This window comes from Arvicola amphibius, chromosome 15 (assembly GCF_903992535.2).
Source record: "Arvicola amphibius chromosome 15, mArvAmp1.2, whole genome shotgun sequence".
NCBI lineage: Eukaryota > Metazoa > Chordata > Mammalia > Rodentia > Cricetidae > Arvicola > Arvicola amphibius.
This window is the reverse complement of record NC_052061.1, coordinates 20,207,940-20,352,118: the sequence shown is the minus strand read 5'-3', so window position 1 is coordinate 20,352,118 and position 144,179 is coordinate 20,207,940.

The following is a 144,179-nucleotide window of genomic DNA, read 5'->3' as shown; positions in this document are numbered from 1 at the left end:
CCAGTACATGCTATAGAGACAAATCCCAGTGCCATTATCATTGGCTGCTCAGTCTGTCTCAATTGTCAGCCACATTCGAGGATTAAGTTTGATCCCATGCTCATTCAGTCCCATTCCAGCTGGATTTGGTGAGCTCCCATTAGTTCAGGTATACTGTCTCAGTGGGTGGATCATCCCCTCATGGTCCTGACTTCCTTGGTCATATTCTCCCTCCTTCTGGTCTTCAACTGGACCTTGGGAGCTCAGTCCAGTGCTCCCCTGTGGAACTCTGTCTCTAGCTCCATCTGTCGCCGGACGAAGGTTCTATGGTGATATTCAAGATAGTCATCAGTCTGATTACAGGACAAGGCCAGTTCAGGCACCCTCTCCTCCACTGCTCAGGGTCCTAACTGGGGACATCCCTGTGGACATCTGGAACCCCCTCTAGAGTCCAGCCTGTTGCCAACCCCACAATGCCTTTCTTAATCAAGATATCTTCTTCCCTGCTCCCATACCTGTCCTTATCAGGTTTTAACTATTTAAACTGGATGAGTTTCCTAGACAAGAGACAAATGCCACCAATCAGATGTCATCAACTGGCTCAAAGAGTCAGGCAGAGTAACTGGCAAAGAAGCTCTCAAAAGAATTTTGGGTTGAGTATTGTCTGAGAATGAATCTCAACACAGTCTGAAAGCTTGCCTTTCAAGAAATATCAAAAATAAGCTTTTTCAATAAATTAAAGGGAAGAAGCCAGTTAGAGTCTCCAGGAAACCTATAGTGATCATGGATCAAAGGACAACTGAAAAAGCCTGGCCAAGCACTTCCCAGACAACTGAGAGGCTCTGGTTATCTGGTAAAGTCAGACATATACACAAGCATTTGGGAATTATATTTTTAAAAGAGACTAGTTATCACATTCTGCTGTCACTAATAAACAGATTTTAGGGGCCATGAATCATCCCCCTATAATTATAGGTTCTGAGTGTAGAAAAAATATTATTTAAAAATCTAAACACAGAAGGTAGCTTATTGGAGGCTCTATTGTGCTCATGTTCTGTACATTAAACATTTTCTCATCACCATCATCACCATCACCATCACCATCACCATCATCATCATCATCATCATCATCATCATCATTATCACCATCATCATCATCACCATCATTATCACCATCATCATCATCATCACCATCATCATCACCATCATCACCATCACCATCACCATCATCATCACCATCATCACCATCATCATCACCATCACAATCATTATCTCTTTTTTGGTCTCATGTTGGAAAAGTGGGCTAATACTCAGTTTATATAGTACCATACATAAAACTGGAGGGCAAAAATCTAAGTACAGGTTTCTCCTGAAGACTATGAGTCCTCCAAGATATTGGCAAACAGCTTTGTGGAAGTCATAAAGTGAGCAATAGGGCAATTGCCCAAAATACTAAGGTCATTCTAAAGGATTTCAGAACCTGGGATTTTATGCAGAATGAAAAGACTGGTAACCAGTGATAAAGCATCATGGATTGATCACTATGGGTTCTGTTCCTTGTGGTCAATAGTCATAGATGGGGAAGCTGGCTTTGTGAGTCTCGCTATTCTGCTGCCGTACTCTGTCCAGCTAATGAGGGCCACAGCACTGGCCAAATGCACTTGGTCAAATCTCCGCAGAAGCTCACAACCTATCATGGTGAAGATATTTACACCTAAGAAATGGGCACACATTCCAAATAAAGATGTGGGGTTTGTTTGTTTGTTTTATAGAAATCCAGATTGTAGAACATCATTGCCCTAAGGGGACACACTCAAGACATTTTCAGAATTGTGACTAAAGAACAATGTGCCATTTTGAGGAAACAAATGGAAACTCAAGAAGGACAGTGATGACGCCTGCTGCGCTGAGACTGAATGTTGATTTAGTGACAAAATGCCTGTGAAGAGCTATCGAAGTTCAGGAGGTGAAGTGAATAAAGGATACATATGAGAGGCTTTTGGGAAGTGGAGAAGTGCTTTTCTATCTCTCATTCTGGGAGCTTTTCTAAGAAAGAAATTACAAAACTGTTAGAAAGCAGTTTTAGAAAGATTTGCTGTTCAGATACAACAAGCAGTGTCTGCTATAGGGAGCAGAGAAAGTGGGAGTAATTGAAGAAACAAAGGCTAGTGTCTGAGCCTGTTCTGAGCTGCAGTCCGCAGAGAGACAACAGCAGGGGTGGCTGCTAGAGCCCCGCACGCTGCTTCCAAGAACCATGAAGATTAAGAAAACATTTACTCTGACCATGAAAAGCTGAAAAACACTGAAGTGCAGAGAAATGAGGAAAAGGAAGAATGAATGTTAGTGTCAAGTATCAACCAGACACAGTCAAGAGTGGCCCAGGAGAAGGGACCCTGAGACCTACAAGTGACTACGTATGCTGATGTGAGAGGACCTGCCCACTGTGGGCAGCACCGTTTCCCAGACTTAGGTGCTTAGGTACCTAGAAAGAGAAAGCTCGTTGGCATGGGTTACTGGGTTACTCCATCACTCTCTTCCTGACTGTGGATGTGCTCCCTTGACTCCTTGGCAGGCATGGGCTGTGACCTGGAACTGAGATTCAAACAAACCATTTCTCCTTTAAGTGGCTTTTATCAGGAAATTTTATCACAACACCAGGAAAGGAAACTAGGACAGGAACCCAGAAAAATAATTACCAGGTAGCGTATGTTCCTCATTTAGCCACGGAGGAGAGGTGCCTCACACATGCACTGAAGCTTTGAAGGACCCCGTGCATGGATGGAACAGAAACAGAAACCAAAAGAAGCAAAACCTGAACACTTAATTTCTTTTGGCTTTATCTTTGACTATTATTTTTCCTTTGTTAGGAATGTTTAAATATTAAAAATAATTTCTTGGCATTATATCATTAAGTCATTTTTGTGAGGTATCATAGTTGAGTACCTTCTAAAGAAACATATTAGGCATTTGGCTATCACAATTTGGATGAGAAATAGAGTGAGTGGGGTTTTGACATAAGGTGTAACAAGGGTCCTAAGGAATATTAACACACGATTCAAATCACCCCAGTGTCCAATGGAGAAGTGTGATCCCACATATGAATTGGTGGCAATGGGAATGAATTCCCATATGTTCTATTTTGAAGTATTCCACTAGCCACTGAGCACTGAGATTTGCCAGCTATGATGAACAGCAGCAGTTAGATGGAAATTTTGGTGCTCAGAACTGGTCACTGGTGATGCCTGGGAATTTTTAGGTAGAGACTTAGATTCTTACCCTGCCCCATCAAATATAATAAAGACGGATGGCAATTAGTGCTCTTAGGATATTAAAGCCAACTTGATGCTAGAAAAAAGGAGGCTCAGCACTTATTCTAAGTTCATTAGGAAGGGGTATGTGGAACCAAGGGAGTCTATGGATCACTGCTTGGGGACCTTGGGAATGAAGCTTTGGTGGTGGAGGACGTGACATGGACCAGAGTCTGTTGTGCATCAGGAGACAATTAACAGTATCTGAGAACGTTTCCCATCCTGTGATACCTGCTGGTCTTCTTGATGTGTCATAAGATTGTTTAAATTTAACAGCTTCAGAAAATCTGTGTGGACTGGTGCATGCCTGAAATCCAGGCCCTGGGATGTGGAGGCAACATTCACACAATAACACATGAACCAGTCAGGATATGCAATAGAAGGATGCCACACAGTCAGAATTTAGTGGCCTGGCCTAGTTAATTCTGCAGCAGAAGCCAAGGAAGGCTACAAACAGGAGTAAGTCGAAAGCAACATTATGTATATATTTAACACAGAATGCCCAGTAAATCTTCAAGCATCAGGGAAAGGGAATGCACCTTGAGAGAAGAAGATATTCATATTTTATTAGCATCTATTTGAAATACATCCTGAAAATATACATGTACACATCTCACAAAACAATTTTTGAAAAGCAAGAAAATCTTGTGTGTACCCTATATTTAAGATGAAAAGTTACAAGGTCCAGCCACCATGTCTTATTGCTCCCTTTGGTAACAAAGCACTAGACTTAAAAGTGTCAGAGTTCATGAACCCTTACCCCTCTAACAGAGTATTTGGTAAAATTCCATTTACACAACAGATAACAAGAAACCACATGAAATGAAACTTTTATAAGAAAAGAGTTAGTTATAAACAAGTTTTCCTTCTGACATTATGGAAACATTTGCTGTTAAAGGCCTTAGATCTAGTTAGTGAATACCATGGTTTCTGTTTAGGAAGTGTGTGTTCAAGGAAGTGAAAGGTGCAGTTCCTAGGATGCTACGTCATCATCTGGACACTGAAGCAGATCCCTGACCACCCCACCACCAGCAAATCTCTGTCCCCTGTGGTCTTAGGAGATTCATCTGTTCCCTTCTAGAGGATGAAAACAGCCTTCATTGAAGGCACATGGCAATAAATTTTTGAACCTGACATCAAGAGAGATATGACGTTACTTTGATGGAGGAGTCTTTGATCTTCCACTAGAAAGCCTGGAGAAGAAAACAAAGCCCCGAGAATCCAAGCACATTCCTGGTCTTCAGCTCAACGTTCTCAGGATCAAACCCCCCCACCCCAGGTGGAAGTGCTCTTACACAAACAAAATCGGCGAGTGATCAATGAACGGTAAAGGTTTGAACATTAGACTGAGCATCTGGATTTCCAAACTACAGAACAATACTCATTTCGATCTGCTTTCCAAAATCCGGGTTTACATAAGCATCTCAGAGGTCAATGTTCCTTGATTAGGCACAGAGAAAATAGTAGATTTTTACAATTTATACTAAAATGAGCCAGATCACAGGTAATCCTTCCTTCCTTCCTTCCTTCCTTCCTTCCTTCCTTCCTTCCTTCCTTCCTTCCTCCCTCCCTCCCCTCCTCCCTTCCTTCCTTCCTCCCTCCCTCCCTCCCCTCCTCCCTCCCTTCCTCCTCCCTCCCCTCCCTCCCCACTCCCCTCCCCTCCCCTCCCCTTTCCATTTCTTTTTCTACCTATTAATGCACATCTTTGCTATCCATTCTCATTCCTCTTTGGTTATACTTCTGAATTACTGGTATTGGTGAATTCTACTATGAAAAGTTCCATTTGCTAGCTATAACCAACAGTGCTGTCTGCACATTTGCATAAATATATTCATGAATATATGAATACAAGTCAACTAGCTCTGTTTACTAGCAGAATTGCTCATCACCAAGTACACACGTGTGCATTTATGTATTTATTGTGAAACCTGTTTCCAGAGCAGCTTTCTAATTTGCATTTGGATCACATCGATGGGAGAGTTTGCATTTACATGCATTTAATGAGCTCTAATTTTCATTATTGCTGCTTCTCTGAGCCTTTCTCCCCCACTTCTTTACTAGGCTATTGTCTTCCTATTGTTTTACACAAACCATGTGTGCAGCAAATGTATTCCTGTGTATTTTGTTCTTTGTGTTTTAATGACCCCTAAGTCAAACAGGCATAAATGACTTTGAATAGTTCATGCCTCTGCCCCATTAAATTAGATAATTAATATTAGATAATTGTAATAACCTCGTTGTGGAAGTTGATTTCTTATCAACAGCCTTAGCTGTCAGTGCTCAATGTTATCTATCATATGAAACATCACTTAGATGTGGTTTTGATAAAATAAACTGCGAAGATCAAACCCCTACCCTCATTCTGTGGGGGCAGAGAATCACAAAGTAGAAAATGATTTAAAGAATGAAGAGGGAGGGAAAAAGCAGAGCTCTCTGTAAATAGGACTTTAAGCCGCAGAATCAGACTAACCCAGATCTGACTAGGATGTGGAAGGAACTTGCCAGAAGGAGTGGTTTAGTTGTGTTCCTGCTCGGCCTTGAGCTCCAGGAGAGCCACGTGTGCACAACTGTGGCTGCTGCTGCTCAGGCATTTTCCGTGAGAGCCTTGCCTGCCTGACTGGGACTTTCTTAAGTATGCCTCGCCCTGTTACTGCAGTTCTTACTGATCCCAGACCAAGCCAACCTCTTGCCCTGGCTCTGCTATATAGATGTGCTACAAGCACAGAATGCCAAGCCACTGGGGAATCCAGCAAGCCCAAATTGTTTTCATCTCTATACAGGATAGAACCAATCCTCAAGCTAATATGTGCCCATAGCTGGAGAACATACTAGAAAATGTAAATAAATAAGAGCTATATAAGTTAATTATGAAAACCCCAAACTTGTAAGAGATGATGACCTCCAAGGCTTACGACGAAATCCTCAAAACAGCCTAGTGTTGAACCCTTTCTCAACTGTGAATGTACATAGGCACTACACTAAACAAATGGAAACTGTCTGTTTTTAATTTCACAACTTATGATTCCAAAGCATCCTAAAACAATGCTCTCTCCCAGGAGCTGTCTCAGTAGCCCCTGAGAATGGTACCACTTGGAGTCACTGCACTGGAAACCCGCATCATTCTTGGCGCGATGCCAGGCACAAGCATGCAGCAGTTTTAGGGCTATCAATACACGCCCATTGCTCTCATCTGACATTTAGGGAAATGAGAACACATTTCAAGAAGGAGTACACAGGTGCTGACTGACAGTTGTGTAATCTGTGCTTTATTTGGCACGGAAAATGGAAAAGGTAATTACAATTGAGAACAAAGAACTCCTTTCAACCTACATATTAAGCTTACTTAATTTAGGGGTTTTATCCTTGGCTTTAAGAAAACCTGAAATCCTGCCATAGCCAGTTTATTTTATCTTGTAACTTATTTTTCGCGTGTTTATTAACTTTGCAGGGGGTGATTCCATAAGGGAAATGAGTCAATGCCCACAAATGCCAACCTAGCAACCCATGGCCACAGCTTAATTGTGCCAGCCTCTCCTCTGATGTCATTCTTCCTAAGGCAAAAGCCACTTCCTGGAGAATGACGTGACAGAAAACTAGAGTGTTAAAAAAAACCAAAAAAACAACAAAAAAGAAAAAAGTGTCACTGACTCAAAAATGGAAGACTATCTTAGCTGAAGGGTCAACAACTTTCATTACAAAGAACCCACATGTTTAGAAAGTCTTGTTCAAGGAGTTATTTAAAATATACCAGCTTAGAAGACAGTCTCTATAATTCATTATTTGAATACTAAAGACAAGGTATGAGTCTGAATTGCTAAATAAAGGGGCAAATTGTATGGCTCAAAATATTTATCTTCTGGCTTTAAAACAGGGTTCCAATTATCCAAATTGCTAAAAAGCATTTTCAGAAGTTATTGGAAAGAGCTTTTGAACCTTGAAAAGGCAGTGACCAGGATCTTTGAAGTTGGATAAGGCAGAAAGTGTTCCATATTCCCTGGGATCTAACGTGGATCTTCAAGAATAAAGAAAAAGGAGCTGGGGAGGTGGTTCAGTGTTTAACAGTGGGGACTGCTATCACAGAGGACCCAAGTCTGGTTCTCAGAAGCCAGGCCAGCTGTCTCCTAGCTGCCTGCAAGCCTAGCTCCAGGCAGATCCAATGACTCTGGCCTCCAAGGGCATATGTGTGGGTACCTCCCCACCACATTAAACCAAACATGGATCTTAAATAGCAGCAGACAATGTAGAAAACCTATATATCTAATCATGCAGGCTACCCGGGAGCGCCTCCAGAGCTGTGACATCATTGGAGAACCACCGCTGTATCAAGAAGCAATCTGGAGCTCACCTATAGATAATGCTTAATTGATACCTCACACACACAAATCAACAACAACAAAGTGAAGAAGAACAAGGGATTAGTATTTCCTGACCGATTAACAAAAGAGTTCAACAGAAACTCCCAAGCAGTATAAAATGAGAGCTAGATTTGAGGTCATGCTAAGTATGCATGGGACCAATAGTCTGTTTTCTTGGATGACAAATGAAAGTTAATTAAGATTTTACAATGCTATTCAAATTATGAGATGATTTTTTCTGAGTAATTTTATTTCTGAACTCTATTTTGTTTAAGGCACACTGAGTATGGATGAATATTCCTTCTAATTGGAAAACTAAATAAATATCTGACTGTCCCAACATACCACTAAACCAGCATTACCCCAAAGGGATAATTATTGTTGAAATATCCCAGGTAGCAATAATAATTCCCCTCATACCCTTTTCTTTATACAAAAAGGAAAAATAGATAAAAAGAAGAAAGAATAAAAAAAGAAAAGTGCAAAAAAGATGAAACTTTTCAGGCTCTAAAATAATTAAAATTAAAACAGCAGGATTAGGATTTAATCATAAAACCCTAGTATTTCCTTCTTTATCCCCATTCTACTTCTTAGCTGATCAACAGCCCATCATTGCATCTCACGACTTTTACTGTGAATGCTATTGAGTTCCTACAGCCACAATTCCCCGGCTGAGGCCAGCGCTCCCCTGTGAGCCCCCCTGTAGCCTTAAACAAGTAAGAGAAGCAGGGAAAAAAAAGGCAATGAGTTTTCTTCCCAAAGGCAATGGCAAGCAAGATTCTAAAGAACTTCACTGAAGCCAGAGGATAAACTTGCCACTTGAATCCAAACAACTCCGGAGAAGGGTGACCCAACAAACAGTGTGGTCCCCTGAAAACCTAGAGGTAGGGCAAGTTCGACAAGACTGAGTGGCTCTGTCTGAGACCAGAAGACTCCAAAGCTGTAGAACTGTGAAGTCTGCCCAAGTGCCACTGCTACTGCGTATGATCAGCATCACAAATCACTCCAGCTCTGGCTGTTTTTGTAAGTCAGAAATGGTTTCTGTAAAAAACCTAGTATTCATCCCCTTAAGCAAGAAGCAGTAAGATAGTAATTTATTTAAAAGGTTGTGCAACATCCTGCTGTATGCATGAACCATATTTTCTTTGTTCATTCCTTAGCAAAGGCCATTCAGATAATCTCCACATCTTGGCTATCGCCTCTGATGACCACAGTTGAACTAAAATATCAAGATCCTCAACAAAAAATAGTCTGCTGAGAAACAATATAGAACATGGAAACATTTTAATAAATAAGTGACTGGTCACCAAAGGACAAATACTGTATGACTCCATTGATATGGAGTGTCTGAAATAGCAAGCTTACAGAACCAGAAAGCATACTGGTAGTTATCTGGGCCAATGAAAGAAGAGAACAGTCATCATCCAGTCGGTAAAAAGTCTCTGGTGTGGGGTTGGAGAGATGGTTCAGAGGTTAAGAGCACTGGCTGCTCTTGCAGAGATCCTCAGTTCAAGACCCAGAAACCACATGGTGACTCACACTATCTGTAATAAGATCTGGTGCCCTCTTCTGGTGTGCAGACAGAACACTGTATACATAATAAATAAATAAAATGTAAAAAGTTTCAGGTGTGCCCAAGAGACACGTTTTAGCACTGTGCTATAAAAACTTTTGTGAAAATTTTATAGTAGGTAATATATAATTCAAATCCAGCTGACAAAGCCCGCAGTGATGTTGAATGCCTTTGATGGCAGTACTCAAGAGGCAGAGGCAGGGGGATTTCTGAAATCGAGGTCAGCCTGATCTACAGAGTGAATCCAGGACAACCAGGGCAAGGCAGAGAAGTCCTGTCTCGAAAAACAAAACCAAATCTGGCTGATGAGCCAAATTTGATCCCCAGGATCCACAGGGTAGAATGAGAAAATCAATTCCTGCAGATTGTCCTCTGAGTTCTACATGACTGCCTCGGCACAGCGTGTACACACACACACCCCCAAATAAGAAACGTGACAAATAAGTATCATTTCAAAATTTAAAACAATGTAACTAGGCCGATTGTAGTATATATGTCTTAGAAACAGTGCCAGCCTCAGTCTGCACATTAGGAACGGCCTAACTCGCAGGAGCTGCAGCCGGAGAAGAGAATCAGTGTTAGTAACCAACTGCCCAACCTAGCTCATGACCCCTGGCTCATCCCAGCATCTGCAGATGTTGCTCAAAATCCTCTAAGTGCATTTCCCAGTGGACAAACCTAAAGGACAATATGTCACAACAAACAAAACAACACAACATAAGAGCACATTTTAGATAGTTAGTTGCCAAAATAAAAGGAAAGCTAGAGGAAGAAAATTATCCAAAGAAATAATATCTGAGAGTGCCAATTGTGTTTGAACTTTAGTTCAGTGCACACAGACGTAGCTCAGTAACTTCACTCCAAATTACAAATCCCATGCAATAGAAAAGGAGCGGACTCTCGTCACCAGTGACCAGACTGATATGCTGGCAGATCGATTACTTTGGAAAATAAAAAAAGGAAATATGGAGGAATGCGAGCAATTATTGGGAAAAAATAAGGTATTTGCTGAAAAGTACACCAGAATCAATGCAGAAATAATAGAAATCCTAAGAAGAAAAGTGAAGAGCAGAAGAAAGAACACTAAAAATTGAGCTGAGAGAGAAAGTGGGAGAAATGATGAGTGTAAAGCCTTACCTTGAGATGTAATAGTTAGGCATGTTACTGTGTATGGCAATAATAAACAGAGTAAACAGAGGGAAAAATGCCAACTGTAGGACTTATAACATCTCCAAAAATCTTAGTAAATGGTAGGGTTAGTGAAGAAAAATTAATTTTATTAAAATTATCAAGCAATACTTAAACCAAATAAGTAGATATGTAAGTGTGAATAAGTGGTATAAGTGATAATCTCCTCTTACTTAATGTGTACATTGAACAGAATTGTGGGCAGAACCCAACAAGACTTTAAATAGAATTAGGTAAAACAATTTGATATTTATGAGAAGTATGGTTTCCAAACAGTAGCCAATAAAATCATGAGGTAAAAGAATGATGAGACACATACAAACTTTAGAGTGTTGCATTATCTCAGAGCTGATAGGTACCTAGGTCAACAGAAAAAAAGACAGCCTGGATTGGCTCTCACTAGATGCATGCATACATTCATGCATACATAGATGTATACATACTTATATAAGTAAAGAAAAAATGGATTATTAAATAAATATGCTAGCTTAACTCTCCAAAAATAAAAAAAGCTTCATTATCATCTAAAACCACAAGCAAACAAAAAATGCTATGGAAATTACTCACTTACTTAAAACAAAAGAAATCTACATAAAATTGGACTTGCATAATGACATAATACATATTTATTCCCACGTGTGTGTGTGTGTGTGTGTGTGTGTGTGTGTGTAGGGTGTAAACCCTTTCTGAAGCAAACTCTCAATAAGCAAACAATAGCATTAGAAAAATATATTCCCAAAGCCAATGACAGAGTAAAGATTGTCTATAAAATCATAAATAAAATATTAAAATAAGAAACAAAGAACTCAATAGAAATATGGTAAAAGACTGTGAAATCACAAATCATAGACAAAAATGCTTAGTTTTATCAATATTGATGAAAACACAAACCAAACACAATGAAACACTAGGCTTCCAAAACTTACAAACTGTGGCAGTGCCTCTGAAGAAAAGCTACACCAATACCTTAAAGGGAATGTGAATGTGGGGATCCACTAGGAACCGACTAGTGTGTGCCCTGTGAGCCCTAGCTCACCAACATTTACAAACAGAAAACTGTTGGTTTTATATTCACTCTGGCCACAAATAAACACAAACACAAAACCATATGAAGCAAATGCCCATATATAGGGACACATCTGAAGGGTGAAGACCCAGCCCAGAGCAACAAGTCATTTATCAATTAAAAAAAAGTTAGAGAAAGGTTAGAGTCTCAACCATTGATGAGTGAACCTCGGCATTCTATCATCAAATCAGACACAGATACAGACAAATATGCAAACACCATATTAGCAAGTTAAATGATTGCAAAAGTACATGTGAGAAACTAAACATAGCACAAACATATTTTTGTCTTTATAGTATCATATGAAATAAAACATGGAGGAGTTTACTCTGACTACCATCAAATTTCTCTGGAAGTAGAAGGGGTTAGATGATATTTTGTATTCAAGGTGGAGAACAGAGCCACAATAAAAGACAACTGGGAATCACAAACGATACAAAAATATGCAAAATTTCATATGGAAACCTAATTACTCTGTGAATGTATTTGCAATCAAGAAATTGATATTATGGCATCAGAGAGATCCTTCAGCATTTATGAGCAGTAGCTGCTCTTGTAGAGGACTCTGGTTGAGTTCCCAGAAGCAACAGGGCAGATAACCATCAGTAACTCCATGTTTAGAGGATTCAACACCTTCTTCTGGCCTCTGTGGGCACCAGGTGTAATCAAATGAAACAGTAAAGTAAAAGCAAATCTTTCTTTAAAGAAATAGTTCTATGAGGTTTGTTTTTTATACTGTTTTCCTTTTTCTTCATCAAGTAGGAAAGTTCTACTGGTGTGATTAGGAACTATCTGAGAGGAAGGTGATACCTAAGCTTTGGTTGCAAATGGCTTGACTGCATTCCCAAGTTCTACCCCAACTGGAGGCAAGAGTCTTATTGTATTTTCTGGCTTTCCTTGTTCTAAACTTATTAATGCATAATGAAGCTTTTAAAGAATGAATACAATAGTATAGTTAACTGCTGAGTACAGTATCAAGTACATAGGAAGCGTTTAACATTAACTATTTGTACAATCACCCTATAGTGTTTACAAACCAACAAAATGTGGGTCTTGGTTAAAGAGAGACTGTGGATGCAGAGCAAGCTAGCTTTAAGATTTAAATTAGCTGATGAGGATAATCATGCTGTATTTAAATTCTACCTCCTGGGTTATGTTCAGATAGAAAATTAAAATCTCTCATGATACTCAAAGTCCTTGAAACCAGTCTTTTACCTAATTTCAAAAATTCTGAGTGTAACTGTACTATATTTACATATCTCATTTATTTTACAAATAATTCTCATGGGATGGATCTACTTTAAAAGTTACTTTCAGGCTCAAACAAAAAAGAAGTTGACTGACATTGTCCCTGCATTATTTCTGCAGTTACACCGAATGTAACTTACAGTCTGATACAGGAACTGTTATTAGTACATTTGAAATGTGTGTGAAAGTTTGTTTTTATGCTAGATATATCTAGTTTTAATATCAGACTCGATCTAAAATGGTTTGTTGCTAATAGTGAATGTCAGCATTCTGCAAACTGTAAATATTCTACACCTTTACATGTAGTAGAATATTTTACAGAGTTTCTGTCACCTTAAGTAAGAGTCTTAGATGAGGTTCTAGAATTGAGGACAGCAGGTGACAAATGTTCACATCTTAAAAGAGGTGCCAGACACGCTTCCCCAGGCCATGTAAGATAAATCTGGATATTGCTCTTATGCCCTTTCTTTAACACCTATCACCACTTGTAGATATAATGAATATGGAAGAGGTAATGGAGCTTTGTAGAAGAGTAGCTGGCCTGGAAGAGAGAGGGTCAAGATTTGCACCTCCTCATTTCACACCATGTGCAAGAGACAGTCCTTTGCATCAGCTACTAGGAAGTGAAAACCTAGGGCCATGAGTCAGGATGCAGGATACCAGATAAGCAGAATTGTGAGTCCCTTACTGATGTGGGATTCCCCTCTGTATGCTGTGATTACCATTAATGAATAAAAAAAGCTTTCTTGAGCCTATAGCAAGGCAGAACAGAGGTAAGCGGGGGGGGGGGGGGGGGGGGGAACTAAACTGAATGCTGGGAGAAGGAAGCCGGAGTCAAAAAACGCCATGTAGCTGCTGCCGGGAATAGATATGCCGGAACCTTGCTGGTGAGCCACAGCCATGTGGCAACACACAGATTAACAGAAATGGATTAAATTAAGATGTAAGAGCTAGCCAATAAGAAGCTAGAACTATTAGGCCAAGCAGCGATTTAATTAATATAGTTTCTGTGTGGTTATTTCAGGAGTCTGGGCAGCCGAGAACAAACAAGTGGGCTCCTACTACACCTTACTTCTGTTTCTTAGCCTCATGTCAAAGCCATGAAGAGAAAAGATGAAAGGGAAAGGACATGGAATCTTGTCGGTGCCTGCTTCCCCACCTGTTCTCTGGGCACTCATGGCAAGCCTGGGAACTGGAGAGAGAGATGCCTTGAATTCAAACACAGTTGAAAGTTATGCTGTGTGATACATTTTTTTTTTAATATCAGAAAATGACAGCCCTAATAACCAACGTCTGTTTTAAGGTTATTTCCGGAAAAGCTGAGAGATTGTCCCCAGAGGGTAGAAGGGGAGGCCCCGTCATTGGAGGAAGTGGCGAGAAGGGCAAACCTGCTTTCTGGCTGTTTCAGACTGTGTGGCGATTGAAGCAGACATTTTCCCCTGGTCTGAGCTCACACTGAGCACTTTGCTGACCCTTGAATATTTTGCAGTGTTCTAGTCTTACCCTTCACAATCCCATTTCTACAGTGTTTTTTCTTAATGTCTTTGAACAAATTAGTTCTCTCTTCTCGTGGCTTTTAAGTGCAAGCAGCCATGCACCACCATAGTTTCGAATATGGTCTGATTCCTCTGACACAGACGGACTCCGAGATGTTGGTGTGCTGCTCTTCTTTCATTCCCAGAGCTTAGAACAATCTCACTTGAACCAAACTTCCGCCATTAGCCTAGCGAGTTCTTAGGAAATGAATTGATGAGTACAGTCAGACTCCAGGACCCGATGATGCTTTCTGCATCCCCAAAGTCCGTGGGATAGATCTAGAGAACAGCCACAGACTTAAGAATGCACCCCATGCTTTTCTGAAGACTCAGCAGAGGAGAGCAGAGCCAACTCTGTCTGAGCCAGGAATATAGAGGGACAAGTGTGGTGTCTATGTGAAGCATATGGCTGTTCCTGTCTGGGTGCATGTCAGGCCTTGGGAATGAAAATTAAAGACATGGAAGCTACTCTGATCCTTGTCTAAAGTATTACAAATAAAGCTTACAATTCTGTAACATGAATCCCAGTTCAGGAAATACCTGGCGATCTTTATCAGAGAGCAGCATACACTTAGAACCGGAGAAATTTGGGTTTACCTGTTGCAAGGAGATGGAGGAAGATGGAGACACAGAGATAGACACCATGTAAGCGGTGAAGAAGTCTGGGCATCAGCACCCATTCCCTCACGGTATCCTGTGCTGAGAGTGTATACTGGTTGCACAATTTCCATTAAGTGGTTTTGTTGGTGATGGTGGTTTTAATGGTACATCCACATTCAACCTAAGTTTACAAGGGTATTCATTACTCGGGGAGGTCATAACATCCCTCAGTTGTCTAAGCTTGAGGCAGAGTTCTCTCTCACCTCCTATCTGGACTATTATATGTACTCTAGAAAACTTGACGTTCCTGAACTACTAAGTTGAAGTACAAATGTCCTCCCAAACCTGTTCCATTTTTAACACTAAGAATTTTCCCACTCCTTTCTACTCCTTTCCACTCTTTCTAAGAACCTGTACTACTCCTCTAAAATGTAGTGATAAAGAAATATAGGCATTTCATATCAGTCTCTGTGGGAGAGGAAGGGCCAAACTTCAGCATTGACCAACCTTGTCTTTTGAAGCCTCAAGGGTGTTCATTAATTCCTTACAGTGTTAATGGAAAAATCTTTCTATTTTTGCCTTAGTTGAGTTCAATATCTCCCTACTACTTCAACATCACTGATTACAGTCTATCTTATATGGCCTATTTCACTCCATCTAATGTAATTTTTCTTTCATGTCCTTCATAGTACCTCAAACTATATTATGATCGTGAGAATAGCTGTCATTAGTATAAATAAAGAAATACATACATATGTGTATGTATGCATGTATATATTCAATGGCATTTACCAATATGATAGACCAAAGGTTCTCAGTGAAGACAAATTTTGGTTCCAAGAAAAAAAATTGCAAGGTCTAAAGACCTTCTCAATTATTACTGCTGGTGAGATCTGAGGTGTGCTGCTAAAATCTGGTGGGCCAAGGCCAGAGATACTAAGCATTTTAGAGCTCCAAAAGAATCATGGCTTACATGATACCATGGTAGGGAGGTCTTTGTAAAGGAATTTTGATCCTAAGAGCAACTGTGGGCAAGAAACTTTATTATTAGTAAATAAATAAGATCCCAAGAGCACTCTTCCCTGGGACTTAACCCAGCCCGGATAAGGAGATTATGACAAAGCCTTCAGTAGAACAGAACATATCTCCTAGGACAGCAGAGGCAGGCTCCTGAGGAGAATCTAAGTATCTCATGAAGAGAGTACCAGTGAGAAATTTGTCAGACGTGAAATGTTAACACCAAACTTATTTCGAAAAATAAACAACCTACAAATTGACTCCTAGAAAAATAAATCCCATCTAATGAAATCTCAAGTTTATTAACTAGTATATCTATGCCAAAACAACACTTTCAACACCATGATTCTTATAAAAATGTAAGATCCATATAACCCAATCTGTTGGTTTGCTATGTCACCTTGCGCTTGCAATCCACATAAAGGTATTTTCTAGTAAGAATCTAATTAGATGTTTAATTAGACTACATAGACTATGGGACTGCCACTCTGCAATTATCTGATTTAGAATTTCATCCCCATCAATCTACTCTTGCACTAACAACTTCAATCAATCCAACACAGCACCACGCCACCGCTCAATGTCTACCTGCAAAGTGATGGCTCTTACCCATTGCCTCCTTGGAAAAAATTATTATGAATTTTCAGCTGCTCCCTCTCTGTATTTGGCAACTTATCATAAGAAGATTGCTTGGTATCTTTTTCGTTTATTCGGAAAGCAGTTATTTCAGTAATAACAAAGACCAAATCAATGTAATTCATTAGTGGCACAAAGATTTCATTTCATTTGGTCAATGAAATAACACCAAATCAAACCCATTTCTCTTCATTTGCATACAGCTTGAAAACTCATCTCAGGACCAAACAGTTACAGGTAAATGTGAATAGATCAGAGGCAAATAAATTTGTCTTAGTTGATAATGGAACGATCTCATGAGTTTTCACCAAGCAATGCATATCAAGCAGTAGGCAGCAAATATCATACCTTATTTAGGTTTGTCCCACATTTAGAATGTATATGTTCTGTTTGCCGTATGCCTTTGCAGCAATACCCTCAAGATCACTTGAGCATCCTTAAGAGCTATCATTCAAGTTTTAAAATGCATTAGTGGGTGTGAAGTAAAAGTGTGACAGACCCCTTTCAGTTTACACTCAGTGAGCCATGACCAAGTGTTGAGAGAATCTTCCTGGGATAAACAAACACTCTGGCTCCAATGACAGTAGATGACAGAGAATGTCCCCAGTGGATTGGAAGCCAGGAGAGATCCTAAAAGTCCTGGGCCCAGTTTGTCCTTTCATTTTATATTCTAAAACCACTAGAAGGGCCAGACAAGCAAGCACTATTTTACAGAAGCCTGTGTGGCAGTCAGCAGGTTGTTAAGGGCAACTATCCATGGTTTCAGCGATTTCCCCAGGCCATTGTGTTTCAGGTAAGAAATGATGCTGTGTTTGGCAAGTAGGCAGTTCAAGCATGCGTTACATAAATCAGTGTCTAATAATTGGTATTTTCTACCTTATTCTACTTCACAAATCAGTAAGAACCAGTGTTTTTAAATCACCAGAGAACATACATTTAAAGTGAAAAAGCAACGGGCTTCTTAGCTCCAAATTTCCTAAGATAATTTTCAGTTTAGATATACTTGTCAGTTCTAAATTGAATGTGACTTGGGTCTTTGAAATCTCAAGAAATGAATATCTTATTTCATTTCTATTCCTTCATAAAGCAGAATTGAATCCAAATGTTCAAATTCTGTTCTCATTTTATGATTTCCACAGGGTGTGTTTTGGTTAGTCCAGTATGCAATTCCTACTTTAACTTTCTTATGTGTTCATTTTTCAGTTCTGTCCCCAAATTTCAAGTTAAGGAATAAGATCCTCAAAGTACTAGTTTTCCCCAGGGGCCTTTGACAAAGGGAGCCTTGAGATAAAACTGCCAGATCAGAGCATGATAAGAATTTTATAAAGGGAGAGATACGAAGACTAGAAACTCAGCGGAGTGAATTTTACAATAGTTATCAAAGACTGAACATGGTCGGCTTGACACTTGCGGAGGTTTGACAGAAAATGGCCCCAAAGGGAGAGACACTATTTGGAGGTGTGGCCTTTTTGGAGGAAGTGTGTCACTGTGGAGCTGGACTTTGAGGTCTTTTTCTTAAGCTCCACTTGACGTGTCAGTCAGCCAACTTTCTTTGGCCTGCAAGATGTAGCACACTTAGCGCAGCACCACAATTACATGTATGCTGCCATGTTCCTCTTCATGATAATGGACTGAACCTTGGAAACAGTAAGCGAGCCACCTTCATTTAAATGTTTTCTTTATAAGAGTTGCTGTGATCATGATGTCTCTTCACAGCAATAATAAATCCTAGCTAAGACAATGCTTCACCTATAGAACAAACTGTCTGGAAATCCTTCTTAGAAGTGTCTAGAAGAGACCCGTCTATAAATCAGCACTAGGCTTAATTCTGAGGTAACAAGACCTTTAATGTTATCTGGTAAGTAATACTCTATGGTCTAAGTAGACAGTAGATCATAGCTTGCATGAGTAATTCCCAACTTTACCGGCATCTTCGACTACCTTGCCAAACATGGGCATTTACTTTTAGTTTTACTTGTCACTGTTATTTATTGGGTGGGGTCTTAATTTAATTATACTTTCCTCTTTCCGAATTCCCCAGATAGCCAACCCAAACCCATAGCCTCTTTTTTAAATTAATTGTTACTCTTTAATGCTCTCCCAGCTGTGAAATGAGAAACTTTATAATTATTCTATAATGGCTAAGATTGGCTATCAGTTTGGTGGAACCTAGAATCACAGAAAAGACTAGCTTCCCAGAATATCTGTGAGGTGCATTCTTTATTAGATTAGCTGATGTGAGAAGACCCACTCCAAATGGGAGTTACACACTGCATGGGCTGGCGTCTAGACCAGAATCAAAAGGAGAGAGGAAGCTGAGGACATGCAGTCACCACTCTGTTTCCTGACTGTGGAACTGTGAATACCACGTGACCAGTCCCCCCCCCCCCCAACTTAGCCACATCTTTTCCACTATGATGGGCTCTATCGCCCCCAACCTGTAAGGGGAATCAAACCCTTCCTTTCATTGCCACAATAGGAAGAGCAACGAACACAAATGGCTACTGATTATTGGATTTTGTGCTGGTGGAGTTTGACTGTCAACTTGACCCATCCTACAATTACCTGGGAAAAGTCTTAATGAGGAATGACCCAGTGAGGTATGACAAGGCCTGTGGGCATGTCTGACAGTTAAGTGCTCAGTCCTACTCTAAATGCGACATCTATTTTGTCCCCTTGAAGGCTCAGGAAACATCATGGAAACGATGTAAGAGATAGAGAATGGGGACGTGCGTAACAAAAAGATGTGTTCTGCATGTTATACAGGGAATCACTGCTGCTGAGGTCACCTGCACAAAACTTGCGCAAGATTGTGCTGATAAACTTTTTGTCACAGATAAAGTCCATGAGGCCCCAACTCTACCTGAGGGATTCATGTCAGTTAATGCTTGCTAGAGGGGAGGTTGGCGCTCTCTTCAATGGTGCAGTCACTGACAAATTCCTCCAGTAAACTTCCTTTCACCTGTGTTCATGTGAACAACTCGAATTGAATTCAGTAGTTACAGGCATCATAACAGAAGGACTTGTCAGGAAGAAGGCTCTCCGCAGGAGAGGAAGGATGAAAGCGGGTGAAGACATCTGTGAGCCATTGCATGCATGCTTGAAATTGTCAAAGAATTAAAATATATTCAAAAGAAAAAACAAAATTCTTGAACAACTTAAATTTTCACGTAGTGTATATTACAAATTTTGAAACATTGCTAAGAATTTTTAATAAACTGTATTTTAAATATTATGTGGCTAAAATGTTTTCCATGGGAGAGCATTTTGGCAGCTTTTAGACTATTGTGAACAAATATGTATGCACTTCTCTGTGCTGGGAACTGTTTCAGATTGTGAGAGCACACAAGGGAACAAACACTGTGCTGAGTCCATTTGGATGGCCGTAACAAAATGCCATAAACTGAGAAGGCTATAAACAATTTATTGAGAAGTTTACTTCTCAAGGTAGGGGGTAGTAGGGTAGTGGTAATTCCAAACTGAAGATACCAACACATGAGGCCTCTAGAGGGAACCTGCTTTCTGGTTCACAGATCTCTGGAGCTTCTTTTACAAGGTCCCTAATTCTTTCCTGATGTTTACATCTTTATGACCTAATCCACTTCTTAAGACCCCAACTCTATTCCACTAGAAGCCAATACCTCACGTGGGGACTGGGGGACATATGTTTGTAGTACAGACGTAAAATTTCTTCTCTGTGGAATTTATGTACAAAGCAAACAAAACAGACAACAGAAGATACATGAGTGGGAATATGAGCAATTCTGGTCTTAAAGAAAGGAAAATGTTTCAGGCTCTCTGCTCTCTTGAAAAGGCCAGGCTAGAAGGTGTGGATGCAGAGGACGGCGCTTTAGGAAAGTACGTGGTGCTCGATCTGAGAGGTGAACAATATGAAGAAATCAGCAATATGGAAAGTTCAAGTTCTGAGGGTCAGAAGAAGAATGGTCCCTGCTGTACTCTGTTGGAAATGAGGGCCCTCAGTTACTGACACTTCCCAGGTCATCGTCCAATACCGAAGTGATATTGGAAAATAATCACTAACAATGGGAATCCGGAGATCAATGCACGTTATTGGTCCTAGAAAGGTAAACAACTCCACAGTGCTGTGGACAGTGAAGCCAATTATACAAAGTTGTATGATGCTTGCTTCACATGCACCTGTCAATCATTCCTCGCAGTCGAACAATGCTTCTTCTATCACAACTGTGGCTCACGAAAAGGAAGTCATCTGCCACGGGTGAGCATTAGACGGAGTTGAGTCCTGGGATCTAGTAGCGGGCATGAAAATACCATTTTTTAGTTTTTTGTTTTCTTACAATAAAATGAAAGAGTATATCCTGCCAAGGGCCCTGACAATCTCAACTGCACTTCTGCATTATCTCCTCTGGTCTGTCCAGATTCACATCCCTTGCCTTAATCCACATCCTGGCACTTGTCTGGTTAGCACCAATGGGATTCCAGATGACACTGCCTGGAAGTTAGAGGTGAAGAGCAAATGACCTCAAGGTATTCAATTTCCTAAATCCCCCTCTCAGGTCACCTAAGGTTGGCTGCCTCCCTCTATTGAAAGATGGAGCTTTGCTAAGTGATGCAATGCCCTCTAGATTCTGGTGCCTTCTCTCTCCTCTGCTCCTAACAGAAGCCGACTGTTGCACTCCTCACATTCTGATGCTATTTGTCATAAACTCTCACAATGCCTCTGGAAATGGTTCTTTCTAGCAAACTTTTGACTTGCCTTTACAAAGATCTAAGCAGTGCGCTAAGATGTGAGTCTAATTTGTGCACAGCTATGACGCAGTTGGAGCAACATAACACGCATTATCTTCATCATCTTACTCTTTGCGTATGTGGCCCAGGAAGTCAGTTCTATGACTATATGAAATCTGTCCTGGTTGAGCTCCGATATGGCCATGGCACTTGTGCTAGTCACCAGTTTATCATCTTGTCATGACCTGGGGTCATCTGGGAAGAGAGAACCTCACTTGAGAAAATGCCTGCAGTTAAGTCTGTGGGGGCATCTTCTAGATTAATGCTACTTGGCTGCAGAGCCCTGGAAGAGGCCTCTTGCAAGGCTCCCCAGCTAGTTACTCACACACTCATAGTTACCTCATTTAAAGATGAAAGACAGTTCTGTATTCAGTACAAAACTTACAGTGAATTAAACTCCCAAGATGAGCTCCCAGGGGTCATTGGACTCCTTCCTTGTCCTCTCATGTGACTCTTTCTAGAAGGAGCCAATCCAGTGTCCACTGCTCATTATTCAGTTAAGATAGCTCATCTGGAGCAAGTGAAGTCCTCAACTGTGTGTGTGTACCCTAGAGGAATGTAACCTCATAATATCTTTGAAACAATATGGCAGTGGTGCCACTCCTAAAAGCAGAGACAAACTGTATGTGATAATAAATTGTGTGCTTGGAGATGTTTAAAACCACTCTTCATTCTGTTTTCCTATCTTATACAAAGTTTATGGTGTGCGTGTATGTGTGCATGTGCGTGTGTGTGTGTGTGTGTGTGTGTGTCCATCTTTTCCCGCAGACATCCATTTTTCAAGGAAGCCCTCCACACAGGAAAACGGTAGCACATTTAAAAATGCAGTGCTCTCAAAATCTGTGCCCATGTTTGCCCTGCACATAGAATAATAGGCGCTTTACAAATTTCTTTATCTAGGAAAATATCCTTCAAACCAAATGCCACATTCTCAGGATATTAGCATTAGCTTTATTAATTCATAATCTAATCTGTATGTGTCACCACAGGGTTATTCCACATCATTACAGCAACATGAAACATTGTGCTGCTGACATTGAATTTGATAGGGAGTTATCAGAGCAATGTGTTCATGGTTGGCCATTCCCTATGTCAACTTTTAAAATGGAGTTCCCTTAATTCGACCGGAAAACGAGAGAGAGAGAGAGAGAGAGAGAGAGAGAGAGAGAGAGAGAGAGAGAGAGAGAGAGAGAGAGAGAGAGAGAGAGAGAGAGAGAGAGAGAGAGCGGCAGCTGCCTGGAACATTGCCAGGATACAGCAGTGTATTAACAAACATGTATTTCTATTAATTATAACTCTACTGTGTGTTATGACGACCTAAGACAAGGAGTGCTAGAGCAGGAACGCCACCAGAGGCACCCAAAGCAAAGAGCACATCCTCCTCCTCGGCGCCCTCTATTCTATGTAAAAGTCATTTATCACAACACTTTCAGATAAACATCAGCATATAATAAAATTTAATAAGGCAAATATTTGCTGATACCAGCATATTTTCAAAATTAAAATTATCAAAGGAATTCAAAATTAATTTTAACAACTTTCTGGGTATCTGTAGACTGATTGTAGAAAAAATTCATTCAGTATTATATCTCAATGGGCTTGAAAACTCAAATTATTTTTAATATTAATGTTAATTTTCTCTAGAAATTTCAGGATTCCCAATTAACCTTAAAAGGCTAACAGTATAAATTTGCATTTAAAGTGAAATACTAAATTGAACAAATTATGCTTTTTCAAGGAACAACTGTCTAACTCTTAAAATATTTTATTTTTATTTTAACTTATATGTATGTGTCAAGGTGTGCAATTTCCTCAGGGATTAGAGGAGGGCAGTAGATTCTCTAAAACGGGGATATAAGCAGTTATGCCCCTTCCACACGAGTGCTGTGGGAACTGACCCAGAACCTTCTCTAAAAACCATGTGCTCTTAACCACTGAGCCATCTCCCAGGCCCTTATTTTATTTCTATTTTCCTTCTTTTTTTCTTTTTGCACAAGTTTACCAAACCTTTTTTTCAGAATGGTTATAATCATAACACTTTTTTTAAAAAAAATTAGATTCAAATGTTTTATTCTTAAATAAATTACAGCAGAATTTGATTAAATATCAAACCAAAAATGACGGTAGAGTCATGGTTTTGGAATAGGAATCCCAAACAGCCTTTCCAGAGAACTCCCATGGACACAGGCTCATCTGTTTAGTGGGAGTGTTAGGGTTTTAAGACACTTTAGGCTTTGTTTGGTATCTCTTTCCATGTAAGCCTAGTGTTCATGTTTACAAATGATTGCAAGAGAAGAAAGAAGGAAACTCACTTCTCACATTAAATTGTTTGAGAAAGTCTCATATTAATTGATTCTATTTATTCTGCTTATTATTCTGTCAAGATAGCGTATTTGCTGATCGAGGGATTTGATGCATACCTAGTAATATAAATCTTCAAATGAGTTTGTTAATTAGGTAAATGTGTAGATCAGGTTTCTGCTTAAGGTAATTTCAAGAGATTGATATATTTACTCTGAGAAATCACTAATGATTTAATTCTGAGAAGTCTTAAACACTGGACCATATCCAATGTCTATTTTTAAAAAATCTCAATTTTGAAAATCCCATTTGTTTAGTGACATGAATGCATAAATAAATGACTACAAACATGTTTTTTTTAACATTTTTTATTGACATTTATTGAGCTCTACATTTTTCTCTGCTCCCCTCCCTGTCTCTCCCCTCCCCTCTTCATTCCTTCCCCAAGGTCCCCATGCTCCCAATTTACTCAGGAGATCTTGTCTTTTTCTACTTTCTACTTCCCATGTAGATTAGATGTATGTAAGTCTCTCTTAGTGTCCTCATTATTGTCTAAGTTCTCTGGGATTTTGGTTTGTAGGCTGGATTTCTTTGCTTTATGTTTAAAAACCACCTATGAGTGAGTACATGTGATAATTGTCTTTCTGTGTCTGGGTTACCTCACTCAAAATAATGTTTTCTAGCTCCATCCATTTTCCTGCAAAATTCAAGCTGTTGCTATTTTTTTCTGCTGTGTAGTACTCCATTGTGTAAATGTACCACATTTTCCTTATCCATTCTTCAATTGAGGGGCATTTAGGTTGTTTCCAGGTTCTGGCTATGACAAACAAAGCTGCTATGAACATAGTTGAGCACATATTGATTCTGAAAATATCTTAGTGCAAATATACTGCACTTACCTGAAAAATACTTATAATCTTAATGTTAATTTTCTTTGGATATGTGTTTTAGGGCCCTTTAAAACTGTAGAACTAACATTAATTACTAGAGTTTCACAACCTAGATCTATACTCAACACTATGAATTATGAAATGATTTCTAAGAAAAAATTATACAAATCATCAAAGTAGTACCAGCTAAAATGCATAAAATATCAGTCCTGACATCAAGGAGATGGAAAGTATAATCATTGAAATTAAGTTAAATTACACAAAACAATTAGGGAAAATTAAGTGTTATGATGTATAACAGGATTTCCCAAAATACCCACATGATGTTAATAGATGTTCATTATAAAAAGTAAAAGGCTTCTGTGATCAAATAAGTTTGGGAAATATTTCTTAAGACATCACCCTCTTGGCAATTCACAATTCCATTAGCTCGCTAATGACAGCAAAGTTTTCCAGCACGGAAAATAGCTGTACTTTTGGGCACCCAGAATAGCAAAACTATCTTTGACTATAGAAATAGTTGTTAAAATTGCCTTTTTACACACACACACTCACACACACACACACACACACACACACACACATTTCTAGGGTTGGGCTAGAGAGATGGCTCAGTGGTTAAGAGTACAGGCTGGTCTTCCAGAGAACCCAGGTTCAATTCCCAGCACCCACATGACAGCTCACAGCTGTCTGTAGTTCAGTTCCAGGGGACCCAACATCTTCAAACGGATAGGCAGACAGGCAAAACACCAACACATACAAACTAAAAATAAGTAAAATTCCTAGAATCAAAGGTCAACACTTTGATATCAAACCTCTACATAAACCAACAGTTATGGATCTCTTGATACCAGTTACAAGTGAAAGAATTTGTTCTTAAAGAACAAAAATGTCCATCTAACCAAGGTTTATTTAAAAGTGATTGGGTTTTGCTCAGACTTTGCCTAATTATAACATAGCAATTAAAAATACTAGGTGGGTATAACTGATCCATGTGATCAATAACTACAGTTGAAGGCATATAGTCATGTGGATAAAGGAATTATGAGACAATATTTTGTCCTTGCTTTACAAAGCCCACTAGGTTGCTGGTGTGTCCGAGCTATCTCTTGAGATGTCCTCAGCTATGGTTTATCACCATGGTCTCTTTTAGGGAGGACAAAGACCGTTGTCGACCCGTCTAGTCTACAAAGAGGAGAGCCAACAGAGGGGAACTTCCTCAGTACTTCCTATATGCAACAACTGGTAAAAGGAAGGCTGTGGACCCAGAGTCCCCTCCAATCCCATTGCCATGAGAAAGACCAGGCCCTCCACTAGTCATAAGAGTAAAAGGCACAGTTAATTAAAATGTCCAACAGGAAGATATAAGCAAACACTAGAGTGATTGGTATGTTCCTTTAGCAATCCAAGGGACCACACTTCCTGTACTTAAATCCATATGGCGTGCTGTTTAGATATTTGTTTCTCCCTAGTGATTGCCTCCTTCACAATAAAAATGCTACCCAGTCCTCGACTCAGTTCGATGGCACTGAGTCATGCAACAAAGGAGGATAAGGCCATTATTTTTTTAAACCTAAAAATTCAAAGATGGTTAAACACATCTCTAAAAGCCATCTCAGAGGAAACTGACAGTAGGATTCTTTCCACTTCAATGGCTATCAAAGTGCCTGAAATTAGATCCAGGTATCATCACTCCCAAGATCAGTCGTGGAGACCAAAGGAAAAATAAGGAGGAGCCAAATGGACGAATGCTTTTGTGAGCCTGTTGAGAGGCCAAACGGACTTTGATTTGGACATTAAAAAAATATCTGTTTTAGCTTCTTTGTCCCCTATGTATGGCCCGTACCACTATTAGCTCTGGCTCTGCTTCTTTCTTTCAGGCACCTGTCAATCACTTCATCTCCTCTCTGCATCTAGAAGGTATACACTAGGAAATGTTTGCTGGGGTCTTTTAGATAGGCCTGTGGACAGGTATGTTATACCTGATACCCCCATTCAGCTAGAAATGAATGGTCAGTATCCCAAATGCATAATGGCAATAAGAGTTATTTCTTCAGAGGGGAAAATGATGAGAAGAGGCAAAAATTGGGTAAGTGGTTAAGGGTTTAAAAGAACAAGAAAAAGAAAGAAACATGACCAGTTTATTCTTGGCTTAAAGTTAGAAATGTCTTTGGGCTTTTTGGCAGTCTCCTGCTTGCCAGAAGCAGGAATGCCAGGAGCATTGGGGGCTCTTATCCATGATCCAGTTCCAAATGATTTAAATGTTATCTCTTCAGAGAATATAATGTAAGGGTAGTGATAACGTCTCATTAAGAAAGAAAAAATCCATGTGATTTTTCTTGGAGATTGTGTCCTTCTGTTAATTTGCCTTGTCCAATTTTGATGTGATGGCTTTGTTTTAGCTTTTTTATTTTGTTTTGTTGTTATCTCTTAGAAGTCTGTTCTTTTCTAATGAGAGACAGAAAGGAAGTGGATCTGGAGGGGAAAGGATGCTGAGAGGAACTGACAGGAGGGAGTAGAGCTAGGGAAAATTGTTACTAGAATATGTTGTATGACAAAATAAACTGTTTTTAATAAATGGGAAAAATAAAATAACATGAGAAAAAAATTCTTGAGAATTACAGCTTGCCTGTCATGTTTTCCTTCTAGACTCTAAGAAAACTGTCCACAAATTTGTCATCTTTTATCACACATACACACACACACACACACACACAACACACACACACACACACACACACACACAATTTGAATGCAGAACTAGAAAGAACTTCTCTTTCAATTAACTGACATCGTTTTACTAGTTTTAGCATTTGGTTCACATTTCTTTATTCCCTTATTTTTATTTTGTTTGCATGTATGTCTATGTATCGTGTGCATACAGGGCCAACAGAGGCCAGAACAGGCTGTAGGATCCCCTGGACTGGAGTTACAGATAATTGTGGGCTGCGATGTGGGTGCTGGGTTTGGTAGATAGGAACCAAACTTAGGTCCACTGGAAGAGTCACCAGTGGTCTAACCATTTAGACATCTCTCCAGCCCATGGCCCACATTCCTTAATCCAAATGCAATAAAACATTCCACATTCATATAAGGCCAATTGATTTATTTGTGACTTCCACTTCAGATGCTTCCGACATTTTAAAACTATATATATATATATATATATATATATATATTTAAATATATATATATATTTACACACACACACACACACACACACACATATATATATATATATATATATATATATATATATATATATATGGCTTAGTTAGGGTTTCTATTGCTGTGAAGAGAGGAAGAGAGACCATGGCCATGGCAACTTTAACAAAGGAAAACATTTCATTGTGTCTGGCTTCTAGTTCAAAGGCTTAATCCATTATTATCATGGTGAGCCTCAGTGGCCTACAGACAGACATGGTGCTGGAGAAGGAACTGAGAGTTCTACATCTTGATCCTCAAGCAATAGGAAGTGAACTGTGTTACTGGGTGTAGATTGAGCTTAGGAGACTCCAAAACCCACCTGCACAGTGATACCCTTCCTCCAAAAGGCCATGCTTACCCCCTCCCCCCCAAAAGCCACACTTGTTGATAGTGCCACTCCCTTCGGGGGCCATTTTCTTTAAAACCACCAGTTTTGTCCATGAGTTTTTGATTCTGGTTAATATATTAGTACCAAGAAATTATAACATTTCTGTGTCTTAAATTTCTACAAATGTATTCTTTATCACTTTTTCATCTGTTAGTTCTATTAAACATTTTGTTAGTAAAAAATCTGTTAATAAAATATCTGTTAATCTATCTATGTGTTACTAAAAGTCTGTGTGTTATTACATGCACGCTTGGTTTGTTTTAATAGTGAAATTTATATTTTTTGCAAAACACATAAATATTTAAATTTGCTTCTTTAAAGTCATTTCAAAATTCAGAGGTGAATTAACTAAAATACTAACCTTTCATAACATCGATACAGTAATGATAGGCTTTTCTTCTCTCCTCTGACAGAAGTATGATTTTGCTAAATTTCTTCTTTCGTGCTGGACTCAACCCCACATGTGTAAAATGAGAACCTTGTTTTCATTTTGTTGTGATATCTAAATTATAGAGCGTGATCTGCGTACCCCATCAGGGCTAGATTAGTCAGGTTTGTGTTGCTCATGGCCACTGCGCTATTCTACGCTGCTTTAAACACACAGTGCAGCCCTTTCCCTCCGACAACAGTGCTGTATACTGTGTACATATTTTCACATTTTAACTCTTTTGAGAAAGGCTCACTAGGTACATCAGGGTTTTCTTAAACTTATGATCTTCTTACCTCAATCTCCTGAGTGATGGACTTGCAAGACTGAACTACTCTTTCTTCCCTCATCCTGCTTGCTTCCTTCCCTCCCCTCTGTCTCTGTCTCTTTCCCTCTCATTCTTGTTCTCTTTCCCCTCTCTGTTTGAAGTAGATTGCTGGCAATCTTCAGTCTCAAGAGTAGCTGAAATTAAAGGGTATATACATCTTGACTTTTTGTTGTACTCATGAAACTTTATTAATTTTTGTCTTTATTATTGTAAGATGTTCATCACTAAAGAATATTGTACTTGTTGGAAAGAGTAGACAAAAATTAATGTCGAACAGAGGGAATGCTTTTACTTTGGATTATGCTATGTGCTCACTTAATATATTTCATTAGACATTGTATTAACAGATACTTATGTTTAATTGTAAAAAGTTATATTGTGATTAGATGTTGGGAAATATTTTTTAACTATGTAAAGATGTGTTGCATTTGTTTAGTTATGTGGAGGTGTGTTGATGTTTTACCTTGCCTGCCGAAGGGACCTGATTGGTCTAATAAAAGGTTGAATGGTCAATAGCAAGGGAGCGGCATAAATAGGACTTCTGGGCAGGGAGAGTAAGTAGGAGAAGAAATTCAGGCAAAGGGGAAAAAAATAAAAAAGAGAGACACTAAGGAAATGCCAGGGGCCAACCAGTCATACTTGGAGGAAGCAGGAAAGTAGGACATACAGAATGAAAGAAAGGTAAAAAGTCCTGAGGCAAAATGTAGATGAATAGAAACAGGCTAAATTAGTTCAAAGAGTTACTGGGATGAGCCTAAGCTAAGACTGTTCATTCGTAAATAATAGTAAGTTTCTGTGTCTTTATTTTGGAACTGCTTGGAAGTCCAAAGAAAATTCCAACTCACAAATAGTCATCCAATAATCAACTAAAGACGTTTTGCTTCCAGTGACTTTGGTGAACATATGCTAACATAAATCTGGGATTGTTGTACCTAAGTTTAAAAAGATAAAACTCAATCTGAGGGAAATTTCTAGAAAACAAAAGACAGCACTGGGCCATTGCCAGATAAAGAAGAAAATTGGCACTGACTCCATATTGGATCAAGAAGCAGGGTCTTAAAATGGGGTTCCAAAATGAATAACAGTAGAGCAATTATGAAGAACTTTCTAGAAATGCAAATTCAGGGCATTCTCTGTGTACAGACTGGCAATCAGGCTCATAGTTGAGGACACTGGCTTAGACTAGAAGGAGGCGATCCCAAGACTCCAAGTGCTACACAAGGCAACACAAGAGCTCAGGACAGAGACGTGTCCTATAACAGACCCAAAGTCTTCTTTTCTGATGCAATTACTCCTGTTCAGATTTTTGTCATACTTTATTGAACATCTTTCCAGTCTGAAAATCATTTCTCAGCTCTTAGTTTCTCCTTCTTACCCATCTTCTAGGTCAGGCAATGTCAAGTTGATAGCCTTAAATCAGCCTCCACTATTCCCACCTTCTCACTCCTGCACGCTTCCGCTCCACCTTGGAGGCTCCACAGGGAGAGCAATTGTCTGGCACAATTCCACCCAATGCTAAACACCATGTACATTTACAAAGCTTCATTAAGGATAAGTGATAAATAGCCTAGCACCCAGCTTTTAATAGAACTCCTTGGTTATACATATAAAACAGTTATTAATACATACATGGCTAGGGGCTCCCCTTTGCAGACTCAAAACACAGCAGTCCATGTAGAATGAGCTGCATCTCTACTATTTCAGAGCATTTTTATTTCAGAAGCCAATCTCATCTTGTTTTCAATAGATATTGTGTGTAAAAAGAATAAAATATTAGTCACCCACAGAACTTATTTGACAACTTTCAGATTTTCCCAACCGGTCTTCTTAAGTGGTTTCACAGATGTTATGAAAGAAGTGGAGGTGGTGGCATGAGAGGTGTCCTCATAAGAACCTGAGACCACCCGGTATGCTAATGTTTCCCATTGTCAGTTCCAGTTGCAAAAGCTTAGCTCAGCCTTGACCACCAGGATCAACATCAGTCACCCCTGGTGTGTAAAGGCCCAAGCCGGCTCTACAGAAGATAGTATCTGGGTTATAGACTAACAGACTATCTTGTAACATCTGTGGATCCATATTTAATAGATAGATTCACTCTCTATGGCCTTGAAACCTCTCCACATTATTTTTAAGTATAATTCTGGTGTGTTTCTTTTACTTTATAATTACTATGTCATATACATGTAGACTTAAGATCTATAAAATACATAGGATCACATGCAAAAAGCAGATGGCTAAAATATTTTATTATCACTATCTTTTACATACCAAATGATTTAGGAAAAAAGTGGAAAATATTTTAATTTGTATTATTTTGGATAGTTAAATACTGAGGCCATTAAGGTACAAAATCACACCATGTCACTTCACAATCAAATCAATTTAATTTTCTTTTCAGTTTATCCACAACCTAAAGTTGGAGTTTTGAAGCAAATTATAAGGTTAAAATTGTTCATGTATTTGCTAAAGAATTTTAAACTCTTTTCCAAACAAATTTAATGTATAAGAGAAAATGAAATATACACAAATATCTTTGTGTAAAGATACTAGCCATGATTTTGTATTGGTGAAAATACTATATAATCTTTAAAATATATATATATATATATATGTATACATATATAAGTTTATAGTTATACATGCCCTCTGTCATAGTAAGAATTCTTAATTCCTGAATACATGAAAATATGTGTAAAACATATTCAAACTTGTATCAGTATCTTATTTATCAAATTCACACAAAAGAAAAACAGATATATGCTCACAGTCATACACACCAAAACTATATTTGCAATGTCTCCCTTTTCAGTTACAAAAGCAGGAGAGCTGAGAAGAGTGGAGGAAGGGGAAATTGTGGATGGGACGTATTATGTAAGAGAAGAACCCATTTTCAATTATAAAAAGATGAGATATCTAGACAGTAAACACCACAGTCAATACTGTGGTCTTGAAAGGCACAATTTTGAGCTAGTGGAGGTGAACACTGAGGTAAAACCACATTCGACAGTCATGTGAACGCACACTGCAGGGGAATTTTCAGTTCTTACAGAGCCTGTTTTTCTTTGATCAATAAGGAGAATCGTGCATTTCCTTTCCTTGGGACAACTCTACTGTGCTATAACATACACACTAGTTGCAGAAAATTAGCTCACCAGAGGCAACCATTGCATTGCTGCGGGATCAACAGCAATGGAAGTGTGATGGGAAGAAGGGCCCCAGCATGCTTTGCGGAAGCCCCGTGGAACCAGTCAGCCTCACGCCATCTGCCTTTTGAATGCTGCCTTGTCATCCATGGTCATCTACTGCATTGACGTTTGCATTGGTGCACCCACAGCAGAGAGCCAATGGCTGACTTTTGCGAGCAGACTGAGAGGGTAACACTGGTACTAGCAGACTTGGTCTATTTACACTCAAATGCTAGTTGCACTTGAGACTGTCTTATAAAACAGTAAGAATCATTACTTTTGTTAAGTCTTGGCCCTTGAATACATATTTCGGTGTCATGTGACAAAAATGAAAGCACATTTGAAATGTTTGATAAATAGTGAAATAGATATTTGTATCCGCTATCTACTGCCTAACATAAGCTGAGCTTATCATCCTGTGGCTTGGGAACCTATGCTGCCTTCCGAGGATTAGGTTCTCACACAATTGTAATCAATGTGATGCTGAGGTTGATGTCGTCGTAACTCTCAACGAGGGAGAGGTCTACTTTCAGTCTCACATGCAAGGATGTTTGAGAGGTCAGCGAGCACCAGGGTTTTCAGTGGAGGGCGCTTCCCATTCTTTGCCATCCTACGCTCCACCCAAGGAGGCAGGAGAAAAGAGGCAGAGAGTAGAGGCCTGCAGTTGAGCAATGTCAGTGCTGCACAATCTAATCATAAAAGTGAGCGCTCCCACCTCTGCCATATTATGTTAAGAAGAGGAAGGTCACTGGGACCTGCTGACAATTGAGGAGAGGAAATTATAGAGAAGCACAAATTCCAACACGCCAGACTTATTGAGCACTATGTCAGAAGATGCCCCGGAATAGGATTTCCAGGAAAACCACTGATATGACCGCTGCAAGTTGAGCCCGCTGCTCTTCCCATTAAATGCTGTTTTATGTGATTGGGTGATTTACAGGAAACCTATAACTATCCAGCCCCGTGTCTTTTGTGTATGTTTGGAAATATTCCTTGAAAATGAACACAGGGTTGTTTTTATCATTTTAAAGAAGACAATAGTTTGACTTCATTGAAAGAAGTTGAAGAATTATATAATATTAGAGGTTTTTTTTTTATAAAATTTATACATGTAATATTATCTTAAGTTCCAAACAGATGGTTTTCATCTGAAAAGGTTCATAGCAATGCTGAAGAAAGTAGGGGTGTGGTGGGTGCTGTATAATGAACTCTGCTAGGAAATAAAGCTATTAGATAAGCAATATCATCAAACCAGACATGTATCCACCCAAGGTGAAAGACTGAAGGCTGGGGTAAGAGCTCAGTCAGCAAAGTATTTGCCCTGAAATCATGAAGACCTGATTTTGAGTCCTTAAAGGCCACATTAAAAAAACGTGTTGAGCATTGTGGCCTATGCTTGTAATCTCAGTGCTAGAGAAGCAGAAACAGGCAGGTTCCCGAAGCCCTCTGGACAGCCAGCATAGCTTATTCAGAAAATTGCAGACAAGTCAAACAATAGGCGATGCTAGGAGAGATTGGTGGTCCTTAAAGCAATGATCCCTGCGAGGTGGACCACCACCAGGGCCTGTGGTCCCACTTCTAAAAGCAGTTAGGCAGAATAAATCGTATTTGATGGCCATATGTGTTACTTTTAAATGTTAGCCACCATATTAAGAAAGCACATAGCAATATTTAACAGCAGAGGGCAGGCAAATGCAGTTGGCCCCAAAGCAAAAGCCCTCATGTAACGAATAGTACCAGTGACTATCATCTCCAGTGCCAACTCCAAGATGCAGGGCTGCAGCATTGACTGGAAAGCATCCTGAGTTGCCTTTTACCTCACAAACTACATTAGTTGTGACATTAATTGTCACAATGTGTCTTCAAACAGTCCCATTATTTCATTGGCAAGAAACTGTAGGGTCAGAATACTGGGTTGTTGTATGGCTGGAAGCTTAGAGAAGCGTCGGTCCCCTCTTTTTTCACGTTTCTAGAAAATACGAGTTCTATAATATGCATTTGCTAAGTCAGTGTTAACTGAGCATCTGCTTCAATGATATAGTCTTCCAAATGCAGTGGATATTCAAATAAAAAAAAGGTAGAAAGAGAAACAAAAAAAGCAAGTAAACAAATTTGCATATTTATTAGGAGAAAACACATGGAATAAAAACCAGGCAGGAAAATGGAATTTAAATGATGTACCAGGGCTATTTTAAGGTAGTCAGCAAATGTTTCTCTGATCACACTCAGTAGATCCCTAAGACATCTGAATGAACCAACCAAGGTATGGAGGGGAAGAACATTCAGGAATTAAAACCAGCAACTGACGAGGTCACCCTGTGGGAGGATGCTTGCTTTATCCATGGAGCGAAGCCTATGTATGGCACAGGAGAAAGAAGGGGGAGGGAGATGAAATCAGTAGAGTCCAGGTAAAGTCATAAGCATCTCCCGGGACCTGGTGAGGATGTGGGCTTTCTTCTGCATTAAGATTACAGATAACCATATGCTTAAAAGAACATGAATGAATAGGCTATATTTTTAAAGAGTCGTAGACTGCTGGGCCTAGACTATAACCCCCAGGTCAAAGGCAAGGCCTGAAGAATGGACAGAAACTGAAAACCCGAATAAAAGAGGTAATATTGACTTGGAACAGAAGAACTGTGAGGGTAAATGACTGTAGCCTGGACATAGATTTAAAGTATAGTCAATGCAAGCACAGATAGATGGTGTGGACATAAAGGGGTCATTACCAAGAGACTGGGGGTCTTCAAAGCAGGAAGAGAGAATTAAGATGGGGTGAAGTAGAAAGAAAAAGAGTGAGTTTCCTCTCAGATTTTCAGTAACAATATCTTTGTACGAAAATGAGCTCATTTTTCAGGAATATTAATTCAGTGACTTAGAGAATTCCTTGGGTACCATTCAAAAGAATTACGAAGCTAAAGTAAGACCAAGTGGTTGTGTAGCATCAAAAACTGGAAATGGTTTTGGACAAACTCACTGCACACCGCTCTTTGTGCACATTTGCACTGTAGCTATGAGAAGTAATTTCTTTTATGTGTCCAAGTTGATGATAGAGCTTTCAACATTATTGGGTCATGATTTATTGTTATCTATTCTTCACTTGAGCAAAATGACACTGTCCTTCTGAATAGCATCAAATTTCCCAAATAGATTTTTTTTTAAACAGGCCTACATGAAGGTCACATTCGCTGTCAACTCCATAGTCACCGAGTAAGGAAAGAGACCCCATGAAACAAAGCAAGCATTCAATAAGCAGGCTTTCACCAAATAGAAGCACTAGAATTTACCAGGGCCATTTAAAAAGGTAAGCTATTTATATAGAAAAAACTATTATTTAAACATTTCTTAATATGAATATAACTAGCAAACATGTAGAGAACATGTCTACATTTTAATGTATGAGAGCATCTTACATAAATGATCCTTTTGCCATAATCCGTTATTTTAAGAATCTGAATCCTGAACCCAGCAGCACTAAGTTCAGATATTTTGTTATAAATAGTCAATTTCTATTTTTATTCTAATGGCATATTAAAATGTATATACTTGATCTTACTCTTTATTACGTTCATGATGTGGGCACAGCAATATTCCCTGCCCAGACCTCTGCACTCACTCCAACTCAGTTTGGATCATTCTCCATAGAGTAGCAAGAACAGTCCTCCTAAGACTCTGGTCAGAAATTCAAAGTGCAACTTCTGTATGATCCAGCCATATCACCTCCAGCAAAATAGCCAAGAAAATGAAAGTAAATATACAAATAGAGATATTTGTAATCCATGTTCATAGCTGTTTCTAATAGCCAAATTAAGTAATAAATGTGAATGCTCCCCCATGGATGAAAGATAAAGGAAATGCTGTAATTGTGAATAATAAAGATTTATTCATCCAGAAAAAATTAAATTGTGTTGTTTGCAGAAACATGGATAGAACTGAGGATCAGTATATTGAGTGAACAAGCCAATTGCAGAGGAACAATTATCTCTTAATTTTTTATATTAGTCTAGGTGTATGTGAAGGGAGGGTTAAAAGAATACCAAAATAAGATTATTATATAGGAAGTATAAAATTAGGATACAGAAAAGAGAAGGAAAAAGAGACTTCAGAGGAGACACCCTTTACCCCAGTGTCTTCTGAGTCCATAATCTCCAGGCTTGTGATAATTCTACTTTATTTCCACTAACTTCTCCAGTACTGGGTTCAGGATCCCTGCTGTGTTCCCCAGTCTTCCCAGACTCATGTGGTCTAGCGCGTGCTGATTTATTGAGCAGCTGTCTGCCTCATCCAATGGCCCTGGGCTTCCACTGGAGGACCTCTGTCAGGCCAAGCTTCCAGGCACTTGGTAACTAGCTGGTGAATAGCAAATGCATATATAAATTATTCACGAAAGAGAATAAGAGGATAATTAAAATAAGGATTAAAATGGGACATATTAAATGCGTAAATAAGAATGTAAAATATGCACAAACATCGAGAAATCTAATATCCTACAGGAGTTGTGAAATGAATAATCAGGGGAAATGAGCTTGGTAAAGTCAAGCCTATATCTCTATCTATCTATCTATCTATCTATCTATCTATCTATCTATCTATCTATATCTATCTATCTATCTATCTATATCTATATCTATATCTATAGATATTAAAATGAATGATTGGCCAGGCGGTGGTGGCAGTGCCTTTAACTCCAGCACTTGGAAGGCAGAGGCAGGCAGATCTCTGTGAGTAGGAGGCTAACCTGGTCTATGAGAGCTAGTTCCAGGACAGGTTACAAATCTATAGAGAAAGTCTGCCTCAACACACCAAAAAAAAAGAATGAATAAATTGATTAATGAATGAAAACCTAGTTACTGGGGTAAAGGCTAACAACTCTGAGCTGTCATTTGTAACCGTGAGAAGAGGGAAGTCAGTTTTTTCCCAATGGAATGACACTAAGTATATCAACAACTCCAGGGCAGGCCTCATGGTCAGGAGGAGTTGACCAACAAATAATGGACTCCACAGTTTTTTTTTCCTGTGCTTCTATATGGTTACAGTTTGATGTGTATGTGTGTGTGTGTGTGTGTGTGTGTGTGTGTGTGTGTGTGTGTGTGTGTGTGTGTGTGTGTGTGTGTGTGTGTGTGTTGGGCTGGTGGTGGTGTTTTATATTGTTTTCTTAGTTTGTGAGGGTTGTTGTACTGGGTTTTTGTTTGGCTTTTTTCCTTTGAGAAATACAAAGTTCAGTAGGGAGGGGAGAGGATCTGGATTCCAGGACTTGGGAGAGGGAAAGAATATAATTAAAATATATTTAAATTTAAAAATTGTTTTAAATAAGAAAATATAATAAAATACAAAGTAAAGAAATAAGTTTTAAAGCTTATTGTATTCTTAACTATGTCTATAGGTAAGGTAGGGGCACACAGTTGAGTGCCGGTGTCTGCCTGAGGAAGACGTGGGATGCCCCGAAGCAGCCATCCAACAGGGGGTTGTGGGACTGAACCTGGTTTGGCTGCAAAAGGAACACACTCCAGTTCTGAATGACTGGGCCATGTCTGCAGCTCTGAGGTTAGTGTGGCTGCTTTTAGGGAGATAGCTTTTCACCTGATCTCTATCTGCCTGTCCTATACAGTCTGCACCATTGATTTGAATTTTTAATAAATTCTTAATACATTCAAATCATGGATGCACAGGTGTTTCAGAAGAATAATCAAACATCAGGGATAATGTTGACCTTGATATTCCAAATAGCCTCAAAAAAAAAAAAAAAAAAAAAAAAAAAAAAAAAAAAAAAACCCTGTGAACTCAAGTGTGGCTGGTAATTCTAAGAAGGGTGGATCTAGTCTCAACCACTCATTCCAGTCAATGGACCACACTTTGAAAACTGGAGGAAAAAATAAATGAGTTTCCGTGGTAAAGCAGGGGAAGCAAGGAATCGGGCCATCACCCTAACATCTCCTCCTACTCATCAATGTTGCTCAGTGGCCGTGGAGCCGTCAGAGGCGAAGTCTAACTGGTAGAAGAAGGTCCACACATTCAGGTTTTGAAGGTTTTGCTTGGTTTTTTGGTTCCTGCTGCTCTGGATGCGTCCTGATCTGTGATGGAGTGAACTCTCTCCACCACACAATTTTACTGCCATGACCTGAGCTCCTCACCCTGATGAGTTAAAAGCATGAGCCCAAATAAATGTTGCCTCCTCCTGATTCTGGTCACAGCGAAAGTAATCAGCAGTTACCTAGGCCAGTGAAATGAGGTGCCCGTAAGAATATAGCCACAACACTGCCACATACTGCAATGTTCTCCACTGGGCTCATAGAAGGGCTGCGATGCTAGCATGACAGGCCATAGCTCGCTGTAGGTAAGGAAATCTGAGCAGAACTGATGGATGTCACTTCTGAGTAAACTTCCTGAACAACTAATCCAAATTTGCTAGGTTCCTCTTTGCCGCTGCTGTACCTGTGTTCCTATAAGTGGTAGAAATGCCTTAGTCTGGGTCTTTATATTGAAATGCGTGGGTTATAGCTCCCATGAATTCACTTTGGGTACTTTCCCTACCAAGAAATAGCTTTCTATCTAAGCATTTACAAGTTGAAGTGATCTCCCTCTCTCCCATGTGTGTGTGTGTGTGTGTGTGTGCGCATGTGTGTGTGCATGTGTGTGTGTGTGTCTGAATGTAGGCGTACATGTGTTATAGCATGATGTGCATGAGTAAGTCAAAGGAAAATCTGCCAGAGTGGAGGTCCTTATCTTCCCTGTTGCACAAAGAGGTCTTTCTGGGTTGCTTCGCCCCTGATAATTCCAGGCTGGCGGGTCTAAACACCTCCAGGGATTGCCCCTTCACCCCACAAGCACTGGGGTTACAGATGTGTGCTTCCATGTCCTGCTTTCACGCGGGTTAGAGGAGCTCAAACTTGGGTTCTCACTTTGCATAGCAAGCACAGTATGTATCCACTGATCTCCCCAGTCAAAGCTATTTATTTCATAAGCAGTACCTAGGTCAGTGGTTCTCAATCTGTGGGTCATGATCCCTTTGAGGGTCACATATTAGATATCCAGCATATCAGATATTTACATGATAATTCATGATAGCATCAAAATTACAGTTATGAGGTAGCAACAAAATAATTTCTTGGTTGGGGTTCCCACATAGGAGGGCTTGTATTAAAGTGTCACAGCATAAGGAAGGTTGAGAACCACTGACTAGCTCATATTTGATAATGCATGCAATTTCAAGTCTCTAAAAATATTTTCAAGTTCTTTGTGATGCTCCTGTAGTTAGAATGACAGAATCCTCTCAAAATTAAATTCAAACTTTGACACAAGTACAACAAACAGCATTAAAGGGCAAGCATGACCTTTTGTGGGTGATAAATTCACGAGTGGTTTTAGCATCCCTCTGAAAGGACTTTTGGTCCGCAGGCACAAAGGCCAGTGTCCTGATAGTAGACTCTGCTGACTTCAGAACTTTGAGACAAACATTTTTGTCTTTATTTTTTAAAAAACATGTATTGATTTTTATTTTATGTCTATGAGAGCTTTGCCTACATGTATGTCTATGTATCATGAGTGTCATGGCTACAGAGGCCAGGGGAGGGCATTAGGACCCCTAGAACTACTTTTACAAGAGGCTGTGAGCTGCCATGTGAGTGCTGGGAACTGATCCTCAGCTAGAGCATCATGGTCTTAATCCCTGAACCATCTCTCCAGTCCGCAGTGATGTCCATTATAAATTTCTCAGTTCTGGTGCCCTGTTACAGGAGCACATTTGAAGTAAACAGATGAGGTAAAATACAAGAGAAGGATAAATACAGTGATTACAAATGTCATTAGGTTTCCAGTCATTGAAATTTCTTATATTACATAGCTCTTAAATTTCTTTAAGATCGTTGGTCTAAAGGAAGACATCTGCATGGATGTCTAAAATTCTTTCAAGAGTAAAGAGCATTTGTGGTGTCCTTTCCACGACTACAGCAACACTTTACTTTTGAACAGAAATAATATCATTTGTTCTTACACTCTCTGGAGAAAAATGTTAATCTTGTAGCGTTTTTACTACTCATTTCTAAAAAAGAATCCATTACCATCCTTTCTCAGCACAGCTTCACCATTTTGTAGGAGTGCACACATGGCAGCGCTAATGCAGAATCCATTCAGCAGTGCCAAACCCTGGGAACTTCGTGAGTCAGCTGTGACTCAACAGAATCCCTGCCTTCTCTGGAGATGAATTCTGATGATGTCCCTTAGTTAAGTAACAACTGAGAGAGAAAGAACAGCTGAGGGAGAGTTCAGTTTACCCACCTACACAGAGTTGGGGACATCTGTGCTTTTTTTGCTTCAAATAAATGTCAACAAATTGGTGTGTGCTTTCAACTAAAACTGAGTTCCATAGGTTATAACTTGCCACACTGTGAGAAACTGCCATCTGTGTCAGCCATGGCAGGATTCTATATTCTTCTTGGGAGAGTACATATACCTACAAGCTAACTACACAGCTGTGCTGTCAAGGGGAGAGGCTGGGCTTCACCAGAGCTACTCCTGATCAAAAAGAAATGAAAGGACATTGAGCTACGATGGTCCTCTCTGGAATACAGGCCTAATAATGTCCTTTACCTCTGGGGATTGTGAAGATTAGATGAGCCAGCCCACACCACCTGGTCGGCACATGGTAATGGTTCTATAAATTGGTGTTATGGAAGTAATTACGACTTATGAGAGTAAATACTACTTGTGTGGGTATTTCCCAAGTTCAGTCCTTAGTCAGCTTTACTTGTCCAATCACAATCCCGTGAAAATCTCCCCTATCTGCTAGTCGCCCATTGCCACCTCTAAAGCAAGATTCCTAATATTCAAACTTATTCATTATTTCTAGGCTAATTGTCACTCTTCTGCGATATTTCCAACAGAATAGCCACTCCCTTCTTAAGTTACTCATACCTACGTCATTCATTATATCCCAATTTATTCACCTCCAGATTGGGTGATGAGAACCCTAGTAGGAAGCTATTTAAAGAGCTGTTTTCTGTTTTCTCCTGAACTACACTTACCACAGCAAGGATAATGAAAAAGCCAATTGGTCCCAGCGCTACATAATTATTTGGCAACTGCCCAAGTTTTTGAGAGGGGGTAAATTCACAGATATATTAATAGTATTAAGTCAGATTTCTAATCATCTGCATAAGTATACAAATAAACCAATGTAAAAGTGTTGATTCATGACATCTAAGCAAGTCTGAGGTTTAATGTTTTGATAAACAATGCTGACTGATTTGCTATTCTTGCTTTTCTGTGTATGCTGTGGTAATTGGCCATCCTCTCTCTTCCATCTTCTACTCCAGAAGCTTCTCTGATTTTAACTTCTAAACATTTAAACTAAATATTGTCTAAGTAGGAAGAAGATAAATGGCCATTAATTCAAGAGATAATCAACCACCTGAAAATCAACAAAAGACTATATGATCATCATTTTCTGCGTTTCTGAAATTTGGGATTTTACTTCCTTCTAAGCCACAAAAAAATCATTCTTTCATCAAAGAAAGAAAAGTGTCAAGGGCCTGCGGAGTAGTGCACCCTGGCACTTCTGAGGCTGAAGCATCCTTTGCCTGTCCTTCTCTAAACAGCTTCCATCAGAACTCAAGGACTCTAGGCAGCATGGGAGACAGGTGGGGCCCTCAGCTCTCAGAAATCTGTGAACGTCTCTGAAAACCACCTGCTTATTCTCCTCAAGGGACTTGACTCCACACTGCAGATCACTAATGCTGGAAGAACTGGTATAGGTTTTCTGCTACTCCTCTGGTGAGAATCTGTTGGGTCAATTGGTCAAGTTATTTAAACATTTTGTTTTAGATTTCATTTTTCCTCTCTTCAAATGCTTGGTCCATCTATATTTAAAACTCTGAGTCTGTATTTGTCATTGTGGGGATTGAAAACTCTTTATAAATATCATTTCCCACATATCATTTATTACACTTCTCATGATTTCAGAAAACACAGTAAAGAACAACACATGCAACATGGTGACAAAACATGGTCCTGAATGGTAGGTGACAAAACATGGCCTGACTGATGAGAGGAGACATGGCTGCCCACAGATCTCTGGCTACAAGGAAGTAGATTCATGAGACATAGCAAGTCTTTGTAACTCTACTATCTACAAAAGTCTACGTTTCCTTCAATAAATGTGTTCTTTACAAAATATGCAATGTCCTGGCTCACTTGAAGTTTTGCAAATACTTTCTTTAGCTTTCATATTTCCTCCTTTATCTAGAAATGTATCTGTTTCAAAATTCAGCCAAAATCATAAGTCTTTCTGCTGAGCTCTAGGAATGACTTAGCACATAAATAATAACATATATTGATTTGGATGCACATATCTTCATCTTCCTTGATTGTGATATATGTTAGACATAGATATAAAAGTTAACATACAATATCATACATAATTTAGTTTTTTCCAGTGAAAATTTTTTTAAAATCAATAACTTTGTTCTTACCCCTCTCTATGTTTCTATTTTCATTGTTTTCCATTGTTGTATGAGGTTGTTCATTTGTTCCCAGATGCCTAGCCACCAAATAATCACACAGAAACTGTATTATTTGCAATGCTGTTTGGCAAATAGCTCAAGCTTATTTCTAGCTAACTGGTATCTTAAATTAACCCATCTCCATTAATCTGTGTATCGCCATAAGGTTGTGGCTTACTGGGTGAAGTTCTGGCGATTGTCTACATGGCTTTTCTCTGACTCCACCTCCTTTCTCCCAGCATTCAGTTTAGTTTTCTCCGCTTACATCTGTTCTGTCCTGCGTGGCTCAAGACAGTTTCTTTACTAACCAATGGTATTCACAGGATGCTGAAGGGAATCCCACATCATTTCATGGTTTTGTAAGGCTAACTTCATATTACATTTGTGCTCCTATCTGTTGTTAGCCTAGCAAAGCTGAATTGTTTCCATAGACAGCAGACAGCCAAGTAATATTATCAAGTGATTTTGAAATGAGCAAGGGTTTTATCTCTAAGGTTTCTTGTATTGGTTAAAGCAACTCAGTGCTGTGTCTACCTACACTTGATGCTTGATATACAGCCTCTGGTAACGTTAAGGTACCAAACAGTTGAACTCAAATGAAATTCAAGAATTAAAACTCATGTTTATAGTATTCATGGCTGGAATTCAACACTTACATAAGATGTCTTATATATGATAAAGTTGATAGAAAGAGTTGATGTACATAAAACAATCTATTAAAGCTTTTTTAAAAAAACTGTTCTAAATGTTAACAACCATTACCAACTCTGGTGGTTTGAAAAAAGAATGGCTCCCAAAGGGAGTGGAACTATTAGGAGGTGTGGCCTTGTTGGAGTAGGTGTGTCACTGTAAAGGCAGACTTTGAGGACTCTTTGTTTAAGATTCCCTCAGTGTGGCTTTCAGTTGACTTCCTGTTGTCTGCAAGACATATGACTCTCAGGTCCAGCATGACATTGGCCTGTATGCCACAATGCTCCATCATGATGATAATGGACTGAACCTCTAATACTGTAAGTGAGCCACCCAAATTGAATATCTTCTTTATGAGTTGCCATGGTCATGGTGTCTCTTCACAGTAATGAAAACCCTAAGACACCAACTTACTAAAATATATGTTTTTTTTAAATTGAAAGCAAATTACTGTTTATCTTAGCCTCAACTCTCAACTTCACACATACTAGAAATTGCCTCACAAGAGAACCTCAGTAGGGGAATTCTACAGACAAAATTGGCCTGAGGACATGGGAATGAGAGATTATCTTAATTGTTAACTGGTAATGGAGGGCCCAGCCTTCTGCAGATGGTATAATTTTCTGGGTAAGAGGTCCTGAGCTGTAAGAGTCAGTCAGCTGCGTATGAGTCTACACATGTCACAAGGCAACTTTCCTCTATGGTTGCTGCTGTACTCCCTGGACTATGAGTTACCTGGTCCAGAGGAACACTGCATAAAATAGCAAGTGGGCTTGGTTTCAATTTCCTGCCTGGACTTCCCTCAGTATCGACTATGACCTAGAAGTGCAAGACAAGTAGAATCTTTTGTCTCTTACATTCCTTTTGCTCTGAGTGTTTTATCTCAGCAACAGAAATGTGACTAGACCCTGTTTTAAAGTACAATTTAAAGTTGTGGTCATGGGCCCTTTTTTAGAAGCCTGCAAATTCTGTTGCTATTTGAATTTGATCATGTTATCACAAAAAAGTAGAAAGATGATGGAATTGCATGCATCACACACACATACACGCACTAGGACTTGAACCTCTACTTTGAACACACCAGTCTCCCCTCAGCACACTTTCTACAGTGAATTGTAACTTTGCTTACACAGGGCTGTGGAACCTGTGCTGTTTCACTTATGCTCCCATGTCTTCTGCAAAATTGCTGTAGGAATGTGCTGAAAAGTATACATTGAACAGCTGAGATTAAAGCTTCGACAAGGAGCAGTGATTGCTCACATATTCTATTTTCTCATAGAGCTCATATCCCATTTCCTCTCACATTGCTTCTATCTTGTAGCCAGGGAATCAGTGAATGGTAGCATAGATAATTAGCACTTATAATTTAAGTGACGACATTGTCATTTTGACTAATATTCTTAAGGTGTTTACAAAAATCGATCAAGTCAATTGCACTTAAATATCAGGGCAATGGGTATAATCCATATATAAGAGGGAAAACTTGAGCAGAAAAGAAATACTAAACTAGAATTAGTAGTTCTGAGTCACTGCTAAGGATAGAATTCTATAGGTCAACAGGCAGTAGGAGGAATAGGTACTTATTATAATGGGGGAGTGGGGTGACCGGGTCTATAAAGCAAAACTAATGTACTCACTTGGGACAGAGATTGAAGGCCTACATATAAGATGTTGTTTCCATGAACAAAAGAGAAAAAAATATAGTGGAAAGAAGGAAGAGGGACGTGGGAAGAGTGCCTACCAAAGCTCTTAAGAATTAGCAATTAACTAAAGATGGAAAAAATAGCTCCCTGGTGGAAGAATATTTGCTTCTCAACAGATACCTGAAATTATTTCATAATTTACCTAGAATCTTTCAAATGTTGGTTTCAAAGAAACAGTATGATTAACTGAACTAAGTTGAAGTCTAAGATGTAAGCATTCTTCAGAAAGGTATCACTTGTAAGTCCTTATGGTGACTTTACAAACACCCTGGACAGCATTCTGGACACTTCACAAAATCAAAGCAACAAAGCACTCCTCTGAACCTGAATATTTTAGCAAACAGGATTGCTTATCGTGTGTGACCTTTGTACAACAGGAAGCAAAGTGCACAGCTTGGTCTTGATTACTAATCATCCACTAGGCCCTTATGTAAGTGGTGTTCCATATTCCTCTTTGTGATTATTATTTTTTAAACACTGAACATTTTCAACACCCACTGCTAAATTGGTTAAATCCACATGGTACCAAGGGCAGCCAACAATCTGGAGTGTTTTTGAAAATGGGAATTCATTAAAAATAATTTATTGCTAACTCTGTGACAGAAATCTACCAAAATTAATGTTGACATTCTAGCTATGATCTGGAGAATTCATCTTCAGTGCATGTATATGAGTATATATTCATATCAAACACCATCCTGATAACAGGAATTCACTCCTAAAGTCACACATTGAGCCATAAGCTTTCAATCAAACACATTCATTTGCCTGAATGCTCATAACACCAGGAATGGTGATTCAGAAAGACGCCTTGTGTATGGAAGTTGGAGAAAATACTACTCACCTTAACTATGATCTGAGCTGACTTGAAGGTTCTTGTGTTAGTTGACTTTCTATCATTTTGACCAAATAGCTGAGAAAATCAGCTTAAGGGGGAGTGTTTATTTTGGCTAATAGTTTCAGGGAGTTCAGTCATGATGACTTGTCTCTGGGTCTGAGTGAGGTGGAACTCCCTAGTGAGAAAAACCTGTAGCACAATTTGTTGGCCTAGTGACAACCCTGAGAGACAGAGGAGAGACCAAGGACTGCACACAAGCACTTCATCCAAGCACTGCATCCAAGCACTGCACATAAGCACTGCACACAAGCACTGCTTTCAAAATCATAGCCCAGAAATCTGGCGCTTCCGGCTGAGCCCCACTCCCTAAGTTTTCCTCTGTCTCCCAAAGTAAAGCCAGCAGCTGGGAAGCAAATATTTAACACATGAACTGGTCGGAGCGTTTGTATTCAAGCGTGAACAATTCTCTTATGAACCCTGAGAAATATCTAACTTGTGATGTAGCACATTATCCCACTTTGAAACTGTAGCATTCCTAAGAGGAATTTTGCCTTTTTAACTGTTGCAGACAAGGGAATGAAGGTTAAGGAAAATAAAAATATTTACCTAGAATTTCTTCAACAACATAATTCTCCTATATAAACATGACTTCCTTCCTTTACTAGATATCGCAAAAATGACTTCTATAATCGTTTTCCTGCACAGTGCACTTTCCTGCTGAAAAGTCAAAGGGAGTTTTGAAGGACAAGGAAAGAATTAGTGATAATGTTCAGGCTAGACACTAGATCGATTATACCTCAATAAATCAAGAAAACATGGCAAGTAAGCCATGAAAGAGAAGTTATATAAACAACCCTGCCTTTACTGCAGCTTATTTCATGTATATTAAAATCACAAATTACACACCACACACACACATGCACACACATGAACACACACGTATCCCGCACTATGGAGACACTCGTTTGTTAAGCACAACTCCCAGGGGGTAAAGGGAGACAGACTGTGTCATCATTCTCAAACCTGGCAGTCTGCATGAGCTTTAGGTTGAAAATGCAAGACTTGCTCTGGGCTGCTCACACCAACTGCTGCATATTTGCTAGATTTGTCACTCAGATACCTGAGCATCTGGGGATCCCACCAAACAGCCAGATGGCGCTTGTTTGCATATTGCATGATGATATAACAACACAAAAAATTACCCGCTACTGAAGCAGAGTGTGTTTCACAGTGCACTCGAGTTTTCCAAAGAATAGTCTGTCTTTAAATTTTGATTTGAGTTTCTCTTGCTAACTGCCACCGACTGCAGAAAGAGTTTCTCTGATTAGGGCTGAGAGATGCGCGATTCTACCGGTTTCACAATAACAGTGGGAGTCAGGTTAATACCATGGCCATTTAGTTGCACAATGGTGGGAGATTCTCCCCTAGGATCCTTACAGCTAGAGGTTCTTCGCCCCAACAGTGGTGCTAGGTAGTTGGTTCAGCTTAAGGAGTGGACCATAAATCCAATCAGAAAGTGGTTGGTTATTCCCCACAATGCTTGTGCCAGTGGGCATGTCGGACCACCATTATTATAGGTGGCAGGGTTAACAGGTGGGCAAGATTGATGATTGCTTTGCTCCTTTCCTAGCATACCCAGCACCTTCAAACACATGGAAGCTTCTCTGTAGGGATCAAGCTTGATTGCCCCATATTCTATTACTCGAGTATGTGTTCTCCTCAGCAATAAGATCTTCCTGTCAAGTTCTAGAGGTGAACCAAAAATAATGGCAATAGCCTTTGTAATTTTAGAGAATCTCTGGAACGTCACTGACCAATAACTCCAAAAGAAGTAACTATTCCTGGCAGTGGGGTTTTTATTTGTTAGTCTGTGGTGTCTAGTAGGGGCACTGTGCTAGATAGTTTTGTATCAACTTGACACAAGTTAGTTATCTGAAAGGAGGGAACCTCAACTGAGAAAATGCTTCTATAATATTGGCTGTGGGGCATTTTCTTAATTATTCTTTTCTTTTTTTTTTTTTTGGTTTTTCGAGACAGGGTTTCCCTGTAGTTTCTAGAGCCTGTCCTGGAACTAGCTCTTGTAGACCAGGCTGGCCTCGAACTCAGAGATCCGCCTGCCTCTGCCTCCCGAGTGCTGGGATTAAAGGCGTGCGCCACCACTGCCCGGCCATTTTCTTAATTATTGATTGATGGGGAGGGCCCAGCCCATTGTGGGTGGGGACATCCCTGGGGAGGTTGTCTTGGGTTCTCTAAGAAAGCAGGCTGAGCAAGGCCTGATGAGCAAGCCAGTAGGCAGCATCCCTCCATGCCTCTGCCTCAGCTCCTGCCTCCAGGTTCCTGCCCTGTTTGAGGACCTGCCCTGACGTCCTTTTATGATGAATAGTGATCTGGAAACATAATTCATATAAACCCATCTCGTCCCCAATTTGCTTTGTCATGGTGTTTCATCATAGTAAGAGTAACCCTAACTAAGATAGGCACTGTTTAGATTCTTTTACGTTCAGAGAATAAGAGACTGGAATGCTCAGTACTAAATGGACCATTTGTATACAGGCTTTCTTCTTAAGGTCAGGGATCATTGAAGAATAGAGGGAGAAAAGACTGCAGGCATGGGAGGCAGTGGATGCAATGCGATGGTGTTTTACAGACACAACAGAGCAGTGTCACATACAGACACGCAACAGTTGTGACAACATGCAAAAGGCGAATGTGAGCATAACCAGGGCAAAATCCCAGCATCTCTGGAGAGAAATAGTGGGTGTAAGATCTGCACCCTCCCCCAGCTGAAGAGCTATTAACAGCTGAGAGCTGCCGATGGAGGGACAGTCAGTTTTCTTTAAGGGTTTGACCCCTAGAAGTCCCAGAAACATACATGAAAGCAACACTGAATGTACTCAGCAGGTTCTATGTATATGTTTAATCATTTACATGTAAATGTAAAAACAATGGTTAAAAAAAGAGAGCCATGAATTTGGGAGGAAGCATGATAGGGGCAGGAATGGGAAGGGTTGAGGGGGGATGGAACACAAAATCAGATGGATAAAAAAATAGGGGATGAGAGGTGGATCTGAAAGGAGTTGGGGGAGGGGTATTTTGTCTATGATAGAAGTACATTATATGAGATTCTCAAATGATATTTTTAAATGCAAAATGAAATTGACAATCCATTTTTCAGTGGGGTCAATTCTGATAGCTGACCAACTTGGTGGAAGTCACAGGATGAGAACTCAACTGCATTGGATGATCGCACTGGTCAGTCATCAGAACAGCTACAGTTTGAACAGTTTAAGGACACAATTTCAACTGGGCATGGTGATACAATGGCTATAATTCTAGCGCTTGGGAGTCAAAGCAGAAGAATCATGCATTTGAAAATAAGAAGCTTATGAAAAAAGGAGGAAGAGGAGGAGGAATAGCAGGAGGAGGAGAAGAAGGAGGAGGAACAGGAGGAGCAGCAGCGGGAGGAACAGGAGCAGAAGGATAAGTAGGAGAAAAAGGAGGAGGAACAGGAGGAATAGGAGGAGCAGCAGGAGGAGGAGGAACAGCAGGAGGACGGCTCTAAGGAGAAGGAGGAGGGGCAGGATGAAGAAAAGGAGGAAAGGGAGGAATAGAAAAAGGAGGAGGACCAGAAGGAGGAGGAAAAGCAGGAGCTGTGCTTTGATTTAAGATAGGGTTCTTTGGGGAAAGAAGAAATTGGCAGGGGTGGTGGCTTATAGATTATAATAAACTAGTACATTCTAGATGATTTTGAGAAATACTAATATGTAGACAGTAAAAAAATGAGTATTGCATTTTGAACAAAATAACCAACTCTAGAAAAAGAAAACACCCTGCAGTCTATGAAATTAAATGTCCTTTTTTAGCTAGTATCTCTTTCTGCGCCTTTCTATGACCTAGTCCTTGTAAGAATTCCTGAAAAGGAAAGTCTGACATCCTCAACTCTTTGTTCTGATCCTTTCATTGCAATTTAGTTTTGTTTAGTGTTTTTCCCTCTCAAGAAAACCCACGTAAGTGATTACAGTTCTTGAAAATAGGGTAGGTACCACAACAAAGAACGGTCTATTCATTACTTGGTACAAAGGTTTTTCAGTGTGTATAAAAGACAGAAATAATTTGCTCGAGCGTGCCTACTAGTTCAGCACTGTTTCAGTGAGATGACATCAGCTCATGGCTGGGATTAAACGCAATGCCAGGTTCTCTTAATAAGTCTGTGCTCCCATGTCACAGGCTATCGAATTATTTTTAAAATTCATCTCTTTTCCAATAAAAGGTCTGTTTAGGAATTTTGCCCATTTTTATAATCAGTTCTTATGTTCTTTTCGTTGGGTCCTTTGTGTGTTTTGGAAGCAGTTCATCAGCCGACCAAGCCTTGACGAATGTTCTCCTCTATTTTGTAGCTTGTGTCTCTTGCCTACAGAACCATGTTTTACAGACGCTTCGGCCCCAACAAGTCTGTTTCTTCCCTTCGACTGCCTGGGGTGCTTTATCTGAACACATTCAATGTTAAGCCCAAGTTCCAGGGTTACTCCAATGTTATTTCTGTTTCACACTTTATAAAGTTTATATATTTAGGTCTATAACTCATTTTAAGACAGTTTGCGGACGCTGTAAGGTCTGCAGCTGGATTTATTTATTTTTTACTGGTGCCTATCTGGCTGATCAAGCATCATTTTTGCAAGGCATGTCTTTGTTCCACTGTTTCACCTTTGTTCTTTTGCCAAATTCAGCTTAGTACAGAAGGCTCTTTTGAAGTTCTTCCTTCTCTTCCATAGACAATATGGATTTATCATTGCTGAGGCTGTATGGTAACTCTCACAGGCATATAGCTCAGTTTTCTGACATTTGATCAGAGAAACTTTAAAATGCACTCAACAGCATCCACATACAGAAAGTTGGGTTTTTAATAGGGTGAAATGAATTCCACACAGACCCATTCGAAAAGAAATGAGACCAAGATTGAAAAACAACAATAATAATAACAACAACAAAAACCCCCAAATATATAAAATCTTCCTTAATATTTGGAATGTATCTTGATATTGGAGTGTCTTGTCACTTACCTAGGGTTTTTGTTGTTGTTGATTTGATGCTTTTTAAGAGTTCATTTACCAGAGTTTTGGAATTTTCCTTATATACACATCTTATTCCTCACAAACATGCTTCATTGAAGTCAGACCTAAGGATTTAATTTTGGAGATACTAATATAAATAGTGATGTTTTATGTCAAATTCTAATTATTCAACTGTGCTTTACAGAAAATTAACTTACATTTGTTTATCAACTTTACCTACAACCTTGCTATAATTGTTTATAAGTGCCTTAGGTGGTTTCTTTTCTTTCTTCACACTGATTTATTTAGATGATTCAGAGAGAGAAAGAGAGAGAGAGAGAGAGAGAGAGAGAGAGAGAGAGAGAGAGAGAGAGAGAGAGAGAGAAACTGGCTTGCAGAGCAGTAGCTTTTTGACTTCTTTGGTATAATTTTTATTTCAAAAGCCAGTTTCAGTCCCAGTCCAGCTGGCCTTGGTGAGCTCCGATTAGATAAGCCCCACAGCCCCACAGCATGGGATAAAACCCGGACTCCCTGAAAATGGCTGACAATGAGGGCTGCTGAGAAGCCAAGGACAATGGCACTGGATTTTGATCCTGCTACACATACTGGCTTTGGGGGAGGTGCTAGCCTGTTTAGATGCTCACCCTCCTAGACCTGGATGGAGGGGGTAGGAAATTGGACTTCCAACAGGGCAGGGAACCCTTACTGTTCTTTGGGCATGAGAGGGAGGGGGAGTGAAGGGAGAAGGGGGAGGTAAATGGGAGGTGGGGAGGAGGAGGAAATTTTTAATAATATAAAAATAAATAAAAAAATAAAAAAGCCAGTTTCATACAGATATTATTTCCCTACCAAACTGGGAAGACTGGAGGCAACCAAGTTTTGCCAAATATTTAACCAAATCAATAACAAGAACATTGTTGTCTGCTAATTGACATAATCCATCGATGCTAAATAAAATGCTGTGTACAGTGATGTGAGCTCACCAATAAATTAATATTTCATACAGAGAAAACACTGTAAATCTTGTTCAAAATGAAGAGGAAAATTGATTTGGTAGTTTAATGAAAGTGTTAGCAGATGTTCAGAAAAAGAAATACCTGAATATTTACATGCTCAAAACAATATATTTTTATTACCATTGCTGAAAAAGGCACTCTGGAAATACCATAACTTCAGGGTCTAAGAATTATATTAATGGGAATTAGAATCCCACTTCTCAAAGGATCAATGTATGTGCATGATCTAAAGTTAACGCTGCTCACATTTACAAACTACATGGCAATATTCTTTTTTTTTGAGGGGGAGTTTCGAGACAGGGTTTCCCTGTAGTTTCTGGAGCCTGTCCTGGAACTAGCTCTTGTAGACCAGGCTGGCCTCGAACTCAGAGATCTGCCTGCCTCTGCCTCCCGAGTGCTGGGATTAAAGGCATGTGCCACCACCGCCCGGCCATGGCAATATTCTTGCAAGTAAGTGTACTAAGCCTGGGAGAAAACGTGACTTTTGTCCACATTTCCCTATTTACAGTCACTAAAGAAATGCCGTTTCCTGCTGAATCTAGGGATCTGCTGCATTCTAGCTGTGGTTTAGCTCTGTCTTTTCCCTATCACGCCTCTGTTAACAGCAGATTTGTTATAATAACTGTGTTCTAACTGTGGTTTAGGTCTGTCCTTTCCCTATCACTCCTGTGCTCGCAGCGGATTTGTTAAATATGATGGTTTCTATTTTCAAGTAAATGAATTTTATGCAAACTCATTTCCACTGTTACGCAATTAATTTACCATTAGCATTATAATCTATTATATTTGTAGATGATAGGCTGAAAATGAAATGGAACTTTTCTTTTTGATGGAGCTAAACCCATTAGTGGAACTTCAAATTGTGTAGCTAAAAGGTCATTTTACATCATTGTAAAATAAGTATTCTTTCTTCCCCTTCATTTTAGAATCCAATTGTAGAGTCAGCATTTAAGAAGCTGTCTTCCTAATGACAGTCAGTAATGTTTGCTCTCCTTCATTGCATGGTATTTTTTTCCTCTTTAAATCTTCAACTATTACCCAAAGTCTAAATTGTGTGTGGTTTTATGTGGCCTTGGTTATATTTAACTTGAAATCTCCATAGAACATACATTTTTATAAAATCACTGAAAGGGTTCTGGAAATTTTAATGCTATAAGAAGTTTTATCTGCTTCTTAAAAGTACATTTAAACTTTGATGCTACAGTCAAGATATCAAGGATGCTAAAGGTAACAGGCAAGAAATCACACTCATGAAGGTCAGAACAGCCCCCAGCAGCTTGCACTGTGACTGTGGTACCTTACTCTATGAAAGTCTGAAAAGAGAGGGGTAGCAGAGTTTTATGGAAATTGGGCCATAAGTTTTAAGGCTCCATAACAGGCAAAAATATGTCTTGGCTGGAGTTCTGAATTCATTGTGCCAAGTCTATAGAGTGTGGCAGCACAAAGTGTCACTTCTGCAGTTAGGTCAGAGGCACTGCTGCTGTGCTGAAGTCATTCCAGCTCCTATGTTTTATGTGAAGTTTTGTGTGTCACCACTGCCCTGCAAATGGGGTGGTGGAGATAGGGGAAGGACAGAGATGGAGAGCAAGGAAACCGATATCTTGATTGAGGGAGCCATTATGAGGCTAATGAGAAACCTGACATGAGTGAAATTCTCAGGAATCCACTAGAATGATCCTAGTTAAGACTCTAAGCTATAGTGGATAGGATGCCTGAACTGTCCTTCCCCTGTAAACAGATTGATGACTACCTTAATTGTCATCATAGAACCTTTCTTCAGCAACTGAAGGAAGGAGATGCAGAGATCCACAGTGAAGCACTGGGCCATGCTTCCAGAGACCAGCCCAAGAGAAGGAGGAGAGCAAAGGGATCATGATCATATGAGGATACCCACAGAAAAGTTGACCTGAGGTAATGAGAGCTCATGGACTCTGGACTGATAGTGGGGGGATCTGCATAGGACCAAACTAAGCCCACTGCATGTGGGTATCAGTTGTGTGGCTTGGGCAGTCTGTGGGACCACTGATAGTGGGAATAGAATTTATCCCTAGTGCTTGAACTGGCATTTTAAAGCCCACTTTTTGGAGGAATACCTTGTTCAGCCTAGATATAGTGAGGAGGAACTTGGTCCTGCCTTAAAGTGATGTGTCAGACTTTGTTGATTCCCCTTAGGAAGACTTATACTCTCTGAACATTGAATGGGTGCTGGGAGGAGGAAGAGGGGAGGGAGCAGGAGCTGGGATAGATGTAAAATGAGAAAAGATTGTTTTTTTAAAAAAATTAATTTAATAATAATGAAAAACATATGTGTGAATGTGTCCTGTGGATTGAACATAAGAATCCCTAGAGATGCTTTGTGTTCCTCTCAAGGGAAGGACAGTGAAGGACACTGGAAGAGATCCTTGAAGGGGCCATCATAGGCTGGGCATGCTAATCAATGCAACTGTATGGGAAGAATACCTTATATAGGTCAGGAATGGTCATCAGAAGAGATTGGCAAGCATGTAGCTCAGTGGAAAAAGCTTCTGAGAAATGTGTAAACCATTGGTTCAGTCCCCAACATAAAAAGTCTTCCCATAAGGCACAACATTAAAGAATCACTCAAGAAAGAACTTCATGGCCTTATACTCCTCCCGTGCTGTCCTATTTACACCCTGGTTGGGTTGGAAGCAATGACTTCTAGGATAGTAGGAACAAATGAAGATTGAGTGTTGGCTAGTAGATCAGACACAACTACCTATTTTCTGAGTTGGGACTGTAGATTTTGTGTTGACAATAACTGTAAGTCTTTATATTGCCTAGGGGTAATAGATCTGTTGATGTTTTCAATCAGTAAGATAGGAGGACATTCTACTAAATCAAATTTACATGAACACCCAGAAACAAAACATCTGGTTCACACAGTTTCATCCCTAAAAATTGTACTTGCTTGGTATTGTGTACACACATCCAGAATTTGAATCTGAAATTTACTAACTCAAGGTGTGTAGGAAAAAATATAAATAAATAACTCTTGTGGGTTTATCTTTATTCATGTCTAAAGGCTAATGGTGGTGAAGCAGTAAAATAAAAAGTATTAAGTAAAATAGTGCTGGCAGTATTTCTCAACACAATGGCATAAAGATCCAATGCAATTATTGTATAACAATTATCTCCTTAACAATAATAAGAGCTAACCTGCACTGTGAACTTAGCTTGTGCAAAACATTTTCCTAGGCACTTTGTAGGAAGAGATTGTAAGTTGTTCTCACATGCATTCCATGAGTTAGTAACGAGAAAGTGAGGGAGGAACACTATGAACTGTGTGCTACGTGACTGACAGAGCCAGAGATACATGTCTCAAGCCAGATCTGTCATAACTTACAAGAAACAGAGGCTAAAAAGAGGCTTACCAGTCTCCCCGACAGCCCCTGCTCCAACCCAAAACACTAGTGTGGACAGGTAATCACCCACCCCATGGTTCCCAGAGAGATTTTCTTTTATATCACTATGGAAAATTCAGGGAAAGTAGCAGACACCTCCATTTTTCTAAATCGGTATATTTATTTTAGTTTTAAATGTTTTACTTCAAAGCATAAAATATCACTAATGGGGTGCTTTTTGACAATGTCTGTCTCATGTTGAGAGGCCCAGGGTCTTTAGCAAATACAGAATCCCACAGTCTCTCTCTCAATATGCTATGTAGAATTCATAGAAATAAAGTATCAGAGCCAGATAAAAATATTTTATGACTCAATTTGGGTATTAAAAGCAGAAGTGCTTAAAAGTTGTTTAATAATAATGCTCATTATCAACACAAGATCACAAAACAATATTTAATAATAGCCTTTGTTGATTTCAATAAAAAGGTTACATTGTTCAAAAAGAATTCAGTTGGGCAAAATACACCCAAAAATATAAAAGATGCAATCTAAAAAGCTGAATTCCCACTTAAGACATGTCCTAGTTTACAAAAATAATGCATGTAACAAGTTTTAAGGACCCCAGACAAATATAAACAACATAGACATCACCTATGATTTCATTATACATATGCAAACACTATTAGCAGTTTATAATCTTTTTGAAAATGATCATGTTGAACCTTGTTTATATTATTTTGGCTTACTTAATATTTTGAATATTTATTTCATTCAGATTTCTTCTAAAACATGCTTCTTTTACATAGCAACCCTGAGTTATTATTTCCCCCACCCTGCTCTGATCCCAGTGCTTTCTTGAGATTCCCAAGGCAACCAGGACAGTCAACTCTAGAATGCTCAGCAATTGCAGTCTCCATGTTTAGAAGACTTAGACAAATCAGGGTTTTGTGAGTATGCTGTGTGTCTGGAGTCTCAGAGAGTCTACCAAGATTCTTGTCAGATCCTTTTTCATAAAACATCTGACTAAGGAGCTGATGGAGGATTCTCATTGGCTAATAAACAAACTGCCTTGGCCAGCCCTTAGGTGGGTGGAGTAGACAGAACAAGAAGAAGGAAGTGAGATAGATGGCTCAGTCAGATGCCACGCCTCTCCTAAGTTAACAAATCACCATGCCTCTGCTCTCTGAGCCAGACTGCCGTGCCTCTCCTCAGGGAGCCAGATGCAATGAAGCTCCTGCCCAAGATGGACGTACGCCAGAATCTTTCCTGGTAAGACACCACTTGTGGTGTTACACAGATTATTAGATATGGGTTAGTCAAGATGTGAGTAAGAGGATGAAACTAATGAGCCAGGCAGTGTTTAAATGAATACAGTTTGCGTGTTATTATTTCGGGTAAAGCTAGCCGGTGACCGAGAGCTGGGCAAGACGAAAAGCAGGCCTGCCAGCAGCTCCACACTACAAGGAGCCCTTCACCCTCCCCCTGGCCAAACATTTCCAACAAGATCAGCAGCCCCCAAAGACACAAGTACTGCCTGCACCAACTGGAAAAAGAGACGGGTATTCAGCAGTGTAAAAATACATTCAATAACATAAAGAGTAATGTGGCACCACCAGGACCTAGTGGCTTTACAACAGCAAGACCTGAACATCCCAACACAGATGAAGCAGAAGAAAACAACCCTAAAAATAACTTTCTGAAGATAATAGAGGCCATTAAGGAGAAAATGAGAAATTTCTTTACTGAAGTTGAAGAAAAAGACAAACAAAAAATTGGAAGAAATGAATAAAACCCTTAAAGAAAGCCTAGAAAAAATGATCAAACATGTGAGGGAAATAGTTCAAGACTTGAAAATTGAAATAGAGACAATAAAGAAAACACATAAGTAAACAGGAACCACAGATGCAAACATAACCAACAGAATACAAGAGATTGAAGAGAGAATCTTAGGCACTGAAAATACAATAGAGGAAATAATAATAATTAAATACAACAAATTATTAACACAAAACATCAAGGAAATTTGGGGCATCACCATGAAATAACCAAACCTAAGAATAATGGAGATAGAAGAATGAGAAGAATTCTAACTCAAAGGCACAGAAAATATACTCAACAAAATCATAGCAGAAAAATTTCTCAGCCTAAAGAAGGAAATACCTATAAAAGTACAAGAAACTTACAGAACACCAAATAGACTGGACTCCACAAAAACTTCCCTCACCACATAATAATCAAAACACTAAACATGCAGAATAAAGAAAAACTATGAAGAGCAGTAAAGGAAAAAGATCAAGTAACACATAAAGGCAGGCCTATAAGAATTACACCTGACTACTCAATGGAGACTATGAAAGCAGAAGATCTTGGACAGACATTTTGCAGACACTAAGAGACCACAGATGCCTGCCTAGACTACTATATCCAGCAAAACTTTTAATCGCCATCAATGGAGAAAGCGAGATAGTCCATGACAAAACCAGATTTAAGCAAGACCTATTCATAAATCCAGCCCTACAAGAAGTACTAGAATGAAAATGCCAAAACAAGGAAGTGAACTGCACCCAAGAAAATACAGGCAATAGATAATCCCATATCAGCAAACCCAAAGAAGGAAAATACACACACACACACAAACACACACCCAACAAAAATAACAAAAAAAAACCACACTATCAACAAAAGAACAAGAGAAACAAAAAGATTACAGAGAATTAATGGAACAAAGAGTTGGTTCTTTGAACAAATCAACAAGATTGACAGACCCTTTTCTGAATTAATGAAAAGGCAGAGAAAGAATATCCAAAATAACAAAATCAGAAATAAAAAGGAGACATAACAACAGACACAGAGGAAATCCACAGAATCATTGGGTCATACTTCAAAAGCCTGTACCACACAAAACAGGAAAAGCTAAAGGAAATGGACAGTTTTCTGGATAGGTATCACAAACAAAGACCAGATGAAAAATCTAAATTGGCCTATTACTTCTAAGGAAATAGAAGCAGTCATTAAAAGTCTTCCAACCAAAAAGAGCCCAGGGCCAGATGGTTTCAACACAAAATTGTACCAGAATTTCAAAGAAGAGATACTACTAATACTCCTCATATTGTTCCACACAATAGGAAGAAAAGAAACTTTGCCAGACTCCTTCCATGAGTCTGCAGTTACCCTGATACCCAAACCACACAAAGACACAACTAGGAAAGAGAATTACAGACCAATATCACTTATGAAGATTGATACAAAAATACTCATCAAAATACTGGCAAATTGAATCCAAGAATGCATCAGAAAAATCATCCACCATGACCAAGCAGACTTCATCCCAAAGATACATGGATGGTTCAACATATGAAAATCCACCTATGTAATATTCCATATAAACAAACTGAAAGAAAAATATCACATGATCATCTCATTAGATGCTGAAAAAGCATTTGACAAAGTCCAATACCTCTTCAAAATCAAAATCAAAATTGAGAACTCTCTCATACTCACGGATAGGTAGGATAAACATAGTAAAAATGGCAATTTTACCAAAAGTGACCTACAGATTCAATAAATCCCCATTAAAATCCCAATATAATTATTCACAGACTTTAAAAGAACAATACTCAGTTTTATATGGAAAAACCCCAAGATAGCTAAAACAATACTGTACAATACAAGAACTTCTAGAGGCATTACCATCCCTGACTTCAAGCTCTACTATAGAGCTATAGTAATAAAAAGACAGCTTGGTATTGGCATAAAAACAGACATGTAGATCAATGGAATCAGATTGAAGACTTTAACCTTAATCTACATACCCATGAATACCTGATATTTGACAATATCAGAAGCCAAAAGTATAGTATAGAAAAAATAAAGTGTCTTCAACAAATGGTGCTGACATGACTGGATGCTGCCATGTAGAAGAATGCCAATAGATCCCTGTCTATCGCCTGCACAAAACTCAAGTCCACGTGGATCAAAGACCTCAATATAAATCCAGTCACAGTGAACCTGATAGAAGAGAAAGTGGGAAGTATCCTTGAATGCATTGGCACAGGAGACTACTTCCTGAATATAACACCAGTAGCATAGATACTAAGATTGACAATGAATAAATGAGACTTACTGAAGTTAAAAATCATCTGTAAGGCAAAGGACACTGTCAATAAGACAAAATGGCAGCTTACAGAGTGGGAAAAGATCCTCACCAATCCCACATCGAACCGGGCTGATCTCCAGAATACATAAAGAACTCAAGAAGCTAAACATCAAAATACCAAATAATCCAATTAAAAATGGGGTACAGATCTAAACAGAGAATTCTCAACAGAAGAATCTCAAATGGCCGAAAGACACTTAAAGAATTGCTTAACATCCTTAGTCATTGGAGAAAGGCAAATGAAAATGACTGAGATACCATCTTACACCTGTTAGAATGGCTAAGATCAAGAAAAGCGGATGACAGCTTATGTTGGAGCGGATGTGGAGTAATTCCTCCATTGCTGGTGGGAGTGCAAACTTGTATAACCACTTTGGAAATGGGTATAGTCGTTCCTTAGAAAATGGGAATAGACCTACCTCAAAACGGTTGTGGTTGTTTTTGTCTATTTGTTTGTTTGTTTTGACTCTTTTGGCTTTTTGGACTCTTGGCTTTGGGGAGGACCCACCACCGAGCACCCAAATAAATCACATACAGAGGCTTATTTTTAATTATGAATGCTCAGCTTTAGTTTGGCTAATTTCTCACCAGTTTTTCTTAAATTATCCTGACTACCTTTTGCCTCTAGGATTTTATCTCTCTTTTGTAAATCTTAATTACAAAATTACAAAATCTTACTCCATGGTTGACTGAGTGGTTGGCCCCTGCCATCCTCCTCCCCTTGCTCTCTCGTTGTTCCTTTTTCTCATTTCTCCTTCTATTTACACTTTCTGCCTGCCAGCTCTACCTATCCTTGTTCCTGCATTGCTATTGTTCATTCAGGTCTTTATTAGAACCATCATGTATTTTACACAGGCAAAAAAAATCATAACTTCACAGAATTAATCAAATGCACCAATAAAAGCAACACATCTTAAAATAATAATCACCAACACAAGACCCAGATATACCAACTTTAGCCATATACCCAAAGGATACTCAATTATTCCACAAAGACACTTGCTCAACTATGTTCATTGCAGCATTATTCATAATAGCCAGAACCTGGAAACAATATAGATGACCCTCAACAGAAGAATGGATAAGGAAAATGTGATACATTTACACAATGGAGTACTACTGAGCTGTAAAAGGTGATAATCTCATGGAATTTGCAGGCAAATGAATAGAATTAGAAAAAAAATCATTCTGAGTGAGGCAACCAAGACCCAGAAAGACAAACATGGTACATACTCACTCACAGGTGGTTATTAGGAATAGAGTATAGGATAACCAAGCTACAATTCACAGCCCCAGAGAGACTAGATAACTAGGCCCAAAGAGGGATGCATGGATTTCCCTGGGAATGGGAAGTAGAAAACATCTCTGGGTAAACTGGGGGAAGGGGTTGGAGGGATGGGAACTAGAAGGAGAAGGCTGGGTGAACTTGGTGTGGGAAGCATGTTGGAGTCAAGATGGAGGAGGGAGTAACAAAAGAGATTCAATGGGGGGAGGCATTTCAGGGCTAGGGAGAAACCTGGTGCCAGGGAAACCCCCAGGAATCTACAAGAATGATCCTAACTAAGACTCCTAGCAAATGTAAGGGAGCCTGTATTGGCCATCTAATGGAAGCAGATATGTGACTTCCCTAGCTGCCATCGGAGATATTGTATCCTGTAACTGATGGAAGCAGAGGCAGAGATCTGCAGGCCAGCACTACACTGAGCTCCAAGAGTCTTGCAGAGGAAATGGGCGGAAGTTGTGCCAGCCAGGAGGTCATGGTGGGGGAGCCCTTGGAAACAATTGACCTGAGCTTGCAGGAGCTCATGGACGCTAGACTAACAGTCAGGGAGCCTGCATAGGACCAACCTAGATCCTCTGCATGTGTGTGACAATCGTGTAACTTGGTCTCTTAGTAAGGCTACTGACTGTGAGGGCAGAACTTCTCCTTGGCACTTAGCTGGCTTTGGGTAATCTATTCCCCATGCTGGATTACTTGGCCCTGCCAAGTATGGCAAGGAGCTCAATCGTGCCTCAACTTGATGCAAGCTTTGCAGCAAGCCCATGGGAGTCCTGTCCCTTCTGAATGGAGATGGAGAAGTGGATGGGGAGGGGGCTAGTTAAGAAAGGATGGGGGTCAGGAGGAGAGGAGAGAGGGGAAAGTGGTTGGTTGTAGATTAAATGAGGAAAAAAGTGTTATTTACGTGAAAAGAAGGGAAGGTTTACTTCAGCACTGAAAAAAAAAATAACCTCATCTGACTAAAAAGCACCGTGGCCTAACCCTTTCTTCAAGCTCTGGGGATCTCTCAGACATAGTGAGGGAAGCTTTGACTTCTGGATCCCCAAGTGTTTACAGAATTCCCTGGGCAATAGCTAAACATTAAGTGCTTATCATTGACTCCAAGTCTCTATTAATCATCTACAACCCAATTAGCAACATTTGGCAGAAAGAACAACTGCCTTCATCCCATGGACCAGTAGCAAATGGGAGAAAGTGAGTGCCAAATGGGGCTTCCCAGGTCACTGAGTTTATATCCCATTTTATTCCTCAGGAAAACTAAGGGGCATGAAGGTTAAGTGGCTTGGCTCGGGACAGTGCAGAGTCTAACTCGGTGCTGGCTGGCAGGAGAAACAGTGTTTCCACAACTGACGAAAGGAAAATGTTCACTGCCATAAATGCAAATGGGAACTGAAAGATATCCTGAGGTTCTACTATGCTATATTTCCTCATTTGGTGGAAGATAGGATAGAAATTGCTTGAGAACCTATGATACCAAGCCTAACATCTTGCAAATAAAATGTAGTTAGAAATCACTAATGTACTATTTAGTGGGCAACAATCTAACTTTGTTTCTTTGTGCCATCAGGGTTATGTCAGAGACTGGACTCCTAAGTACTGGAAGGAGATCTGCTTTATTCTTGGGGAGACCCAGAAGCTAATGATCGCCAGAACAAATTCTTGAGATGGACACTGTTCTGGGCAGTGGTAACCCTAGAGAGAAGCCCAAATGAGTAACTTGGCTTGATAAGCCATATCTCAGATGTCTCTACAGTGTCGCTGAAGGCATTCGTTAGAGTACGTAAGTGGTAGAACACCCACGTTGCTCAGTACTGGATACCTCAAGACCATATTTCAGCCCAAACACCAAGAGTCCCAGGCCGTAAGGCATATGTTTGAAAAATATTAGCAGCAACCCAAGTGATTTATGCTTCTCTGTCAGTGGTAAGAGCCCTAGCCAAAGATTTAAATTAATATAAATATCCAAACAGAATATAAAGAGGTCATCAGAAGAAAGGTCTTCCTGGAACACAAATGACAAGCTCAACAGATAAATTAGTAGAAGAAAAGGTTAAGTCAGCGCTCTGTCCTACAGAAGACATGCATGCCAAGAAGATAAAACGTGGAAAAACATAACACTTTTAGTTTAGATGCAAACTTAATTTCTTCCACAAGAGCATTTGAAGTGTTTAGCTTGGGACATTGCTCTGAGAGTGACAAAAGCCTTGGTATAAAGCAGTCATCTGGACGAGATGCTTTATAGATATGCTCACGCTGCAGCATTGCAGCATCCTTGAGGTGTAAGTCATTCAACATGACATGTTTCCAGACTATCAGAAGGGGTACCTTAAGTACCAAATATAATATGTGCACACACACATAAATGCAGATATAGGCACATTTGTTTAAAATCCTGACAGAAAATCATTCTGGAATGTATTAAACTTTATGAGGCCTTCCTTAAAAGCACACTGGGCATAATGTAATTTTCCTTGATGACCCAAAGTCATCACTGTGAATATTAATTATGATACTGTATGGCAATAAAAGTATGCATCTGATGTTTTCAAAAACGTCTATTCTCTGCCGCCCTTAGAGCTACCGAATGCCAGGATTAAGAAGGACTTGAGTGCTTGTCGAACCTTCCAGTTCCAGATGAGAACACGAGTGTCAGAAGCGGAGAGAAGGGACTTGATGGAGAGGACACGGTGACACGCCTCACACCTCCCAGCTTCAATAAAGAGCTCTTTCAATCAGCCCACACAGCTGAGCCCCACATTTTCTGCTTTCCCCTCGTCCTTCTGCCTGCTCTCTATAGAGCTTTCTAGGCTTCCTGCTTAGCTCCTTCCTGACCCCCTACTTTCGGGAATAAGCACAATCCACAATGCTGAGGGTGAGATACCTGGTGCAGGAGCCTAAGACCATTACAGAGTGACCGAGGAAGACAGGCAGGTTCGGGCAGTGCACAGATAAAATTTTAAACAAGTGCCTATCTAAAACTGAGAGAATAATCTAAACTGGACCCCAGTCAGACAATCTGAACAAATGCCAGAGCTGCAAGTACAAAGGTGAAGTGAAAGGGGACACGGGACCAGACACCATCAAGCAAGGGATGCTGAAGGTGTTAATGGAGTCTTTAGAGACAAAGCCTTGACGCTGGAAGTCCTAATAAACAAGGTGGAGACACCATCTTCTCCCCCCCCCCCACACACACACCAAATAAAGAAAAGAGTGAGCATGGAAAGCAGAAAAAGAAGATGTTTTCCCTGGGGTCGCACTGGGGAGATGAACAAATTCAAGCATCCAGTGATCTCTGACCTGGTGTACTGCCTTGGGATTTAGACTCGGAGGACAAGGAGAGGCAACGGTCACGCTGTGGTCCTGCACATCCCGACACATCATTTCTGCACCAGTTTGCCCGACAAGCTAAACAGACAGGTGGGGAGAACCGCGAGACTCTGTCCTGGAAGCCCTTTTCCTCCTCTGGCTGTCACCGGGGCTTCAACTGTCCCCTTCCCGCAGGAAAAGCTTTCTCAGGAGATTTCAATTCCTTGGGGCTAATTGGTCAAGGAAAGAATACAAGTGTCTTTCTTTAGAATCTCTTCACTCCTGCCAGGACAGTTACAGAGACCCATGGGAGATGGAACAGGTGAACTCCCATGACGGAGATAACTGTGGCTTCTTCTGGTCTTTATATTGTGTTTCTAAAGTCAACACAGTGGAATGTGTGTGTCTTCTAGTTTAACACTTTTATTAACTTTTTAAGGACTCTGTATATGCCTAGTAATTTATTTGGAACATATTTACCACCATCCCTACCTGTCGCTCCTCTCAGTCCATCCCCTACCCAAGGTCCCTTTCAAACTTCACTATGCTCTTTGTTTTATATAGCACACAGATGCCACTTTGTTTATTCCATACTCATGAAGATAGTACACTCTGCTGGCATGAGGTCCACCTACCAGGGGTCACACACTTTAAGAAACTGACTCTTCTTTCCTGGAAGCCATCAACCCTCATTAGTTACTCAGCTATATCTCAGCACCCACGACCTTCTTGTTCCCTGCTAGAGGGATGACTTCCTTGACAGTGTATAAGTCATGTGCTTCCCAGCCACAGGGAGCTTAGGAGTGCAGGGTGGAGCATCTCAGTGACGCTAATTTGAACCTGGCTCAGCCAAAGGTCACTTCTTGGATGCTCAGATGAGTGTCATGAAGATGTAGTGAGAGACTTCAGGATCTAAACCAGATATAGCAGCTGTTTGTGAAGAGGTTGGAATCCTGGAGTTGTATACAGACGAATCTTATTTGGTTCTTCCAAGTAAGTATCTAGGTTTGTTCTAAGGTTCCTTGAGTTTTCAGGACAAATTAATTCTAGGAGGATGAGGAGTCACTTCGAGCTTTGGTTTCTAAGCTGGTAAAACAGTACAACACCAGCCCGGTGTTCAGGACCAAGAGAAAATGTGGAGAAAAATGTGATTACATTGATCTGTTGCAGGAGGAGGGTGTTCACCTTCAGAGAGAACTGGCCTTCTGAAAATGAGAAAATAGAGGGTTCGAAGGGGTAAGTTGCAAACATTATAGCTGTACATATAGCCTGGCTTCTGACAGCCAGGAAACCTTTTTTTTTTTTTTTCATAAGTGACTTACCCAAAGCTGAACAACAGCATAGCCATCAGCTCTGATTAAAATGTCTTTTAGTCTCTTCTATTCCAGGATCAAGAGGGCCAAGTCCTATACATTCTATCCAATAGCATCAGCTTGCTTCTCCAATATAAGCTTGGTGTAATGCTCCAAGTAACTGGTTAGGGTCTATTGTCTCAGACCACATGCTGGTGAGCCAGAGGGGGCTAATCAGGAAGACAAACTGGAATCCCCCTAGGAACAGATAGTATGGTCCAAATTATATTGTATAATTAGGGTCCAGGAACTCAAGTGAGCAGATCAGGAGACTTGTGACCTTGGCAGAGAAGCAGCTTCATTGTCCTACTCTTTATTTTGATCTCTTTGAGGAAGGACAGTTAAACTGCTCTGAGGTGAGGGGATTTTCCTAGAATATGAATTGTTTTCAAGTCTTCTCTCCCTTACAACATGGTCTCTCCCTTCTTCTGTTTCACACACACACACACACACACACACAGTCATTTGCCTGACAAGAAATGAAGTTTGTCTCTCATCTCTTAGACTTTGAAGTATTTATGCAATTCATTTAATTTCTGAGGCCCTGCAATGTGTCAGAGCACTGGACACCTCAAGCCGTGCTTTAAGACAACATGGTCTTTTCTTCAGAGAAGTGTATATTCTGGTAGGAAAGCAGAGATGCTCATAAAGCACACGGGTCCTTATCTAGCTGTGCTCTGTGGCAATCCTAGTTTCTGATCACAAACTGATGATGATCTTACCATCCATGCTATAAATACGGAGCAGTTGATGTACGAGTCGGTGAGCAGTCAGTGAGCACTGTGCTCAACACACATTGGCTCCAGAACACAAACTAGGAAGTGGTGAGGCTCATCAAGGAATGGCAGTCATGAAAGCTGAGAGAGGTGGCGGGCATCTCCCAGCAGGAACATGTGTTGTTTATAAACGGACATGTGCTATTTGATGAAGAGGACATTTGCTGCTTTATGACAGTCAGTAAGGACATGACCTGTCTTTGAGAACATCGGCCAAGGTCCTTGGGCAAGTCCTCTGCCCCCTGCTTGTGCAGTACACATGTTCATGAAGGGGGACACTACATCCTCTGCTGCACAGCACAACCACCTGCATTTTCAAAGCTTTAACAGCCGGGACTGACAAAGTGGTGCTAAATACTAAATTACAGCACATTAAAGAATGGAAAAAACTAGTGGATGTGTTTTCCTTTTGTGACTTATTTTTATAGATCCCACAGAAGTGTAAGAGAGAGTGTAAGGGCAAGTCAAGCACTGGAATCTGAGTGAAAATGTCTATGGGGCATTCTGTGACAAGAGTGATCCATGTTCCACTACTGGGACACCATGTTTCTGCCCTTCAAGCCCTTCCCAAATAACTACTCATGCTTTTTATAATTTCTCAAACATCTATAGGTCTAGTGAAAGGGTTTCTGTTCCTTTATCTGGAAAGCATGGGACATGCTGTCCTAGAACAGGCTGAAAACAACATGCTAAAATGTCCAAACTGACCCACAAACTAGAGCAAGTAAGTGAGGCAGAAACTTTGAGTGACATCTGAGCAGGGAACTATCACATACATATAGACGTTGAAAAGTTGAGTGGTGAGAGGGCATATGACCTCCCAAAAACAGGAATGATGAATAGAGCCAACTCTGACTACTTTAGAGGGAGGTGTATACAAGGCATCATGGGCGATTTAAATTCTACCTATTAAAAATCTTCCCAGTTGTGGACCAGATGCTGCCACCTTATAGGGAGCATGCCGAGAAGTAGTGCCTGCCTCAGCATCTGCCAGACAGGTCATAGTGTCATACCATGGTCATTGGGGATTTGTAAATGTATTCAGAAATCATCTTACATCATTTGGGTGATGAAGGTATCTGAGGCCTAATGCCATGGCATAGAAGAGACCTCAGCAGTAAGTTTTTGAAATTTTAATGGGCCTTCCCATCACCTAGAATACTTGTGAAAGTACAGGTTTTCGGGTTGTGTTTGACAGAACCTCAATCTGTACATTGCTAACTAGCTTCCCAGCGAAGCTGAGGCGGCCACTCTGAGGTCAACATTTGTGATGTCATGGCCAAAGTCTCACAGAATAGCAACATGGGGCCATGAAACAACCAAATAAATTAATCTAGTATATAAAATTCTTGAAACTTATAGTCAGCCTGCCTGCCTATCTTTCCTTTCTTCTTTCCTTCCTTCCTTTCTCCTTACCTCCCTCCCTTCCTTCTTTCCTTTCTTTTATTTCCTTTCTTACTTTCTTTCTGGCTCCCACTGAAAGAAGGGTGAAAGGACATCCTGCAAAGCAGAGTGGGATTTGAAGAGCCTGAGCCCAGTTTCCTGAGTGCCATTTTGTTGTTTAATGTCTTTAAGGGTTCTTGCTCCTCTAATTTAGGACTGGTCAGTTTGAAGAAAGACAGGACTATTGATGGGCTCATAACTGTTGTGTAAACATGTCTTTGAACTTGTTAGGCCAGTCCATCAGTGTAGCCCCTACTGGCAAGCTTTGCTGTAAGCTGTCAGACTTTTTGTCTTGTGTCAAGAAAAAAAGATTTATTTTTACATTATGTGTATGCGTGTTGTCGGCTTGTATGTATGTGCACCATGTGCATGCAGTGACTGGAGAGTCCACAAGAGGGCATCAGGAACCCCTAAAACAGGAATAACAGATGGCTGTGAGCCACCATGTGGATTCTGGGAACCAAACTCTTGACCTTTGCAAGAGTGGCTAGTATGTCTCCCCACTGAATTGTTTCTTCAGTCAAGAAACTTGGGAGTCTTTTAAGAATAATGAAGGCACTTAATAGTATCCTTCAGTGCACATCCCAACAGAGTCTCAAGGATACTAAATTTCAACCACAGATGGGGACTTTGGAGATGGTTGTAAAGGAGCAGAAGTCAGATGCCATGGCAGGCAGGCAGGTAAGGAGAGGACCATGGTTAGCTAATAAAAATGGTGAATTCCAAGTGACTTTTTCCTCAACTCCCTGACTTGAGACAAAAACCCTGGCATCTTTTGTCTCCCACCAGTAGGACCCTGTGGATGGGTCAGCTGGTTCAAGGAGTTCAAGACTGGTTCAGGACAAGTCGTGCCACAGGTCTGGGCCAATCAAACACACTAGAGCTTGTCAAACTGACTAACCTAACTCAAGGGAGAAAGAGTTTTCTTCAGAAGTTTGAAATCCCAGCACTCTAGAGAAGGTCCCCCTGCTAATATTTCCACCTGTTGCTGTGACCACTGGAGTCATCAATGCTTAACCCAACTGAACAAGCCAAAGGGATAGCGTGTTTTTGCCTACTAGTCAACTGTAAGCTTACAGGGACAAGTTAGAGAACAACACCCAGGAGAAAAGCTTTGCAGCACATGTTCCATTCTGGTGGTTAGCGTCCTCAGAAGGCATAAGCTTTTACAAGATAAAGTAGTGATTCCTTTCATTGCCAGCTTTCCCTTCTCCAATTCGTCTCATCCCTTCTTCATTTGTATTTCCCAGGACTGACTCTCAGATATATCGCTTGCCCTTAGGTTGGCCTGAGGTTTGCCCCTGGAGGAGGCCATGCTCAGCTATCTCCTTCTCCATACTGTCGTTTGAGCCACCCTCTTCAACGAGTGGGAGCACCACCAGTCCAACGGTACTAGCTGGAACCATGGTGACATCTTTGCTCTGTACTCCTCCCATCTTCTCGAGGACTCTAGAAACACTGCCTACTGAAGAGCTTCATCTGCTTTTCTGTCATCTCCACCAACCATCCCATTCAGGTTACGAGACTTCCAGACATCAGAGAGCTGTTGGCAGCACACTCCTCACTTTCGTGATAGGTATAACTTACCTAACCGTGTCCTGCCGCCCTACTTCCCCCAATCCTCTACCAATACAATAATGATAACAATATTCATTTTCCCTATCGAAAAAATGTTGGAATCTATCTCATTTTTCCCACTGAGAGTTTCAACAGCTGTTAATCCCTCAGAATCTCAGCAGTCTGGAGGGATATTGTCATTTCTTTTACCTAAGCTATGAGTGCAGAGGGAGAAAGGGGTTATTATAGATAGATATGCCTTGAATAACCTCTAGCCCAAGGAAAAACACTGAGTCATTGAGTAACAAAAGTAAGGGAGAATCTAGCATTCCAGCTGAGAAACCTTCAAGGTAAAATATATTATGAATTCAAATATTAGGCAACAGGATAGCTACCAAGCATTTCAAGCTGAAGGAGATAGGTAGAGACTGGGTGAGGTGCTGAACCTGCAGATGCCACCTACATCCTTGGGATGTGGTAGACAGGGATGCCCTGGCATGCTTGGGCACACTGTGAAGGAGAAACAAGAGGCTGACAAAGTGTTGGCAGGGACATCATGCTTAAAGAGCTAGTTCAGCAGCCCAGGTGCAGGCATGCTTGTAAAGACAGCAGCTGCGGGATGGAAGGGAGGGGTTCACCCGAAGATGTTCTGGAGGGGGGAGTCTACAAGATCTGTGAACAATGCAGTCTGTTTCTTCATTTATTAGACACTGGACAACTGTAAATTGGTGTCTTACAGCTGGTTAGGCCAACTGTAGTAAGGTAAGGTGTTTAAGTCTGATGGAGTAAAAGCTCAAAGTGTTCCCATGTTCTGCCTATAAGCAGCATATATGTTTTCATATGCACATATGCACTCAAACACGCTCTTATTCAGCAACAAAGAAATTAGCTTTTGGTGACTAATGAGGATAAAGATCTTAGTGCAGAATGTATTAGCCTTATTAATTGTTAGATAAATGTGATGGTTAATCCTGAAGACTTTTTGCTTTAATTTTGATTACGTGTATATGCCTAGAATGGGATTGGGTACGTACGTGTACGAGTACAGATGTGCTCAGACCAGAAGAAAGCATCACATCCCCTAGGGGCAGACTCACAAACGGTGGGCATCATTCCACGTAGATGCTCAGAACTCAACTAGGGTCCTCTGCAAGAACACACATGCCACTGCGAATCTTGGTTGTCGACTTGAAGGATGTGGATTCACTTAGATCAACTTATGGGCACTACTTGAGTAATTAAGGGTGTCTGTAGAGAAATTCCACTGAGGTAGAAGACCCATCATGAATGTAGATGCCTCTAGGCCCTGGGCTGCAGGAGAGTGTGCATACACTACACAATACAGCCATACACACAAAAAGAGAAAGATGGGGAAAGTGAGTGAAGCCCCAGCACTGTGTCTCACTTCTTGTGAGGCAATGTGACTGGATGCCTCACACGCCCACTGCCACAGATACAGCAGCTGTCACCAACATGCTTTCCCGGCCATATCTCTTCCCTGCCACAACAGACACATCACCTAACTGGGAGCCAAAAAAAAATCCCCTTTCTTCCTTAAGTTCTTTATTCTGGAATTTTATCAGCAACCAGAAAAGAAATAAAGACAGTAGAAAAACCGAACCTCGAAACTCTCCACCTCACAACTGAAAAACAAAGTTCCCATCACTACACAATTCTTCAGCTGCCTGGAGAAACACCTTGTCCCTTCTTCTATAAATACACAAAGGTACAAATTCCAAGAGAGACAAGCATTGTTCTCCTTGTTCCATACTAATCAGATCCAGAAATGCCTTTGGCCCGGGTACATCTTGTCCTTACTTTGTGGGTCACCTCTCCGTGACTAGGGCATCTCATGGCCAGGTCCGTGGCTCCAGATGGAGACAAAGTTGTATTTTGATGGGTTCTTCTTTGTAAAATGAGGACAGGGAAAGGTCACTTGAATGATGAGAAGATCAATAGTTTAAGAGGATTTGGGGGGAAGAGGAGGAACTCAGGACCTGAGTCAGTACAAAGGAGGCAGGAAAAGAGGAGTCTAGACCTTGTGCATTTGGATGAATGCTCACACAGAGATCAAAACAGGCTCATCTGGAAAGAAAGACACTGGCCACAGGAAGAAAAACAATTAGCTCTGTCTAAAGTAAGTTCAACTTGGAAAAAAGGGGTCAGATATGCATGTGGCCATTTTCCACTGAGGTGTTATTTGGGGGAAATGTGTTATATCACCTAAGACAGTTTTATTTCCACTTGGAGTCAGAAAGATAAGCTTAGCAGTTACAGGAAGAGAAATAAAGGCCTGAAAGAGGTGCACAAATTGCAGGGGAGAATATCAATTGCAGTTTTTATCACCTCAGATGATGCCTTGGAAATGACAATATTTCTTTATACACCCAGGGGAAAGAACACAAGACATAGGGCCAACAAAGAACTTTATTATCTTTTCCTATTGCATAAAAACTAATACAACACAAAACTGGCCCTCAGTGCCCCAGGCCTACAAGCATCCTCCTCTATCACACTGCAAGCAGGTTGGACCACAACTGCTCAGCCAGTGCGAGGTGTTCAAAGGGAGGGCCTGGAATATCTGTGTGCAAGGGTGAGCATCTCCCAAACTGTCCAGGACTGTGACAGAGCTGGAGAAAGCCTGGCTGTTTCCCAGCATAAGCTGCTGACGGGGTATTTTAAGGAGCCTAGGAGAGGAAAAACTGAGAATGGATAAAAGTTGGGGCTGAATATGGGATCAGCTGCTATGATCTGAATGGATGGGGGATCCATGGTTGATGATAGGTTCTTCTGTATGATCTGAATGAATGGGAGATCTGGGGCTGAAGATAGGTTCATCTGCTATGATATGAATGGATGACAGATCTGGGGCTGAAGATAGGTTCTTCTGTATGACCTGAATGAAAGGGGGATTCGGGGCAGAAGATAGGTTCACCTGCTATGATCTGAATGGATGGGGGATCCAGAACACAGCCTAAAAGCTATTTTGGTTTCGCAAAAGAACTTCTGGGAAAAGCCAAATCCTCTTCAGAGAATGAGAATGAAATTCCTAGGAATCAGGAAGATTCAACCTGACACTCATGAGACCACTCCTCACTAATACAAACACGAGGCCTTCACGTAGAACTGACTAAGGCCTTATGGGTCATCAGTCCTGCTGGTGGCCTGTGGGCAAGTGCAATGACAGAAACCATAAATGCAGTCAGGACTGACCTCTGTAAGCCCCAACTTTAACTGGAGGACCACAGTGCTCTTTGAAGTTCCCCAAGAATCAGTGCTAATTTAGAACAATTCCCTCTGATTGTTTTCTTTTCTACCATGTACAATTGTCCTTGAAGAAAGGCTGTGGGAAGATTAGCTACCAGGCAGTCACAAAACCTGACATGCAAGAGACCACCCCTCCACCTGTCCTTAACACAAACACAGGCCTCAAGTATCTTGAGATAGTAGAGACATTTTGGTCATAGCAACACTTAGTATTTTAATGTGATCCCAGGTTTGCAAACAGTGAAATCATATCAAGTCTTTATCAGCACTGTGATTTGATTCTAGCATATCACCCACATGTCTCTACATATTCCACATATAAAACAAATTTATTTTATACTGCCATAGAAAATTTCAGATTAACCAATAATGCAACATGCATATTAATTAAGGACAGAGTTATAAATTATCGGTGCAGATGTTGAATAGTCTTTCAAGAGCACATCAAAAATGGAGGGAAAAGGAAGCTGTGGACTTTCCCCACATCGCTGCTAGCCGTTCTCCCTGTCTTATACACAGGAACGTTATAGGGCATTTATTACATCTAATGTGTAAACATGGATTTGATGTATTTTGGTTTCTCCAGTCAGAGTAGATCTGATGACATTTAGTTCATGTCACTGTCTAGAGCCACCCCAATGACACGTCGCATCATATCTCAAGATGCCACACTGCATATAAACAGCAGGAAGGAAAAATAAACATGCCTGTCTAACTTTATTGCATGTGTTTGCTCAGTACTGCTTTCTCAGTTGGGGTTACACAATTGAAATGCTTGGCAAGATTTAGTCCTCAGCACTGGAAGCGCCCCAGGGAGGGTCAGCCGTAATGAGCCTTCCCTTTCGGAGTCTTAAGAACTCTAGCACACAAATCCTAAGCCCTGACTGTGGAAGGTAAGATACATGACCTCCTCCTCTTCCTCGGGACATGTTCCAAGACCCCGTGTATGCTTCAAATAACGGCATGAATCACATCCTATGGATACCACTTTTCCGACACGCACACGGCATGAATCACACCCTACGGATGCCGCTTTTCCTACACACACAGGACAGAAATCACACCCTATGGATGCCGCTTTTCCAACACGCACACAGCTAGGATTGGCTCAACTTGTAGCGGAAGAGCAACAACAGCGATAAAATGGCGCCATGACGACACACAATAGGTGTGACTACCCTCTATCACTTGCTTATTTCTAGAATTTTCCCACTTGATATTTTTGGTCTATAGATAAATGAAAACAGAGAAACTAAACTGTGGCTCGAGACTTAGTGTGGAAGACTATACAATAAGGTGTCATTGTTGGTTTTTAAGAAGACTGATATAATTGATAAAATTCTTATTATAATTTTGGAAAATCTGAGTAACTCAGGGAGTAATTTCCAAAACTACAGACCACATTACATATTTCCCCTCACAAAAAGTGTTTGATAAGGCAAAAATTTGCCAAATGTTAATACATATCACACACACGATAATCTATGAAAGCTGTGAGAAATCAAACGGCAATTTTTATCCAATGCACTGGAAGACAAATAAAAATAATTTTAATACATACAATACTCACTGACTTTTCTGGGCACATTTTCAGTTAGGGAAAAATAAATAATAGTAAATAAGAAATTTGAGATTATATAAAAAGATACTTCTAAGACATTAAGTCACAATGGAGATGTAGTACACACCTGGAAAAACAGAAGTCATCCTGAATAATGTGTTCAAAGGTTTATTTTTTACTTAAAAAACACTGTGTATATATGTGTGAGGGGGGGTATTTGTGTATTGTGTGTGTGTGTGTGGTGTTTGTATCTGTGCATGTGTGTGTATGTGATGTTTATATTTTTTGCATGTGTGTGGTGTTTGCCGTCATGTGTGTGTGCTTGTATGTGTGTGTGTGTGTGTGGTGTTTGTGTGCATGTGTGCGTGTGTGTTGGTGTTTGTCTGTATGTGTGCATGTGTGTGTGCATGCACGTGTACAGGTGTGAGCATGCCACAGTGTATGTGTGGAAGGCAGAGAATCACTTCAGCTGCTAGTCTTTGCTTGCCACCTTGTCTGCCTATGCAGCTGCCTATGCCAGGCTAGCTGACCCACAAGCATCTGGGGACTCTCCAGTCCACACATCGCATCCCATCATAGAAGTGCTGGGATTGCAGATGCAAATACTACAATGCTTAGTCTTATATGGGCTTGAAAGACTCAGATTTGGGTCCTCATACTCATCCGGTGAGAGCTTTAGCTCCTGAGCATCTTCCCAACCCTCTGTAAAGCTGCGTTGTGAACGGACCAAAAATTCTTTTCTAACATCTGTTCAGACACCAACTAGAATGTGTTCACCACGCATGCTCTTCCAGGTCTGCAAAGACAAAGTATCCATGCACGTGGTACATCAGAAGAAGGGTTTATAGAAAGTTTGAAAACATCTTTTATTTTTGAGGTGTCTATGTACATTTCAAGTCTGTAGCATCAGGTTTAAATTTATTTTTTCTCCTCCCCCTCTCTTTTCACTTAGGATTTTCCTACGGGAGAAGAAAAATGAAATGTCCTCAGAGGATATTTCTTCTGTACAAATAAAAGAAAAGAAAAAAGAAGACCTTTAGCTTTAAGGGAAAAAAGGACAAAGTTTTAGGGGGAAGAATCAGGAAACATGGCATCTTTTTGTTCTATGTGGTCATTTGGTGATGCTACTGAGTGTGTGTGTGTGTGTGTGTGTGTGTGTGTGTGTGTGTGTGTGTGTGTGTGTTGGGGATCGGGAGGGAGATACACAAGAACGGGGACTGTCTTAGGAGGCCTAGAAAGGATTTGTGGTTGAAAAGTAATGTAGAAAACAATAACTCCTGCCACCAAATGATTGTTATAAGGCTCAGCACCTTCAATAAAAAGACACTTCTGTTCAATTTCCAGTCACATCAAATTCTCATTACAAGCCCCTGAATCCCATTTCTCCATTGGGCAGACTGTATCACTGGCAACAGTTTTATGCATTGAGTGTTGCAACACACACTTACATCCCTTCTAGCCAGGTCACAGAGAAAATTATAGAGCTCTTTTCCCTTGATGAATGCCAGTATTGCCTGTCAGTCTTCAGGGGACCAGAAGCAAGGAAGTAAGGTATCCAGGCTTCCCTTGGAGATGAGAAGAAATTCTATTGCCATTTGAAAGGAGAACTATCCAGCTCTGAGATTCACATAAAATCCATTTTATGTAAAGAGAAAGAAGAAATAGAGGTTAGGGTGTATGTTTGTGACATTTTTCTTTCATTCAAAATCCTTGAGGGAAAAAAAATCAGAGATTATATAAGGGAAAGAAAGTAGCAAGCAAAAAAAGAAAGAAAATAGCAAGTAACAAGAAAGGAAAGAAAGACAAAGGAAGGAGGAAGAAAAGAAGGGAAGGAAAAGGAAGGAGGGAGATTCTTAGACTAGAAAGGTCCTTTAATAATGTACAAACCATTTTCACTTCTCATGCTATTCACAACTACTGTCTGAGTATTGCTCTATTTCCTTCTAAGATCTGTTGAGAAAACTAAGAATGCCAATGGAGTTAAAGTCCTAGACTGACCATGGAAATCGCCATAAGGGGCACCAACACTTATAATGAATGTTGAGACTCAGCATGCAAGCTGTATGCCAGAGCACACCAAGTGCCATTAGCAAAGATGCCTTTCCAGAATGGTGTTTAGCAATGAAGACTTCTACCAGCAGGCAGGAAGATGAATGGTACTTTAAACAGAAAATAGGTCAATGGACATGAGTGAGTGGAGGAAGAAGCAGCCAAAATGTTAAGACAATAAAGCTGAAAGAGAGGTGAATCTCAAGGATATGAAGGTGATGGGCTTTGTTCCTTTAAAAGCCCTCCAGTTCACTTGCTGCCTGTAGTTTTCTGAGCTTGAGAAGCATCCTGCTGTGACTTAACTCAATCCAACCATTTTACTGAGAATCACAGCATTATCAGCATCCATCGTGACCAGATGCAAGGCTGACTCCGGAATGGCTGATTGACAAGATGAAGACAGGAGAAATGGCACAGAAGCAGCAAAATCTGGGACTGGAATGGTTTGACAATTCAATAAAAACAAAAAAGCCTATGTATAAGGCAAAGAAGAATCTAGCCCATGGTTACATTGTAAGCATAAATTCTCCACTCATATGCATTAGATCCAGGGAGTGGCTTACAAAACATGACGATGATATAGTCCACTGTCTAATCTGCAGTTGCGTTGAGCCTCACTTTGGCTAACAGAAAGTAGCAGACAATAATTGTGTCAATTCTGAGAATAAGCCTCAAAAGAATATCTCCCAAGCCAGATGTTCACCACCTGCCATTAAAACCATCGCTCATGATGCTGATGCGGGCAGATCTCTGTGAGCTGCAGGACAGCCAGAGCTACATAGTGAGACCGCGTCTCAAAGCAACAACAATGATGACCTTCTCCCCATAGGCTCTTCAGACTTTTCTGTTTGCCTGGGGCTACTCTTCAGATTTATGAATCACAGGCTAACTCTTTGTGCTGCTCCACACAGCAGCAAGCCGATCCTCGGAACCAGAACCAGATGTGAACGAGAGCACACTTGAATCAAAAGAGTCACTCAACTGGTAATGGACCGAGCTACCGCCCCATGGAATGATGGGCTAAACAGGGGCTGTTTCTTCAGACTGTACATTTTGAGGCTGATTTGTCACCCAACTGAAGACAATGGATGAAATCCACACTGTTTTGCATGCTCCATACACGTCTACTAACTTGCCAGATCTTTACTGAGTAGATGTCTGTTGTGCTGACTAGAGCTGATGATTGTTTCCAGGGTAGAGAACTCGACACGCAAAGCGTGTGGCATGCTGGTCACGTGCAGATGCCAGCAGGTCGCAGAGCAGAGGATGACAGTGATGGCTGTGCATAGACTTACTTGTGGGCTAAAAAGGAGTGAGGTGGAGAGGAATCCAGACAATGAGACTGCATACATCACAAGGAAGTGAAATAAGCAAATAGAAGCAGAGTGGTCTTAGGGTTTATTATCAGAAATTAAGATTTAATCCGGGAATTGGTAATTTAGTAAGAATTAGACTTTGGAAGACTCTGTATAGCCCTTTCAAGACTTTAGTAACATGATAAGAGAATAATTCTCTAACTTAGGGCGCAAGAAAATCACCTAGTGATGTTGCTATGAGTGGATGGAGCTTTTGAGCCCTCTACCACTGAGAGGATTACTGTCTGATGGAGCTATATTCTAGCTTCACATTTGGTTTTCATTTTTTAACAAGCATCCTGGGGGATCTAATGCGGGTTGGTAAGGACAAATCTTGAAGTACATGGCTGCGCGATGTGAGATGGAAGAGGAGGGGCTCTTTTGGAATCTTGTTTCCAGGTCAGCATTTCAGTCCGAGTTGTTCCTTCTGCCTGTAGTCTAGTGTGGCAGGCAGATGTAAAAGAAATACAAACTCAAGGAAAGAAGGAAAAACTGGAAAAAAGAAAATCTGGGAAAAAGCAGGAAGGATGGAGACCCGCAGGTGGGATACACAGGAGGTCGGTGTGCGAGGGGTTTTGTTGATAGAGAAGAAAAGAGAGACACGGAAAGCTGAAGATAGCCCAGGATGATAGAGAGTTGAACTATCTCGATGAACTCCGGAGGTCTCTGGCTTGTAATCAATGGTGATGAGACAGGCAGTAAATCCCAGCATGGGCGCCGAGGAACTCTCCACGAGAGTGAAGGCAGCCAGGAGGGATCAGACTGAAGACAGAGAGAACGTCGGAGAACATCAGCACCCAAAGGTGCCGTGAGAGGGACGTGCTGCAGGGCAGCTCACACTTGTGGAGGAAACAGGGAGAGTGGAACATGGTGGGGCTGCGTTACAGAAACCACACCGTGCTCAGCTTTGTTTCGGGGCCACCACAATGTCTGGCCACACGCAAAACTAAATTGTCTCACTGGGAGAGCCTTTCGCTCAATGCTGGTTCAGCTTCACTGGAGGGACTGGATGAAGACAGCTCAGCAGAGTGGAGGGAAAATATGAAGGAGCAATTCATACGGCCCCTTTAAGAAAGTGCAATGGAGGCAGATATTATAAATAATATTAAATAATATATAGTTAGCTATATACTTCGGTGAAGAACTTTTAAATTCAATCTACAGACAATTTTTGATCAATAGCATATTTAATTAAATCTTATATTTGCATATAAATTACATATATATTACATATAAAGTTATATGTAATAAAATATCTTCTCCTTATTTCAATGTATATCTTCTTTCAGGCTAGAATTGGGAAATAACTGGAAAAATGGGACAGGAAGTGAAGTGAAGTGGGCTCTATGAGTCACAGAAGTTTGGCTGCAGCTATCCAACTCATGACTGTCCACAGCAGAAAGTAGCCCCGGATGCGGCAGAGACCGCCATTTCCCAAAGCCTGATCTGTGCTGTAGTCTCTAAGGATTTTATGTTCCTTATCTCTGTGCCATATTGAACCACTTGCCACAAGAAGTAAATACCAAGGAGATTTTTCAAATCCTTGAGAATGTCCACAAAATAAATATGTCTAAAAGCTTACCAAAAGGAAATTCGTCTTTCCTTGCATGCAATTTCAGTCAAAAATCATAAATGATAACAGATAACATTAGAACACTAAATATATTTTCCTTTCTTTTAAAATTACCTTTCCCCAAACTCAAATCATTTTTAATCTGAATTTAAAACGATGCATCCACATTCACTTGTATGCACGACAGCAAGGCTAAGGAACCAGGGTAACTCCCGCCGAAGGATGAAGAGATAATGAAGGATAAAGAGATAATGAGGATGGAGAGTTTTACTCAGCTGTAAGGAAAGTGAGTGAAACTTCCTGGAAAATATTAGGCTGCGGTCACCCCAGCTCAGCAGAGCAAACGCCACATGCCTCGCACATGCGGGTCCTAGTTTTTCCATATGTGTGTATTTGTGTGGAACTCAGTGTGGACAGACGCCAGGGAACTAGAAGGAGAAAGGAGACACAGCTTGTAGAGAAGAGGTCAGGGAGAAGGGCAGCATGGCACACGGTATGAAAGTCAAAAACGCAACACTGGAGAGGAAAGGCTTTGAGCGGCACCAGGCGGCAAGGAGGTCTGGGAGTGGGAGGTGACTGAGGGTCACTGAAAGTCAGAGTCTATGAAAACGCCCTCGGGAGACAGGCTACTTTGTACGCTAGTTAACAAGTAAAATAATCAAAGGAAAGAGACACATTTAGATTGTGTATCTCATTTCCTGAAAGTTCTCCGTCCGCTCTTCATCAGCTTAACCTCTTCATGATTACTGGACAGGTATTGCGAAGCCTGACTATTCATGAGCCCGCCTCATGTCCGCAACCGGATATCTAAATATCCTACAACAAAAGACAGCTACAGTTCCCTGGAGGAGTGGTGGAGAGGAAAGGAAGTAGAAGTGAGGCCTCAATTCTGTGCCAGGAAAAAAAAAAACTGATGAAAAATAAAGAAGAAAAAGCAAAAGATAAGAATCTCCTTATAGTCACAGCTACCATGCAGTCATGTCCCAAAGGCCACTCCTAGGAACACCAAACACACTACATCGGATTTCAATGGACTGCAGCCTTTGGAGCATCCATCAATATTCATAAGCAAATAGATGGATAAGGAAATAAAGGAAGAGAGTTAACTTTTCTCTTTCTAACTAATTCATGTTTTCAGCTAGTGTCCACAGATTAAGGAGTGATGGGAAAAGAAAATTATTGGGCTGGGGTATATGGCTTGGTGTATGAGTACGTCACAAGCATGTGGACTTGTTGGGTCTCCAGATTACTGTGTGAAAGGTAGGGTGTGGTTGCACACCAACAACCCCAGCTTTGGATAATGGTGGTGTTGGCGGTGTAGAGACAGGAGGATGGCTGAGATTTTCTGGCTGTTGGCTTAGCACAGTGAGAGCCATGCAAAGTGAAAGACTTGTCTCAAGGTGATAAAGCAGAGAATGCCAGAGGACAAAGGATGTCCTCCCCTGCCCTTTGTATGCATTAATGTACTTACCTCCCACATGTTACATACATATATGCACAAAAACACATAAAATTACTGTTGTCAGACATTCATTCTGGAATATGATGTAACTTACAAGCAACATTGTAATACACAACAAGGTAATGAAACATTCAAATCATTCTCCGTAAGATATTTATTTGGGTAAGGAAATATAGGATATTGCAGTAGAGAAACTTGGCAGAAATGGCCTGTAAACTGCCTTTACCAGGAGAACAAAGATAGCACTTTCGGTTAATGAAATGAATGAACATCGAGTCCCCTCTGATACCAGGTACTGAGGTCACAGCCTCACTTTTCAGTATTCTTGCCAGAGACGCACAACTGAATTAAATGGGAAAAAAACATCAGAGGACATGCAGTGACTGTCAGAAGCTGGTTGGGCTAATAGTGGACATCTGAGGCTGTACTCAAAGGCACACTCAGTTTGGCCTTCATTTGGGTCTCGAAGAGTCTAATTTAAGAGCTTTTAAGAAGATAGATGGTTTGATCGAGGGATGAAACATGCAGCAGAGGCTGCGATACAAAATGGAAGAGTGAACATGAAAGTCACAGGCGATGCTGACAGCTGCAAGAATCTAGTACATCACTTTGGGTATGTGGTGATAATCATCTCCACCAGGGTAGGGGCCACGGCAATGGAGGTGCAGAGGCCATGCAGAGGAATAATGCTAAGGATAAGAAAGTTGGCATTTCTTTCATGGACTGGAGCAGATGGAGAAATAAGAGAAGGCTTTCTATGCTCAATAACCAAGGCACGCAGGTGTCCAGGCAAAGGCAGAGTAACTGGAAGACAACAGGGTGAGTCTCCTTGGATAGCCATATCAGGGTTTATTAAGACATCCTCAAGAGAATTCTAGCCTTCAGCAGGAAAGGTAAAATCACAGCCAGAAAAAGATAATTCACATGGAATGATTGCATTTGACAGGAAACCGAGTTTAAAGAGAATACTGTAGCAAGTCCAGTGTTAGAACCCACAGAAGGAAAAATTTCTATTTATACACAAGCCTTCTCTTTGTGAAGCTTCTCTGACACACATAGCAGGGGCTGTGCAGAGTGGATGGGTTAAGAGTAGTTGCTACTCTCTTCATTACAATTCTCTGTGTATACAAAACATCAGCCTTATTTATGAAATCATACACACTTTATTTGTGTGTGCATGCATGCTTGTGTGTCTGGCCATGTGCATGCATGTGTGTGTGCACATGGAGGCCAGAAGACAATCTCAAGTGTCATTGCTTAGGGGTCTTCCATCTTTTGCATAAGATAGAATCTCTCATTAACCCAGAACTTGACCAAGTTTTAGTTGGGCAATGAACACCAAGTATCCCTCCAGACTCCACATCATATCTTACCACCGCTAGGATTACATCCGTGTGCCTGCATACTCGACTTTTTTAATATTTATTTATTTATCTATTATGTATACAATACTGTAGATGGAGCTCACAATATTCTATCTGCGTGTATGCCATACTCGACTTTTTACAAGGGCTCTTGGGATCCAAACTCAGGTCCTTACACCTGTGAAGCAGTGGCTTAGCTGACTCATCTCCCACGTGCATCTTATTAAAATAACAGGTAGGTAGATTATAGGTAGACAAACAGAGAGGTAGATAGGTAGATGAAGCTCCCTTTGTCTCTAATTTCCATTGGACTTGATATCAAACAAAGATAATTCTCAGAGCCTTATTTTAATAATTGCTCAGGTGCCTGTGAGAGCCGATGAATCTCATGGATCATCCACTCAGATGCCACCATCTCACAATCAGGCCACTGATTCTGCTCATGCCAATATTTAAATCTAATGGAGATGGGAAGACACATGCCCTTTTATTTCCACCGTGTCTCAGGAGCTCGTGTCCTAAGTCTCCAGTCTCTGTAAATGCGACGATCTGTGCCCTAGAATGCAGTTACTAGAGGAAAGGGGTCATTCTTGGAGCAGATTTGGGTCCATTCAGCTTTGGGTCAGCTCTGAGGCTGGGAGAACCACCCAGGTCCAAGGTTAAAGTAGCCTTGAAAGGAAAGAAATGTCCCAGGGATGAAATTGCCCATCACTACCTGCACTTAGTCAGTTAGTCATACCTGTAGAGGTTGCCAGCAGGCAGGGAGCGTCTTAGCCTGCATTCACGATGGTTCCTGCCGGGTCCTGACTGGCTTGTTCATTCTTGCTTGGAGGGAAGCATGTGGTTTGAGAAATTGCAGGTAGAAATAACAGAGGCACAGAAGAAACAGACAGAGGATAGATTCAGGAGGACTGACTGAATACTACAGCCTTGAGTTTATTTCCTATAATCCTATTATACCCCAAGCCAAAAGGGCAGGCAAAAGAACCTTTTTTATTCTATACAAGGAGCAAACAAGAGTTCAAAACATTGAAGAGCAAAAGAAGAAGAAAAAATCCAAAAGCTACACCTTAGGCCAAACATCCTGTTATCTAGGCAAGACTTACAACAACTTCCCCTTAGGCCTATGAAGGAGCAAAATAAGCTTGAACTCTCTAAGCCTAAGTCAAGATGGAGTGGAATAACTTCTCTGGGCTCCCATAGGGGCAGTTAGTGTTCAGCCTTGAATTCAGCCATAGTCCTTCTTCCATGGAACATGATGTTGCTGAAGGAACAGGATGGCTTAGTCTTTCTCCACAAAAGGTAGTAAGAAAGAGAAAAAATACCTCTCTCATTTTAACTGATACACTAAAAGGTTAGATGAATATATGCTGAAATTAATAAGTTTATCCTAAGTGAGCACTTTTTTTCCTCACATAACACTGAATCAGATGCACAGATATTGGGAAAGAACACACTACCTAGAAGAATCCATGGCTTGTCTCAAAGTACCTCAGCCAAAGCAACCATGTTCATAAGTCCTTCCTAACTAAGGTCACTACATACTGTAAGAAAGATGCTTTCATTGCTGCCGTTCATCTATTTATCCGCCTGAAAAGAAACGACCATACTGAGAATAAACACTGAGATACCTAGGAGCCATGCTCCGCCCTCATGCTATTATAGCACAAATGTCTTTAAGATGCTGTCTGCCTCAGACAACCTTATTAAAAATATCACTCCATGAGGTTCGTCTCCAGCAGCTACGTGCTTTGGAACTGAACTTGGCTTCAGTCTCGGGGTCAGCATCAGGAGCTGCACTGGGCGGGGCTGTGAGTCTGGTCTTTCCCCTTTCCTCTCCACATTCTTTACCTTGAGTTCCCATTCAGTTTGGAATACTTTTTTCCATTTTCTTTTGTTTTGTTCTTTCTCTTCTTTCCCATTTCCTTCTTCTTTTTCTTCTCCTTCTCATTATTATTACTATTATTATTATTATTATTTCTATTGGAAAGAATTCTAGGGTAAAGAACAAGTTTGACTTAACCATAGAAACTATTTTTCTAATTTTTTTCCCATTCCCAACTTGGTTCCCAGCTCTAATCTATGTAAGACACGAACCACCATCCTCTGGTTCTAAGGCTGCCAAAGAGCTACCAAGAATGCCTGGCTGATACAGCATCAGCTTGCTGGTATGGATCCTCTCCCTTTGTTCCCTGTATGCAAATACAGTTTAGAAACCCACATGAACAAACAGCAGAAGGCAATCCCATCCCAGGAGGATGAGTCTGGAGGATCAGGAGTAACCAGCTAGTCAGGGCACACACTGAGTTCCAGGCTAGCCTGGACTACATACTGAGACCCTATTAGAAACAAAGAAGAAACAAAAGTTGAAGTAATAACTAAATAAAAGATAAGAGAAATACTAATTCTTTCTCCTCTCATTAACATCCCCTTTCTCTCTACTTAATACCATGTGAAGCTTCTGCACAAGTTAAAGCCGGTTTCTTTAGGGCCAACAACCAGCTCCCAAATCATGATATGGAGACTTATTATTAGTTATGAATGCTTGCTCTTGGTTTAGGCTTGTATCTGGCTAGCTCTTGTAACTTATTCTATCCTGTTTCTCTTTATCTATGTTTTGTCTCAGGGATTTTTTTTTACCTTTCTTCTATTCTGTATGTCCTACTCCATGTCTGGCTGGATGGTAGAAGATGGCTGCCTGGCCCTGGGGGTCCCCCTCTCTTTCTCCTTTGTTCTTTCCTTCCCCTCTCTCTTCTCTTGATTTAGATTCCTCCTCCTATGATGTAGGAGGGTCATCTGTCTATGTGTTACTTTCATTGGTTAATAAAGAAACTGCCTTGGCCCTTTCATAGAATGGAAAATAACAGAAGCGGAATAAACAGAACAAAATGCTGGGAGGAAGAAGGCAGTGAGGCAGACATCATGCTTCTCCTACCCAAAATGGATGGTGGTTAGAATCTTCCCAGTAAGCCCCCACTTCGTGGTGCTACACAGATTATTAGAAATGGGTTAAAGCAAGATGTGAGAATTAGCCAATAAGAGGCTGGAACTAATGGGCCAGGCAGTGTTTAAATGAATACAATTTGTGTGTTGTTATTTCAGGGCCTAAGCTAGCCAGGTGGCTGGGAGCCGGGTGGCAGAACGGAGCCTGCTGCTCCTTCTACAGATTGGCGTCTACCTGGTGACCCCAGAGCTAGCAGTAAATGGTACATCCACCATTTTAAAATTGGAAAGAGGTAGAGCCAATATCCAGAGCAGCCTACCACTCTGCTCTACAGCTCAGAGAGGCACAAGTGGCTCTGCCATTTTTGACCTAGGAATGTCACAGCTTACATTCTTAAGCTCTTAGCGATTTAAAAGCGCAAAACAAAAGTGCTCCTGGATAGTAAAAAATTACAGATTCACAATAGGACAGATTCAGACATAAAAGACCTTTAAATGGGTCACAATGTTGGATGAGTGTATGTAGGCTTGGGAGAGAGAAGAAAAAGAATATAGAGAATAAAGTTAATGGCTTAAAAAGGGTAAAGTCTTTAAAGAGACAGAGTACATATAGTTATAAATTAAAAAGAAGTAAAGAAAAATAAGCCACGTAAAAATGGAAAATTCACAGAGAGTCTGGATTTTTTGTATTATTGTGTTTTCTTTGAATTTTTTGACTGTAAAGGAGCTAAGTACAGAGAGACATTTCATTATATGGGCTACCAAGCTAGACCAGAATGGATATCATAAGGGTATGACTTCAGAATTTAGATCTAAGAACATGATACTTTGGAAAAGAGGGTCTTCTTTTGTTTTCACAGAGGATGAGACCCTGTGGATTGCTTCTATCCCAATATGGTATGATAGACCACGCCTTCCTGAAAGGTCACCGTGAACACCTTCAGTAAATTACTTCACCTAACAGGTTACACCATAAAAGGCCTGATTAACAGCACCCCCATTTAGCACTAAGCAGTTTGGAGAGAAAAAACTGCACTCACATTCCCAAATATTGTTTATAAATGTTCTTTTATATTTAAAGGGGGATACGATATAGATATGAATGATTTGCATTGGTATAAAGTTAAGATCAATTTTGTTATATGTATATGTATTTCTGATATTGATTAAGGTATAGTGATTGTGTAGTTCATTTAAAAATGTAATGTATAATTAGGAAATATAGGTTGCTAATGGATAATCATTGATAATAATAAAGCTTGTAGTCATGTTAGTTAGATTTTCTAGATATATAGAGATATATTTCAGTTAAATAGGCATTCTTCATATCTTTCAAAGACTAAAGAATATGGCATTTAATGTTTTAAAAACTTAGGGCTGTTTATGACAATGAGATGCATCTGCTCTTGGCAGCATCAATCTACTTCAAGAGGAAGATGGACATTGAAGAGGCTCCTTATGGAGTTGGATAGCCATTTGGGCAAGAAACTGCTCTTTCCTGGACTGTTGCATAAACTGGACACAAAGAACCCACAGAGAAAGGACTGCTGAACTTGCCTAAAAGTGAGATGGTCTTTTGGGGTTCCTGATTCATGAAAGAGTCTGCAAGACATTCTGCAGGACACAACAGATAGTGACTGAACTGCCTTTGAAATTTCCTGCTTCATGGAAGTCTGCTGGATACTATGGGCCTGTAGGCTGAAGATGGATGCCCCAACAGTACAAAAGAACTTTGGGTGACTGTCTAGGCAGCGAGATGTCTCTGTCATTTCTAGAGCTTTAGAATTTGCTTACTTCTTGAATAATTAGGTAATATTATGTCCTTCCGGAGTCTTTGATGGAGTTGAAGAATGGATAGTTATAGTTTTCCTCAGTTATGATAAAAGATAAAATAGATATAAATACTGTAACTGTAATTCTTGCTTGATAACTGTTTTGTTATATGTAATTTTACTATGTTAAAGTGAAAGCCTTTCTTTTTTGTTTAAACAGAAAAAGGGGAAATGATGTAGAAGGTCATCTGTCTATGTGTTACTTTCATTGGTTAATAAAGAAACTGCCTTGGCCCTTTGATACGACAGAAAAATAGGTAGGTGGAGTAAACAGAACAAAATGCTGGGAGGAAGAAGGCTAAGTAAGGCAGACATCATGCTTCTCCTACCTAAGATGGATGGTGGTTAGAATCTTCCCAGTAAGCCACCACTTCATGGTACTACACAGATTATTAGAAATGGGTTAAAGCAAGATGTGAGAATTAGCCAATAAGAGGCTGGAACTAATGGGCCAGGCAGTGTTTAAATGAATACAATTTGTGTGTTGTTATTTTGGGGCACAAGCTAGCCAGGTGGCCGGGAGCTGGGTGGTGGAATGCAGCCTGCTGTTTCTTCTACACTCCTACTTAATTCTCTCTGCCCACCAGCCCCTCTACTGTGTAGCTACTGGCGTCTCATCTTCTTATTAGAACAATCAGGTGCTTTAGACAGGCAAAGCAACTTATCTTTATATTGTTAAAAAATGCAGCATAAATAAATGTTACTTTACATAAAGTAACATTCTGCAACATAAATGGATTTAACACATCTTTAGATAGTTAAAATAATATTCCATAAGTTGCTGAAAAATGAACACTGGATACTTCTTTTCCTCTCCAAACCCAACTTAGAACAGTCCCAGTTTAAAGAACCACAAAACCCCGAGGAGGCGGGTAAGCATTTTTCTCATGTCTGGCATGCTGAGAGCAGAACACTGGAGAGTCAGAGATGCACTGACAGCTCTGGACAAAGCTGGGACATGATGGACATAGTGCACATATCTGCTCTGCTCAGGACAGAGGTGGACGCACATCTTGGTTGGAGAACATCAAATGAATACACTTTTTAACTTTTTTTTTCCAGTTTATTTTTTATTAAAAATTGCCATCTCCTCCCCTCCTCCTCCCCCTTCCCTCCCCTCCCCTCCACCCACACCCCCACTCCCTCCCTCCTGAGGCCAAACAGCCATCAGGGTTCTCTACACTATGTTGAGTCCAAGGTCCTCCCAACTCCCCCCAGGTCCAGGAAGGTGAGCAACCAAATTGACAAGGCTCACACAGAGCCCATCCATGTCGTAGAGACCAAGCCCATCGCCATTGTCCTTGGCTCCTCGGTCAGCCTCCACCATCAGCCACCCTCAGAGAGTCCGATTTGGTCGCATGTTCCATCAGTCCCATTCCAAGTGGACTTGAAAAAAACAGAGCCCCACATAGGAGCACCGGACTGAGCTCCCAAGGTCCCAATGAGGAGCAAAAGGAGGGAGATCATGAGCAAGGAAGTCAGGACCGTGAGGAGTGCGTTTACCCATTGAGACGGTGGGACAGATCTAACGGGAGACCACCAAGTCCAGTTGGAATGGAACTGATGGAACAGGGGACCAAACCGGGCTCTCTGAATGTGGCTGACGGTGGACGAGGACTGAGAAACCAAGGACAACGGCAATGAATGTGAACTCTACAGCATGGACGGGCTCACTGTGAGCCTTAACCTTCACCTGGCGATGGATGGAGATAGAGACAGAGCCCCACATTGGAGCACCGGACTGAGCTCCCAAAGTTCTGATGAGGAGCGGATGGAGAGAGATCATGAGAAAGAAAGTCAGAACCATGAGGGATGCGTTCACCCACTGAGACGGCAGGACAGAACTAATGGGAGACCACTTTTTAACTTTTAATAGGTAGGTCCAAGAACTATTTCACAGGCATAAGGCTAGGTGACGCGACAGTTATAGGATTCTTAAGGCTCTTCAGAAGACTTGGCTGCTCAGATGCAGCATTTTGCTGAGGTGACAACTCAAAAGCAAACTGAATGCGTGGCATTTTTATTTATTAGTTTGCTTGTTTTTAGATAAATGAGATATCAGGTTAGTGGGTTATTTAAGGAGATCATGTTGTTTTTTATTTTTAAATAAAAATGAGTGGAGAAGATTGGACATAAATGTACTATCTTATCTTGCAAATTCTATGTGGTCACAAATAACAAAAGGGAACAGGAAAATTGTGGTTTTCTTTATCTGCCTCAATTTTGACCTCATATTTGGAAAAGGTAAGGATAATCCTGTCCATTGTTTAATGCCAGGGCCTCTGGAAGGATACATTTAATTTCTTAGCTATGCCCTGTGCAGTTATTACCATCACAGCTGAGACACTTTCTCCATCTAAATATTGCTGGGTGAAAGTCCTGCTCATGCCACACACATGTTTAAAAGGTAGGAATTTGGAGGACACTATCAATATCCAAGAACCATGAAAAGACCACATAGCTAGGGGAAATTACTTTAAAAATGATTATCAAAGGATTCTGCAAAATATCAAGTATTGCAAACGAGCATGGGACTTTTGTGACCTGACAGGAATGTGTTCTTTATATTCAAATGGCCCCAAGTTTTTGGAGGGGAGATGGAGGTACTTTTGTTAGCAGTACCCACAGCACTGGGCACCAAATTGTCCTTGTGCTTTACAAACACGGCACTACTGAATGCGTAAAACAGCATAAGAAATGAACATTGTTATCATGCCGATTTTATAGACAAGGGAACTTGGGAAAGAAGCCAGGACTGGAATTCAAGCAGTAAATGATAAGATCTCTACTCTAAAAACATACTGTTAAAATATTAGAGATTGGCTTCTTTCTCTCTTACGGTCATAAAAGATTCTCAGAGATATAAGCAACTCACAATAGGGTTCTCTTATGTGCAAATGAACATCAATGTCAAAGTCATATCTGCATTCATGTTGATAGTTACTGAGTGAGTGCATACTTTCTTCTCTGGAAAACTTTAATATAAAACAAATCCACATGAAAAATACTTTCATCCCATAGTGACAAATTATTCAGGGATCAGAGCCATTCGGACTCACAATCACACACACACACAAACACACACACACACACACAATCACACACACACAATCACACACACACACACACAAACACACACACACACAATCCATGTTTCACAAATGCTACCTCTCAAATAAATTCCCATATGTTAGAAATAATGGAAAAAAAAGTCAATATTCTTTTTCCTCTCTCCCTCCACCCTTCTGTTTTGATTTGATAGCTGGATGTAAGCATGAATCCTTAAGTACCCCCTCGCTCACCTCAAAAAGCCACAGGGAGTTTAGAAATAAAATTAAGACAAAACACTTTTTCTCCCTAGAGAAAAACCACAATATGTACCTTAAAAGCCACATTGTTTTGCAGTGTCCATGAAGCAAGGAGGGAAGGCAGTATTGCTTCCTTGTGTGTTTTGTTTCATATCAAATAATGAACTGATTTCCAACAGCATTAATAACGCATTCTCCTGCCGAACAGCCGCATTCCAGGAACATCGTCCTCTTCTTTTTTTTAATCCCCCAAACACTCATTTAAAAAGTAGCTTAGACCTCTCGATATACTTGTTCTTATAGCTACTGAAAACATGTTAACACATTACAAAAAGAATTATGTAATATTTTATTGCATTTTTTTCATTAGGAAGTAATAGGAACAGCATTTCTTTAAAAATGCAATTTGAGGTGAAAGGTTAAAGCTCACAGTGCAACTTTAAAAAAACTGAGTTCCTCTGTGTAGGGTGAGTCAACTTCCTGCTAGGATGGGAGTCTGGAGCTCCACGGTGATCCTGTCAGACGAAGGTGCCAAATGTTAAGCCACTTTAAACTACAATTCAAAGATGAAGAAAGCAAATGTATCCATGCGCGCAAACAATCCAACTCATGCTGCTGCGTCCACATGCTAACCAAGTGATTCTGTGGAGCTCAAGCAAACTCTAACTGTGTTCACCATTCAGAGCACAGAGGTAATACCCTTCCTTGAGCCTTTCATTCCATGTCAGGCCCAGTTTCTTTCTGTTACATCTCATCATCTCCCACACTAACAGGCATGACATGCCCCCATCCCTCAGACCTAAGTCCCTCATCAGAACTTTACTTGCAAGGCTTAACCTATACTTGCCCTTTGACCTTTCTCTTGGACTCCCATTAGCTATGACTCTTCCTCTCAGTCCGACTAATTCATCCTGAAGGATCGAGAATTCCTCCCTCCACAGAATCTCTCTAAGTTATCCACACTTAGGAGGCAACCAGGTAGGGCAGGTGCTAGGGAAGAAGAGCAGAGAGCACATTGGAACCTCCATTTTGAGACCTCACAACACATGGAGAAAGACTTCCTCCCTGCCAGTCCCATGGACCTCATTTCCTCCTCCTTTTCTGCTTCTGATAAGTCACTTGTGTTTCCAACCCTGACTACTTTCCCATCAACCAAGTAAATTTAATTGTTTAAATTATTTATATTCAAAAGTGTATACCATGATGTTTTTGCATAGGAAATCAAATGATGAATACAACAGCCACTGGATTTGATTATATTAAGGAGGTCAACTGATCAAGATTCACATACACTGATTACCACATTTAAAGGACAATACTGATTATGAATAATCACAATGTAAAAGTATCTGTTATTTCATTAATTAGTTAAATTTTCTTATCACACATACTCAATCTGTAAATCCTGAAAAGCATACCATAACTGATTCCTTGCCATTAAAAAGTCAATGAAATATGTTCCACACCTATCTCCTGACTACAGACACTGGCACAAGGGATAAGATAGTAGTTTTTTGTAACAGCCTAGAAGAAAGCAAAAATAACAACACAATGAGGACTTTGCCAATGGAATGGTAGAGTTGACTAGAATAAGATTGTTGCAAAAAATAGACATATATTTTATCTAACCAAAATTTTGAAGTTTCTACTGAAAAAAAATAGTAGTTATAGTCTCTGCTACACACCAAACATGCAGGAAACATTTTGTAGATAAGTAGACAGACAGATAGACAGACAAACCGACAGATAGAGAGATGATAGACAAACAGATGGAGTAGACCAGTCAATGTTTTTCCACTTATAACAAGGCAGCTAAGCTCTGCTGTGTGTGGTTGCTGCATAATCAGTCAGTGTTAAAGAACTGTGCTAATGGCCAGGCTCCCTTTCATCTTACCTTCTTATTCCAAAGTGTTTCTTCCTTTGGACCATTATTGTCATGGGCACCATTGAGTTCTTCGTCACCAGAAGGAAAATATACTACTCTGCTCAAAACCAAAAGAGTAAATGATCTACCTTCTGTATTTTGAGAAACAATGGGCACTGGCATGTGTGTGCCTCAGGAAATAGCTATGAGCAAGCTGTGCCTGTGTAAATGAAGGTGGTGTGTGTTCATCCTAACGTCACCCCAGTCACAGGAGAGAAACGACACTGTGGCCTTGTGAAGTGAGCTATGTTTGATCTAAGTCCAAATGCCCGGGTCCCATCTGTGTGGCCTCTGATGGTAGACTATATTCTTAAACTTCATGCACCTCTCTCCAGTTTATTATAAACTACAAGCAAATATGTCTATTTTACATTTATGAATCTCATGGTTGTCATTCACTACATTTCAATGAGTGGTAAATGAGTCAACATATATATGTTATATATATACATATATATATATCACTATTGTATACATATATATGTTTATATATAAAACAACTGATTCTCTGCAATCATGGATTTTAAATTCACAAATTCAATGAACTGTAGATTTAAAATGTTTAAAATAAATTCTGTTTGTATAAATATGTAAATAGTCTTTTTTTCCTTAAATTACATCTCATGAATAGTCAACAACTGTGAGATATTTACATTGTCTGGGTATTATAAGTAATATAAAGATGATTTAAATTTTCCACTTTAAATATAACAGACTTATTCAGCATCCACAATTTTTGGTGTACATTGAGTGACATAGAATCTATTTACCACAGTTGCCAATTAATGACTATATACTTAAATGTACATGTATAAACACATAAATTTGCAGCCTCTTCTATATGCAATATTTGTGAATTGATTATGTTCTCCAATGCTTCTGTATTGGGAACTCAATTGCCAATGCAAGTTCTCAAAGAGAAGAGACTACTATAGGTGTTTATAGAATGAGGACTCATGTTGTCAAGGGCATGGGTCATATTTGTCATTAAACAGTATTGTGACCCTCTCCTTCCACCTTCTGCTGTGGAAGTAGTATAAAGCACCTATATGGCATGTCAACTCGGACTTGTTAACATCTAGACCATAAGTTAATAAATACATTCTTACTCTTTGTAAATGATTTGGTCTCTGATATGCTATCACAACTTCACAAAGGGCAAGCTTCCTTTTGCCTACTGTAACACTCGCACAAGGCTTACTGGTCCCTACAGAAAGAAGAGAAATAATATTAGCTCACGACCAAGTTCTCTATAGTAGAGGAATATAAAACAAAAAATTCCTTCACTCATTTATGGCTCAACACACAGTTTTTCTTTCTTCAACACTGGGGGTGCATGACCAGAACAGTCGAGACATCTGCATAGGAGCTAAGCACATACATGACATTGTGAAGAATAATTTACTGATTTATCGGGCTCAGAGTAGTATAAAGCACCCTACAGAGAAGCTTCAGGTAAGTGGTGCTCAGAAGTAGCTCCTTCAAGTCCGTGTGGAATGCCATCTGGAGAAGCTTTTGTGGAGTACACTGGCTCTCAGTGTACTACAAAGCCACCGCCTTTCCTGGCAGAAAATATTCTCATTACATCGTCTTGGCTAAATGTGCTCCTTCTTAGTTTCCCTAGTTGCTTTAATATGTAAATAAAACCTTCCCTTTTCACACTGCCTCGTGCCCCTGTGAAGGTTTGAATGTTGTTAAAGTGCCCCACACAGGATCATGTTTGAACACTGGATTCCCAACTGGTAGACCTGTTTTTGAGAGGTCATGTGACTTCTGGGATGTAGAGATCCTTGTTAGAAATGTTGGACATCAGGGGTGTGCCTTCTGGGTTAAGGCCCAATCTTACTACTAACCAGGATCCTCTGCTTCCTGATAAACCAGGAGGGAAATAAGCCAGACCATATCTATAGACTGTAAGTGGGCTGAATCCTTTCAACCATAAGTCCAAATCAACCTCCCCTCTGATGAGATATTCTGTCCCAGAGACAAAGAGTAATCGACACAGAGAAGGGGTCCTGCGAAGAACGGCCTTTGCCCTGACCAGCTAGACCATGGGATTTGCGAATGATTTGTGGGAGGACTGTAGCAAGAGCGGATCTGTGGATCGGAGAAGCCCCACAGTGCTGCACTTCATGCTTCCCACCCCATTGTAGGAGTGCCAGTGGACAGGCCAGTGACTGAACTGTGTTCCCGAGCTGTCGAAGGAGAAGAAGTCTCTCTCCAGTGGGCTAGAGACTACGTTACGTTTTGTGTTACGTTTTTGGCAAACAATTTTTTTCTGTTTTGACTGAGTCCTGAAAAGTTGGGTAAGGCTGAATTCAAAGGACTGAACTGATTAACCCTGCTGAAGCAATTTCTGGACATATAAGTTGCCACTGACATGTTTTATGTAGTTTTATAGTGATATTGCAGGGCTAAATTCCCAGTCTTTCTGAAGATGTGAAAATCCCAGGAAAGTGGATGCATTTAAAGTTGCAGCCAAGGTGGATCTGGACAAGCAGCTGAAACTGTTAAAGGAAATTAACACCATTAAAGAGAGGAAAAAAAACCTTCACTTTTCACTAGAAAACTAGAAAAGATATGTAAAGGGCAAAACCTGTCTGTGAATGATTCCACTGTGAAATAAAGTCCCATTAAAAATTGTGTTTTTAAAAAGAAACCACCTCTGAAAAGAGTGTCTGGACAGAGAATGTTGGCACAGGGGCACCCTGCCTGAGAAGAATTGCTTAGGGAAATGCCTTTCTTGGTCTGGCTATACAGAAATCGATGTTACTGCAGCCACGATCCAGTAAGGCATGTCTGATATTGAGCTGGCAAAGGAGGCTGGCATCATCCATACTGGGGAGAGGGGTTACAGACGAGCAGTTTACAAGAGCTGCAGGACCATGGGTGTTGACACAAAGATTCCAGATGATGGCTATGGACCTAAAGGCTTGGTGTTGTATCATGGAAAATTGGAAGCGCACAACCTCTTTTCCCCTTAATGTTTATCAAATGTTTATTTCTGGAATGTTCCATTTAAAACTTCTGGAACATAGTTGGCTGAGGGGAGCCTATGGAAAGCAACACCAATGGAGAAAGGAAACAGCCACATTCACCCTTTAGCAGAGGCATCCTGCGGTGGCAGTGACTTGATCCAATGCACAAACTACCCTCCTGTCCCAACAGAAATCTCATAAAGATATTTGGTTTTCTGTTTTGTTTTGCTTACATTATAAAAACTGAAAGCTGAGAGACTGCTTTGAACCTCAGTAGAGACTTTGGACTTCCATGGAAATGCTTAATGTTGGAAGAAATGAGTTTTGCGCTATGAGATGGTCATAGACCCATAGGGTCCAGGGTCAGAATGCTATGGTTTGAGTATGAAATGTCCGTCGCATGTCCTTGCGTTTGCATTTGTGTCCCTAATTGGTAGTGCTATTCAACAAATAAGTCACGGAACCTTTGGGATATAGGATCTGGCTAGCAGACATAGGCCACTAGAGATGAGCCTTCCTCATTATATCCTAACTCCCTTCTGCTTCCTGATTTTCATGATGTGAATCACCCACATGGGAAGACTGATCTCTTCTGCCCACCATAGCATTTCTACAATAATGGACTACAACTTCTAACGCGTAGGCCCCAGAGAGCCACCCTCTCCTCCCCTAAGTTGTTTTTGTTAGGTGCTCTAGTCCAGTGTTGAGCAAAGCCAATGGTATCACTCCACATTTATTTCTATCTTGCCTTTGTCACAGACAGGCAGCAATCATTTGTTCTTCAAAATAGCAGAAGGAAGGGGATTTTGCTCGTAAGGCAGAGCATCCAAGTACTTTAGCCTATGGATAAAAACTGAAAATTCTGTCACGTATTGGCACAGACATAAGTTACATATCTGTCTTTTTCTAAATCTGAGTGTGCTAAAACTGAAAATCTGCCACATGTTCAGCTTTAAATTCTAGTCTGTGTAACCATGGGCTGGGGTAGAGGTGTACTGAAGAAGGGGAACAAGTTGAGAAGCATATCAGTGTAGGTAACTCAAGCTGAGTCACATGTTGAGCGAGTTGAGCATGGACAGGAAGATGTCCACCACTGGCCCCTGGAGTAGAAGAGTTACCAGTGTGTCACCAAAGTGCTTCTCAAAATTGTCACGATCCAGTTCAACTATCTCCTCAGCAAAGACTTCCAGTAACACTTTGTGTTGATCCTCATATGCTCATACTGACTAGTTCAAATTCCCTTATGTTTTACGTACTGAGATTTGCTGTGCAAGGTTTATTTTGTTTGTATGGTAGCTTCTTGTCTTCAGCATCACAGTTTCCTGAACACAAGACAGGTGACACCTATGGTGATTCACATAATGCTGACTTCATTAAATGTTCATTATAGGACTTTGTAAATGAAAACATGCAGGAAGGAAGAGGAGGGAGGGAGGGAAGGAGAGAGAGACAGAGAGACAGAGACAGAGACAGACAGAGAGAGACATAAGTTTGGGGGAAGTATTAAAACAGTTACTAAATACCACATTCGGTCTCAAACTATCCAACAAGAACACTGGGCAGAACAACTTTCACCTCCCCAATAGTCAAACAAGAGAAACTTCCTGTGAACTGTGTTTTTTCCAAAAAGGTTTTAGCACAGTTATTTTGCTCTCATTTTATGCTAAGTCCCATTCAACCAATAATACATCATAATTATGGTAAGAGTCCAAACAAAAGAGAGAAGTAGAAGAAGGGAAGAGAAAAACCTAAGAATAATTATATAATCACTTTTCTGTAATTATAACAAATGTGTGAGATTCTCAACTTGAAAAGAGAAAATTGTTTATTTGAGCTCACAGTTTTGGAGGTATCCTCTGTGATTGGTTGGTTCTTTCCTTTAGGGCCTGGGGTGAATTAGCACATCATGGCTGGATTATATAGCAGAAGAAGCTATTTATCTCATGATGGCCAAGGAGCTTGGAAAAAAAGAGGGACTGAGTCCAAGGAAATCCCCTCAAAAGGTAAATGCAATTCCCTCAAAGGCTCTAAATAATCTAAGTCCTGTCCTGCAGAGTCGGTCTCTCTATTGCCCCACAGTCATCCCATCACTCCAGGTATTTGTGACCAGGTCTTTCCACTGTGAACTTTTGGAAGCACTTATCCAAACCGGCAGCAAAGAACTTTTCCTGACAGACACAGCTAGCATATATATGCAAGAAAAAAATCAAGAGAAATTTACAATGCTTTCTTTAAAACTGCAGAGCATTTGAAAACACATTCTATATTACCTTGAGAACACGGAGGCCCTGAGAGGGTTGTGAGCCGACCAAGAAAAACTCCCCAATCCAGTGTTTTATACCAATTGACTTTTCCCACCATACCTCACTGCTTTCCTGATGTATTTTTATTGCAGCTATAAACTTTAAAAGTTCTACTGTAAATAATAAAAGCAGAAATAAAAACATGTCTCAGCCCCCACAGTCCTCATCAGTAATATGAAATGACTGGAAGAGATAACTCAGAGAACCACTGTCAGTATGAGATGAGAGATGAGCATAAAAGGCTGAGGTCAGAAGAGGCATATTGGAAAAGCTCAATAAACAAAACTGCCACTACTATTTTTCCTATCTAATACCAGTTTCAATAAACATATTCTCACAAAGCTAGCATGACACCCAAAGTGACAGTGACAGAGTTGTGACATATGTAATGCTATGTCACAAAGATAAATTTACTCTGCTACACCCTTGACCCCATGGTTACAAAGCTGTTCAAATGAGTCAAGGTATTACACACAAAACAATAATTTGCACCCACATTATTTTAAGGGCTTGAAGGCTTGCCTGTGCTTTTTCATGGCTATTATAAATGTATCAAGCTATGTTTTGAGAAATCTAATGCTTTGGACAACCCTGGGTCTTCCAGGAAACCACATGTAGCACATCTGTATTTCCACTCAACACTCAGGAAGGGCTAATTCATTTTAAAGAAATATTTATTGCATTTCTAATATCACCAAACATTTTCTTGTTGCTAGATGACAGCAGTGAATAGGAAAAGAGGGGCGCCATGATTTATTAGTGCTGTGTTCTTGTGGAGGAGTGGCCTAGAATAATCCAATAAAATAATGGAAATGGGAGTGCTTATTCCTAGGAAATGCTGTCTAGTAAGCCCAAAGTAGAAGCTGCTGCTATGCTTAAATAAAGAGATTTTTAATACGAAAGCTATCTTTTACCTTGACACCATGCACTCTGTTTTCTAGGTGTGGTTTCTTCAGTATGGTTAACTGTTTCATTCCTGATAGGATTTTGGACTTTCTTATCTACATTAGACATTCAAAATGAGAATAATATACAATGGATGATATCCACTGATGATGTGAACTGTTATAGATTATTGCTATGAAACAGAAATGCTAAAGCTTTTCTTAAAAAGTACATGTAAGGGTATCTTCAAGGGAAAGAGAGGCACGAAAGTAATGTTGAGAATTCATTCGTGGTCCTCTACCACTCCTCCACTCTCATCTTCTCTCTCTCTCTCTCTCTCTCTCTCTCTCTCTCTCTCTCTCTCTCTCTCTCTCTCTCTCTCTGTCTGTCTCTCTCTCTCTCTCTCACACACACACACACATCAATGTATTCCTTATGCTAAAAGTAGCACTCACATTTGGTGGCCACACCCATGAGTCTCTACACAATCTGCAACTTCCTTCCCCTTATCCAATACAAAAGAAATATCACATCAAAATTCACACCCTCATATACAGGGACCAACTCAAATAGAGCTGGAGAAATGTGATCCATGACTCTTTGGGATATTGGTAGAATACTCTGTACTGAAAATAATATATTCTATTTGCAAACCTTTTACTAAGGAATACAAAAATAAACAAGGAGCTTTATAATATATGCATAGATCCACAAACGCATATAAAGATGAATTGAATATTAATCTTAATGATAGAAAGGTGGCACATAATTTGCAAACAGTTAATGCTGTTAAGTTCCTGTACTGTCAAGTGACAGTGCAGCTGTGGCCATGGTCAGTATCCATAGAAGAGGCAAAGTCAGCAAGAGTATTATCTGAAAAGTCAAAAGTCACATGAATTTAACAGCATTTACTGTATGTCTGCTAGCACTGTTTGCCCTGCTGTGCATGTCTGCCAGCTCAGGCTGCCGTGACCTATCTCTGCCAGTCTTGACAGCTTACACGGGTCCCTATGGCTGCAATTGTTGCCTTTCCTATATCCGAAGTATGTGTCCATCTCCAGAACTGAGCTTCCTTCTGTGCATAATATAGATTTGTCCCTTGGCCTTCAGACCCTGCCTGTTCATTTTCTTTTCCATTACCACAGCAGTTGTAGCTCTCTGTGTCTCTGTGTACCCGATTTTCTCTTCTTATAAAGACTTTATTCTGGGTTGGGAGTCTCGCTAATGACTTCATTTCAACTTAATACCCCGGAAAGAGCCTTGTCTAAAAACACAGTTGCATTCTGAGATGCCAGGCCTTAGACTTCAACATAAAGGTCTACGGGGTGAGGGGAACATGACAGTTCAGAGCTGCCACTGCTTCTGAGAAATATATCAATCAGTTTACACTTGGCCTCATCTGAAATCTGTTTAAAGTGATTTGCCCACCTTGACTTTGATCCTTGGCATTATTGTGAGAAACTAACTCTCAGGCAGAAGTCTTTAATTCTCTGGACTTTCAATTCTGAGGAAATGTATTGTCATGGCCCCTTGTAACTGAAAATAAAATGTCTCACGGTCTACCTCAACCAAAGAGGCAGGGTGGTGGGGAGACAAAGACTGAGCCCGCAGTGCTGCAAAATCCAATGTGTCAGACATTGTACTGAAGCTGCTTCCCTTCGTTTGATAATATTGATTGGCTTGATTGATTGCCAAAACAAAGTCTACATGGCTCCTAGATTGGTGGAGCCAACGTAAGAGTGGAGGAGATAGACTAAACACATGAGCCAACACATAGAGGCCACAGCCGCAGTGTGAAGCAGCAATTCCAGTGAGTTAGGGCAGACATGCTTCTTTCACATGGGAAAGTGAACTTGTCTTCACTGCCGGTCCTGCCTCTCTGCAGAAGCTTAGTTAATGCACCTGGTTCCAAAGCGAGTCAAAGAGATACACTTTAGTGTGCTTGATGGTAACCGAGGGTAGGAAGCGGCAGAGAGCTGACCTGAGAGGAGGCAAGCCAGTAAAGATCAGGGTGTGATGTGTTCCTAAAATCCCATCACTGGGTCTACTGAGATTCAGCCGTCTAACTTCACAAGCAACAAGGAGTTGGTGCCTTTGTGGGTCACGGTGAAGACGGCATGCATCCAACAACGTTGGGTGCTCTTTCCTGTCACTGGTCTGTGCTTGGCAAACATTATCAACAGTGGCTTGAGACAAGTGTGGTATCATTCCTCTGCCGATTCCTATTTTAAGCACCCATCTGGAGAGAGAATGCTAACAGAAGTTCTTGATTAAGGACCTCCGATTAAAAGATAGAGTTAGACTGGAGAGCATTGAGAGTTACCGGTTTTAGATGATTCGGGTGTTAACTCTACCCCCGGGGATCTGTGCTAGTGCAGCTTACGCAGAACATGATTTTGAAGTTATTATATTCTAGTAGCAATTAAAGAAAAAATGTATAGCGAAGGCCAGGTTCCCTTTTTTTTTCTAGAGAAGAAAGACGGGTTATGCACTCCTCTGTGTGTGTATACGCACATGCATGTTTGTGTATATGTGTGTGTGTGTGTGCATGTGTATGTGTAAGAGACACAAGACAGAGACATTTAAGCAAATCATGTCAAAGTCACTTAGTCCACGTCTTAGACAACCTGGGCTTCTGGGGAGGATAACAAAGGTGCTATTTTATAGTTTATCAGGCAGGATACATCTCCAGTCGTGTGGAATATTGTCTTGTTATATGGAATTGTTCCAGGTTCAAGACGTTTCTTGATTGTAAAGTATTACATGATTTATCTTCAAATCAAAAAAATAATTCAGGGCTCTTCTCTCACTTTACTGCTGTGAAATTTATGGGAAAATTACATCTGAAATATGTGTGGACCATCAAGCATAATGGGCAAAAATTACCATGTTATTACTTTGGTTCTTAAAAGAAAAAGGTCCAAAGAAAGTGGAGGAAAGACTGCCGTGTTGAAGAATTCACTTGTGTTTCCTCACTAGAGGAAGGATGCCCATGTGAAAGACTGTGTTCTATGTTCCTCCGAGAGCTCCAGCGACTTCCCCTCCAGTTCAGGGTTACACAAAGAAAAGAACTCAAGAGTGCCAGTTACCGCTCAGATTCAGCTTCGTAAGCCCCTCTTGGAAATCAAGGGCAAGCAAACAGACCACCGAGTCCTTGTCAGATTAATAGGTTATTGATAGGCATGCTATTTCTCAAATCATCAAACTCGGTGGGCAGCCACACTCCGTGGAATTTAGGTCACTGAGAAAAAAAATCAGAGCTCCACTATTTCCATAGCTATTATTTCTAATTATCCACTTCCCTTCAGAATACCTAATAGGAAATCCTTCAAATTATATGATGATAAATAGTTTTAGAATATATATTTTATGTTTGGTAGGACTATAGATCCATTTGTAAAGAGATTCTTCTAGAGTCTTAAAGTCACAAAACTGGTCCCGAGTCTTTGGCAGTTAGGGATGGTCCGGGGGACATGGGTGTTGCTTGAATGTGACTAAAGGAGGCCAGAGAGATGGCTCAGCAGTTAAAGGTACATGCTACCTGTTCTAACAACCCGGGTTCAAATCCTGGTCCCACATGGAGGACAGAGAGAATTGATTTCTGTAAGTTGTCTCTGACATCCATATCCATGTTATGATACACATGCATCCACACATACACACAGACAGACCTGCAATTACAATAAATAAATACATAGATAAATAAATAAATAAAATATTTTAAGTAAAATAAATGAGTGATGGATGCATGACAGAATCTCTGCCTTCAGCAGTTGTATTGAAATGGAAGGATACTAATCAAACTGAGAGAACATCTACTTTAAAATATGATACTTTAAAATATGGCATTATGGGGGCCCATGCCATGACCCCAGCAGGTTGTATCCTGTCCATGCTGCCTCTCCTCCCAAATACTTTGCTCTCTCTGGAAAAGGTTTAGTGGTCTTGATCACCTCTTCACTCATTTTCCTAATCTGCACAAAGCATAATCATCTAATGGCAAAGACATATAATCTCAGATGACTGTCGATCATGGATAAAGCTTACGTTATAAAATTATAAATTTCTTTTTAAAGGCCTGGGATTGGACCAATTATTCTTATTAAAGCTGCCAAGCAAAGCCACGAAGATGTATGAAAAGAAAAACTGCATGGGAGATTCCATTTGTCTTATCTGGGTCGTGTTCAAGTGTAAGGAGATCCTCGGACCCCCAGTGTCCCTGGAACTTCAGTGCTGAGCTCTCTCTCTGCTTCAGAGGCACAGAAAGTGAAGAGCAGATCTGAGAGATATTAATAGCCATGTTGGCTTATAAAGGATTTGGTTCAACTACACAAGTGGCTGATGCCCAGCTGCAAATGGGACATTTGAGTCACCACTCCAAGGCTCAGAGGACATCTTGGAAGAAAAGGCAGAAAGACTATAAGGGTCAGAGGAAGCAGGGTAGAGGTGTGAAGCCCTGTGGTCTGGACATGACCAGACTGCTGTGTTCTTGAACTCATCAAGACAATAATTACCTGCACGAGCTCCCCGCAAGACTGAGCTCGTCACCAAACTGTCATGGATGATTGAGTGTCTCATAACCCCACCATTCATTTAGTAGGAATTTGAGGTTAACAGTTGATGAGGAAACAAGAGAGACCTTTTCTTCAGTAATACATGGCTAGTAAGGTGCATTGCTCGTATAGACAAACACTCACACATGCTGCTTTAAACAACCCTAATCAGGTCACAACATAAAAGGTCTTGAGAATAGAAGGGAGGCGAGTGGACAAGAGAAAGGTGGCGGAATGGTGCAAGGGGGGACAAGCAGTGGCAAGGTAAGGGGCGGGGGGCCATGACTGAAGTGTATCATGTACATTTATGAAAATACCAAAATAAAATCTATGGTTACACAAATTAACACATGCTGATACAACATTAGAAAAGTCATCCTTATAACTGAGGCAGAAAGGATGGGCTCTGCAGAAGTCTCTCATGGCAGGCTTGATGTGTGTGAAATCAAACTCTTAAAGTGAACGTTTACCTGACCACTTGCCTGTGATGGTAGCCTCACCACCTGACATCGGCCATACTAGATTCCATGACTGCTAAGAAAAAGCCATTCTCTCCACAGAGCCTTAGAAAGCCATGCTGACTGATTCCAGGGGAAGGAGCTTGCCACGCTGCACTAGGCGCTGGGCATTTTGCTTTCTCCACGTTTTGCTGATGTTCATCCAGTGTACAAAGTCATCTGGCTAGAGATTAATTACGATTTATATTGGGTTTCACATATATGATGCAGAGAACAAATTACTAAGATTGAGTCTCATTTTTCTAGTTTATTAGCTGTGTGACCTTAGCAAATGTGAACTTCTCTGGGCCCCATTTTATCATAAAAATGGATATAAGAATAATATCAGACCTCTTACTCCCAAGCATGAGATAAAATATGTGTTTCTCTGAAATTACTAGCCTTGCCAATTTTTTATTCTGAATGAGGTCATATTTATTTTGAAGCTAAGATTATAATGACTTAGAGATATTCCCTGCCTAAATGAAAAATGATCCTCTCTCAAAGATCGTGTCAATTACTTTTCAAGAGTCTAGAACAGAGACTTATTGGCTGATGTCATTCTGGCGTTCACTGTCTGCCACCATAGACTGTCCTGCTGACCGGTCCCTGCTGGGACACGAAGCCCCAGCCCCACATCTACAGAAGGAGACTGTGAAAAGGTTTTCTCAGGTGTGGAGTTCACAGATATGTGTGAAGCTGATGCCAGGAGCTGAAGCCGAGCTGGCTCAGTCCTAGACAGGGAAAGTGCCCTTCCCTGCGCCAGATTGGACTCATAGACAGCGGACCTGTGGCAGCTTCTCACGGGCCACCCAGATTGGATACATAGAGACAGCAGACCTATGGCAGCCTCTCATGGGCCACCCAGAGTGGACTCATAGACAGGGGACCTGTGGAAGCCTCTCATGGGCCACCCATACTGGACTCATAGACAGCAGACCTGTGGCAGCCTCTCATGGGCCACCCCAGGCTCTGCAGTTCCCTGAAAGAATATTTTGAGTCATCCTTCCCTTCCCATGGGAATCAAGCCAGATCAAAGAGCTTGTGGAGATGTGGCACGCTGTGATTCCTTCTAGCCATTTTCATCTGTCTCCCATCCTTTGTGTCAAACAACGTGTCTGAAGGGTTTGCAGTCTTCCGACACTGTGTGGAGAGCAACAGAAGCATGGCTGGAGACAGATCCTGCTGAGGACCGCGAGGTAGGCCGGAAGAACTCTCGAGGCCCATTCGGCTACATTGATCGAAAGGCCTGTTTATGTGTGGATTACTCATTTATTAATGCTTTCAGTCCGACAGCTTTTTAAATGAGACTTGTAGAGTGGAATGAAGAAATAAATAACATTGTTTCCCTCAAAGAAGTTCCTATGTAGATGCTACCAGGTATCCCGTTCTGAACTGCAGAAGATCCCATCTCCTGTTTTCTTCCTTTCTGCATCATATTATTTTATAGTAAGTAGTTCTATGTGATCAATGTTAGAACTTGGATCTCTTAGGTTAAAACTTCTTGTCCCCACCCTTATTCTGTCATAGGACCCTGCAGCAGAGGCAAGAGTAATGTTCCGTCCTCCTCCTTCTCTTTCTAGATCCCTGCCTCTTCCTTACCCTTTCCTCTCTCTCTCCCTCTCTCCCTGCTCTATGTTTGGTTAAGTACATGTAACCCTACAGGTACACATGTGCACGTGTGTGTGTGTGTGTGTGTGTGTGTGTGTGTGTGTGTGTGTGTGAAGGCCAAAGGTCAATGTCAGAAGCCATTCCTCAGACTGTGCCCACCTCGTGCTTTTAGACAGGGTCTCTGACTGAGATGGCCGACTTGCTAGCCTGGCTGTGCTGTGATCCCTGAGGACCTGCTGTGCCTGCCTCCCTGTGTGAGGATCCTAAGTGCTCCACCATGGCAGACTTTTTCTTCCTGGCTTGCTGGGATCAAAGTCAGGTCCTCATGTTTGCGTAGCCAGCACTTAACTGACTGGGCCATCTGGATGCTCTGCATTCTCCTTTTCTGACAGGGTTAGAGGATGAACGATCAAAGAATGAGAGCTTTGATTCTTCTTATAACGAACCTTGAAAAACATCTTTTATTTCATAATTATTTTAGATACACAAATTACTGAGGTAGTCAAAACCACAACCCAAACCAAAACAACAACAAAGCTAAACTTCCTAGCCAGTTGCCATGTATGATCAGTTAGTATAACAGTACTTTTAGAGCTGATGAGCCAACAATCAACATTATAAGACTTGGCTGATATGTCCTCAGACTCTGCCATCTTCTCCGGTAGCCTCTTTGCCCAGCTCTTCTTGCAAATGACGCTTTCTCAGACTGTCCTGGGTCCTGGTGATGACTGGGGGACAGTACTGGTCAGCTACGTTAGAGTTTCCCTCAGCTGGGATTCATCTGATGTTTTTCTCATGAGCAGACTGGGACTGGGAGAGGAATCCCACAAGCTGAGGCATGGGTCCTTACTTTACCACAGGTCAGCATGGCTTCTCACTGTTCTGATTGACCCTGATCTTGTGGATGAGTCTCTTGTTGCTTTTTTGCTTTTATTGAAAATAGACTTTTTTCTCACATAATACATCCTGATTATAGTTTCCCCTCCTCATATTCTTCCAGTTTCTTCCTACTTCCTCTCTGGATGCACTTTCTCTCTGCCTCTAATCATAAAACAGACTTCTAAGGGAATATAATATGAGATAAAGCAAAAAGTAATGCATCAGAATTTGACAAGGCAAAGAGAAGGAAAAGAACCAAAGAGAAGGCACAAGAAACAGACCCCCTAATTCACACACTGAGGACTCCCATAAAAGCACTGAACTGGAAGCCATAATATATACACAGAAGATCTGGTACCAACCCGTGCAGGCCATGTGCATTATACTGTCTCAGTCTCTGAGTTCATATGAGCTTGGCTCATGTTGATTTAGAGGGCTTTGCTTTCTTGATGTCATCCATCTCCTCCAATTCTTGCACTCTCTCTGTCTCCTCTTCTATGGAGTTCCCTGTGCCCTGAGGGGTGGAGGAACTTGACAGAGACAGTGGACAAGGCTCTTTTGAAAGTTTCTTTTCCATAAAGCCTCTTTTCTTTCTTCTCTCGCCTTTCCACACTGTCTTGGGAAAGGAGGTCAGTGCACACAGAGCACATCTCAAAGGTAATGGTACACTCTATTGCTGGAGAACAAAGTCTCCTTATAAGTCCCTTAGAACTTTTCTTTGTGGCCTTTTATCTATTCTTCCCATTTACTTATTGAATAATTTATTTACCGTTATATAGATTTATAGGCATTGACCTTAACTTTTGATACGCCAGTTTTATTTTCTTACAGAAATGTTCCTATCTTTGGGTGCTCAGAGCCCCTTCAGGCACCTCCCCGGTCCCTTTGATCTGCCATGGCACCGCCTGTGGTGGAGGAGTTAGATGGGGAGAAGAACAGCATTCTGTGTGCTGTTTTTCTTGCTTTTTGGCAGTAGGTTTCAGAACCTGCTTGTATATTAACTGTCTCAAAGAAACTTTCAGTCTTGGTTCCTTTTATTGAGGAATAGCTAATAACTAGTCTGTTGATTTCCCCCTCCACTCCCATCCATGCTTCCTCAGCTATGAATTGGTAATTTCCTGGGAGATAGTCTTTTCTGTGGATGGAGTGGCTGACACAGGCAGTGTCTTCAGGTAACTTACTCCTCTGCGTTCCTAGCACATCCAAGTGCCCTAGCCTCAGCACCTTCCCCTCCTGTTAGCCATTGATCTTGCTGTAGCAGGCAACACAGACTCTTCCTCCATAACTAGCTAACCCAGGGATGTGCGCCTCTTGCCTGGGCATTCCCAAAGGCATTTTAGCTCCCCACTCAAAGCAGCTATAGACAAACTCATCCTTTCTCATTTGAGTATTGGACAGAGTCCAGCATGGGCCCTTTTCTAATTTTACTGTCAAAAGAAATCCTAGACAGCCTCTTCCTATTAGATGTTATGAGGTGTGAAGCAAACCACCCCAGTCATTTCAGAGGCATATGCTGAACTTCTAGATTTTATATTGAAGTCTGTGTTCTGTGGCTTTAGCTGAGAAGCAAGCAGAGGGCATGGAGAGAACATCTAGCTACCTGCAATGAAACTGACACTGAAGAGCTCTCGCTGGACTCTTTTGGTTTAGCACAGAACCTGGAAAGCCTGCCTGTAATGCTCACGAAGCCTTCTAAAATGAATGACACTTTCTTTTCAATGTGATGGTTTCTTATCTATTCTGTTACTTCAAAAACACACTGAGAACAGATCAAATCTCATCTTTTAATATTGTGCTTCATTAACAAGAACTTTTGATATGACTAACACATATGCTAGAGGGAATGAGGGTTGACAGTGGAAAGGACGTGTCAGGGAGCTGGGAAAGTGTTGCAGAATTCCAGTAAACTGAAGTACTTTTTACTCAGTGAAGAGGCAACATGAGATTGCTGGAGTGTGTAGATAAAGAAGTGTTCTGAAAAGAGGGACTGAGACTGAGGCATGAGGATGTGCACTCATCAGCCAGCCCTGTACTTGAAGGGTCTCAGTAAAGAATGTTAACAAAGACTAGGAACTCAGAAGGGCTCAATTGTGAGGCTACAGGTATGAGGTGTGGGGAGCAGACAGAGGCACCGTGAGAAGTGAGAGCAGAGGCCACATCAGGCCTTGAACCCTGCTCTCAAAGGGAGAGGGTTTTGATGGCAATCGTATGAGACATGGCAAATCAGTTTGCAGGCATTTGTACTGAGTAGGACAACTCTTTCACCACCATGAATTTGCTCAGTTTATAGAAAAAAATTGGGTTAATGAACAAAACTCACTGTTTTTGTTGTTTGCCTCAGGTGTACAGCTGCGGTACTGATCTGGGTCAGAGCACGGTTACTCCTCAGATGACAACAGCGGTGTTGGTCTTGGTCAGAGAACAAAGGCTCCTTGGTTAACAGCAGTGGTGTTGGTCTGAGCACAGTGACTCCTCCAGTGACAGCAGTGGTGTTGGTCAGTCACAGCACGGTGACTTTTTAAAATTATGCTGAAAAATTGAAACTCACTTAGAAATGAAATTTTGCTTTTAGATCAGTCCTATTCCTATTAAAGACATTTAATAAATAGTTAACAACCTTCTAAAAAGTAGAGGTAGGGCGCCCAATCTTGACTTACCCTGTAGTCAGACTGATGAATATCTTAAACATCACCATAGAACCTTCATATAGCAATAGATAGAAACAGAGCAGAGACCCACATCAGAGCATTGGACCGAGCTCCTAAAGTTCAGTTGAAGATTGGAAGGAACGAGAATATGAGCAAAGAGGTCAAGACCATGATGGGTTCACCCACTGAAACAATTTACCAGAGCTAATAGGAGCTCACCAACTCCAGCTGAACTGGGAAGGAACAAGCATAGGAACAAACTAGTCCCCCTGAATGTGGTTGACAGTTGCAGGGCTGGGGCAGACTGAGGGGCCACTGGCAATGGCACCAAGATTTATCACTACTGCATGAACTGGCTTTTCAGGATTCTATTCTGTTTGAATAGATACCTTGCTCAGCCTAGATATAGTAGGGAAGGCCTTAGACCTCCCCGAAAGCAATGTGCCTTACCCTCTCTGAAGATTGGATGGGGGGAAGGGTGTGAGGGAATGGAAGGAAGGGAGAGAGTGAGAACTTGGATCGGTATTTTTTAATGTAATAAATAAAAATAGTTATTTTGTAAAAGAAAAAAGAGCACTGAAACTGGGGGTCCCAGTGAAGTAGGAGCAGGAGGAAATATTCAGTGGCATTTCATTGGTATTTTAATAAATAAAGCTTGCCTGAAGATCAGAAAAGTAAAACAGTCACACTGGCCACCTTCACAGGCCAGGCAACAATGACACACACCTTTAGTCCCAAGAGTCACACTAGTTTGCCATAGAAACCAGGTGGTGCAAGCACTTAATCTCAGAACTAGAGAAGATTTTAAAATGGGAGGAGACAGCATTCAACCTCAGTCTCATTCCAAGATTCCTGGAGGTAATATCACCGTTTTCAGACTGAGGTCGAGGTAAGAGTCAGTGGCTGGCTGCTTCCCTTTTCTGGTCTTCAGGTTGAACTCTCCCCCCGCCAAAAAAAAAAAACCTTTTAAAAAGAAAGTACCCCATCCCAAAGACTTAACTGTTTTCTGTTATCAAATATTTAAGGGATAAATGATACAATCTTTAACAATCACTTCTGTAAAATAGAAACAAAGGACTGTGTCCTTAATGTATTAAAATAGCATTATTTTAATATAAAACTAGATCAAAACATTAAAAAGGTAAACCACAAGCTAATAACTATTATGAACATAGGTGTAAAAATCCTCAGCAGAAAGGAAGCCAATCGGTTAACCTGCGAGCTCAGTGGAACTGAGAGGGGACTTAAGAGCCTGTGAACTCTGTGGAACCCTGAAACACAGCTTGCTCCAATACTGGGGGGACCTAAGAGACAGCCATAGCAAGGATTGGACAAAAATGCCAGACACTGCCGGCCTCATTTGAAGGAATAGATGGGTAGGCACCAATGAAAGACTTCCTCTGACTTCCTGAAAAGCAACATGGTAACACCAGAACTCAGCAGACACACAAAAGGAAGAGTGGATCATCCTAACCCAGAAGAAATAGAAGAAAATGTCTTTAAACATAACTTTATAAAAATTATGAAGGTTTTAAAGATAAAGTAAAACTCCCTTAAAGAAATGGCAGAGAAGACAAACAAAAGTTGGAAGAAATTAATAAATCCCTCAAAGAAATCCAAGAAAACCAAGAAAAAACAATCAAACAGGTTAAGGAAACAGTACAAGATTTGAAGACTGAAATAGAGATAATAAAGAAAATAAAAACTGAGGAAATTCTGACTATGAAAAATCTGGGTAAGCCAACAGGAACTACAGAGACAAGTATAACCAACAGAATACAAAAGATAGAAGAATCTCAGGCACTAAAGATACTATAGAGGAAATAGACTCATTGGTCAAAGAAAACACTAAATATAACAAATTCTTAACACAAAACATTCAGGAAATCTGGGACACCATGAAAAGACCAAACCTAAGAATAATAAGGGTAAAAGAAGGAGAAGAACTCCAGCTCAAAGGCACAGAAAATATATTCAACAAAATTATAGAATAAAACTTTCCCAACCTTGAGAAGGATATCCCTATGAAGGTACAAGAGGCTTATAGAACATCAAATAGACTGGATCAAAAAAATACCCTCACCATATAATAATCAAAACACAAAACATACAGAATAAAGAAAGAATATTAAGAGCTGCAAAGGAAAAACATGTCAAGAAACATATGAAGATAAACATATCAGAATTACACCTGACTTCTCAATGGAAACCATGAAAGCCAGAAGGTCTTGAATAGATGTGTTGCAGACACTAAGAGACCATGGATGCAAGCCCAGACTATTACACCCAGCATAGCTTTCATTCAACATCTATGGAGAAAAAAAATATATTCCATGATAAAAACAGATTTAAAGAATACATATCCACAAACCCAGCCTTACGGAAAGTACTAGAAGGCAAACCCCAACCCAAGAAAGCTAACTACACCCACAATAACACAGACATCTAATAACCCCCTCCAGTATAACCCAAAAGGGAAACAGACAAACACTACTACCAAAAAATAACTGAAGTTAACAACCATTGGTTATTAATATGGCTTAATATCAATGGACTCAATTAAGCTATAAAAAGATACAGGTTAAGAGAATGGATATGAAAACAGGATCCAGTCTTCTGCTGTTTACAAGAAACACACCACAACCTCAAAGACAGACACTACCTCAAAGTAAAGGGTTGGGAAAAGGTTTTCCATCAAATGAACCTAAGAAACAAGCAGGTGTGGCTACACTAATATCTAACAAAATTGATTTCAAACTAAAATCAATCAGAAGAGATGGAGAAAGACACTTTGTACTCATGACAGGAACAATTCATCAAGATGAAGTCTCAATCATAACTATCTATGCCCCTAACACAAGAGCACCCACATATGTAAAAGAAACATTACTAAAACATAAATCACACATCAACCCCACACACTAATAGCAGGAGATTTCAACACTCCTCTCTCACCAGTGGACAGGTCAACCAGACACAAACTTAACAGAGAAATAAGAGAACTAACAGATGTAATGAATCAAATGGACTTAACAGACATCTATAGAACATTCCACCCAAACAAAAAAAGAATATACCTTCTTCTCAGCACCTCATGGAACCTTCTCTAAAACTAATTACATACTCAGTAATAAAGCAAACATCCACAGACACAAAAATTTGGAGTAACCCCCTGTGTCTTATCAGATCACCATGGATTAAAGTTAGAATTTAACAACAATACTACTCCCAGAAAACCTACAAACTCATGGAAACTGGACAGTCAACTACTGAGCCACCCCTGGGTCAGGGAAGAAACAGAGAAAGATATTAAAGTCTTCCTTGAATTCAATGAAAATGAAGGTACAACATAGCCAAACCTATGGGACACTATGAAAGCAGTGCTAAGAGAAAAGTTCATAGCACTAAGTGCCCACATAAAGAAAATGAAGAAAGCTCACATTAGCAATTTAACAGCACACCTGAAAGCTCTAGAAAAAAAGAAGCAGATCACCCAGGAGGGGTAGAAGACAAGAAATAATCAAATTGAGGGCTGAATTCAACAAAATAGAAACACAGAAAACAATACAAAGAATCAATGAAACAAAGAGCTGGTTCTTTGAGAAAATCAACAAGATTGACAAATACCTATCCAAACTAATCAAAACACAGAGAGAGAACATACAAATTAACAAAATCAGAAATGAAAAAGGGGACATAACACCAGACACTGAGAAAAGTCAGATAATCATTAGGTTTTACTACAAAAACCCATACTCTACAAAATTGGAAAATGTAAAAGAAATGGAAAATTTTTTTAGATAGATACCATATACCAAAATTAAATCAAGACCAGGTGAGCAATTTAAATAGACCTGTAAACTGCAAGGAAATAGCTCTCATCAAAAACCTCCCAACCAAAAAAAAATGCCCAGGGCTGGATAGTTTTAGTGCAGAATTCTACCAGAACTTTCAAGAAGAGCTAATACCTATACTCCTCAAAGTGTTCCACATAATAGGAACAGAAGGGTCACAGACAAACTTTTTATGGGGCTATAGTTACCCTGATACCAAAACTACACAAAGACTCAACTAAAAAAGAGAATTACAGACCAATCTCACTCATGAACATTGATTCAAAAATTTTCAATAAAATACTGGGAATCTGAATCCAAGAACACATCAAAAAGAATTATCCATCATGTTCAAGTAGGCTTCATCCCAGAAATGCAGGGCTGGTTCAACATACAAAAATCTATCAATGCAATCCATCATTTAAATAAACTGAAAGAAAAAAAACCCACATGATCATTTCATTAGATGCTGAAAAAGCATTTGACAAAATCCAACATCCCTTCATGATGATAAAGGTCTTGGAGAGATCAGTGATACAATGAGCATATTTAAATATAATAAAAACAATATACAGCAAGCTGACAGCCAACATCAAATTAAATGGAGAGACACTCAAAACAATTCCACTAAAATCAGAAAGAAGACAACTCTCTCCATATCTCCTCAACATAGTTTTTGAAGTTTTAGCAATAGCTATAAGACAACAGAAAAGGATCAAGGGGATTCAAATTGGAAAGGAAGAAGTCAAACTTTCATTATTTGTAGATGACATAATAGTGTATATAAGTGACCCCAAGAACTCTACCAGAAAACTCCTACAGCTGATAAATTCCTTCAGTGATGTGGCAGGATACAAGATCAACTTAAAAAAATCAGTATCCCTCCTATATATAAATGATAAAGATGCTAAGAGGGAAATCAGAGAAACATCACCTTTCACAAAAGTCACAAAGAGCATAAAGTATCTTGGAGTAACACTAACCACGGAAGTGAAAGATCTATTTGACAAGAACTTTAAGTTTTGAAGAAAGAAATTGAAGAACATACCAGAAAATGGAATGATCTCCCATGCTCATATATAGGAAGGATCAACAGAGTAAAAATGGCAGTCTTACCGGAATCAATCTATAGATCCAAGCAATCCCCATCAAAATCCCAATACCGTTCTTCACAGACCTTGAAAGAATAATAATCAACTTTATATGGAAAAACAAAAGCCTAGGCTAGCCAAAACAATCCTATACAATAAAGGAACTTGTGGAGGCATCACCATCCCTGAAATTAAGTTCTATTACAGAGCTACAGTAATCAAAACAGCTTGGTATTGGCATAAAAATAGAGACATTGACCAATGGAATCAAATTGAAGACCTGGATATTAATCCACGCATCTATGAACACCCAATTTTTGGCATAAAGCTAAAATTATACAATGGAAAAAAGAAAACATCTTCAACAAATGGCTCTGGCATAACTGGATGTCAATGTGTAGAATAATTAAAATAGGTATATATCTCTCGCCATGCACAAAACTCAAGTCCAAATGGATTAAAGACCTCAATATAAATCCTACCACACTGAACCTGATAGAAGAGAAAGTGAGAAGTAATCTTCAAGGCATGGGCACAGGAGACCACTTCCTAAATATAACCCCAGTAACACAGACAATAAGAGCAACAAAAAATAAATGGGACCTCCTGAAACTGAGAAGCTTCTGTAAAGCAAAGGACAGAGTCAATAAGACAAAAAGGTAGTCTACTGAATGGGAAATGATCTTCATCAACAGAGAATTCTCAACAGAAGAATTTCAAATGGCCAAAAGATACTTAAGGACATGTTCAACTTCCTTATCTATCAGGGAAATGCAAATCAAAACAACTCTGAGATACCATCTTATACCTTTCAGAATGGCTAAGATCAAAAACACCGATGATAGTTTATGCTGGAGAGGATGTGGAGTAAGGGTAGCATTCATCCATTGTTGGTAGGAATGCAAACTTTTGCAACCACTTTGGAAATCAGTATGGCTGTTTCTCAGAAAATTGGGAATCAACCTACTTCAGGATCTAGCAATACCACTCTTGAGAATATACCCAAAAGATGCTCAATCATACTACAAAATCATGTGTTCAACTATGTTCATAGTAGCATTATTTGTAATAGCCAGAACCTGGAAACAACCTAGATGCTTTTCAACTAAAGAATGGTTAAAGAAAGTGTGGCACATTTACACATTAGAGTACTACTCAGTTGTAAAAGAACAATGACATAATAAATTTTGCATGCAAATGGAAGGAATTAGAAAATACTATCCTTATTGAGGTAACCCAGACCCCCCAAAATGAATATGGTATGTACTCACTTATAAGTGGTTACTAGCCATAAACAAAGGACATTGAGCCTCTAGTACATGATCCTAGAGATGCTAAGTAATAAGGTGAACCAAAAAAAACCATATATAGACCCATCTGGAAATTGGAAACAGACAAAATCACCTAACAAAATTGGGAGCATGGTGGCAGGGGGTAGAAGGAAGGGGAGAAGGGAGGGTTGAGGAGATCTTGTGGGAATGGGATAGTCGAGATAGAGAAAGGACAAATATGAGAGCAAGGAAAGAGAAATCTTAATTGAGGGAGCCATTATGGGCTTAGCAAGAAATTTGGCTCTAAAAAAAATTCCCAGGAATCTACAAGGATGACCCCAGACCCTAAGCAATAGAGGAGAGGGTGTCCTGAACTGGCCTTGCCTTGTAATCAGACTGATGATTATCTTAAATATCACCATAGAACCTTCATCCAACAACAGATGGAAACAGAGGCAGAGACCCACATCAGAGCACTGGACTGAACTTCCAAGGTCCAGTTGAAGAGTGGAAGAAGTGAAAATATGAGCAAGGAAGTCAAGACCATGAGGGGTTCACCCACTGAGTCAGTTTGCCTGAGCTAATGGGAGCTCACTAACTCCAACTGGACTGGGAGTAAATGAACATGGGATCAAACTAGTCCTTCTGAATGTGGCTGACAGTTGGGGCAAACTGAGAAGCCAATGATAATGGCACTGGGATTTGTATCTACTGCATGTATTGGCTTTTTGGGATCCTATTCTCTTTGGATGTATACCTTGCTCAATCTGGATGTAGTAGGGAAGGCCACATGGAAAGGTGACTTGCCTATGGGGGAGATATGGGAGAGTGTGTAGAGGGAGTGAGAGGAGGGGAGGGACTGGGAATTTGGATTGGTATTTTTGTAAAGTAATAAAATGATAATAATAAAATAAAAAAACAAAAATGATATTAGTGACATTTCAACATAAGTTTGAGGTATTATTTTAAAAAGGAGTTTCCCAAAACCTAATTTGCATAATATTAGCAAAGAAATAAAATTATTACAGTCATAAAAAGGAAAATAAAAAGAAAGGAAGCCAATCATACCCAACTATACAGAGAAGGAATTATAGCTGGAGGGCAAATGAGATTCGTGCCAGTTTTTCACATCTTGCTCAACACTTGAAAATCAATGTAACCTGCCATAGCAACACAAGTCTAAGATAAAAAGCAATCTTGCCAACTGTTGTGAGTGCACCACCCAATCCAGAGACAGCACTTTGGTGACATCCCATAAGTGCTCTGGAATACAACCTTCAGCTGACATGTTGTGCTTAAGGATAAGAAGATATTGTTCCTTTAAGATAAGACAAACGGAAGAGCAGCCTCTTACAACTCTGACTCACATTCATTCCGGGAGTTCCTGCCTTAAGACAGGACTGGAGGTGTGTGTGTGTGTGTGTGTGTGTGTGTGTGTGTGTGTGTATGCGCACACACACATGTATATATTGAGGAGTTGGTTAGTTTATTGTTATTTAAATTAAAATGTTTATTACATTTTGAAAATATAAAAGAGTCAAGAATGACACCAAAATGTTAGAATAACAATAAGGAATTACATCAGGACCATGATACAAGCTACTGTACAATAAACAATTTCTTTGCAACTAACAATTAAATTTCCAGCGAAAAACAAAGTCAGTTATAATAGAACAAATTAAAACATATATTAAATATTTACAGGTTTGACATGCATCTGTCTGAAAATATTTGGTGAAACAAAATATCAGATTCAAATAAATAGAGATGTTTCATGTTCATGAATTGAAAGCCCATCAGGATTTTTTAATTCTTTCCTAATTTACGTATATACTTAACAAAATCTCATAAATACCTCAATAATTTATGTGATCGATAGCAATACACTGATTCAAATGTTTCTGAGCAACATCTAAAGTTTCTGTAAAACGTCAATGTAATACTGGCAGGAGCAGAGTTAAAAGCTTACTAGAAATGGAATTTCACAATCTGAATACTCATATATCCATGAAAGGCACTGAATAAATAGTTGGCCACCTTCTTAAGAAGCCCAGTGTAAACTACAGGGTGTTAGTCATAGTTCAGCTGCTGAGAATTTGCTGTGTTTAAAAACCTGGCCCCAAATTCGTGATGACCTAGAGCTCCCCTTGTTTTCTGTTGAAATGTTTGTAGGTTTGCCTTCCACATCCAGGTTTACCATATAAGAGGAGGAGGGAGGGGAAACTGTGGTCAGATTATAATATACATGAAAAATTAATTAATAAAAAAGATTGTGTCCAACATTTAAAACAGGAAATGCTCTCTTTGCCTCATAGTTTCAAAAGTTGAAGTTCATGGCCAGTTGCCCTGAACTTTAGGCTCAAGTAGGGCTAAACATCATAGTAGTGGAGCATACAGCACAAGAGGCTGCTCACCTCATAGAGGTCAGGAAGTGAATAATAGACTGAGGGCAAGACTATGCCTCCTCCTACCCATTCCACTCTGGCCACAAGCCTATCAGATACTGCTGGTTACATTCGGGGTAGCCCTTCTCCTTCACTACTCTCCCGGGATGTCAGTCTTGTATAGAAACTCCTCAAAGAACTTACTAGAAATGCAAAGGCGTTCTTCAGTATAATTTGATTGACAATTATATGTTGTTTCACGTGTATCATCTACAGTAGCTGCCCCTTAGCAAGAGCTTCGGCCACAAGGGCCACAGCTTGAGGGGATTCTGTTCCCTCAGGCACCAACTCTTTCAAAGCCAAGGGAAACTTTATCAAAATCTAAAGAACTCACAATTCAAGGTTTGAGGTGGAATTATGCTTGCTCAGAGAGACTGAATAGCAAGTCACTAATCTCGTCTCTTTGCTGGTGTCTTCCAAACAACCCAGCATCCACTTAAAAACCCATGCTACATGTGGTTCCGCCTTACTGCTTCCTGTCAACTGCTTGATGACCAGTACCCTGTTCGCAGATTAATTTTATTTAATCAAACCCATCTTTAAATTCTTAACAAAAGCAGTAGGAAAAAATGCAAGACACTTTTAAAATAATATTTCTCAACAATTATAAATCAAAATCAACAATTGCACAGCATGATCAATAATACTTAATGACAAAGGACTTGTAAAAAGAGTGAATATAACTTATCAGAGAGTTCAGAGAATCACATGAACACTACTGACTCATCTTAGACAAAGAATTAAAGGTGATTCAATAGAGAAGGCACAGGCTTTTCAGCAATATGCCAGAACACATGTGCATCCGTATGCACAAAAGAAACACATATAGCCTTACACCTGTGGCATACCTAAATGCAAACCCGAACATAGACGCCAAACTCCAGAAGTCTCACGAGAAACCCTGGGGAAAGGACCAGGTGACCTTGAACTTGGGGATAGGTTTTGAGAAACAGCAGCTACAGTACAGTCTCTGGAAGAAGATGAGATAACTGGGCCTTCCTAAACTCAAACTTTCTCTGTAAAACCCATGGAAAGAGCTCAAAACTATGAGTCACAGGAAAGGAGAAAAACTTTCTGATTTCTATCCAGAACATAAAAGAACTCTTTTGAAAGTTAGATGTATGAAAAACTTCAGAATTAAAAGTAGACTGAATATCTGCAGATACCTCACTAAATAGGACAAACCGCTGGCAAATCATACACGAAAAGATTAGGAAAATAAATTTTCATTAAGAAATAAAACTTACAGAAAAATGAAATACCACACTGCATTCCAACATGAGAGCTAAGATGTATTGGTAACAATGCTGATTGCAGTAAAGATGCAGGCCAACAGGACCACTAATCCCTTGCTGAGGAGAGTATAAGGTGAAACCACCACTCTGAAAGAGAAGTTGACAGTTTGCTACTTGACTAAAGCTAGCTTTATCATATGACCTAGCAAACACTTACCACACTGATGAGAAAAGCTGTGTTTACCCAAAAACTGACTAAGAGGTTTTTGTACTGAGCACAACTACCCTCCCTAGAATATATTAAACTGTATTTCTGTAGGAGAATAAACTAGAGCATTTACAATACAAAATAAAACATTATTCAGTGATGGGGAAACTATCAACCAGTCACATCTAGTTAGGGTGTGGCTACCTGGAGCCCAGGGAGAAAAACAGGAAGATCCAGGTGTGCGCTCTCTCTGCGCGGTGCCTGCGGACCTATTGGATTTCAGACCTCCCAGTCTTGTAGCGTGAGTTTCCCCTTTTCAACTATTAAAATATAACTGTTGTTCTTGAGCTGCTCTGGTTATGTATTGTACTGACCTAATTCGTCAACACTTCAGTAATATGAAAATGTTTAATTATTAGATAAATCAGGAGAACTATTGACAGTTAGAAGAGGCCCATCTGAAAAAATTACATATGGTATTTTGGAGACAATAACACTGTACTAGAAGTCAAAGCCAGAAGTGCTTGAGGCAAAGTTGGAAGACTGACCAGGAGGAGTATGGGCTCTCGCCAGAGAAGTGAAACTATTTGATAGAATACCATTGCAATGGACATACTATCTTTCTCAGAATCCACACTGTTTCATAAGCCAAAAGGCAAACTTTGCATGTACATTTGCTGTCAAATCAAGTAGGACACTGAGGAGTCTGGAGGTTAATATAGAATATACAAACAGATCTAGTTGAGGAGTCTGGAGGTTAATATAAAATATGAAAACATCTAGTTGAGGAGTCTGTAGGTTAATATAGAATATACAAACAGATCTAGTTGAGGAGTCTAATTTCGCTTTGTGAACAATGCTCTCCCCAGCTGCTCAATGAAGTAGAGAGAACTCAAGCTAGTAAAACTGACAGAAAGTCCAGGACTAGACATGGTGATGTTCTTTTTTTATAATGGTGGAATAAACACAGATGTATGGAATTGAATTACTTAAACTAAATGTATTTTCTAAAGTCTGATGTTTCGAGTTCTTACTTTTACTGCAGGCCATCAGATAGAAATAGAAGCGTTGGCTAAACCTGGAGTCATCCCAGATATCATGGGATAAGCTTGACCATGAACAAATGGAGACCCGGTCATGCAGAGGTTCCTTGTTTCTATACTTTCCATCAGCAGACTTGACATTCTGGCCTCCTAGCACCGTTTTATGTATTACAATTCTTTCTTGTCTTGTTTATAAAATACTATGGTAGTTTTTAAAATACTTATTCTTTTAACAATTTCATTCCTATAGAGTCTGAGGTATTCTGATCCACACTTCACCAATATTGTCTCCCCATCTTCCCACTGAACCCCTCTTCCAACATTCCTCCATCTCCCCTTCTTCCCACTGAACCCCTCTCCCAACAATCCTCCATCTCCCCATCTTCCCACTGAATCTCTCCTCCAACAATCCTCCATCTCCCCATTTTTCCACTACAACCCCTTCTCCCAACAATCTTCCTTCTACTTTGATGTCTTGTTTTCTAACCCGTTGAGTTTAACTGAGGCTGGTTGCCTGGACATGAATGGAAAGTTAATATTTGTTTGTAAAAATGTCCTTAATTCCCAGGCTATCTGCCATGTGATTCTGTTATTTATTTGATTTCTGTTCCCTTGATGTGAAAAAGTCTTATGGCCTGCTTTTGACATGTGGGAAAAAGGAAGCTAAGTAAAATATGGGTCTGGGTCCAACTGCCATGCTGCCCTGAAATAATGTTCATTTAAAGATGCCTCAGCAGCCAGGTCAGTCGTGTGGTAGAGATCAGTCCCTACTGACCACCAGCTCATGCAGAAATGAGAACAAGAAGTTTGTGGCTCTCTCTCTTTTTTTAAAATTCATCCAAGGATAACTGAAACAAATGTTTAACACCAATCATTCCCTTTCTATCTTTACTGGCAATTCAATAACTATAATAAAAGCATTTGGTATTTATTTAGGATGCAAGTTTTTTTTAAAACATACTGATTATAAAACCATCATAATCCTCAATAAATGGCCTGTCTACCCTCACTGAAATAATCAGTTCACCCTGACCAGTACTTCTGGACACCAGTAAACTATGAGCTCCACAGCTGCAGAAAGGAAAAGACATGTTTCCTACCTTTTGTTCTGGTCTCTAAGGCTGTGGTAACTCATTTGTGCTCAAAAAGAAAATCTCTTTCTTTGTCCTGAAAGCCACAACTCATTCATTAAAACAAGACTAACAGACTAGAGGGCAGGTGACTTGCATGCTGTCACTCAGTCTTCACAGCACCAAGATGTCAGACTGCGAGAAATGAAAGCCAACAGTAAGAGAGGGGACCTGCACTCTACTTTGGGGTGTAACTGAAAATCAAACTCATAGGATTTTCTGCTTATTTTTATCTACCTTAATATTCAAAGTGAGAGGCTCTTGTTTCTTCAAAGGGATGTCTCCAGATCCACACCAAGCACATTTTATGTCTGTGCACAGGATGAACAGAGAACTAAGAGGACATGGTGACTGTGGGAACCAGCAGTGCACACACCTGTTGCAGGTCAGCTTTAAAGAGTTCCTGTACATTACGCTCTGCAGATAAAGTCAGAAGAAATAATTTAGACAAACATGGCAATATAGATGACCCAGGTGCCAGTGATTTTTTTTCTTCCTTGCAGTCACTCAGAATCCTCTTTATTCTAAACGAGATAATCTCTCCTGAGAGGGAATTAAACCCTGGAAGGTGAATGTCAGCAGGTTTCAGAGGCAGACTTGCTGAGGTGTAAATCCCTTTATCTATAAGCATCTTATATTTGGGGGAAGTTAATGAATATGGTGATAAGTGTCATTTAAGAATCTCTGGAAACTCATTAGCAATTTTGTTCACAGTGTCTAAGGCCACTGTGTCTTTCCTAACACTGCGGGCTGCAACAGGCAATAGCATGAAGTCCCACCATGCTGGGAGCCAACTCCCTCCTGCAAATAAATTTACTGTCTGAAAACCAAATGTCCCTAACGCCACAGCGAATTTAATGTGGAAATAAGACCTGCATGAAGAAGCACTAAGCAATTTTAAAATATCAGATTAAAACACAGCTGTTCAAATACATATTTTCAAACATTTTAGGTCTTAAGAATGTTTGCCTAGAGGAATTTTTCAATCATTTCACATGTGGTACTCTGGCCTTGAAAGTGCTAAAAATTCCAGGAGGAAGCCACTGGCAATCTTTCTGTTTATTAGAAAATGAACAGTGAAATCAGATAACTCTGGACTCAGATCAAATTATAAAATGAGTCATTTTGAAAGTGTCAGTTCTGACAATCTGTTGAACATTTGTACATCTTATAGGAAGTTGGAAATCAGAGGCAAACTCATAAACACAAAGGGAAGGAATGATTGCAAGTTTTTAATTTTAGCTTTGCTGTTTTTCTTACTTGAATATATTGTATAATCACTATAGAATAATTAGATCTGTTAAAATATAAGCATATATGTCTTTAATCAAAATAACAGCACTCTATATATTATTATATATTGTGATTATTAACTGCTCTTTATAATACTAATTTCAATCTTATATATGAAACTATGATGAAAATATACTACATTCCAATTTATTTGTGCAATTGCTCTGCATAAGTACTTCCCTATAATTCTTAATTAAAGCAAACAAAATAAACTGATGTGGGATGTCCCTCTATATGCTGTATGTTTTATTATCATTGGTTAATAAAGAAGCTGATTTGACCTATAGCCAGGCAGACTATAGTTAGGTGGCAAATCCAAGCAGAGACACAAGGGAAAGATGGCGGAGTCAGTGAGATGCCTGCAGTCAACCAGAAAAGCAAGATGTAAGGTAACAAGCCATGAGTCTCATGGTGAAATATCGACTAATAGAAATGGGTTAATTTAATTTGTAAGTCTACTTAGCAATAAACCTGAGCTAACAGGCCAAACAGTTTGTAATTAATATTAAGTCTATGAGTGGTTATTTTAAAAGTGGTTGTGGGACCAGACAGGATGAGAAACCTCCAGCTGGAAATGGTGCCTACCATTTGACACAGATCCACATAAAACCTGAAAAAGCTTAAAAAACAAAAAAGAGGCTTCTAAACCCACAAAAAAATGGTAGTCAAGAGCAACTTCTTGGTAGCTGCATTTTTTTTTTCAGATAGCCTCTGGTTGCTGGTGGTGAATTGATATGCAGCTCCTTTAAGAGATGGCTTTCTGGTTCTTACTGGTGGCACAGATGGCTTTTTCAAGAGGTCCTGCAACAGATCACTTGAATGGGGTTTGTGGGGAGCATACTGCAAGTTGCATGATGGACCCAGCTGTGTCCCTAGGGTTGACACAGTGAGCATGACTCCCAGTGCTGGCAGTGAACATACCTCTGTCATATTGGAAAGCTGAACAGGGTGGAGTCAACAACCAAAGCCATGGCTTTGGTCCTAGCTACACTGGTGTAGCATTTTAAAAACTCTCTTGGTCAGAAAATGATTACAGATACACGATAAAGACAGATTCAGACAAAAGACCTCTAAACAGGTCACAATGTGTTTGATAAATATGCATAGGCTGGGGAGATAGAGAATAAAGAATAGACAAAGTCATGGATTAAAAGAATAATTTAGAGATAATAAATTGATGTTCTTAAAAAGCAAATAGAGTAATAAAAATTATTATAAGCCATGTAAGGATGGAAAATACACAGAGAGTCTGAATTATATTTGTTATTGTGTCTTCTTTGACTGTTAATGAGCTAACTGCAGAGAGACATTTGATTGTGGGAAACGCTAAGCTAAACCAACAAAAAGGTATCTTGGCTTCAAAATTTGAGTTTAAGGATATATTGCTTTGGAAATGAGGTTCTGCTTTGATATGGTTTGATCAAGTAAGACTTCCTGAGAGGTCTCTGATAAGAGTGATGGCTTAGGTGATCCAACATCCAGAACAGTTTCCAGGCTATTGGTTCAGATAGCCCAACCACACTAAATACTCCAGTAAAGAATTGACCATAATTCTAAATTTTCGCATAGGATTACCAGTGTCCCCAATCATGAGAAACTAGTATAGAAAAATATGCCCAACTTCCCAAAGTATTATTTATTAATGTTTCTTTTCATTTATGGGGATTGGTTATACATGGTTAATGATCATAGTCAATCTCTTTCTAAAGAGAAAAGGGGGATATGTTATAGAAATGATAAGAAGGTAGATTATTAAATCTACTTTAATCCATAAAACTAATATTAATCTCAAAATACTTTACATTTTTTGTTTTTGTATTTGAATTTGGTTTATTGATACAAATTTAAGGTCAATTTTGTTATACTGTGTGTATATTTCTATTCTTGGTTAAGGTGTTGTGTTTATACATCTCATTTAAAATTGTAATACAAATTAATAGTCAAACATATTATTTTAGGTAGGCTTTCTAGATATGCATAGATATATTTCAAATACATAGGTAATCTTCAAAGACCTGCAAATCTCTGTCTCATGTGAGAAGAGCCACCTGATATGGGGCAGAAGAAAAACAAATATTTAAGGGCTATTTTTTGCTACTAACCTCATAAGCCTTTGGTTTTAGATTGACCCTTTAACAGCTTTTCTTAAAATTTAAGATATTATATCTATCTATCTATCTATCTATCTATCTATCTATCTATCATCTGTCTATCTAAGTATATATATGTACATATATATGTATATATATACATATATATGTACATATACTTTTTGTCATGTTATTAATGGTCACATAGAGTACTAACTAATTTTAGAGAAAGGTTTCATCTACCTTCCTGTACATGATTTCAGGTTTGAGTCTCTATCAGTTTTCTACAGTTAACCATAAGCATGCCTAGTAGCAACCTTTGAATTCTCAAAAAGGAGGATGGGGACCCACAACGATGATTCATCCAGGATTATGATAACACCACTAAGCTGAAAACACCACCTAAAGATCAGCTTTGGACTACAAACTTCTCAGAACGGTTTTGAGGTGGCTAAAGTGATCCAACCTAACAGATTACTCTAGCCAAGAATTAAACAAGCTCCCAGTACTTTCCCATTATGCAGAGACTGGACAAAAAATGATACAGCTACCTCTCCTAGGACTTCATAATTAACAATTTTTTTCTTTTCAGGGTCCCCTAAAGATTCCTTCACCTGCAGACAGCAGGAAGTATATTTAAGAATACAATACCCACATTCCCAAGAAGTAGGGTGGGTGGTTTTGGTCATTCAATGGGTTATGAATATGTGTTCTTGTTTAGGGGTATTGATTACAAGTTGTCATTGGTAATGGTTAGGAAAAAGCTAAACAAAGGAAATTAGATTCAATGTTCTTGTTTTGAAATAAAAGGGAGCAGATAGATATGATTAAAAAAAGGTAGATTATTGAATCTACTTTTTTTGTTTTTTGAGACAAGGTTTCTCTGTAGCTTTGGAGCCTGACCTGGAGCTAGCTCTTGTTGATAAAGCTGGCCTCAAGCTTACAGAGATCCTCTTGCCTCTGCCTCCTGAGTGCTGGGATTAAAGGCATATGCCAACACTACCCAGCTTTTTTTGTTGTTGTTGTTGAATCTACTTTTTAAAGGAACTACTGGTTTTAAAAGTTTTACATTGGATTGGACTTTTGTAGGTTGTATACAAATTTTGTGTATATTGATACAAATTTGAGGTTAATTTTGATAAAGTGTACTGAACATACATTTCTACTCTTATTCAAGGTATTGTACCTATACAGCTCATTTAACAATGTCATGCAAATTTCTAGTTCTTGAAAGTTATTATTATCAACTGTTTAATGCTGGTTAGTAATTAGTCACCTATTATAATTGAACTTGTAGTCACATTAGGTATGATTTCAAGGTCAAACAGAGACATGTTTTAAATAAACAGGTCATCTTCAAACATTTCAGAGGTCTACAGAATATGGCATTTAAGATGACTTAATAACATAGGTTCTTTTTTCTTTTTAATGACAATGAGATATGTCTGTTCTTGGAAGCACCAATCTACTTCAGAGAAGATGGTGGGTACCAAGGAAACCTCCCATAAAGCTTGCTTTCTCTGTGGCAAAAGTAAACCACTGGGCAAGAAAGTACCATTGCCTCAACTCTTGACAGTATACGACCCTAATGGGACAAGCAGGACTGAGTGCCAAAACTTGCCCAGACAGGGCAGGACAGTCATTCAAAAACCCTGTTTCATAGAAAAGTCTGTCAGATATTTTAGCCTGTAGGCCAAAGATGGATGCCTCAAATATTGCTGAGGAACTTTGGGTGACTATATAGGCAGTCAACTGTTTCTGTCGTTTCTCACAATTTTTGGAAGTTGCTTGCTCACATTTCCTGCTTACTCAGTTAATATTATTTCCTTCTTGGGTCTCTGAGGGAGCTGAAGACTAGATAACTATAGTTTTCCTTGTTTATCAGATGCAGAAAGCAAATTATGATAGAAGGTAATTTAGGTACTGTTAGGTATATTTCTTAAGACGAGCCTCTCTGCTGATATAAATAATTCCAATCAGATCAAATTATACCAAATAAAAAATGCCCATATTTAATGCAGCATTCCTGAGTGGCCTGGAAAAGCATGGCAAGGGGAAGAGAGCAGGGAAGACCAAGAAAAACCCAGAGACCATGTGTTCCTTTTCTGGGTGGCAGCCAAAATTGTAGATGGAGTGGCAGGGCTGTGTCCCACCACCTGGCTAGCTTTTCACCAAAAATAATTACATGGAAACTGTATTCTTTTAAACACTGCCTGGCCCATTAGTTTCAGCCTCTTATTTAATTCTCACATCTTGCTTTAACCCATATTTAGTATTCTGTGTAGCACCATGACGGATGGCTTACCAGGAGAGATCTTAACCTGCATCCGGCTCAGAGAGGAGAGGCCTGGCGACTGACTATGGCAACTGCCTGAATCATCTGCCTTCTCTCTCCCAGAATTCTGTTCTGTCTACTCCACCTACCTAATTTTCTGTCCTATTAAAGGGCCAAGGCAGTTTCTTTATTAACCAATGAAAGTAACACATAGACAGATGACTTTCCTCCATCACAAAATAGCTTGTGGGAGTGGTCCTGACCCTCCCTGAGGAGGGGTCAATGCTTGGTGTTTTTTTTGGCCCTCTCTGGAGAAAGGTTACTGCTTGGCAGGCTTTCCCAGAGGTAGAGTCCAGACCAAGGCACCTCCCAGGGGATAGGGCTTGAAATGGAGCTTTCTGCTCCATTCCTGCTCCATTGGCACTCCAGGGATGGGTGCAAGGGACTGGGGTGACACTTTTAATCCAAACAGGTAAAGACTTTGGACTCACAAGATAGTATAGATAAGGAGTATTTTTTCTGAATTTGTCAAATGTAAGTAGACTAGACATGATTGATGTATTTATTGTCTGTATATATTGCACATAGTTATTGTACATATTCTATATAGTTTTCCTTATATTAGCTATAGCTGTCTTTTTTATTTTAGACAAAAAGGAAAATACAGTGAAATTTTATTTATGTTTTAAAAAATAAAGCTTGCCTGAAGCTCAGAAGGTAAAACTAAACCACTAGAGGCCAGGCAGTGGTGTCACACATTTTTAATCTCAGAACTTGTGAGATAGAGGCATAGGGATCTCTGTGAGTTCAAGGCACACTGGGTTATACAAGATCAATGCATGATGTAGGTGGGTCTTCTATATATCTGTTGCTTTCATTGGTTAATTAATAAAGAAACTCCCTTGGCCCTTGATAGGGACAGAAAATTAGGTAGGTGGAATAAACAGAATGATGGGAAGAAGGGAAGTGAGTCAGACACTATAGCTCTCCTCTCCGAGATGGATGCAGGTTAAGATCTCTCCTGGTAAACCACCACCTTGTGGTGCTACACACATTACTAACTATGGACTAAAGCAAGATGTGAGAATTAGCCAATAAGAAGCTGAAACTAATGGGCCAGGCAGTGTTTAAATGAATACAATTTGTGTGTTGTTATTTCGGGGCATAAGCTAGTCAGGTGGCTGGGACCCAAGTGGTGGGAAGCGGCCCTCTGAGCCTTCTACAAATGCAGAAACAGATCCAGGTGGTAGTGGCTCACACCTTTAATCCCAGTTCTAGGGAGTCACATGCATTAATCCCAAGACTAATGGGAATGTAGGATAGAAGGAGACAGAGGCTTGGAGCTCAGTCTTCATTTGCTCAGCTATGGTAGAGGTAAGACATCTCTAGTGACTTGGCTGTTTTGCCTTTCTAATATTCAGCCTGAACCCTAATATCTGTTTTAATCATGCTGCAGAATATGACATTTAAAATGTTTTAAGAACATAGACTTTTGGCAAACAGTGAGACCATGTCTGCTCCTGGCAGTACCAATTATGTCTAGAGGATAATAGGCATTGAAGAAATTCATAATGGAGTTTTCCTTAAATGTAGCAAAGCTAGTCATTTGGTCAAGAGACTACTCTTGCTTGAATTGCTTGACAGCATGCGGTATAAACTGAACATGTAGGACTCACAGAAAATGCTGAAAATGTGAAAACAAGGTGGGAGTGTTCTTCAGGATTCCTGCTTAATGAAGAGTTGCAGAACACAGAAAAAGCAACTGATTACTTTCGCCAATATAGGTGGGACAGTCCTTTAAATTTCCTGCTTCACTGAGAAAATTCTCCAGTCACTCTAGGCCTATAGACTGAAGATTGGATGCCCCAGCATTATAGAAGAACTTTTTGTTACTGTCCAGGAAGCCAGATTTATCTGTTATTTATAGAGGTTTTGGAATTTGCTTACAATGAACTTCCTGGATACTTAGGTAAATTATATCTTTCTGGGTCTTTGATGGAGTTGAAGACTGGATAGTTATAGCTAAAGCTTTCCTTAGTTATAATAAATGATAAATTAGATGTGAAATTTTAAACTCACAAAGATAGGATAGATGATAGAATATTTTCTTTAAATTTGTCAAATATGAATAGACTAATATTAATTGTAACTGTCACTCATGCTTGATAACTATTTTGTTATATGTAATATTACTATGATGAAGTTTAAAAACCTTCTTTTTTAATTATACAGAAGGGGAAAATGTTGTGTGATGCCCCTCTGTAAAGCTGTGAATATGTTTTATTACCATTGGTTTAATAAAGAAGCTGCTTTGGTTTATAGCAGGGCAAATCTAACTAGATGGGAAATGCAAGTGGTAAGACAGGGAAAAGAAGGCAGAGTCAGGGTGATGCCAGCAGCCACCTGGAAGCAAGATGTGACGGTAACAACCCATGAACCTCATGGTAAATATAGACTAATAGAAAAAGTTAATTTAAATTGTAAGAGGAATTTGTAAATTGCCCGTTTGCAATTAATATTAAGTCATGAGCCATGAGCCTCATGGTAAAATATATTTGCAATTAATAACAAGCCATGAGCCTCATGCTAAATATAAGACTATAGAAATACGTTAATTAATTTGTAAGAGAAATTTGTAAATTGCCTGTAAATTACCAGTTTGCAATTAATATTAGTCTCTGAATAAATATTTTCAAAGTGGCTGCAGGACCAGACAAGATAAGAAAACTCCAGCTCAGTGAACAAGAGGCAAATTTTAATTCTGTCTATTGGTCATGTTGCAGCTATTCCATAATTCATCTGATCAAACTTTTTAGTTAGATATTGTAAAATATATATGTAAAACGATAAAATATTTTATTGGGACAAAAACAACTATAAAACTGAATATATGCAAATATGAAAGCTATTGTGTTCATTCTTTTGTTGCTTTGCTATTAGAGAATTAATCCGGCACAATGATTTTTTTAAGACTGTCATGTGTGCACCATGAGCCTCATGTATCATGAAGTGCCCCAGTCCTTGCTGTCTTACCATGTGGACACCATCTATTGTCTGATGGCAACCTCTGGTGTCTACAAAATGGCATTGCAATTGTGGGTTTGTCAGTCTCTTAAAATCAAACCAGAAACCCTGAGCTGCTTTCCAAACAGCTAATATACAAATAAGGTTTTAATGTTGATAGTGTGGATTTTCTTTCCAGAATGTCTCATTTCTTTTTATTTTGCATACTGGAGATAGTCTCATTCTACACAGTATTTGCCAGATAATATGTTGCCTCTTAAGAAAATATATTTCGCAGAATCTACCACTGAAAAATGCAAGAAGTTTTACCCCTCAGCCCCTCCCTGTCCTAAACAAAATACACTGTCCATTCAGGGCTGTTGCTACTATTGCAGACAATGGGACAGTTCTCATTCCCATCCACCCATCTTCAGTGTCTGCTCTCCCACCCTCACCACTGATGAATTACATATGTATCCCAGTCACATATGAGAGCCCATCTTCTCATTCTCCCTCTCAAAATATTACCCAGCTTTTATGGGAAGTTCCAATTTTTCTTTATGACTGTCTTTCCATTATGACTCTAGATTGAAATTTCATCTCCCTTAAAAATATTTACTTACTGCATTCCTTCTGACTGTTCTGTGGTTTGACTCTGACCTAGATTCTTCTCAAAGCTCCTAATGATTTTCTAGTAGTGGCTTAATATTGATTAACATCAAGGCTCCCGGTAACAGGTAAAAGTTTGGAGCTTTCCAAGATGCTGATTTAATTCCTTAGCCAAGTCTGGCAAAAGGCAATGTTGCAAGCTGTAAGTCAGCAAAGAGAATCTAAATGTTTCTCCTCAATCAGAAAAAAAGGCATCACACTATGATTGTGTGGGCCTGAGTTTATGTGGGTACCATAAAAGGAAGGCTCATTTCCCAGACTTGTTTGCCTTGAATGCACTGTAGCCAGCTAGAGGTAGCGCTTATTATACCTGCCCTTGTACAGTGTACATTTCTACAACCTTCAGCAGGACTTCAGACACTGCTGGAGTGGGGGACTGTTATGGCCAGTGCCTTTGGTGCCTTACAATACCATGCTTGCTTCAGTTTTGAGCTTGGGGGTGTTGTGTGAAATGATCAAGCAAACCAGCAGTTCCGAGGGGTTTGGAAAACAGTTGACTCTTCAAGAAACATTTTTCCTACTCAAGAGAAAATGAATATGTGTGAAATTAGAATAATAAGTGCAACTGAGCAGATAAGTAGCTTCTAGGAAGTCATCAGTGCCATGGATATTTATAGATGGTCCTCCAGATGAGCTTGATGTGTATGGACATTTTGGATTGTAATTTTTATGAGCAAAAATTAAAAGCCTTTTGGGGACAATGTGGTAAGTGTTCCTTTTAGAGACAAGTCAATTAAGTTTTAAATACATTAAGTTAATATAATATCCAACAACATGAGGTTGGACACAATATTCTTTTTTAGGAAAAAAAGAATATTCCGGAGAAAAAGAGGAGAGACTTTCTTTTATGGTCATGAATCTTAAGATTGTTTACAAATGGGAGTTTTCTAAAGCACCACAAACATCAACTGTTCATTAATCTTTTTTTTTCTACATGGTTTTATTTTTTTTTATATTTAAAAATTTCCATCTCCTTCCCTCCTCCTCCCCCCCCTACCATCCCCTCCCCTCCACCCCATACCTCCCCTCCCTCCCTCTCAAGGCCAAGGAGCCATCAGGGTTCCCCCACTCTATGCTAAGACCAGGGTCCTCCCAACTCCCCCCTGGTCCAGGGAGGTGATTGACCAAGCTGAGAAGGCTTCACCTATAAAAAGGCACAGGCTAAGAGACTGGATACGGAAAACAGAATCAACATTTTGCTGTTTACAAGAAACACACCTCAACCACAAAGACAGACACCCTACTCAGAGTAAAGGGTTGGGAAAAGGTTTATCAAGCAAATGGCCCTAAGAAACAAGCGGGTGGGGCCATACTAATTCCAACAACGTGACTTCAAACTAAAATCAATCAGAAGAGCTGGAAAGGGACACTTTATACTCTAACAGGATAAAATCCATCAGAATGAAGTCTCAATCCCTGAATATTATGCCCCCTCATATAAAAGCTCCCAACTTATGTAAAAGAAACATTTCTAGAACCTCAAGGCAGCCATCAAACCACACACACTAATAGGTTGGAACTTCAACACCTCCTCTCTCACCAATGGCACAGGTCAATCAGACAGAAACCTAACAGAGAATTGAAAAGACTTAATGGAGGTAATGAACAAATGGACTTAACAGACATCTATAGAACATTCCACCCAAATAGGAAAGAATATACCTTCTTCTCTGCGGCTCATGGAACCTTTTCGAAAATTGACCCTATACTCGGTAACAAAGCAAACTTCCACAGTTACAAAAAAATATTAGTAACCACCTGTGTCTTATCGGATCACCATGGATATTAAAATTAGAATTCAACACAATGCTACCCCCAGAAAGCCCACAAACTGTCATAATCTTAAGGAGCCAGACTTTGACCAGAATCAACAGTGCCACAGTAAAGTTCTTTGTAAATGAAAACTCATGTTCAAACTCCTGGTGGTGATTGCAGAAAGGTGGGAGGACAAAGGAATATCAAAGTTAGCCTGCAAATTGGACCAAGCATGCTCACGCAGAAGCTCACACTCCTGCATTAGCTCACCTCTTCCTCTTAACAGTAGCTTTCCTTGGAATCCATGCACTTCTAACCCTGCCAGAAGGTTTTATGAGTAGAGCCTTTGTTTCTACTGAAAGAATTGGGCACTGACAGGGGAGCTTCTACTCAGTTCCAGGATTGGAGATACTAATTCTGACACGTCCTTCACTCCAGCTCATCTGAGATTATAATTGATGTGCATGCATTCTCCTTGAAGGCCACACTGCCTCTGTGACAGCAGGGGAAAAAAAGCAGTGCTGATCACAGAGACTACTGTGTGGTACCAGGATAACCTTCCCTCCCAGCAGCAGGACCAATGCAGCATCAAGAGATCAAGTAGCCACAACTGGAGTGGAGCTAAATGGCTCTTAAATAAATGTGATTTAGGAACACAATTAGGTAAGGCTTTGCCACTAACTTCATAAAGTTTTTCTGTGTCTATCAATCAAGCACAATGTCTTCTGGACTTCAGAAAGACAAGCACAGAATGGGGAATGGCCTACATGAAATCATCTGATAAATTGTGAGCTTCAGTACCAATCTTACAGAGCTCCCTGGGCAAAGGGCTTGCTTATTCTTCATCCTGCCTGGCCATTGGCGATCAATTAACCTCAATTCTGGATTAATATGGGGAAGAAAACAGTGTGGAAAGTGAGTTTTCTTCGGTTCTCTTGTCATTTCTCAAGTTTATATTCTTTCTTTTGAAATGTACTACCCCAAATTATTATAATTTGTGGGTCCAGCTATAACATTTCAGAAATAATATGAGAATCACATAAAAGTGGGAGACAAGGAGAAGAGCTTGAGAAATGCCATCCTCTAGATTCAATACAAGCATTGCAACCATCAGCTTACAACTGTGGTCACCTACACTGGCCAGCACATGACCAACTCTATCAATAATCAGTCATGGAATGGGGTGGGGCTCCTGGTACCCTACCCTTTACTTATTGACATTCATCATTAGTAGGCGTGTTACTGCTGAGCAAAACAGATTCCAACAGAGAGCTCCAAACCCATGCTCACATGTATGACACTGTGTACTCTGTGGTCACAAAGCAAATTGAATCAATATGAACCCTAGAGAAAGGTCTGTGAAGAGACATGAGAGGAAATGGAGACTTGTAGTGTCAGCATGCACTGTGCATATGTGGAAATTATCTAAGCACAATTCATTAATTAAAAATAAATGAAACTGTCAACATGAAGAAAGAAGCAATTGTGGCAAACTGCACCTAGTGATGGATGGTAATTCAAATCCTAGTTTCCAAAGGGGATTAAAGGAATTACGATTTCATATACTCTGTGTGATGAAGTAGACTGTCCAGTGGGAATACTGAACAATGGATATTGAAAAAAATTAATATTGTTAAAATGCTCATACACTCAAGGTGATTTACAGATTCAATCCAATCCCTGTTAGAATTTCAGTGGCATTTTCCATAGAAATAGAAAATAATCTTAAAATTATACACATATACAAAAGATTCAAATAGTCACATAAATCTAAAGAACTTTAAAACTTAAGGTATTGTATTTCCTGACTTTAAAATATATGACAATAGTACTGCAATTTAAACAGCATGGTGCTACCCTCAAGACACAGATGTGCCAGATGTAGAAAAGAATGATGTGGAGAAATAAATACATGTATATATGATCCAACAATTTTTGACAAAGTATCAACACTACAGTGAGAAGGACAAGCATTTCAGTAAGTGACTTGGAAACTGGACGCACATACACCAAAGGATGAGGTTGGACCCCATTCAGTAGATAGCCTGGAAAACTGGACACACATACTCCAAAGGATGACACTGGTCCCCATTCTCCTGATACACACAAAAATCAAGTAAGAGTGGATTAAATACTTTTCATGTTAAACTTAAAAATAAGAGTTCATACTGGGGGGAGAATCTTCATGATATTGGCCTTAATCGTACTTCCTGGATTAGACAAATAAAGCATGTAAGTAGTAATATATCAAACTGCTGCACAGACCAAAACAAAACAAAACAAACAACAACAACAACAAAATAAGGTCAAACAAGAAGGCAGTAGAATGGGAGAAAGAATTCCCAAAGTCTACCTGAGAGACAAAATGGAAATAGAAAACAGAGATGAACAAAAACACCTGGTCTTAAACAATTGTTAAAGAGCTTGGATGGACTTTCTTCCCCACAAATAATGTACAAGTAACCACATAGTGCACAAAAATATGCTCTGTTTCACTCAGCATCTGACAAATAAAAAAGGCTTCATGTGCATTAAGGCGGTCATTGTTAAAAAAGCAAAGGAAGAAACTCCAGCACACATTGGGTTGAGGTGAAGAAACCAGAACTGCAGTGTACCCCGGTGGGAAAGAACAATAGCACTGCCACAGAGGAAGATGCTATGGGCAGGTGTTCCACAAATAATACAAAACAGAAATGGCATGTAATTTAGTTACACTGTTTCTTTTTCTTTTTTTTAATTCTTTATTTTTTTATAAAAAATTTCCATCTCCTCCCCTCCTCCTCCCTCTTCCCTCCCCTTCCTTCCACCCATACCCCCACTCCCTCCCTCTCCAAGCCAAAGAGCCATCAGGATTCCCTTCACTATGTTAAGTCCAAGGTCCTCACAGCTCCCCCTAAGTCCAGGAAGGTGAGCAACCAATCTGACAAGGCTCACAGTGAGCCCGTCCATGCTGTAGAGTTACACCGTTTCTTATCTACCCAAATGACTTCAAATCAAGACCTCCAAGAGCTCTCTGAAGTCTCACATTCATTCTAGCATTGTTGACAGCGACCGTGATGGGGGCACAGATGAATGATAAACAAATTGGTACATAAAGACAATTGAATATTATTTGAGCTCTAAAAGAATATAGTTCTTCCATAACAAATAATGTCAATCCACCTTGAGGACATTGTAAGTAAAATAAGCTTATCACAGGAAGATCACTACTACCAATTTCATTTAGATTAAATTATAAAATAGTTAAAACATGGAGGCAGAGAGGCAAACAGGCCAAGAGGATGGGAGGACATGGGGTATTGGGAAATTGAATGCAATAAAAGAAAAGGTTCAGTTATATAAAATGTGAGTTCTATAGATTTTTATGTTCAACAGTGGAATTAAGGTTATGCACTTTAAAATCCACTATGAGGTTAGTTCCAAGGCTAGGAAGATGGCTCAGTGGGGTAAGTGCTTGTCTTGCAAGGAGGAAGAACTGATTTCGATCTATTCCACCCCCCCCCCCCCCCCACAGCCTACATTAACAAGAACAAAAAATCATGGGAATGTTGGCTCACATTATAAGTCCTGTGCTAAAAGTGGAAACAGGAAGATTTGTAGTCTTGGCCTGTTAGCCAGCCAAGTCAGTTTGAGCAAGATTGATGCTAGTGAGAGACTCAGTCTCAAAACCAAAACAAAACATAGATAAATGGTGTCCGAGCGATGATACCATCTAAGGCTGTCTGCTGTCTCCACTTACAGGCACACACACACCATATCTCAGGAGCAGAACACAGGAGGGGAATAGAAGGAGCAATTAGAATAAGGATTATTTCTGAAATATTCTGTCTCTCATGATTTAACACTGATTCACTATTATAGATACCGAGATAGAGGAAGAAAATGAAAAGCTTTTTTTAAGGCTAAGGCTGTCCCACTAAATTAAAGTTAATTTGCAGCCAAATTGGAGAACTAGGTTAATCTGACTTTATTCAAATTTACTTTTTTTACAGTTTCTCTGTGTCTCTTAGTTTAAACTTCTAATCTTATTTGTGAAAGGCCCACCTATGTAGGCGGAGACTGCTTGTTTGTTCCAGCTGCCCAGACCCAAAATAATCACACAGAAACTGTATTAATTACAACACTGTGGCTGATCACTTAAGCATATTGTTAGCTAGTTCTTATATCTTATATTAACCCACGGGGATCATGGTTTACCCTTATAAGGTTCCCATCAGTCTCTTGGGTGTATCTTTTTCCTTTGGTGGCTACATTGCATCTCTCTGAATCTGCCTATTCTCCCTCTACATCTCTATTCAGATTTCCCCCTTGGCTTTACTCTGTTAATCCATTGGCTGAAATCAATTTCTTTATTAACCAATGGTAATAAAACATATCCCACATTACACTTAAGACATTTCCTTTCCAGAAGCTTACAGAATGATCAAGTTTCTCTATCTGATTATCTTGGTGGTTATAAAAGTCTACATTGCGTTAAAATTCATAGAACTACACACCACAAAAATAAAATTTTAAATAGCCCTTAGTGCTACTGAAGGTTCTCACTCTTGCATTGTCTATTTGAATTTTTCATACTGTAATTTCTTTATTATTTTCAGCAGAAAGCTAAGAGAACAGGCTGAACGTTTTAACCAATGCCCATATGGGTTCTGTTTTGTTTGGTTGCCTACAGTACCTTACACAATTTCTCTAACATCAAATATAAATGTAAAATAAGGTAATAAGTGAGGAATGAATCCTTCCCTTAGTATTCTAAATCTGCTGACCACAGAGAGTATTTAATAGTAGGCAGATACACAACGTGGATCTATTAAGAAGGTAGAAAATCATATCAATTTATGTCATCCTCATATAGCTCATGGTAAATACAGTAATATCTACAAACCCCCACCATCTATAAGGTCCCTGTACACTAGACACAGCATTGGACACATTAGCTATAGCCTGCACTACCTGCAGGAGAAATAAGAGCACCTTGGATGATACTGTCTGGAATTAATACTACTGACCTATGGGTTAAACCTAGAATACCATGCAGGATACCAGTGCTACTCAGTGGAATTTAAACTGTAATTTTGCTACTCGCTCCTTAGATTTTTCAAACATCGCTTAGCTTTATTCTCACTGATAAGTAGAAAAACAGTCTCTACCACGCTATACAGTTGTAGGATGAAATATGAAGGTGCATACAAAGTATAATAATAACTGACACCCCTGTGTTTTCCATGTCCGAGCTCCATCCTAAGCTTTCTTATGTAGACACTCACCTATATGTAGAAAAACCTCTAGAAATCATTGCTTTTATTTCCCAACTGCCACAGACCGGAAAGCCAGGAATAAATCAGCCTTCTGCCTTTTCATTTTTTAATGGTTTTCTTCCTTTTATTCACTTATGTGGTCTGACTACTCGCTGAGCTACACCAACCTTGATTTTAGAGTTTTAAAATTTTGAACATCAGCAGATTCTTATGTTTCCCAAGCTAGCTCTGAACTGCCTTTATAGGTCAGGTAGGCCTTGAACTTGTGATCTTCCTGCCTCCATCTTCCAAGTGGCTAGAATTACAGGCGTGGCTACAGAAGAAATTCAACAAAGGTCATATGCCAACTGATAGAAAACCGAGCCTTGAGACCCAGTGTGCCCGCCCGCTCCAGAGTCTGTCTCCCAACACCATCACTCCCTTGAGGTGGCGAAGCACAGAGAAGATGCTCTATCCATGGCTGTGACTCTAGTGCTGCCTCTTTTACTTGTGTGGACTCCAAGTAAGCGCTACACTGTACATGGCTACACATGCTAATGAATGAAGTAAGTAAAACTATTCTGCTGACACTGATCATTTCTGTGTTAAGTGAAAACATTTTTCTTTAGCAATAAAGACATAAGTTTCTTTTTAATGTTCTTCCTATTCATCAAAAACAAACTTCTACTATTTAAAAAAGCCTCAGCCTTTACTCTCTTTCTCTGAGCTCTGGACCCAGATGCCTGTATTTCCTGACAACTCTAGTAGTGTATCAGTCCTGGTCATAGTGGACACAGTGAACAGGAAGCGGATGGATCCAAAGGAATGGGGCATAAGATGGAACAAAATGGAAGATCTCAGCTCATTCTAATGAAGGTTTTGTCTTCCCTCTGGAAGAGAGGACAAAGAGGGAAGGAAGAAGGAACACATCCAACAGAAAAAACTCCTTGGATCAAAAGAGGGTATGCAGGGAAGGTAAGACACATCCAGGAATATCAAAGGTGATGCAGGAGTAGAAACTAAATGTGACAACAGGATCAAGGTCTCTGTTCACAACAGAGGTCATGGCTAGATATCAGCATTGTCTTAAACGACTCGTTTCTGTGATGAAGAAGTTGTGGTTGGCAGAGGAAGGAAGAAGCACTTGTATTCTCTGATGCAGTAGGGTGACAAAGACGGCAGCGATGCATGGTGATTGCTTCAGACAGGTTAGAAGAAAAGGGGTTTGAACATTTCGCCACAAAAGAGGACGAATGTTTGAGAAGTACCTATGTTTTATACTGCTTCGAACATTGTACCATACATGATGTATCCAAACATCATTGGCATACCATAAATATGTACAAGCTTCTATGCTAATTTAAATAAACCAATAAAATTTCCTGTGACAAACCAGGTTTGCAGGATACACGCTACATATTTTCCTTTGGAGCAGGTTGATTGAGTTGTAATTTGCATGCCCCTAAAGCCCCTCCCATTTAGTCCACAAAAATTAGATACTCATCATTGTACAACTTCCATGACATCAAATTTAAGAGTCTGTTAAATCCATGAGAAATAAGTTCTGCCAAAATGGATGGTTTGTCCCTTGAGACTTCCTGTGAACTCTTTACAATTTATATCCTCTTAGTTCAGGTCTTCCTGAGACAATCCATGGGCATCCCCTGGGTACAGACACCACAGAGCAGAATCACACTCATGCAGCCCTCTGATTACCTCACTCTGACGTCTTCCCACCCCACCCTGAGCTTCTGTCATCTGTGTCTTCTCATCCTTACTGTACCTGCTTAGAGAAAATCCAGCATTGGCCATTGTTGTGACTGTGGAACATGCACACGTGCGTGAGCATGCACATACACACAAAAACAATACACAAACTCTTTCACCACACATACACACTTAAGCACATACACACACACACACATACACCCACATACATACACACATTCACACACACTCACATATACCACACACACTACACATGCTATACAGATACTACACACACTCACACATACACACACATTAGACACACACTCACACACACCACACACATATCGCATGCACAATACACTCACACACGCATACACACACACCACACACACACTGCGCATACACTAACACATACACACACACACACACACACACACACACACACACACAGACCCTCCAAGATGCTAAACACACAAAGCACTTGTGACAGTTCCTACTCCTTTGTGTTAATTCTGATGAGTTGGTGAACTCTCAGCCTCACATTCTGTTTGAGTAGAGTGACACATAAAATGGCCACATCTCCATATCTTGTTATTCCCCCTTCACACACTGTTAGAGCCACCTTCTAAGACCAAGCTTTACTTGGCTGGCAGGAGGCTGACTCCCAACAGTACCATCTCCTGTGGTCCATGACTTACGGATTTCCGTTTTCTCAGCTTGAGCAAAGCTGTGAATACTGTGGACTGTTGCTCCCAGAATTGGGAAGATAATTGGATGAGATCAAATTGTTTCAAAATGAGATTATCTGAGTGGCTCTGACCTGGGTAGTCAGACAAATATCTAAGAACACATGACCCTAAAATCAGACAGACATGACTTGAAAGATTCTCCAGTGCCGCCTTTGGAGACAGAAGGGACATGTAGCCAAGACTTGAGATAGTAAGTCTTAAGCAGCTAGGGTATCATCCCAGTTGACTGTCAGCAAGAATTTGGAGGGCTGAGCTCTATATTCACAAGAACCGGTTTATGCCAGGAACCAGAAGAAGTGGGAACATATCCTGAAACTCTAGCGAAGAATTCTTGCCAATGTAACTTCAATCCCTTAACATACTGAGAGAGAACCCTGTTACACAAGGACCCGTCAACGTGTTCTCTTAATTCACCGAGTTTATATGAATTTGAATATTAACAGAAGAAACTAATTTATGCACCATTTTCATCTGACAATCTTCACCCAGGTACCATTTAACTATATATATGGCAAAACTATTTAATTTCTTTTTAACATTTGAGGACATTTCCTCATATGATACTTCATGCTATAATACGGATATTTCCTATCCTTTATGTTATGTGCCTGACCAAAACTGCCCATGAATATGTCTCTTCAATATATTCTCATTTGAACAAAAGCCTTGCATAATGAGCGATGGTTAGAAGCTCCTGCTAGGGAGACTTTGAAGAAGCTCTCTGAAGCACACTCCCATTGGAGCATCTGTACACAGCCTCTGGGAGAGCATGTCACAGTCACACGGGACACCACCTAGAATGACACCCTTCAGTGCCGTCACCTCCGCGGGACTTCAGTGTGTGCCAGCCAGCTGCGCCACTCAAGATTTACTCCTGGCTGGTGAGGTGGCTCTTGCCAAACTTGACATTCTGCGTCTCATCCCTGGGACCCGTGGGATGCAGGAACATGGAGATGAACACAATTTAAAAGTCGGTGAAGGCTGAGAACAAAGAGATAGTGTAGGTGCTTAAAGAAAAAGTGGTCCAGCAGGAAGCTGAGCGAGGACAAATACTTGCTGCCAACGCCGATGGCCCGAGTTTAGACCCAAGATTCTCAAGAGCAGAAGGAAGAGCTGTTTCCTGCAAGATGTCCTCTAATCTCTGCACGCCATGTGCGTTTTGGGGGGCCGTGTATGTGTGCATGTATGATGTGTTCACACACATACAAACACAAGCATGGTAAGTAAAGAAATACAGATCTTTAGAAGACTTGATCTGTGTTCTCTAGCAGTAGCCCCCTGCTGTGGTTCTCTGGGGACTGTGGGGGTGGTGTTTGAAGTTTTCATTGCTTCCTGTTTCTGACATAAGATGTAGCCCTACTATATTACAGAGTTGTGTTCAGTCTCTCTGCAAAGAATTATGTTCCTGTCCCTGGCAAGTTTATTCTTCTGAAGTAGTTCTCCACAAACAAGTGATAAACTCAGGCAAGCATCCAGGCTGCCCCGCAGGCTTGTGCTCCAGGAAAGGGCACAAACAGCAGCACAGGGATGGTCTAAAGGATTTATTTCCTAAGAAAGAATCCACTACTGTACCTGAAACAGCGACCATAAAAGGCAAAATCAACCTGAATTATATTTCACTATTCTGCTTTTTTCTTACACATTATTTTTTATGGAGGTGGAATTTAACCATGAGCGTAGGCTTGGATCTCCCAGAGCCAAAGAGATAAACAGAGGTGGTTGACGTGGAAAGAGTATTCCTAGTGGTCCTTCTGTGTTCCAATTGCCTAAAGCCAGACTGTGTGCAGAGAAGCAGGGATGTCTTGGAGAGGAACGTAGATAGCCCTGGATAAACTGAGTCAATCCCAGTTCTTACCTGTAGGTAAGAAGTGAGCATGGTGCTTCCATAAAGGAGTGCAGTCTAGCGTTTCCATAGATGGAACAACACGAATGAATGGTTCTAGAACCTTCAAATAAAGTATCGCCTTTGAACCTCAACACTTGCAACACCCAATGTAACAAATTGCCTGCTTGATCCAGATTTAAAGTTTTCTGCTTTCTTATTTGTGGCATTCAAGTTTGATTTCTGAACTTATCGTGCTTCAAAACTCAACAGCAGCATCCCTCCTAGGAGTCCTTTCCTTATTACTGTGGGCGGCATCAATTTTTGCTGGTTAAAAAGATACTTACAGAAATCATCTCACCTAGTGGTCCAGCTCTGCAGGGAGCTTCATCATCTCACAGCTGTACAGTTCTTGCCTTTTTCATTTTCTAAAGCTTTCACTACCAGGAAGAGCAAGGTGGCATTTATGCCCTCAGTGAGCACTGTGCCAGGGAGCACACTGTGCGACCAGGGAGCCACTCTCCTGCAGGTTCTGCCCCCCAGTCCAGGTGAAAAGAGCCTCCATATGCCATTTGTAACACCTCCTTTGCAATTATCAGACAAGAGCAGCTGATTGTGTGCCCTGGATGTGACGTGGCATAAAGGTAGCCGTGTCATTGATAGTTCGTGAAAACTGAAAGAATAACTGTGCTGAGGCTTTCCGTATCCGGCAGTAGGGGACACTGGCTAAGTAACAAAACTTAACAGGGCCCCATGAAGCTAGAGAGGGGCATACTGGATTACATATGTATAAAAACCAGAAATGGGGACAGTATAGTGTGGATTATAACTTTTATTTTCATTTTTTGGTATCCTTTTTTTGAAGTCCACATAAAAGACAAAAGCAGCCTTCCTATAACCACTCTGCTTATGCTTCATGTGCTGTCATATGCCTTTTGAAATAATTATTTATTTATTCATTCATTTATTTGCATGTGTATGTGCGTCAAGCAGGAGAAGGCATCTGTAGAGGCTAGAAGAGAGTATCTGATCCCTGTTGTTCCAAGTCACTGACCATTGTGAGTCATACATCTGGGAATCCACTTTAAATTCAGAGAATATCAAGTTCTCTTAATGCCCAAGCCTTCTCTTCAGTCCCAAGCTTTTTAAAATGTTATCAGTGTTCAAAGGTGAGTCTATTGTAGTTAGAGACTAATACTGATTACTCTTTATATACTAACAACAATACAGCATATTTTGCTATTAATCCTAAAATGCTTGATAGGGGTGAAGTCAGTGCTATAGGCAGACAGTAACCGAAATTATTGCCCTGTGAAGGATTTTAGCTCAGCAACAACAAAATTAAAACATATGGGCAATAGTAGAATAAATGTTCATCTGCCAAGCATCATAGCCAGCCATTATCTCCACTGAAGGGCCAAAGAGGAAATAAACTTAATTACTGCATAAAGAATTTCATTCAGACACTATATGGACTCCTAATACCGAGTCTCCAAAACAGCTGTCAACAGAAGATGGTAGGATTTTAAGAATGTGGTGGACCACTGTGATGCCGAATGACATCTGAGTCTTCCTACTTGCCATTTGGTAACCTTTGTAGTAATTAAAGAATGGGGGTTTTCTCAACGTAATAATTCTTTTGAAATTGACAGATCCTTTAAGAACACTGCAGAATCGTCCTTGTTCTTTCAGATGGCCATGTGAAACAGAAGCCTCCTGACCATTTGTCCTGCAAAGGCAGCTGACTAGGAAACAGGGATTCTGCACGTCTGTTCCTGAGGTATAGAAGGCTTCTGCCTGAGCAGGAAACAGTCCAAAACTTTTGGTATAGAGGAGACAACTTTTTAATAGTTGGGTCCCAGGAAATGTTAATTTGCACTCAAACCTCCCCCAATGGTTATGTGGGGACTGGGGTTAGCAGGAAGCTAAAACAAACCCAGTCAGAAGAGTCTGGGGTGAGGGTAGGGGTGGGGATTAAACGTTGATCTGCATTTATGTGGCCATGCTCTGTAAAATCCTCCCCCAACTCTGGAAACTTCTCACCACCTCATTGTTAATGAACACTGCGTATGGTACCAATGGGGCATTCACAGCTTTAAGCTTCTGTGGCCTTGAAACTAAGTGCCCACTAAAATGTTGCCTTTTTTTCTGAGAACATTGTGCTGAGGCTGCAGGGCTTCCAAGCAATGAGCAGGCTTCCTGATGACATTTTGTTGAGGGTTACCCACTGCGGAGCTCCCTCCAGAAGCAGGAGCAGAGTTTCTGAAGCCTTGGAGAGCAGATGGACTTTGGTAGAGACTCAGAAGTACCAGAGGAGTGTGATGATGAGGAAATAGTTGGGTCCCCCAATGGCTATGTAGGGAAAAACATACACACACATGCACACATGCACACACTAGACTCCTACAGCAATAAGTGAAAATTTTGTGCTTCTTTAATTGCAGTGGTTAGAACAGTCTTATAACTCCAAATTCAAGAGTAAACTACAAGAAAATTGCATATAGAACTTTTTAAGTTGCCAACGGGGTTGGTTTTGTGACACACATTTCAATCCCAGCGTTCAAGAAGCTAAGGCAAAAGGATTGGGAGTCTCATAGCAAGACCTCTTGACAGTTAGACCTCCCCTGCTCAAACATAGTAATAATGCAAGGCATTTAATAAATGTTGTGGTTGCTGTTTTTTGGTAAGGGTTAAAAACATATCGGAACAAGTTTGAGATTCTTTACAGAAATAAATGATCAGGATAAGGGAAAAATTTAAGCTGGAAACTCGGTGATTGGAAGACGGGGAGACATAAAGTGTAAAGAACCAATGGGTGTTTTTCTAGACCAGAAGTAATCAGGCAAACTATTCCATCTCTCTTTCCTCTCCTTGACAAGTTTAAAATCGATTGTGTTTATCTGTTAAAAGGTCAAATTAGACAGAAAGACGTGAAAGCTTTTAAAAACTACTAAGAATTGTAAAATGCTGTCATCACTAACTTGTACTAATCAAGGAAAGGTCTGTAGCCTGAAGGATAATGAAATAGTGTTTCATTTATCTTCTAGAATAAGAAGTAAAAGGAAAGTTTTAATTTACATTTTAATGCAGAAAATAAAGGTCCAGAAGTAAAAGAAAAGATGATATATTTAATGACAGATTACACTGGCATTTTATATAGACAATAAATCACTGTATATGGAGTAATTGTTTTGATAGTGAACTGTGTGTTTTTGAAACTCCTTCACTTGCTGAAGTAATCATATTCAACATTTAAATTTTTAATTTTATTTTGTCTCAGTAAATTATTAGAGATTTATGGGGACC